The following is a 129,627-nucleotide window of genomic DNA, read 5'->3' as shown; positions in this document are numbered from 1 at the left end:
CTCTGAGCACTTTTTGTAATCCACGACCTGGCCAACCTTCTCCACAGACTTCTGTAGCTTGCATTGATTCACAATTTGCCTTATGGCCTACTCCTCCATGACTACATCCTCCAAATTCAGGATGTGCCTAACCTTGAGTTGGTTGTAGGCCCTCATCTCCACTAAGAGACCATATCTTGCTTGCTCTTCCTCTAAACATGGTAACTTGTTGGTTTTCTCCTGTCCTGCCATTGTAGGTTCCTGGTCATGAAACCATAACTCATCATTAGTATTCTTCAGGTAATTTTGCAAAAAGACACATAGGAAATGGAGAAAATGCTTATGGAAACTGAAATGCTTAAATATAGAAAGGGAGTTTTCCTTTAAATAGTCCATGCATTCCTCAAAAAATTTATGACCATTTTCCTCAATCATTCGTTCATTTTTATCCATTATTTTCTGCTTTTGGACGTTGATTGAGGTTTAGGGTTTGTTTTTATATTCCACACCTTACCACCTCTCCCTTGGAGATGAGAAGAATCCTTCCTAAGATTAGAGGTTAAAGGGTGAATGCTATTTGGTGCATGCTCGCAGTGTTTCACCTCCACATGAGCCAAGCGTAGAATTTTGAGTTGTATTCTATTTGAGCATAGTGTCCATTTCAACAGGTCAGATATTAATGTAGGTAAGGTAAGTGAGAAAATCTATTAGGAAGTCGCTAGAGTCTATTCAACTGGCAATGTGTAGTTCCTCCTTAGTCAATATGTGATCTAAATAGGGGTGGGTCATGATGCAGAGGGGGCTCTGGCTGTAAATCCCTCACGTTTTGCGCCGTGCACAAGAGGCTAACGTGACTCGGGATTGGATCTCGAGGCCCGCATACTAGTCTACGAGCAGGAACTTGGATTAGTGATCCCTGTAGATTGCTGGATAGCCTTCAGACAGATTGTAGATAAGCCTACGGGCTGGACTTTTTTGTATTTCAAAGATAAATATAATAACCTATTAATAAGGAACTTGTCTGATATTGTTTTTCTATGTCAAGTGATAAGATCACGTGAAGGAACGAGTGCCTAACGGGTTAATTAAAGAAGCTGGTTGTTACATCTGGCCTTCAGCTGATAGAGGTGGTTTAGTAGGGGGTTTTGGTATCCAAATCCATCGGTTACCTGTGTAATACCCTTGAGCATATAGCAACGCTTTGGATATCCATCGCGGCGTTGTGCTGACCCTCCATCGATGCCTTTGTCTATAAGGCTTGGGCTTCTTTTGGGGTCTTCTACGATATTTGTAAGTCCAAAGCCCATCCTTGGCATTGTCTCTTGACCTTCTTATTTCAGGCATGGCCTCACTCACTGGTTCTTGTTGTTTGACATGTGCTTGTATCAACTCTTCTAACAAGCCCTTGCTCTCATTAGCAGACTTGACTATTGTGTCAACACCCTTGTCATGATTTGGTAACCCTCTAGCTCCCATTGAAGTTGGAGAGCATACCATTTACACAAGAAAGAGAAGTCGTCATCAGCAAGCTGCTTCATTTCTTCAATTTCCTGGTATGTGATAGGGGTTGTGCCTTTATTATATAAGGTGCTGAGCTGTCTTTTATGCACTTACTCATGGGTTGTGCCCTTTTATGCTCCTCAGCTGCCTAGGTTTCCTTAACAAATACGAATTCTGATTCTTCCCAAGAGCAAGAAGGCAACGTACATACCTCCATGGCCAAAGGTTCTTTTAAAAGGCCTAGGTCTAATCGGTCATAGCTTTTAGCAAGTGTAGTACATGTAGCATCCAAGTGTCAAAGGCAAGTGACCATGTCATCACCCATATTTTCAGCTAAGTCCAAGGCCAAGGTAAGAATTGATCATCACTCATAAGAAGGTTTTAGGCCGACGAGAGATCGAGGTTTGACTAGGCTAGACAGGACAACAGTTGAGGCTGTCGATATTGGCTACTTTTGAGAAACTAACGTAGCCACTTGCACACTAGGCAAGGGTTATGATGTAGATGTTGTGCTGCTAGATGCCTGAGAGTCCTTGGGAGCACTAGCTGTGCTAGGTTGAGATAGTGTGGAGGCATCAAGCTACAATTTTGGTCAGGAGACTTGTTAAGGTTTTGTAGGCATAGTGGCTTTGGGCTCTCTGGGCTTGGTAGCTTGAGTTGTTCAAGATTTTGGTTTCTGATCTGTCATGCAGACTTGGGTAGGTAAGCTCGAGGGTTGCGCTTGAGTTATGCGATTGGCAGTCGTGGGTTTGGGTACCCATATCCAAGTGTTTCCCTTGTAATAGCCTTGCGCTTGCAATATAACTTATTCTCTATTGCGTAGGTTTCGAGTATGAGTTCCTAGCCTTGCGAGGTTGTGGTTGGTTACTTCTTCGTGGTAGTCCTTGATGTTTAGGTATCCATTTGAACTTGGGTTCATGGGCTTTGTCTTTCATCTCTCTAGTTTGCTAACGTTGAGACTTGGTGGGTTGTGACAAGTCACGATCCCCTCCTTAGACTTGGTGGTGGGTCCCTCTACGGGTGGCTTCACGGGCTTGGATGGATGCACTACCCTTGCTAAAAGTTGTCACGATGCGTACATTGTTAATGGCAAAGTAAATGCGCTGTGACTCGTATTCGACGTTGCAATCTGCCTATTTTTTTAAAGGCGCATCCTAGCAGTGATTCCTTGCCAACATCTTTTGTGTTTAGTAACAGATAAAAGATTATGGGCATGATTTTAGTCTCAATAGAGGTTGCGATTTTGCACTTTCCTAAAAATGCATGTGATTGGCCCCCAAAAGGGCTAAGTTTAGCACTCATGGATTCTAGTTGTGGTCGAATGATTTGAGTCCAATGATCATGAGTTAAGATATTGAAATCAACTCCCTCATCGATCAATGCATGGAAAGTATGTGCTCGTTGTGGGCAGTGATTGTTATGGAAAGTATGTGTCTTCAAATTCCATAATTGTGGCAACTTGGACTTTCACAAGGGACTCTAGCATTGGAGGCTCGTGTAGTGGATGTATAGGAGGGTAGTACTTCTTTATGCAGCTGCCATTGAAGAAGCCTATAACCTCTCCATCTAGGGTCTCGAGCTCTACATTGCCAATTCGGTTGATGGTGCGAACTCAAAAAAGCCCCAATCCCCTAAATTTCATCTTCTACTTGTGGTCTTTTACTAAGCATAACAACACAAGGTCACTCTGGTTGAAGTCTCGCAGCTTGACATGCTTGTCAAACTATCTCTTACGTCACGCCTTCTCGCTAATCAGTGCATAGGTAGCTAGAAGTCCAGCCTCCGATAGGCATTCTAGCTCAACTAGGCATTCTGTCCATGCCTCCTTCCCATCCCATCTCTCATGAGTGGCCACCCTCAAGCTAAGGACAAAGAATTCTATTGGTAAAATGGTGTCAATTTCGTAGGTCAATCTACAGGGAGTTTGTCCTACATCTATTTTATAGGCGACAGCCAAATCGCGAGATCACCTACTCCCACATGAACCTAGCTATGGTTCTAGCATTGTTCTTTCTAATGGCTTGTGCTTCTGCCCACTTTGTAAGGTAGTTGGTAGCGACTATGATATACTTGGCCTATGAATATTGTGCTATAGGACTAGTAGGCCAGATAAAGTCAATTCTCCATTTTTCAAAAGGCTACCTTGCAATGATTGGGGTTAACTCCATCTTGTCCTTATGAACAAGTACCTTGGTCCATTGGCACTCATCATAGTGCTTTGCAAATCATGTTGCATCTCGAAAAATTGTAGGCCACCATAGTTGAGAGTTCAATACCTTGCGGGCTATCGCGTCTCCAGTGAAGTGTCCTCTAGCGATTCCACTGTGTGCTTCTACAAGTACGTCATGCATTTCATGCTTGCATATGCATCTACGTAGCAAGCCATCCTACTCCCCTAACCTATAGATCTATCCTACTATCAACTGATAGAGCTACATCTTGAGGATGAGTCACCTAAGTCAAGCTTTCTTGATGGATCTTTCAACTAGTCCATGTTCCAGTACTTGGACTATGTCATCTGCCCAACATGGCATTAAGTCATCCCTAAACAAATCTTTCTCACTAGACAGGTTCAAGAGATGTGCATCTAGAAAATTATGGGCAATACCTTGTTCAATGGCTTCTCCTGTGGGTATGCGAGACATGTGGTAAGCCATATAATGATGTTTCCCCTTGCACATAACCACTGAGAAGTCGAATTCTAATAGCAGAAGTAACCGCCGAGCAACGCACCATGTAGAATAAGGTTTATTAACAAGATAGAGCAAAGCCTAATGGTCAACAAAGAAAGAAAAAGGCGTAGCCAACAAACAATGCCGAATTTTCTTCACAGCAAACACCATGGCTAAACCTTCTCTCTCTGTAGTGAAATAATTCATTTCGATGTCTGTGAGTTGTCTACTAGCGAAACTCATGGGAAAGTCTAGATTCTGTTTGTCAAGCTGGCATAGCATTGCTCCCACAGTAAACTTTAAGGCGTTAGTGTGGACGTGGAAGGTTATGGTCCCATCTAGGGCTCGTAGTATTGGCACGGTTATCAAAGCCCTTTTCAATTCTTCATATGCACGTTGGCATTCCTCGATCCATTCAAATATTATTAGCAATTTGTAGAGTGGTCTAGCGATTAACACATAGTTCAATACAAATCACCAATAGTATCGTGTATGCCCTAGGAAGCACTGAACTCCCTTGTAGTTGGTTGGTGGCGGAAGGTCGACAATCACCCTAACTTTCAAGAAGTCAATGGCAATGTCATTCTTGGACACCACATCCCCTAGAATGCATCCATGCTTCACCCATAGCTTACACTTAAGGGGGTTCAACGAGAGACAATACAGTCTACATCATTCAAAGACTGTGTAGAGTTTGTGTAGGTGTTCTTTCCAACTCAAGTGAACACATAGATCATCAACAAACAATTCTAACTCCCACTGAAGCATGTCCTTGAAGATGGTACACATTATCTGTTGAAATGTGGCAGGTGCGTTAGTCAACCCAAAGGGCATGACTGTGTAGACAAAGACACCCCACTAGGTAGCAAATGCGGTCTTATACCTATCATCATCAGAATGAACTTGAACTTGATTATACCCTCAGAAGCCATCCAAGAAACTATAGGCTTCCTTGCCAACTACTCTTTCGAGCATATGCTCAATGTACAATAGTGGATAGTTGTCTCTCTTCATAGTAGCGTTGACTTTCTTATAATTAATGTACACTTTAATTTTTCTGTTCTTTTTTAGGATGATTACAATGGGCGAAATGCAGTCTGTGTGCTAAATTTTGTAGATGAATCCTGCTTTATTAAGAGTTTTTCTATCTCCTCCTTGATCGCATGAGTATGCTTGGGATTCATTGGATACGGTCACTCCTTGACCGGCGTTGCATTAGGTCTCATGGGGATGTTATGAGTCACTATACTCGGATCCTCTCCTTTCAACTCATCAAGTGACCAAGCAAAGACGTCTATGTACTCTCATAGGAAAGCAATGAGTATTGTTTCTTCCTACTCGCTCAAGTTGTCACCTATAAAGACTAGTTGGTGCATCTCCCCTTCCTCAACCAAATTAACCTCTTTTACTTTGGCAGGTCCTTCTATAGCCTTGCTCGCTTACCCTAGTCGTTTGGCTCCTAGCGAGATCACTACCGTATAGGCTTTCTTGAATTTCGTGAATCATTTTGGCAGGTCTTGCAGTTTTTTATGTTCTATAGCTTCAAACTCCCTAGTCCATTTCTTCTTTTCCTCCTTCAACCATTGTGCCTCAAGTGGACCGGTAGGTCTCCCTTGGTGCATTTTGCACTAGGAGGTCGAGGTCTCTCAGGGTCACTATATGAGGGTACTTGTGATGACTTAAAATCAAACTCTCCATCTTCGCTAGAAAACGGAGTGTCTCTTAGTCGTCATAGCTCTAATGGTGACTCCATTCTCAATAGGGGCATGGCATGTGGCTGAACTAACCCTACTTGCTCATAGTCTATCACCCCTACATGGTCTAGCCAAGTGCAGTCACACTCTGTCCTAAAAACTCCTCTTTCAATTCTAGATGTGTTGTTACTTTGCGACTTCAATTCTACTCTGATCTGCTCAATCACTCAACCATCCGTGTCATATATTATGGCGTTGATCTCCTCTTCAATGTCCTTGTTGTAGAGTACCAGTCTTCATAATCATCATGTGATTTGTCCTCATCTGATTTCTTGTCACCTCTTAACCTTTGATGCTCCATTTCTTTCTCATTCCTGACTAAGGCTTAATTGTATATCAAGTTCAAATTGTACACCTTTGTCCACATCTACTTGGGTTTGTCCATGAGATCCTTGAGGGGTCTGAGGTTAGCGACTGGGTTGCCAACTAGTTCGTCCACCAAGTGCTCCAAGATCTCATGGAGCTCTTGCTTGTTGTCCGAGATATGGAATGCAATAGGGGTGGGCCATTCACTAGGGCTTCTAGCCATCATGCATAGTTGCGCTGAGGGTTTGTCCTTGGGCTCACCAATTGTGTTAGCATCTTGTTCGCATTCCTCATTGTCCAAGAATGGCAGATCGATAGTGGTTAGCACATGCATCCAATCATGCTCATCCTCAGGGTGGCAGGGGATATACTTCGTTAGTAGCCCATAAGATTTTCTAACCTGAGTGTCATCCTTCAACAAAGTTGAGATGGTATTGAGGTCGACTAGCGTAGTCTTCCAAGTGTTCATTTCTACCCTCACTGCTTCCGTTTGATTTCCTAAGAAGATTAGACTGTTGCCCCAATCTTCTATGACTCGTGCATTCTGCATCTAGGGTCAGTCTAGTAGGATATCGTAGTCAATTCCCTTCAAGATGATGAAGTTTAGTGAGAAATGAACTACTGCAATCTTCAAAGGCCAATTTTTTAGCACTCCGAACGGTTTGACGTTCATTCCATTGGCCAATGTGACATTAAACCTAGCATTCTCAATAAGTAGGTCACCTAGTCTTGGAGCACTGCATGGCTAAGCACACTCTAGCTCCTGCCCTTGTATCTACGATTCCTTTCCTTGTTGCATCTCCTAGTGCTAAGACTCACAAGACTGCATGCATCTCTATGCCTTCCCAAAAAGTGTTGACATGTAAGCACTTGCGCATTGAGTATAGCGTCAATCTCAATATCTGTGTCATTGCATTGTGGTCATGCAAGTCAACTCCCTCTTGCTGAAGCGGTTCTTTCACCCACTATTTCAACTCTTGCCTTCACATCAAATGCTACCTAAGCAAGTCTTCTAAGCTCAAAGTCACTGGATTGGTTACTAACATCATAAAAAGATTGCTAATTTCTTACTTATCTCCTAATTCTACACTCCTTAGCCAATGGCCCTAGCTAGCTTGGTGGCCCGTGGCACTCAAGCTCCATCTATTCGGTGTTGTGCTTGAGGTGTAATGACATCTCTTAGCTCCAGTTGCATAGGTAAAACCAGTGTGCTCACACTAGAGAGATCATTGATTTCATCCTCCAAGATGGGCTCAGTAGCGTCCTTTAAGTGTTCTTAGGCTTCTCTCACCCACTCCTTTTTCTATAGTCTTCGAAGTGGATGTTTCTGCCTTTGCATCCATGACTTTCTTCCCTATGGGTAGTGTCATGGCACTCTCAATTTTAAACGTGACCTTTGCTTCGCTTTTCTTCTTCCTTAACCTACAACTCTTCTTTCCTATTGAAATTGCGTCTAGGTTGCTAGACCCTAGCAATGACATGTCGACCTGCCTTGTCTGCACTGCGGTCATAACATGCAACGGGATGGGCATAGCCTCTCCGTCAAGTGTTTCAACTCCAGACAACCCCAATGGTACTAATGGCACAATTGCCAAACTAGAGGATGGTTTTCGTCTAGGGAAATTGGCAAAATAGGTGTGAGATTCCACACTTTGCACATCTGAGGTCGGACTTTTCTCAATTGGCTTCCTCCCTCTCGCGGCAATGCGATGAAATGTGCCCCTTGGTGGGTGATCGCAAGTCGACTCTTGGGTGTGCTCTCCTAGGCCTCTACCTCTAGCTCTACCTAACACCATCACCGGCAGTGGTCTTCATAGTCCATAACGATTGGATTGTCCTCTTCATTGTATAAGACATAAGGGTTCACATATGCATCTTCGTCATTCGGCTCCTCCACGCAATGGACTAGAGCATCACTCGATGGGTGGGCTACAAAAGGTCTAGTGGTCTAGCTATGCCTATGGGGTTAATTTCCATCCTAGGAACGGTTGGTTTTGTGCCATTAGGTGTTGGAAGAGCCAATGGGACTCCCCTCCCAAAGAAGTTTGGTGGCCTACTCCCTAGGTACGGCTGGTCGTAAGATTGCAAGTATGGAAGTCTGTAATGCATGGCATCATGGCCGAACCTATCCCAATTGGCGTAAGGCCAAGACCAAGGGTCTTGACACTCTACTGGGAGGTGGTTTCCACCGCAATGCACACATTGGACATGTGGGCATGTGGGTCTCCTTACCATCTCTTGCAGTCTAGCTAGCTCCATCTTTATTTCTGCTAGCTCTTGATCCTAGTCAACACTTCTTTCTTTATCTTAGGCTCTTGGGGTTGTGACTGTTCACTGGATATTGTGACCCCTTTCGAGGATCTACAATTAGCTTCATCTCGATTAGAGCTTCTCTCCCTGAGCTGGTCGTCCACTTGTATGGCCTCTTCAAAGACCCGAACTAGTGTGTCTCTCTTGTAGGCTTGAGTTTCCTGCCAAGGCCTTGTAGATTTCCTCACTATGTATTCCGCTAGTAAATATTGTGGAGATCTCTTTCTCGATGGTTGTTCATTAATTGGGATTCTCTTAAAGAGACTCCGCACGAGGGTAACGTAGTCCCTAATGTCCTCTTTGTCCTTCTACTTCATCAGCCGAACTATGAGATTGTCGAAGTACCCAACCTCATAGAATCTCTTAATGAAGAGATCCTTGAGGTTGTTAAAGTTGTTGCATTCCACCGTGTCCAAGCTCATGTACCATGTCCTGCCCTTATCACCTATGCATAAGTCGAAAGCTTGCGAGTGCTAAGCAAGATCGGTGAGGCTGTTAGTCTCACAGACCTGCTCAAATTGGTCTACCAAACTATATGGATCATTGCTGTCTAGTTGCTTTGCAATTGCACGAATCTTCGATCGGCTCTTGGAGCCTTGGATGACTCCTAATCCTACAAGCAATGAGGTTGCTAAGGCTGCCACACTCTACTCTACTAATGTATTGTCAATGAGCCACTTCATAAGAAGCTCGTTCAGCATTAAGTCCTTCTCTATCGCTCTCCCTCTCTCCGTGTTCGGTCTTGTTCGATTCCTATTTGCTAGAGCTAACACGCGCTGGACTTCTCGCATCTCTATGTCCTGCCGCAATCTCCTAGATTGCTGCTCCTAGTTGTAGGCTACGATGCTCTGCATCACCTTACGTGCTAGCCTCCTCTCCTCCTTGAGGTCTGCGATGAAATCCTCTGATGGTCTACCATGGTGATCCATCCAGGTTTTGAGATCGTATTTACTCACCATTTGATGGATTTCAACTTGCAAACCTCCCAAGTTGAGCTCATTGCTTGTTTGCAACCTCTTGGTTGGTCAAGTTGGATAGTGTTTCACATCCAATGGAATTGATCCTTCTATGCATCTGGCTCTCTGTGTGTTAGGTCTCTCTCTTAGTCCTACAGATCAAGATTCTTGATGGCCATCTACGTCTGAGCATCATCTCCTATTGGTGGGCTCGTTCTGCTTATTATTTTTGGATACATTCCTTTCTTTATTACAAACAACCCTCAACTTATATACACTCCAAGAGTGCGTGGTGTTCTTTTCATGCACTGTGCAAAATCAGGCCTTCAATTTTGTTAAGTGCACTTCAAGTGTCGAAAACAATGTGGGACATGAATGCAGGATGACAGATGCAGGTATCTTACAACCTTGTATGTTCTCGGTCAAATATGCTTCCAAGCTCAACTACTAGCCGATCTCCAAGGTCTTAGGGTCTCTACTGTGTCTATTAGCTCACTCAAATCTTAATTGGGGTCTTCTGGTCTATTTGTGGCTCTAAGTAGGTTGGATAGCTAGCAAGTCCATTAGTGCTACTTCTAAGTCTGTAGATCTCAATGTGCACAATCAAGAGGCTCCACAAGCCGTCCGATGCATTTGGAAGGCTACCAAAAGGTTTTTCTACTATAGAAGGTGCTCTGCTTTGCCCGAACGTTGGATTAGTCAATTTTCACCATCAACCTTTGCTCCAATTTAACAAGATCCGATTCTCGATGTCTAATTCCTAGAATCGAATGTCCGAGCACGGGTGGTCTAATTCTCGTTTGTCTAATTTTGACGTGTCTGATTTCCAAGCTATCCGATTTTGAATGTCAGACGAACCATGTGTCCAATCGGATGGGTAGGGTGATGTCTGAGTGGTCCAATTATTCGAAATCAGATGTTCAACTCCAATTCTAGGAATCGAACTCTGTCAGTCACGTCTGATTCTAATTTTCGTGGTTCTAATCAATGCAAAAGTCGAATCGATGGCAACGATTTTGGGCATGCCAGGACACACCAACTTCCAAAATGCAAGAATAAACACAAGGGGCAAGGTTTTTATATACCTGGCTCAGCTAGAAAACACTCATATGCGACGATCAATCCATGCTTTAGCCCTCGACTCTCTCTCTCTCTCTCTATGGAGCAGTTATATGGGGGCCAGGCCTTGCCAATTATGTATGGACATTGATGGAGAGACCTCTGGTGATCATGATATCTAGATTGATTCGCAGCAAGGCCTCAGTCCCACATGACATTGTGCGAGCAGATCTTGCCACACCGCCCATGCTAGTCGAGGTATTATTTCAGGATATGGACAGAGATCGCATTGCATACAGAGCATATATGGCATCTCAGGAGATGGCTCAAGCGGGGGATACCACATCATGGTATGCACAGACTAGAGCTTGGTTTGACAGACATGGGCTGGACATTGATAGACTCCCACCTCTTCTATATGATACTCAGGCTCCCACTTACACCCTCTCTCTCTCTGAGAGGAACAGAGTCATCAGACAGGAGATATGGCATATTTATATACAGAGGACATGGGTCAGCCCTGCACAGCCACTGCCATCGAAGATGGCACATTATTATACACAGTTCTTGAGCATATCAGAGCAGGGATTCATAGAGATTCCGAGATATATGCAGACCAGTATGCCACATCGATTGAGAGTTCTTATTGGATAGCTCAGGGTATCATCACATCAGCTTATGATTCAGAGTGGCAGAGCCAGTGGCATCCCACGGGAGGAGAGGATATGCCCCCTTTGCAGATCAGAGGTGGAGAGTGAGGAGCATTTTGTTCTCAGATGCCCGGCATACTCAGAGTTGAGAACTAGATACACATTGAGCAGCTCACTTCAGGGATGCATGACTGATATGGATCAGAGAGCACACAGCGGGTCCCAGTCAGAGAGGGGCCCACCCAGACGACTATTACATAGTTCTTTCAGACAGACAGAGTGAGAGCTACTGTACCAGCCTCCAGCCAGACCTCCGGGCTCACACTACAGTAGGCTGAGGACCAGCGTACCCGACGCCGCACGAGGATCCGTGGGTTTCGGACCCCACAGCCACGCCGACAGGAGATCCGGAGGATTCTTAATCTACATCGACAGCAGACTGAGATCCGACGACACTCGACACATTGGATCTCAGATCTCTAGTTTGCTCTTTCTCCACCGCCGATGTACCACATCTTGCATCCAGGAGGGATCACCTGCTATTAGCGACTTCGACGACTGCTACTATATCCCAGGATAGTATATCTCCCTGCATCTGTTACATATACACATCGCACCACTTTATCACAGCCGACAGTTGTTCCCCTATTGTAGCCATTATCTGGAGTACCAGAGCTACATACGCACATACACATACACGACACTTATCACACTCACAACACCGTATTTTCAATTTCCAGTTTTTAGCTTTTCATTCAGCATTTTTATTTTGGATAGCTGGACCTCATCAGTTGTATCACAGTTTGTCTCATAGGCCAGTTCTGGTCTTTAGAAGACGTTAATATAACTTTCTCTCTCTCTCTCTCTCTCTCTCTCTCTCTCTCTCTCTCTCTCTCTCTCTCTCTCTCTCTCTCTCTCTCTCTCTCTCTCTCTCTCTCTCTCTCTCTCTCTCTCTCTCTCTCTCTCTCTCTTCAATCTCTCGATCCTATCCTACACTAAATGCAACAAAAATATAAAAAGTAGTGAAATGATTTATCCTACTTGCCTAATCATCAAAACCCCAAAATGCTTACTTGCATTGAAGATTAAACTATGAAATATCCTACCTACATTAAGCACCGGTTTGGGAATGAAGCCCTACTTCAACGCTCAATTTGAAGCGTGCAAGTGCTCAAGCTTGAATCTGCTGGTCCTGGCAATGAAACCAAAATTTAGTGGTAGCTCTCACACTCAACCGCCAAGACCCAAGGACCGCTTATTGTTCTAACATTTCAAGCAAGCTCTAATTGCTATCTCTTACCTAGCCAACGCACCTTCAATCCCACTGGTGAGATTACCTTGATGCCCGAATGAGTGGCCTCTACCCGCAAGCACTCCAATAGCTCCACGATCCTTGTTGCAAGCTCAAGCAACCTCATGCCTCCTCCTTCAAGCTCCATCCTCCATAACCATGTGTGGGTCAAGAGAAGAGAATAGAATCCAAGAAAAAGAGAGGAGAAGATGGAGAGCTTCTTCACCATGGTCCCTCACCCTCACACACTCACTCACTCCCTTGCACTCTCACACTCCCTCTCTCAAGCACAAGCACGCGCAAGTAGGAATGAGAGAATAAGAGAGGAAGAAGAAGCCACTTAAGCCACACACCAAAGAATGAGCTTCTCATTCATTTTTTGAGTTTATATACAAGCGCTAAATCCATTGGGCACCCATCCCCTTTTTTACATGACCGGGCATCTTGCCAAGGTCCTCTTTCCCTATTTCCTTCTAGTTGCCTTATCCCTTCACCTATGCCCATCTAGATTTTACAATTTGTACAGGAGGGAGCCTAGCACTCTTCTACCAAATTTTGGTGATGCCTTTGCATTTTAAAATGTGCATTCACCTTCAACTTGACCTTTTGCACTTTTGGCCTTTCCTCTCTTAATAATTTGGTGGACTACCTTTTTCTGCATTATTTCTTATTTTGAATTTTTCTTTTCTGTCATGCGTCAAGGTTAACACATATTCCCCCAAGTCCACCAATGAGACAATTCTAGTGTCGAAGGAGTTCCACAAACTGGTTCAATTGAGATAAGGTTTAAACCTTCGAGAGAGTAAGGTTTAAGAAAAGCCTATTATGAATGCATTCCAGTGTGAATGGGCTCAATTGAGATAAGGTCTAAATCTTACAGAGAGTGACATAGCACGAAATTCGAGAGGCCTTGAGGATGTTTTGACTTCATTCAACATCAACAAGTGCGTTCTTAATCAATAGACAAAGCGTTTTAGAGCATTAAGGTCTCCCAAAAGCAAGACATGGGAATCTTAATCTTGTTTTTTCTCTTCTTTACTAGAGACATAAGCCCTACTTCAAAGGGCCAACCTAAACCCTTTGCTTAAGCCCCTTGCTTAAGAGCCCTACTTCAAAGTCCCCCTACTCAAGGGCCCTACTTAAACCCTTTGCTTAAGCCATGTGCTTTAAGTAAGCCCCTGCTTACATATGACAAGCTGCCCTTTGCTTAAGCAGGTCCTATGCTTACATACATCAAAACCATGTAGCAAAACCTCTTTTTGAGCATCCAAAGACAAGATGTTAGACTTAATTTTCTAGCCACTAATGGCTCCCTAAATGCAACCAAGTCACCCAATGGAAGTCCCCAAATTGAGTTTCAATGGCTCCTCAAGCCTGTACTTAGATGTAGAGCTCAATAATGAGAATAGTACCTCTTTCAAGTTGCAAACGACAAGCACAAATGTCATAGAAGAAGCTTGAATCCTCGATTATTTACTACAAATCTTCACTCCTTATGCTGCTCGCCCCAAGCATGAGCTCCGAAAAATGTCGCTCTAATACAAGCTGAGAGGGAACCAATGGTGGGATGTGAGGTAGAAGCTATGCAATGCAAGAGGGTTAAGAGATAGAAAACCACACAAGAGAGTTTTATGGGTACAGTGAACCCTTATTCTTTGTTATTTTCACTTATATACATTTGTACAATGTGTACTTATACAAGTCGTGCCCACTCCATTATTGGCTAGTAGGTTGCAATAAGAAATTAATTAAATCCTTACACTTTTCTTTTGGCCCTCACCTCACTTTCGGCCCCAATTAGCCTTGGCCAAAATTGGTTAGAAAATACCGTTGGCCCTAATGAGGCTTGGCCAAAACTGGTTAAGTAATTTTTTATCCTTCAATATGCATCTTGGCATTTCCATAATGGTTCACTTCTGGAATTCAACAAACCATTTTGCTAAGGTGTATGATGTGTCATTAGTTGATGCTTGATTTCTTTACTCATGAAAAAACCTTCAAACTTCTTTAAGTTGAAGTAAACATCATCATTTGCTCTAAATCTCTTCATGATTTTTCTTGTTTCATTTTGAATAAGTTGTAGACATCCTTTAATCTACCAAAATCGTGGGCTTTATCACCAAGGAATTATACCCACATCTTCTTCCTATAGTCATTATGATTAACATAAAAGAAGACAATCCCCAAAGGCTTGTGTAGAAATCTTACCACATAAGCCAACATCATGCACCAACTCTAGAGGAGCCTTTGTTGTGTTCTTTCTTTCTTGTGAAAGTGTATTTCTTTACTTCATGCCTATTGTATGAGCCTCCCACAATCACTTTCTCTCTTTCACTATAGGTAGATGAGCAAGCATACATTTTCTGTGCATCTCCTTTAGTATTACAAATCCGATGTACCAAAGCTTACTTGTGCACACTTCAATGTTGGTTGTAAGACCACTTATCCCATACAAGTTGTTCCTCCTTTCTCCTTCTTCAACAACCTTGCTGGAGCTATCAAGAATTTATACACCTTTCTTAATGAATTTCATTTCATGGATAAGATCAATTTATAAAAGCAATCAATAGCAGATTTCTCTTAATAGTTAAAACATACAACACATTTTTGAAGTTTTTGACGTCATTGCTTATTGCAGGCAACAAAGAAAAAAGTACATCTGCCTTGAACAAAGTATTTCACATGGTTGCCAACCATATTAACAATGGGTTATTGTTAAGGCTACGTGGAATTGTATAGTTCTTTCTTGATTTCATGTGACAAGAAGCATCATTATTCAAGACCTGCGAGTCAATGGTCAATGTTCTTGAGCTAAGGAGCATACGTCCTCAATTGTGGCCATGAATAATTGCAAATTTGATTCAATTATATTAGATATTTTCTCCCCTTTACTTTTCAAGGGACCATTCTTTCCTTCTACCATTTTGAGATAACAGTTTGCAATTGTATATCCCTTCTTCTCATAATAGAAGCACTATCCTTGAGGCTTCCTTTTCTCATTTTCTTCTTCTTTGTTTCTATTATTGTTTTGTCAAGGAACTGCCTAGCATCTTTATTACTGTTTCCTTCTTGGGTTTTAAGCTATAACTCTTCTATTATTAGTGCATAAAATTTCTTGAACATCAATGCTTAATGTCTCAATTGAGTGTTAAAATATGATATCATTCCATCAAACTTTGATGGATAGATCTAAAGGCACTCCCAAGCTAGCTCCTTACTAGTCTTGAGTATCCTAGTACTAGCCATTCAGTCACATAGATTCTTGATGTGGGTGATAAACACCCTCTCTCTTGTTGCTAGTTGGTTCTCCAAGTTCCCAATCAAGTCTCATATCATCTCTTCAAACACACATTCCGAGCCTCTAACATGTATACTAAATCAAGATCAACAAACTATCAAAAGTACTAATAAGCCATACAAAGCATCTCCATTTTTATGTTTCCAAGCTCACAATAGATCATTATTGGGAGAAATCATTACACTCAGATTCGATGGGTTATATGTAAGATGTTGGTCTCAGTTATTCCCCAATACCATCTAAAAAAGCTAAAAATCAAGCATACTAGTGATCTCCAACTTCATTGACTCTGGTTGTGCCATCTAACTTGCCTTCTTACTGAAGGTTGATGGACGAATTCACTATGTTGAAATTATCCATGCACTAGCATACTTCTTGATACACGAGAAGCACTTCTGATTGTATATTTTTTTCATTATTCATGTTGAATTCATTATCTCTTCTTTACTCTTTGATGTATAGATTCCCTTTGGTTCTAATACCACATTAAATTACACAGTGTAATAGGGATATTTGACAAAAGATTTAAAAACTCAAATTTTGTGTAATTCCAAACTTCTAGCAAATCACTCATAAATATAAAGTCTATCACACCTAGGCTTGATAGACTTTCCTATTCCCATTGAAATCAAGTTTTCCATTTATCTAGCTTGAAAATGTTTTGTTAACAAGTAGGCTCTTTAGATTTAAAACCTTTACTAAAAATTCCTAATTATAGATGTAGTTGATTCATTTGCCATTAAAAAGGTTGCAATACCTAGAACTTAAAGGAAGTGCCTATCCAAACAAGTATACAATATTTTGCTACTTTCAAGGTACAACAAAAAGACCTTATAAACCCATTCTCTTATCTTGTTCCATTTTAAAGCTCCCTTAATCAAGTAAACACCATATGCTTTGTCAACCCATTATCTGCTTTTGAGACATAAGAATGGATGTTTAATCCCTTTTTAAATCTTGCTCACATATAAAAGGGTATCCTTCACTAGAAATAGTTTGAATAGGAAAATAGTGTTCTTTATCCATTATAAATTTATACATAAGAAGTTTTTAATTTACACCTTGAATGCAGATGATAATAAGGCTATGTATACAATGAACCCCTTAACTTGCAAAAACAAAGTGATAAATAATGGTTACATCCATCCCTACATGCTAATAATCAATCTAAGATGGCAATCTAAATAGATTGTAGGTGAAGAGTTTAAATCTTATTCAATAATATTTAATCCATTGTTTGATGGATCGCCTTTAATAGATGTCGAGCGTACATAGTATCATAGAAACATTCTAAGAATATTTTCGAAAGTTAAAGTTTTAGAGTATTTGCCGCTAAGACTATTATAATATTGCACTACTTCAAATATTCTAGGAATATTTTCTAAGACCCATAATAGAGGTTCCTCTTGTAACCCCTGCAACCTGATAACTAGATAACACTATGCCTCCACTTTCTACCAACGTATGTGCTCTATCCAACCCATGCACTAGACTTAAATATATCACATTTTTACTACCCAATCACATAGACCTCACACAACATGAAATTCAAGGCCTAACCTGTTTTGAGACTGATACATAACTTCTCATGATAGATGTCTTACAACTTTGAGCACGTGGATCATTGGTAACCCCTTATGAGGGTGGGACATTGACCATATCAAACACAATTTACTACTCAATCTATAAAGTCTTGTAATGCATATGTAGGATTTGGCCAAGTGGTCCTAACATTTTCCTTCATAAAACCCATACACATTTATTGATGTTAGGTAAGAAATCCAATTTGCATATAGCATATAACATATTGCATTGCATATAGAAATGTTTGCATCAATAACCCGGATAGCCTTTTAGATTAGGCATCTTTAAGTGGAAATGTATAAGCTAGAGAATATAATAATTGGACACATGGTTTAAGGAGTAGGGTTTTTATCTTTTTTTTTAAAATGCATTTTCAAATTTTGTAAAATTGGTTACCTAATCTTCAAGCGAATGGTTAACCGAAACCATGGTCTCTATATAGACTTTAAATGTATACACCGAATTTGTCAAAGTATCAAAGTGTTTTAATACATAGAACATGATAATTGATATTGGATAACCAAGTTAACATACATGTATTGTTGCATGAATAAGCCATAGGAAAAACAACCAATATTCAATGTGAACTAAATAATTCATAAATAACCACAACGATGTGTGAAAACCGTTGTTGGTTTTGTTGTCACCACCTAGAGCATATAGCAAGTGTGCACACAATTAAAGATTAGGAATTTTGAGAAAATATTAAGAAAAAAACTATAACCAAAGTCATCTACTTACTCAAACGTAGTGCGATTAAAGAGTTTTTCATGTAATACAAATATGTAATTCTCTTTAAAGCACAAGCAATTGAGTGCCCAGATTTTTAACAATAGTTTGTATACAAATCCATACTACCTCTACTAGTAAGTATAGAGATAACTTGATCATGATGGCCAACACTTTAGCCATAAATTTTTAAGGAGCATTACACATCACCAAGGAGCACCACCAACTTTAGCAATCTTCTCCACCACTTATAAAGCACCCTGATTAGCTAAATGAGATAAAGCACCTTTCTCCATAAGGAGGTTTAGCGTATCACACAAGTCCTTTACACATACATTCCATATTGCAACAAAAAACCCCACCAAAAGAGTGTCTCGACTAAGTGCATTACACTACTTCATTGCATGTACAACAATGTGAAGTTCTTGAGCAGTGAATGGTAAATCTAGAGTCATCATTCAATCTTGATCCAACTTTCCCTCTATAGTCTTTAAGAAATTATGTACATTCAACTAATAATTGCCACTAAAAACAAAAGGTTACCTTACCATAGCCAAAAGAAGCTTCAAAGATATCGGTGGTTGTTCCTTTGTCATCAAAGTCCCTTCCTCAACGTTAAATAGACACAAGGTAACAAATTCCTGGCCAAATGTACTTAGACTCATAATCTACCACAACGGACCTGTAGATGTCCCTACATTAGCCATTTGTTCTTGAAAGGCCTCCAGCAAGGAAAAATAACCTACCGAACTGACATAATTAGCACCAATCTAATAATCTAAAGACAAGTGGTTTTCCATCGGTTGGATGAAAAAGAAAAGCATAGGTTGTCATGAAGGAATCGTATTTTCATCCTCTTAAAATTATTTTCAAAACTTGTGAACTTTTGAGTCCCATTGACTTTTGATAGCATACAATCGCAGAGCAGCTCAAACATCAAAAGCATACTCATACTCGTAAGTCTTGCTCGTTTTCTCTTTCTTTGTTGGCACCCTGGCACGTGCGAACACGAGGGCCATGGGGTGGTGTACGGTTGGTGGTCCTGGGTTGGGTTGGGGGGATTGTTGGGGTGTGGATTAGAGCCTGTGTTCATGAAAAACATTTTTATAGCAGACACAAAAACCTGACTTAAGATTTTGGAGGGAGTTTTAAGCCAAACTACATGTACTTGCAATTTTTATAACTAGAAAATTTTGTAAAAGCTAGCAATCTTTAAACCTCATTCCTTGATATTTAAAGGTTTTTGGAAATCTCTGCAATTCAGTTTATATTAGACCTTGGTTTTTTGTGAACACAGTAGACCTTAAACACTATCTTGAAATATTTCAAATAAAATAATGTCGGATTAAACAATGATAGTGTGAAAGGCATTGCCATCAAGCAAGACTTCAATAGCAGTGTTTATTTCAGCTGAGTGTAGTTTAGCTGAAACGAATCGATTAAGAGACGAACTAATGACACTAGAAAAATATTGATTACCTTATCAATGAATATTATATTCATAAAGAAGAGGGATTGCGCAAGGGTGACATTTGGTCATGCAAATAGTCTTGGTAAGATACAAAGGCTGATTGAGCCACTTCCATGAAAATCAGTTGTAGACACTATTGGGCCAGTTGCCTGAGTTGAAGAGACAAGATATTCTGACTTGTCATGTTGTGCATAACAAGCCAAGGGAAATGACAAGACCATCTGAACTCCACCCAGCCATCACCCGTTGATACCACGCCTTTCATGTCAAATAATGACACACAGAGCTCTAGCAGATTTTCAAGTTACCACTCAATCAACAGGCAAGAGACCACCTATTTGTAAGTCATCATGTACATGTAATTATACAGAGAACCTTCTTCTGAACATGGAATAGAGAGGTCAGGTCAAGTGCATCCTTTGGAACACCCCATATATGTCTTAACTTGATAGTGATAGTTCAAATGATCTGACACATCCCCTGAAACGCTCACCTGACATACTTGGAACTGTTGTCACCAATTCAGTGACATCATGAATGACCTGCTTATTTGCATTATATTATACAGGAAATGGTGTCAAGATCGAGGAGCAGCCAACTGTTGCTTTTTCACCTGGTCCCTTGCCTTCACCATGCTGCATACAAGACCACATTTTCAATCATGTGTGAAGAGATGTAACGTTCTAAAATTTCTGATGAAATACTTCGTTGACTGTTCCTTTGTGATGTCTTACAATTGATCATAAAGAGCTTCATTAAATCCCTAATTAATATCCTACACATATGCTTGTAGCTAAAACTATTAAATTCCATCTATTTGGGCAAACATAGGTGCCATTAGCCACTTTTTCTAACATAATTTGAAAATCATAGGAAAAAATTAAACTTGAAACTCAAGGGCAATTTTTATATCCAAGAATCTAGGGAGCATTCCTGGATGACACAACCTAATAAAAGTTCTGGTGAAGGGTGTTTTTGGCCCTTTGCACTGTTTTTATGCAGCATTTAACTGCATCTTCCAGCAAGTTCAATATATCCATTGTGCATCATTCCTTGTTGCCAAAGTCATTTTTGGACACTGCCTTTTCATGAAGGTGATTTTGAGCCCTGTAGGACTGTTTCGATGTGACATTATTGAAGGTTGATTAGTTCTGTGTTGCCTTCTCCACTCCAGGTGTTTAATGTGGTTTCACTGTTGATTTGGGCAATCTCCAGTACAGTGTACGAAAAATCCCGAATGGCATTGTAGAGCCAGTCAAGAGAAAGCACTCTCCTAGGCACATATGTCAAGATGAATACACAGTGCAAACACAGAAGTGTTCAGAGCAAAAGCAAGAAACCAACTTCCCTGGATGGCCACTCTTATGGGATGACTCTCTCACTCATCAAGAGTAGAGGCCAAAAAAAGCAATGCCATACTGAAATTGCCATGTAATGTGGCCATCATGATTTATGGACGAGGAGCCAAGTGATGAAGTGACGAAGTGGCCATGAAAGTGCATTGATGATCTGCTGCTCTAGCTGATGAACGTGTGGACAAGTGTAATAGACGTGAAGCCTGGATAGCTCAATCATCAAGAGTAGAGATGAAAAGCAATGCCATACAAGGAATGCAATGTTATGTGGTCGTGATGATCTATGGAGGAGCCAAGTGACAAAGTGACCAGGAAAACTCATCAATGATCTACTGTTAGATGTGATGCACCGTACCTGGGCAGGTTGACAATGGAGGATGCCCACCAACCATGAAGTAGGATACACAGTTCAAAAAAGAGGCTAAATCAAAACATAAGGTGAGACCTGGACTGCATGGAAACCTACCTTATTATTTTTACGATGTGCCTTCTTGAAGAAGCACATTATAGAAGGTAGATTGCTCTTTTGTTGACTTCAGGAAAGCTACTTCTAGTGTGTGATATGGCATCATTAGAGCATACACCGGAGGTGATGCCGGGAATAACTTCACCACACTGTCAAAGGGAGAGTGAGCACACTCATGGGCTTGTCAGACAAAACAAGTAGTATCATCGGGGTGAAGGAAGGTTTACAGCAGCACCTTCATGGACTGAGGCAATTTTGAGAGCAAACAATCTTGAAAATGAATGTGATTATAACTAAGGTCTTGATCTTCAATACTGTTAGAGACAGCAAAATAACTCTCAATTCTTTTATGTCAATGGAGAGGTTGCAGTGGTTCAATAGCTGTTTACCTTGGAAGGAATTACTTTCTCAAAGCCCATTTTCACAATTAGATACGCAACAACTGCACATGTTGTTGGATGCCGCACAACCTTTGCTACATTGAAGAGACATGTTTCTGGACATTTGCAGGGGCTGCGCACCTGGATATGCAGCAACAATATAGAGTATATACCATTCAGGGACTGTCTTTTAGAAAGGAATGGAAAGCCCTAGAGAGGATTCAATACTGATATGTTCCAGACGATATGCAGCAAGACTTTTGTCCCTCGCCAGTTCCTTAGCACCCAATTTAATGTAGCACCCTTGATCTATCACTTCACACACAGCTGTGAGTGTTTACATAAATAGGCTTTTGAGGCTGGACACATGAGAAGATCAAGTGCGTCAGGAAAGAGAGAACCTCAATCTGAAGAGAATGCAATGGCCTTCTGTGAGAAGATGAAGCAACACAACTTTTATCTATGGCAAAATTAGCAAGGACACAACCAAAGAAAGAGCACTCATCCTCGAGGTTGTGATCAGACAAAATCCTTCCTTACAGAAAGAAATGCTTTTGAACAGGAAAAAGGTTTACTTAAAGGATGATCTCACACCCACTCAATGTTGTGAAGGGCCAAGGCAAGGCAAGAAATTTGGGTGCTACCAAGACGAGAGGATTATCATTGTGGAAGTACATACCCAGTGCTGGTACATTCTATCTACAAAGTTGAATAGATAAAATAATGACAGTACAAAGGTTTGGGCCTTTATTTGTAGGTTAGGATGTTCACCTATAAAGTTGATGATACAAATGAGATGGAGCGACACACATTTTATCAATGGCAAATCAGTGAGGGCACCAAAGAAAGAGCACTCATCCTGAAGGTTATGGTCAGAGAGAAGATGAACCTTTTCTTATAGAAACGAATGCTTTTGAAAGGAAAAAAGGTTTACCTAAAGGATTCTCTCACCCACTCAATGTTGTCAAGGCAAGAAAGTTGGCTGCTACCAACATGAGAGGATAATCATCAATGATAACACACTCTATCTACAAATTTGAGTAGATCCAATAAAGAAACTATGAAGATTTGGACCTTTCCTTGTAGGTTAGGATGTTTGCCTATCAAGATAAACATTAAATGAGAAGATGGAGTAACACATTTTATCAATGGCAAATCAGTGAGGACACAACCAAAGAAAGAGCACTCATCCTGAAGATCGTGGTTAGATGAAATCTTTCCTTCCAAAAAGGACTGTTTGTGTACACGAAGAAGGTTTACCTAAAGGATAATCTCACACCCACGCAACATTGTGAAGGCAAGGCATGGCAGAATGATGAAAGTTCAAAGGTTAGGACCTTTACTTGTTCATCCATAAAGTTGACTATTTTTTTATGTGGATATTACGAGCTCACTCACACACTAGCATGAGTTCAAATGGGAGAGCAGTATATTTAACAAAGCACACATTGTTTAGATGGCAAACAATATCATAAAGCTGTGACATTCTTCAAATACACACTACCAAGACATGGGTCACACCTTTTGAGCCACTAGATACACTGATGGGTTTCTGTTGAGAGTATCTTTCTTCCATCCCTCAACGGTTTAGTGATTAGAGAAGTTGTGGGCAGCTGCCTCTGAGCAGGCAATGACATGTGGGGACTTGGAGAGGGTAGTCACTCAATCTCGTGTCATGCATGTATGATGTTGAACCTTCAACAGTAGTCAGCTGGGTAGCATGTTAGTAGTAGCAGGGCTGGCTAAGTTTCTTCTTCCCTTTTCTCCTTTGTTGTTGCATGGGTTGATCCAAGCACACTTGTCCTCCTCCTACAGCAACAACAATCATCACAAGGACGTGAAATTTTGAGATGCTTTGCTCTTGCTAGTAACATTTGATTAATTTGACAATCAAATGTGCAATGTTGTAAAGCACATGTGATGCACATGGCAATTATTTCATGGTAACAAGCCAAGGACCCTGAGGAAGCTGTGGATGTCAAAGGCAAAAGTTGTGACAAGTTATGCCAACTGGGTTTTGGATATTAGTTGGTATCAATTTGACCCTAGGATGTCAGTGGTGACACTAGGGGCTGGTCACTAATTAATTAAATTTGTGCCTATCCAAGGAAGAATTAAGGCTAGGGACCACTTGGGGTAGCAAATGGCCTAGGCAATTAAATTATAGATGGGCACATCTAATTTTGGGCAAGGTCAAAAGAGCTGTAATTAATTTTCAGAATTAATTAATTTTGAAAATTAATTAATTGGCTGAAAATTGCTAAAAAATGGAATAAAAAGGCTGCCAGTTAGCAAAAATACCCATGCAATGGGAGAGAAGACTATATGGGGCTAGGAACGACTCATTGAGTGCATTCAGCCTGTGGGAAAGAGAGAGAGGAGGTGTTGTTGATCAGTTTTCAGAGCATAAATCGGTTATTTACTGCAGGCAACAACAGCCAGGGGCCATTGGAGATCATATGACAACCATATTGTGCTTCTCAAGGGCTGGCGACTCCATCATTTGGGCTCCAGTAAGCGACTGCATTTATTGCAAATCAGAGCAGGCATCAGGCAGTTTGAAGGGTTTTCCAACGTGGAAACTGTGAATTCTCTCTTCAGCATTCTCTCACCCTCTACAGTACATTCTCTCAGTATCACAGCATTTCTCGGCCAATCGAAGGTGTTCTCGGCAAGATTTGATGGGCAACAGTGAGATTTCTGCTGCAAAGCCTAATTTCTGCTGCAGAAATCAGGGTTTAACAACCATCCTGAGACCCGTGCCAACACATAGAAGCATCGTACACTAAAATCAACAGCTGGAATTTGAGGAATCACCAAGGACTTAAGATACCAGCCCATCCCATTTGATTTGGGGCAACATTTGGCTAGTTTGTGATCCACTTTGTACTAGCCCTAGGTTAAAATCAAGGGGCAATTTGCCTAATTGGCTTGTTGATCATTTATGACAGTAAGGGGCTTTTAGATCAACGGAGGAGATAAAGATCTCTCAGTTTATACTCCATCCAACTACAATACAAGTTAAAGAAATATCACAAGCGCACTAGTTTTAGGGCCAACAAGGTGTCCAATGTCCAAGATTATTATGATAGTGTGCATTTCAGTTTTGTTGATTTATTTATTGCTGTAATTATGTGCTTGATCAAAATCTCACCACCCTCTTTGAGGAGGTAGTCTGGTTTCAACAGTAGCCTCCTCTTTTCGTTGGTACAAGGTCTCCTTTATTGCCAATCAAGCACCATTGAGTATGCAGGTCTTCTTATTACCAGGGATGGCCTAGCTAACACTGATATGCTCCCACCTCTTCACTCACTCTGTCTAATATTTCATAGTCATGAGACACTTATGGGGGAAAAAAGAGAGGGAGAAATTGGCAAACAGACCTTATATCATGTGGTGTAATAAAGATCCATTGGGAACCATGTGAAATGGCAAAATCTACCACAGTGTCCAAACTGATTTTCCTGCTCACTGCATCCTGTGGAAATTGCAAAGGTGTGGTTAATACATGAATAGTTGCATTACTTCCAGCTGATTTTGATTTGACTCTAACTGTTACCATAAAAACATCAAATTCGTCCATGGCACGGAAAGGAGCTTCTGTCATCTCTTGCAAGGCCAACACAAAAGACATAGTCGAGAAAGATCTTTCCCCTCCTGACGCAAAACCACAAAGTCCAGTAAGGCATACATTCATGTATATGATATGCACACCAATATTTCAAAAGATTAAAGTGCATGTACCAGATAACCCACGAGTGTCTTTGACCATGTTATTAGATGCATCCTGGGGCATTTGAACCTGCAGCACATGCTGAGAACTTTTGTAACCACTACATTCCATGTTAGATAATACAAAACATATAACTGGAACAGTGTTTATTTCATTTAATAATACATCATAATTTAGTTCTGACAAAACTTGTTCTACTTGAAGGTTGAACAGTGGCCAAAGACATTTCCAAGATAGACATAAATAGAACACAGATCACACCAAGAGCACCATTGGGCACAAAGATCCCATGGTAAAACAAAGTGGTGTCATCAGCTTTTAGAGAATGACTTTGTCATTAAACCAGGGTATATGGGTGAACCTGTCACTTTTATTTTCTGTTGTGATGCATGCCCCATTGCAGCCCCATCCCAGCCCCCCCAAAACACCAACTTCATATTGTGTGTGCGTGTGCGTGTGTGCGTGTGTGTGTGAGAGAGAGAGAGAGGGAGGGAGAGAGAAATTTTCCGGAGGCATGAGAAAATAGGAAATATCAAAATGCCAAGAACAACTGGAGACAAATGCGCTGTATGTTGTGAAATCTCAATGTCCTATATTTTACCAATTCAGAGAGATTCATTACCGCTCTCTATTGCTCCCTTGCACACTCCCTAGCTCTGTCCTTCCTTACTGTTTTAGGCTTGCAGCATAGACCTTAACACACCAATGGTGTTACAATAATAGAAACATAGCATATCATACACAGGCTGTTGCAACCAAAAGCTTGTGTTCATAGAAACACCAAAATCATGGATAAATGCACCAATCTCGTGTGTCAGATAGAAACCAAGATGTGGAATATGAATGGATTCAAACATTAGGCAAGAAAAACAAACCTGTATTGACAGAGTTTCTTCAGTAAAATCAACTTGAATTTTCCCACTCATTCCCTTTCTTTGTAGATGGCCATTGAATCTTCAAGATTCCATAGCAACAAACATTAGATATAGTAAGATATACCTAAGAGTAATGACTATATTTCAATTTATTGCATTGATATTGCAGCTTCAACTTACTGCCAGGTGAGTTGTTTTTTTAAATAGTTGCCATTCCTCTCAAACTTTGTTAACCGTACACCCAAAGCCCTATTTACCATCTGTACCCATTAAAATAAGCCCATGAACTTTGTTCCTTGAAAGAAGTAACAATAATAAACACCAAAAAGGTTTCCCGAAATGGCAAAGCCATAATCGTACTGAAGTGGCAACACTGCAAATAAATCATTACTTGATGTGAAAAATGCCATATCACTTACACTGAGCTTGTCCCTGTAGAATTTATACTGGTTTTGCTTCTTTTCCACTCTTCGCTTTAACCTGTTGAGCCTGCTTTTAATCTCATCTGCAGACTCTTCATGCCTGCAAAAACCAATGCCTTGTAATGGTCTAACAAGAGTTAATATGCATGAAATGCTGCATGAGATAAGACCTTTAGAAGCTCAAACATTCTATAGAGAATCTTTTGCCTATACTTATAGTGCATACTCACAAGTGACAGGGTATGGCGACCATGATAGGGACAAGGACATGATGGGGACAGACAAAATTGGGGGAGAGGGGACCAGGATAACATTTAAAATTCAAAATATACTTCAAAAGTAAACATATTTTTAAGCTTAACTTTGAAATTCAGAATGTGCATCATCAAAGTACCATATAAAGGCATAATTTGACACTAAAACAAAGTAATAAAACGTTACAAACAGCCTAAGGGCAAAGCTGATTAAATTTTCATAACAAAGCCCAAATAAGCTTTGGATAATACCAAGTACATGTCGTGACCACGTGACAAGTCATCATTCATGATCAATGAGTATAAAACTGAAACATATAAATAAAGGTAAAAAGCCAATCGATGGTCTTCAATATTGTGCAGCAATGAGTCATCACATAAGGTTTAAGACCAATGGATGGTCTTCTTCGATTTGGAAGCTTTAGACTTTGTTGGGCATGGAGCTCATGAAGATGGACACAAAACTCTTGCAAGTAGACAACAAGCTGAATACAGTGATGTGATAGTTTTTTTATGAAAGTACACAACATTCTCTAGCCATTCTTGATGAACTTGTGCATCGCCCCAAATGAGCTCTGGTGCGTTAGTGGAGACGACTCTCCATGCGCCTTCTCATATTTAAATACCGATGTCGAAGCCTTTGTGGTTTGTGTATGCTTTCCCCCATAAAATTTCATTTAATACACAAAATCAACATTGTACGGGCATCAAAAGGAAGCATAAGGATACTACAGCTTTCCTCATCAAGCTTGGGTTCACACCTGTAGTGCTTGGTCCATAGCCACCCCACAAGTGAAGTGGTGGAGTGCTGACAAGTAAGCTTTCAGCATCTCCTCCCTGAGTCCACCCTCCACCCTCACTGTGCTGCCCAACTGCATGCACTGCCCCAGCCCTCAGTTCCACCACATGCCGCACCTCCAGAAATTTGCCTCACCACCACCCCCAGCCGTTGTACTGCCTCAGCCATCAGTCTTCAGGCAAGGCCTCTTCCCTTGCCTATCATCAGCCTGCACCTTCCATCCTCGGCTTAGCATTACCTCCCTCAGCCTTTCTCTTCAGCCCAAGTACGCAGTCGGAGGCAGCAAAACAAGCTGATGCCTGACCTGACAACCTGCTGATTCCTAACCTGCTGATGCTTGGCCTGACGCACTTGAGTAGAACTGCTGATGCTTGACGGCCTCCTGATGCCTGCAGGATTGTTGACCTGATGGCTGACCTGACATGCTCGGCCAGACCTGGTAATGCCACCCTAACTATTAGCCAACCCCACCTAGCTTCTGCCGATAAGCCTGGTTTCTGCGGTAGAAAGGCCAACCATCCAGCCCTTGCAGCACTCAACCCCGCCCTCCTCCCCCCTACCAATTAGCCCCACCTTGTCCCCTCCTAAGAGAAGCACCCCAAAACACCATGTCCTGCTCATCAACAATCCTATCAAACACCCTCCTTCCTCCCTCTCGCAAACAAGCATCCCCAGATACCCTTGCCTTGCCTGCTACCACCACTTAGCCTGCCACCATGCTTGCCTTGCCTACTTAGCCCACTGCATCCCTACTAGTCCTATGAGAGTGCACTGCGGAAGAGGGAATACGAACACGGAGGGAGAGAGACACAGAGAGAGAAAGCAGAAAATAAGGAAGAGAAATCTGCACTGACTGAAATGAATGCTGAATACAAACGAGAAAGCAGGAGACTGATCAGTCCCTGCACGCAGCCCACAGCGTCAGTGAGGGCACCGGATCAGGCTGATGATGATGGCAGCATCACCACAGGGGAGAAGGAGTGTCGGAATCTGCAAGAAGACAAGTGATCAAGTGGGGAGGGGGGCTGCCTATAAATAGGCAAAAGGACAAACCCTAACCCTAACCCTAAAAATGCCCTAAAACGGGCGCCCCACAACAGTGACCAAAAAGTGGCCGGGCAGCCAGTGGCTGCCCACTAAAAGAGGCCAAAAAGAAATACGCATCCTAAGACAACCAGTCGAGAGTGACTAGCCTCCCCCATCATAACACATGACAGACATGTCAGAGCTCCTAATGCCCTCGTCTAACTCAGACTGAGGCTCACAGACACGAGATGACAAGGCATGACAAACATGACTGCTAACACCCCCTCTCAGATCCTGGATGTGGCTGAAGGCCGAAGAGGAAATAGATCCTAGGGTGGCAAGAGGAATGCCAATGTCGATGAAGTCCGTCGATGTAGACTGCCGCTGAAGGAGCTCCTCATGATCCTAGGAATCCCCCTCTAAAACATTAGGGGCCAGGGAATCCACAGCCGCATCACCGAGATCATCCCCCGCTAAAAGGAATGGGGGGTACGAGGGAACCACCGGAGGAGAAGGTGGGGGATGGGAAGGAACCTGTGGAATAGAAGGTGCACAAGCGAGAACGGGTGTAGCAATAGACTGCGGCGGAGGACCCTGCATCAAAGAAGGGGAATGGAGCCTGTAAAGCCTGCTCTCCTGCCAACCTGTAGATAAGACAGCTCCTGTAAAAGAATCCTCAATAACAACGACATGCTCGGTGAAAATCACTCGTGTGCCAAGCCTCGTAAGGCCATAAACTGAGAGGAGGGGAAGACCCAAATCCAGAACATGTAGGACCTCTGAAAAGGAGCTCGAAGGTCAGTCGGTAAACAAAGGCAATGTGCCAACACCACTAATAGGCACCGATAAAATGTCACCAACAGTGACTGAACCCTCTGATGGACGGAGATCCTGTAACAAATCACCTCGAGGAGTCATATGACTCGAAGCACCACTGTCCACTAACCAAGGCTGCGCAGAAGATACTACAGCCACGGAAGAAGGATCCTCCTCCAAAGCATGGATATGAAGGAACACTGACTCATGGGTAATAGCTGGTGTAGCGGTAGAAGAAGGCTCCGATATAGATCCACCAGGGTACTTCTTCCAGCATTTCTCCTCAGGATGTGTCCCTTTCCCACAGTGTGGGCACTTCGGGCTCTCTGAATCTGAGTCAGAGCCTGAAGAACTGTCCTTCTTAGCCTTTGACTTCTTCTTCTTCTTCTGTCCTCCCGAACCTACAACAAAGGCTCTAGTGGAGTCGGATCCACTGGCACTGACCTCTCTGAGTCGCTCGTCATGCTCCAAGACAAGCGGGAATAGCTCCTCCCATAGAAGCTTCTCACGGGTCCTTGATGTAAGAAGGCTAGTGTAGAAGACATCAAACCAAGGCGATGGCAACTGAGTCAAAAGAATCATAGCCATGTCTTCAAAAGATATCGTCCGAGCGAGGGACGCAAGCTCATCCCTCATATCCTGTAATCTGTTGATGTGGTCCTTCATGGAAGGACTATCATCAATAGCAAGCATCTGCAACTTCTTTTCGAGAGAGATCCAGTAGGCAAACGTCTTCTGTTGATAGAGAGACGCGAGCTTTCTCCACACGTCTGTTGCAGTCTTCAACCTGTGAACATGAACAAGGACAGAATCCTGTAAACTCAGAAAGAGGAAAGATCTCGCTCTAGAATTGAGCCGATCCCATAAGGCTGCACGATCCATAGATGTCCCATCTGCGGGATCCACCTTAGGCCAAGGAATAGGAACAGAAACAAGCTCCCAAAGATCGAAGGAGTCCAAGATACACTCCACCTTGCAAGACCATAGAGAAAAGTTAGAGCCATCCAACCGGTCCTCTTTGGGCAACTGAGGAAGTACGGGTACCTGTACAGGGGGTACCAAAGGCTGCATCTTCGGCCCACTGGAAGGGGCTCGCAGAGATACATGAATATAGGGGGACAGGAAAGAGAAATAGACTCCGGACGACAGTCCTCATGATAGAAATCACCCCTCCGTTCAGATGAGTGTCGAGACAAAAGCTTGTCATCTAAGTCATCAAAGCCCGTAAACTAATGAGACATCTTTCAATCTGCAAAACACCAAACACCAAAGAAAACTTTGCCGATGCCAAAGAATGACCAGCAGTCTGATCACCAATCACCAAAATGCAATTTCTGATGAATAGCACCAAGACAGAAGCCGCCAGCATCAAAACGCAGCCTGGCAGTAGGTCGCCAGCAAGAGAAGAGCCGCCTAAAGATGGAACGACAGCTAGATCAGCAAAACGCAGCCTGGAGGAATGTCGCCCAGCTGTAGGAGTGGCCGCCCTGACTCAAAATGCAAGCATGAAGTGGTTTGTGATGACGTGGCAGCCTCTGGAGGGGGCGCCTGCAGCAAACGCAAGGATGGTGACCTCCTGGAAGGGCAGCCTTAGCTGTTGGGGAAGAGACGGCAACAGCAAACGCAACGTTGTGGGTGTTCTCCTCCGTAAATCTCAGCTCTATGTACTCTCCTTCGACTCAACATGTGAGAGTGCGTTGCGGAAGAGGGAATACGAACACAGAGGGAGAGAGAGAGAGAGAAAGCAGAAAATAAGGAAGAGAAATCTGCACTGACTGAAATGAATGTTGAATACAAACAGGAAGGCGGAAGGAGACTGATCAGCCCACAACGTCAGTGAGGGCACTAGATCAGGCTGATGATGATGGCAGCACCACCACGGGGGAGGAATGTCGGAATCTGCAAGAAGACAAGTGATCAAGTGGGGAGGGGGCCTGCCTATAAATAGGCAAAAGGACAAACCCTAACCCTAACCCTAAAAATGCCCTAAAATGGGCGCCCCACAACAATGACCAAAAAGTGGCCAGGCAGCCAGTGGCTGCCCACTAAAAGAGGCCAAAAAGAAATACACATCCTAAGACAGCTAGTCGAGAGTGACTAGCCTTCCCCATCATAACACATGACAGACATGTCAGAGCTCCTAATGTCCTCGTCTGACTCAAACTGAGGCTCACACACACGAGATGACAAGGCATGACAAACATGACTGCAAACAAGTCCTACCAACTGCTCATCCCACTGCCCTGCCTGCCAACTTGCTCTTCACATCCCTACCCAACACTACCACTCAACCCTCACCATTCAATGCCACCTCCTCCCACATTTCCGCCCTATCTTATTTCCAACTTACTCAAGTGCTTCCTTCCATCCAGTATACCCTAACATAGGCATGTCCTCAGCTTCTTCCTCCACTCCAACAACCTTCGTCTCATCCCTTGCCAAAGCCACTTCCATTTCCCCTATCTCTACACAACCCCAACAAGCATCAGAATCACCACAATAGAGCTTGGCACCAATCTATCAAGGAGCATCAACACCACAGATGCATGGAGGGAGCAAGTCACACAAGATTGCAAATGGTCCTCCACTTCCACTACTTGCAAAGGTGTCATCATGATGCTTTAATAGAATGAGGTATTATAGGAATATTCCACCAATGGAAGATATTCAACCCACCTCTTTGGTTCCTTGCTATTACAGCAATCAACAAATAAACATAAATCGAAATGCAAATTTTACCTTACTAATCTTGGACAATAGACACCCGGTTGGCCCCAAAACTAGCACCCTTTTCGGAATTTCTTTAACTTTGATTGCTAATGGATAGAGTAAAAGTTGAGATTCCACAATCTCCTTTGCTGATCCAAAAGCCCCTTGCTAAACATACAATCAGCAAGCAATTTGGACCAATCGCCCCCTAATTTTCACCCACGAATTGCACAAATGCAACCACCAGCTGCCCAAATGTTGCCCCAGTTCACAATGTATGGCTTAGCATCTAAAATCCCTATCAATTTCACAAATTTCAGGTGCTGGTTTCACTGTACAATGCCATCTCCTATTGGCACAGTCCCAAGGTAGCTGCTAAACCCTAATTCCTACAGAAATTTAGGGTTTATAGCAGAGATCTCTCTGCTGTCCACCAAATTTCAATGAATTCTCATCCAAAAGGCTAAGAAATGTTGAGATTGAGTGAGCACAAGCTGGAGAAGGTGGAGAAGGCCAGAAATCTGATTGATGTCTGTACCAAACAGCATTTAATGCTGTCGCCAATTGCCAAGAGGGCCCAAATTGCTGTTGCTAGCTCCAAGCAACTATCACCAGCTCCAAGAAGCCTCAAAAATCCTGTCACTTGCTGTAGATTGGTCTTCTCCTACCCTTGGCTGCCTCAAAAGGTCCTCAAATGGTTGCAGATCAGACTAGCAACATCTCCTCCTTCCTCCCTTGAGGGCTGAATGCACTGAATGCCTCTCTCCAACCTCCAAAGACGTTTTCCAATCTTGCATGGACATTTTTGCCAACTGGCAACCTTCTAAACCCATTTTCAAGCATTATGCAACCATTAAATTAATTTTCATAATTAAATTCAGCCCTCCTAACCCTACCCAAAATTAAATATGCCCATCCATAATTTAATTGGCTAAGCCATTAGCAACCTGAAGTGGTTCCCAACCTATGTTAACCCTTGGACTAGCATTCATTAATTAATTAATGCTAGTCTCTAATGTCATCATTGACACTTATTGGCTAAATAATTGTCCTAGGGTCAAAACTGACACCAACTGACTCCCAAAGCTCAGTTGGCATACTTATCCAAGCTTTTGCCTTTGATACCCATTGCATCCTCGAGGTCCTTGGCATGTTACCATGAGATAATTGCCATGTGCGTCACATGCACTAAACAACCTCGCACACTTGATTAATAACGTAATCAAATGTTATCAGCAAGATAAAAGCATCTCAAAATTTCACATCCACGTGACACCCGACAAAGCAGTCTTTCTTATGAATGTAAGCAAGCAATGTATCATGTCAACCATCAAAGATTCACTTCATCTCAGACGTCTCATTGAGGACATTCACCCATCAAGACATTCCTCATGCTATAGGTCCATAGGCTCATGTTCCACAAGGGGGAAAGATGTCAAAAGAAAGAAGCCAAAAATGAGTATTACGGCAAAATATGTAGCATAAAAACATATTGCAAATAAATGAGTTCAATCCAAAGACAACAACCCCAAAACTGGAAAACCGACATAGGCTACGAGTTCAAGCTAACCTACATGTTTAAAATAAGTAGTTGTCGTAGCTAGCATGCTTGCCTACGATAAGTAGCTAACTAGAAGTAAGTAGCTTGCTAGAGCTAGCCTGTTACACAAATTTAGAGATCCAAGGCATTACAACTGCAAGAGTAGCTAGAGACTTAGACATGAGCTTGCAAGAGATCAGTTCTTTCTTCAAGGAAGCGACCATGAGCTATGACCTTATAGAGAGAGGAAGGATTGCTAGAGCATCACTCACTATAGAAAGGAGAGATGTCCAAGTTGCAAATAGTGGCTAAGGGATGCACATTGCTAGAGCACAAATTGATGCCATGAAGGAAGCCAAATTAAAATATGGGTTTCCTGCAAGAGTTTCCTTTTGTACTCAACCTAATGAGTGTGATAATAGAGACTCCTTCCACATCACAAGGGCCAAAACACTAGGTGTAAAAAGACTCCAGAACCTTGATGGATCAATTGCACACATCCCTTTGGAGGCAAGGCAATTGGCTACAAAGTATTACACAACTTTGCTGCCCCTAGCTATGAGGAAGATAGAGTATCGCAAAGCACCAGGAGGGTGGTCACTCAATAGGATGAGCAAATATCCAATGGCCCTTTTTACAAAGGAGTTGGAAAAGGCACTTTTGGCACCACCTTCATGTAAGCACCTACCACAAGATGGATTAAATAAGTCCTTGAGGTATTGGGCCATTATGAATGTAAGCCTCATCATAGCCTTCCAGGAGATTATGACATCAGGTGATATCCAAAGAGACTTTCTAAGATATTAATTTATGTCATTTCCAAGGGAAGAGGGGACAGATTGGAGATCGCATAGTGGAGACCAATCACTTTGCTTGGAATGACCTAGAAGATCCTAAAATAGGTAATCCATCTCATACTACCTCCACTGATGCCCAATATTGCCCACCCACCCAAATAAGCCTTATACGAGAACATTGCAGCTTGGATAATGTCTTCACCTTTTGGCAGTCCACAACTCTTGCTCCTTCCAAGAACCAAGACCTCATTGTGCTTCTCCTTGACTTCGAGAAGGTATATGACCATGTGGATTGGGAGTTCCTAGAGGGAAGGAGCTGAAAATGGGATTTCCAAAGCAGTGGATCAAGGGAGCCACAGTTCTTTATTCCTCAACACACAGCCACGTTCTAATCACAAAGGGCTGGAGAAAACAGATACAACATACAGATCAGTAAGTCAAGGCTGTCCATAAGCCCCCTTCCTATTCTTATTTGTAGCACAGGCCATGACTTGACAAAACAAAAGCCACTGGTATCAACGCTATCACATTGCCCATTCTTGAGCTCAAGGAGCTACTTGATGTGAAGTTTGGAAATGATACAACAATTTATCTAGGCAAGGATGAGAGTAACATTAGGGCCTTTGTACCGGCCATGGAGATATTCTCCAAAGCATCAAGTGCCCTAATTGATTGGTACAAGTCCTATGGATTTTCAGCATGTGACACTTGTTAGCTGGAATGGAGACTAGGCCAGGATTTCACATGGCTCCCTCATGGACTGTAGTGAGATACCTTGTATGACACATGGGGATTGATATAACTTCAAAGCCACAATTGACACCTCTTCTATTGGGCATCAAATAGAATCTCCTCTACTAGAGCCACTTGGCTCCCTCATAGACTGTAGTGAGATACCTTGTACGACACACAGGGATTGATATAACTTCATAACTTCAAAGCTACAATTGACACCTCTTCTTTTGGGCATCAAATAGAATCTCCTCTACTAGAGCTCGGAGAGGCTTTCATTAGCAAGGAAAGTGGTGGTCACCAACCAAGTTTTTCTTGTGACCATGTGGTACATCACTTCCTATTGGGCATTCTCCAAATCATGCATGGGCCAAGTGAGGCACCTCATCAGGAGCTTTATTTGGTTAGGAGGAAATGGGAGTCCAACTAGACCAAAGGTAGCTTAGGATATTATCATACAACCCAATTCTGGTGAAGCCTTGGGGATCATAACGCCAAGCTGTGAGGGCAAATCCTTATTGCTAAGCTCATAGTCAAGTGTCTTCTTCCAAGCAACGATCCTTGGAAGAAACTTATATTGGGGAGGACTTGGTCTATTGCACCTACACATGGAGGACCATGGCAACCCATCATTCACTAGATCTTCCAAGAGATCAAGGCCATAGACTAAGGAAGGTTAGATTTGCAACTACTATTATCAAAGCTTGGAGATTTGTTTTACCTAGCCTCCATTAGATACCACTAACTTCAAAATTGAGGAGAAGAGAAGGCAATTTCTCCTCTTCAATCACAATTTGCGATCAGAGCCGAGTCATACTCTTGGACAGAGGACACACTTATATAGATGGAAGTTCTCCACATAGGTTGTTCCCTCAGTGGGAGATTGGTTTGCATTTCAAAAGCTACCACATAAGATCCAAAGGCAAAGACTACAAAGTGTCAAGGGCACCAGAGCTATGATTGAGGCTATGACAAAGGGAGTACCTCCTAACTACCAAACAAATTCAAATGCATCTCCAACCTGGATAGGTTTCTTCTCCAAAGAAGGCATCATCCTTGTGGCTATTGTAACTAGCAAAAAATAGATTATTTTCTTTTATGCTTGAGGAGAATGGCCGTCCGGCGTCTTCAACACGAGGACTTGGAGCAAACAACGTTCACAAGATGCTCTAGACAAAGGATCAACTTAGTGGCACATTGCTAGAGGAAGTAGTCGATAACCATGAAACCTTTCACCCCCAAAAAGTTTAACTCTTGAAACGTCGTGTTTCAACTTGTAATCTTTCACCTCTAGGAAGGTCCCAAGTGAAATGCCGAGTGAAATGATTAAATAATGCATATAAGACAATTTTCTGTGTATGTGAAATGTTTTTTATTTTTCCCTTTTATAGGCAATGTATCTACTAAAGTGAGGTTGGCTTTTATCTGTGACTTACCCTAAAGATTCTAGTCCAAGTTGGTAGCATATTATCACTAATGTTGTTATAAATGGTTTCAATTCAAGGTAATAGTATACTCTCATAAATTACACAAGATCAATAAGGATAATATCCGATACAAGTGTGCAAAAATCTTGCTTATGTAAATTCTTCTTCCGAGCTTGATAGTGTAACCAAAGAAGGCCATGTCGCATGGCCTATCAAGAAATGGGTCTCTCCACACACTCTTGGATCTTATTGAAACCTTTGGATAGGCCTCCTATAGGCCTAGTGCCTTCATTTAGCTAACAAGTAGGTAGTTGGGTCTGCGTCTACATGCCTATGCCACTCACTGTAATGGTGAAACATGTTTCATTGGCCTTGAAATGCGAAACACTTGAAATGTTTCATTGAAATGTGAAACGTGTTGAGTGAAATGATAAATTGAAACATGTTTTTAAAATGAAAAAAAAGACTTTCTTGTTTTTTTGGAGCACAGCCAACAATCACCTGGAATTGGCACAAACAAGGCATCTCAAATAATTTCCTATCTAGCTTTTGAAGGAGGCTAGATAATAGCTTTAGGCCTAGGAGGATATTCCTCTTCCTATTGCTATTAGGTCATACAAACTTAGCAATCGGCACTTGGCTAGGATATGGCAAGGACCCAATGGCATGTGTAAGATGTGGTGAGCCATAGGAGAAACTGAGACACTACCTATGGGACTACCCCAAATCCCAAGAGATGGAGGCAAAGCCCCAAGTATGATCTTTCACGACACAACACAGACCATGGTCGCAGCTTAAGAGGCAACTAGAGGCCCAACATGTGGATATGAGGATTTTCAAGGGAGCCTTCCTTTTCTCATCATTGGACAAACAACTGAGTAACATTCTGACTCCAAATTACTCACAGACAATATAGATGCAAAAGCACTACCACAAATGGGAGCTAATTGCTTGCCTTATTGCTTGGTACATTTGGTCCACGAGGTGCAAGCATGTCATAGACCTTTAGGATGCATCCACAACAAGGGTGTTTCAAGGATTTGATCCATACTCTCCACAAAAGAAGGGAGAGCATATAATGTACCTTTTTCATAGGGTTCTTTGTACTTTTATTTTCCCTCAGGGGAATTTTCTCCAAGGTGTTATTTATAGAGCTTTCTCTTCTTTGAAGTGATCAAAGGCGGCAACTCCAAAGTCTAATTTTCACTAGCCTCTTTTGACAAATTATTCGAGCGCAAGGACTACTCCATCCATATGAATGGCCTTACCATGACCATCCCTTTCCCACACCAATAATCAAACCATTTTCTTTATGGGCAAAGGTAACACCATCATTAATATCCTTCAAAGATACAAGGCCTTATTTGGTGTGGTTAAACAAGGCCCTCTTCTATACCTGTCGACCACGGCAATTGTCCCTACTAATTCCATTGATGACCTTCCTCAGACTATCAACATTCCCTCTATTCACAAAGGATACCTCGCCCAAGCCATCTCCTACACAAGCCTCCAAGAGTACTTAGGTTGTAGGCAATGGGTCATCTAGCAACAAATCGCCCTAAGACACACCAAAGATAGACCTCTTTTTTAGATGAGAGAGCCAGCCATCGTGAACCTCACATGAGCAGCAAGATGAATATGTCTTCCTCACTAAGATGGTGAGATGCGCATCCTCATAAGTGCATAACGATAACATGGATCCATCCATGATAGTGGTCTCTATCTGGCCCACAAGGGCAAGGCCAATGGGTTTTGCAGATCTCTATGGCTCTATCCAAGCCCCTTCAGTGAAGAGGCTACTGCAGCTATCTCAGATGTCCTGATATGCTGGGTAGTGGCATGCATAATGATCCTCTGACTGTCTCCTCCTGGCAAAAGCAGGCAAAGTGTGTCCGTTGAACTGTGCTCTCTTTGAACATATCTAGCTGTCTCAATATGGAGCTGGTGTGAGCATGAGCTGGCCAGTATCAAATCCCATGAGATCGATGCACATCCATGTATCTCACACACACCAAGAAGCCATCAGTAACCAGAAAGAATAGATGGTCTGCATAGGAGGCCGTCTTTGTGTCCAAGGGCCTTGCTGATTTTTGCCAACAAGTTCTCAGTGTGCCCAGTACTGCCTGACAACCTGGTTGCGCTCAAGGCAGCTTAGTGCGCACATCTTCCTTTGCAACATATGTGAAGAGCTCACAATTTCCTTAGTTTCCTCTTAGAGTGTGGTGATCATGGTGGCAGAGAGGCAACAAGATAATACAAATAGTAACAATTAACTTGCCAGGTTCACCAAGAGATGCAAGCCCACACAACAATAAATTACACTTAGCTTACATGAACCTTTTCAAACTGATCTCACCTTCGCTAAGTTGGCATCTTCATTATTTTATCTCCATATACACTCCCTGAGGTAAAATCTCATTACCAACATATGGATAAACCTGAGGGTTACTCATATTTAAAGTGGCAGGTAAAGCATGAGGCCATACGATCTTTCCTGAGCATGCACTTTTGTGCATGAACTGTTAAATTGACCAGGGCTCTTAATTGCAAGCAACTCTTAGCTGAAAACTCACAAAAATACCTGGCTTCTTCCCGTCGCAGTTTATCTTTGAGGGCACCCATTTCTCTTCTGATTTGTTCAGAGCTTTTATAACCAACATTCAAAGCTTCCACCTCTTCTTTAGAACAAATTTGAGCAGCTTTAACCATTGTTTCCTTTGTTTTAACAGCATATGGTTAGAAATCATCACCTGCCTCCCTCCCTCCCAGCTCTTCCCGTTCCCCCCTCCATCCTTTCTTTTTCCGTGAACTATAGTACTTGTATTACACACAATCAGATATACAATTGGCCTCGTGGCTAGCATGTAAAAGGTCACGCATACCATATGGAGCCAAACACCAGCACAGAAAGACACTTGATTACCAACAAAAGCAAAAAAGAAAACGAAGGGGGAAAAAACAAACAAACAAGCAAATTGATTAATCCATCCGCAGCAACCATTGCACCATCCACACCTAAACAGTGACTGCTATCATGAGGAAAATTCCAAGGCATGGAGGGCAGATCAACAGAGAATGAGAACACCCACTGATAGTTCAAAGAAGCCACCTAGCACCACAACCATAAATTCTTTATGCAAGCATGTGACCATTAATGCAAGATGGTGAATCAAAGACAATAGCATTTTTAGTACGCCAAATGTGCCAACGCTCTATCCATATCAAGAAGCAATAGCAAAAAGACAATGCGGTCTGTCATTTTTCTTTTCCAATTCATATTTGTCACTTTCTACATAGGACATTCAGTTTTCCCAAAGTTTTGGGTATATAGTACTTTTATCTTATGGGCATTCTAACCTCTAGTAAACTTTTCCTATTTCTTGTTTTCTTTCTCGGCAATTGAACCAAGCTCTATTTCATCGTAACAGACAGCAATACTAGGAGTCGGGACTTGTCCAGAGCATCAACTTGGAGGAACCTTAGAAGTGGATTCTTGAGAGCCACAATTACCTAGAGCTATCACTTATCCCTGCAATTGCCAAACCTACACAATCCCCCCCCGGGCGGAAATTTCTTTTAAAAAAATTAAAAGAAAAAAGAGAGGTACGGGGGGTTGCTAATCGTTAACCCACCACCTTGACAATATTTGCTCATGACATGGCATAGAAAGCTATTAAGAGGCTACAATATGGGAGTATCTACAAATCATTCAAGGATCCAAGGGCAGCATTCCTCTTACACATGCACCACTCCTTTCCACTTTTGGCATGCCTCTTCGATAGAGCATTAGTAGAGGGCTTTCCCCACACAGAACATACACACCAATTCACAAATCAGGTGACCCCATGGATTCGAGTATCATAAAACTATCATGGCTGTGCATATCTTAGCCATGATATTATATCACCACTTAAGGAAGAGCTTGGTGACATAACAAAAAGGAAGGCTCTCCAAGCAACTGGATAAACAAGTTCTCTACTTCCTGCACACTAGATAATAATTTCACATAGTGTAGTCTGATTGAGCAAGCAACACACATGGCCACAAACTTTATTGTTATTTTGTGCATCTCCAAAAAATCTCTGACAAAGTGACCTTGACCATATTTTCACTTGAGGCCATGGTGGAGTAGACAAAAATGAAGAAGAAGAAGCTCTACTACTGCTTTGTGGATTTCCATAAAGCTCTTGACATAGTTCCACAGGATAGATTACTAGAGAGGTTGCCAGCACTAGACATCCCATAAGACATGCGCTAGTGTACTAGAGAAGTTGCCAGCACTAGAGATCCCATAAGACATGCTCTAGAGTATTTATGCACTTTGTACAAGACAGTCACTAGTCGAGTGAGATGCCCAAGAGGATTATCGAACATGGTCTATAGTACCATAGGAGTGAAGCAAGGATGTCCCCTCTCTCCCACACTCTTTGGACTCTACATTGATGAGATAGAAGACCACGTCACACGAGGAGGAGGAGAGGGAGTGTCTTGGTCTTTGAGTCACACGAGGGTCTACAACAACATCTACATGCCCTTCAAGATTCCTATCCATAGCATGGATTGTAAGTGAATCTTGGGAAAACCAAGATTCTAATCTTTCACACATTGACCCAATGAGAAGAAGGTCAATCTTCCCCCTAGAAGTTGATGAGGTGAAGCTAGTGGACTCGTATGTCTACCTGGGAGTCACATTTACTACATCGGCAGCGAGATTCACCATGGCACAAGCGGCCAAGGATTGATTCACACAAGCATATGCTATACTAGCCATGCTGAAGCAAAAGTATGATGGGACACACTTCGAGAAGCCTCGCACATGCAGGTGGCTAATTGATACATTGGTCACACCAGCCATAAATTATAATGTATGGTCCACCGGTTCGGACCCCTAGCCTGGCTACATACCAAGGCACACAAGTTAAGAGGCTACATGTCCTCATGCTCTCACGGATGATCCACAGTAAGCCATTAGTACCACATAGGATCACAGCAAAGTTTGCTGCAACCCCCATGATGCTAGAGGCTCTTTTCCAAACCATTAGTTCTATCCACAAAGTGCATGCCATGCACCTAGTCAAACTATCTACAAGAGCATTTGAGGCCTCCTAGCAGCTAGCCAAGCAAAACATGAGACTTCATGGTATACAAAGGTCGAACAGTGGCTCACAGGGTACGGAATCAACATGGACCACCTCCCCCCCCCCCAAAAAATACATCTCTTCCACTCACAGAGGAACTTGATCATGCAACAAGATCTCTATCAACTATGCATACATCACACATGGATCTCACCCTGTCATCCCCTTCCAACAAAGATATCCTACTACAAATACCACTTCATGAGGACCATAGTAGATGGTTCTATTATGAAACCTGGATACTTGGATGTCTACATGCAATATGAGATGCAGGCAGCCATTGCCAGCTTAGGGTTTCATCTCATCAACTCCAAATCGAGGTAGGGAGAGCAACATTGCCAACCACAAAGGCAAGTATACCAAACACAAAGGCTACACCAGAGAGAGAGATGAGGAAGATTCGTTGATGCCACAACCTATACTTGGCAGAGCCAAGAGATCAAACCAAATACTACCCCTATACTCTAGGATGTATGATGTATTCAAACCACTGATTTCCCTTGGGTGGAACAAAGGTTTATTATATCTTCGTACCCAACTATACAGCTAGATGTTTACAGCTCCACATATTATCCCCCCTCCCCCCCAAAAAAAAAATGTATCCCTCTATTGTATCCCTAGTATCCTCTCATGTTTCTCACTTTAGTCTCCTTTTGCACTGTAAATCGCCATCACTCGTCATTGTTTACTATGTCATACTTTAATCTTTAGTGATGATCATCAATGTACATGGTTATGTCTCATAGATTTTGGCCTCTCTAGACATAAATACATCTTTCTTTCTTTGTTTCTTTCTAAATCTAGACAAACATTATTGATAAACTTAAGAGGGTGAAGTCAGAGATTGCATGATGACTTCGGGCATACGAGGAGGAGACGTTCTTTTATGCGGGCTTCAGACTCTAGCACCTTGTGCTTTGAGTCAAATATGGCCTCAAATTCACAGCCCATCAAACTGATTGATTATCCAGCCATTGTATTTATGATGTACTTAATACCCCCTTAAAGGGCTTATTCTATACTTAATGTTTCACCTTAGTGATTCTTTCCAAGCTCTTCTTCATAGAATTTTGTTTTCCTTGGAAAAAAGGAAAGAGAGGGTGATCATTTGCAATTCAGGCGACCTTACTTGCAAGTTCAAAGAGTGACATCATGGAGAACAAGCACAGTAGATCACTCCAAATGTAAAATAGATTATAACAGAATTTTCGTAGCTTGTAAACTCTCAAAACACCCGCCCCCCAAAAAACAAAGACAAGCTCAAGCCATCACTTGAAAAAGTGATTAGTGCAGTTTGACAAAACCGCTGAACTTTCCAAAGCTAGTTCGTTCATTTGTTGCTGTCTTTGGCAAAACAATGTTTATTAAAGAAACCAATACAACATAGGTTCCGCCCTGATTGAAATATCCATCAACAAAAAAAATACCAACAAGCCACTAATAATTGCAATGCATTGTGTTAACTTTCCTCCCTGATGGAAATATGCACTCACTTTTGGACATGATATTGCATACTTAAAATAAAGAGATCCCTCATTCAATGATAAGTTCCTCTTTTTTTTTTTTTTTTTTGGGGGTTCCATATTTCATAGTGCTAAAATCTGTGTTGGAGTACATGCATTATGTGAACCAGTGATACTAAGTAACATTGGACCTTTAAAACTATGGGTTTTGAGGTGAGAAGGTTCGGTTAGAACAAGATGTTATGATTTTCTGTTGCATAGCTCTGGAGTACTGAGACTTACGAGTTAGGTTGTGTACATATGGTACATTTTCTCTAATTTTTCTTTCGAAATTAAGATAATATGGCCACATAAGATTCAAGCTAGGAGCTTGAATCATACACCAAACATACTTCCATACTTATACACATATGATGTGTCTAAACATATGAAAAAAAACTGTGCATGCAAGTAGAGGTAATGAAAGAACATTGTTTAATTAGAATCCTATATGCAAAGGCAATGTATACTGGAAAAGAGAGTGAGATTTTTTATTGAGAGCCAATAAAGCAGGTGCATTGAACACAAAGCAAAGTGTTGCACCTATGAAATGTACCTCAGCAAACCTTCATTTCTGAGTGCTGAACAGCCACTTCAATATTGTTAAATGAATCAAAGAACCGAAAACAATTGAATACCTCGTATCGTTTTCTTGCTAGCTCAACTATAGACTCTTGTTCGCGCACATCACGCATCACTTTATCTTCCATGATTCCTCTGTAATGCACCTCAGCCTGAAAGCTTTTGCATGAACTCTAGTTTTAAGCATTGACTACGTTGACAGTGAACCGTTCAAAGAACAAACAAATAACAAAAGGTTTTTAAACCAAGAAACCAAACCAGTGAGTTACCAAAACATTGAACTCCATTACAGAATGGTAGGCTAAAGAATTTCTGAGCATGCAATATAAAGTTCAAATGCAAATCTATGCGGCCTTATTCCATATGTTCTCCAATTTCAATAAGCCCACCGCACCCTGCATGAGACACCATGACTGCCAGACTACCGTTGCTACAAGACAGGCTAGTCTGGACGCAGTTTTGCAAGAGAGTCTGGTACATAATGCTAAAAGAAAAATAGCACACTTTTTCCACAAACCACAACACGAACAGTGGCTGGTTCTATACAGTTTGGGGCGGAGATTTTGGGCATATCACAGGAAACCCTTGCAAAGACTCTTATCAGATCTAAGAAGTGGTCTGGAGAGACCTGTCTTAGGACAGTCTCCAAAGATTTCTTTCTTTCGATAGATCATTGGTGTAGTTATGGCATCTCTCAGTCCTTGAGGTGAAAAAAGATCACACTTTCCTGCAGCCTTGGGCACATAGGAGTCTGACAGTAGGCAGTTGGCTCATTGGCAGAGCTCTAGTGCTTGTTTGAGATGTAGTGCAACATAGGAGACCCAAAGACATTGCAAAGATGTGGTGACCTGGAAAGACATACCTCTGATCACAAACAGAGGACTCTCAAGAAAGTGTGCTCTTCTATAGGCAATTAGCAGTTGAGAGTGCAAGGACTTGCAAGAGAGTGCACCTTTCTATAAAGAAATCACCTGTTGGTAGTTGGCCCCACCCTCAAATTTTCTCAAACAGACAGGACTACAAGACATATGAACAAACAAGACCTTACTAGTGGCATCATTGCTTGGACATTTTGGATAGGGAGATGAAGTAAAGCCATCCTGGGCAAGTCAAATCGTGTAAGTGCAAAGTGTGAAGCCTTTTTATATACTTGGGAATGCAACATTCTGTTTCATCCAGGGACTATACAAAAGATTCTATGAAAAGCACTTTAGTGATAATCACCACCAAGGTACTATACAAAAGATGAAGGGACAAAATGCTATGTTAGATGTACAATTAGTTGTGTTTGAGGACAAAAGCACAAGTCCTAATTTTTTCAAAAAGAGCTTGTTTTTAGTGAAAACAAGTGAGACCTCATCTACTTCTGTTGCCTCATAGACAAGCCGTGTTCACGATGGATTCGATTACCAAGACTATCCCTTTTTTTTATTGGAAAAGAAATGTTTTCAAGAAAAGGGCCTTCCTCAACTTTTCTTGGTAAACAAAGTACAAGACAAGCCACGTAAAGGACTACAAGGCATATCAAAAATAAAGTGGAAGAACCCAGGTATGAAAACAGCTCTCCTCCTGCTCATCATGCAACCTCCCACGCCTCCTCCCAAGTGTATGGATAATCTTCGTCCAAATCCTAGAGACTCCTTACAATAGAAATGTCATGCAGATCAAAGGCATGACTACACCTCACAGTCCAAATGAACCCAGCAATAGTGCTATCATACCTATGAGAAGTCTGAGGGAACCATCCTCAACTAGTGACAAACAATAAGAAAGCACTTGCCACTAACTACAGAAACAGTAGAATCTTCATGGGTCTAGAGCAATCAGCCAATCTCCTTCAAGACTCATCCAAAAAAGGTGCAGAATTGGAGCTCTCTCTCCAAACCCACTCTCTAATCTGACACAGCGTCCTCTGATAAAACACCTGGTCTTACAATGCACTGATCTGGTCCTTGGACCGAGCTTACAAAGTAGTTTCTTCAAAGTCAGGCTCGCCTATGAGTTTCAACAAAGAGGTAAGGCCAAAAGTGTCTCTTTTACAACTCACGATACAATAAAAAATCATCTATAGTATGAGATTCAAGAACATGCAAATGTCATCTAAAGAGCTGGATGCTGAGAAATTTTGCAGTTGGATCATCAAATTTTAAAGCATGCAGTTGTGATATCAACATTTATCACAACAACGAACAATAACACCCAGGGCAATGGCAGCAATAATGGCACAATAACAGGAAAAAATCAAGCTCATAAAGAAATTGCAAAGAAACTAAACTTGAATGGAAGGTTAAAACATCCTCTTCACAAACAGAAAAGTAAACTTGATTTTGAGAGTTGGAGGGGTCTTACAGTGGTATCTTTTTCTATGTCTTCCTCAATAACTACAAGTTGATTCTCTGCAGCTTGCAGTGCTTTGATATCATCCTTTGCTGACTCTGCATCCAGAAAGATTATAATTGCTGGCTGATTGAAGGGCATACACAATCTTGCAGTAAAGTGTGAACATTACCATTTAATCTATCCATTGAAGACCTGGCAACGGCAACATTGTCTTCAGTTTGCTGCCGCCTTATTTTCAATTTCTCTAAAGCATCCTCTTTGGATTGTATCTCTGAATTTAGTTTCTGTAAGTAGACCCAGCATATGCATATTAATCAAAGCTCAATTCTCCAGAAAAGTCTTTTGGGGAAAAAATATTTCTTAATGAAGAGTTCCAAAAACTTCTTCACTTACCACAATTTCTTGTTCAAGTTCATCAACATTAGGAGCTTGACCCATGTTCTCCTCTGCTTGAGCAGCTCTCCTCAAGTCCCTCAGTTTCAATTCTTGCCTAGATATGCCCATCTGTACATCTGTTCTTCTTTTCTGTAGCATTAAACAAATTGCTGTGTTCTAAATCTAGACAAGTTTATACAAGCAACTTGTAATTCTCAAACAGCAAATTTAATAGGTTAGCATTCAACCCTAAGCTGCTATATTCAATGTTACCTTATATGTTTGCAATTCACTTCTTAAATTCTGGACAGACACTTCTGCTGCACGCTTCTGCCTTTCTTGATGGTCAATCTCCTGTAAGAGACTCTCCATATCGGCCTGCACACGTCTAATCACATCTTCAACAGCTGCACAGAGGCGTCCTGATCTAAGCCGTGTGTCTGGTGGAAGTGTAGTTTGGCTGTTGCCTCTTGTGAACCTGAATAAAATACAATGGGTTAGAGAGAGGGAATTTAAAGACACAGTAGCATGCATGAAGCAAATGAAAAGTACACTCTACTCTTTTAGTTTCAAGAGACACACCATGGCATTTAAAGATTTATAGAGATTGACAGAACAAAAGGAAGTAACATAATATGACCTCGCATGACCTAAAACAAAGTGAAGCCTGACAGGACTTTACACAGGCTTGATTTCTTGGACCTGCATACTTTATAAGATCTTTTTGAAGGCCAAACAGAATTCCTTGGCTGTGGTTACTTTGCATGGGCATTCAGAGCTTTCATGCATAAAATTGGGGGTGCATGACTGACAAAATGCTCTTATGTAGCAAGTGATATGAACAGTTGTACTTATCGTTTTGACTTAAACAATGGCATGTGTGCCACAAAATGCTCTTAAAAGTTCTCAATAATAAGATTGACATGTGCCACAAAATGCTATTGAAAGCAAGAGAAATAACTAGATATACCACCTTATCGTCTGGTGTGCAAAATTCTCTTAAATAGAATGAGAGAGAAACAGTTTTACCCATTCTTGAAAACAACCTATCAGATGAGTTCATACATGCAAGTTTTCTGGAATCATGCAACAGTGCGAGTGCAGTGAGGCTTATAAAGAATTTGCTGCTGATAACACCTACTTAGGGGTTTTTTGTAGTCCCCTTTTCTACAGCAAAAGAAGACATGAAGCAAGAATTACATTTTAGTTCCATCAACTGTAAAAGCCTCCTTTACATGAGCCATCCTTCTTTCAAAAACCACATGCTTGCCTTCATTATAGTCTCTCACAAGTACTTGTCGTTCCACGTTTCCCTACAATCATCAAGCAACCATTAAGCAAACAGCATTCAAATAACTATGGATCACGGTGTTACACAAGTAAATCATGGTCCTATCTAGCACGAGTTAGAAGCTTTATCACCCTCAAATTAGAGCAAAGTTAGCACTTCTTCAACAGCTGCCTTAGTACATTGGCCACTAGTTTACAAAGATAGCTGTAAAATATGCTCCTGAAAATGCACTGAAATGCAAAACAAATATGTATACAATAATCTTCTCAAACACAGGTGCGACCATATCTAGTTGCACCTTTACAAGAAAGACCTGTTAAATAAATGTAATGTGCGTTGAACTGGATAGTTCTATTTAATCTTAGATGCACAATTATACATACTGCAAGAAGTTTAGTTGAACCAGAAAAACGGAATTTACATACTTGGTAGGGCTCTAATAGAAAGGAAAGGCCACAAGATCAATACCACCATAGGTTTTTTAATTCTTCTTTTCTTTCTTCCAGTTATGATAAAGTTTAATTACTTCCATGTAGGACCCACCCACCCCCACCCCCACCCCCCCCCCCCCAAACAAAAAAGTGGCTGCTTTGGCATATAAGCCACACCTGTTATTATTTCATTAGCCTTGTCCTCCCCATCTCATTTTCGCAAACAGCCAAGGACACATTATCCCTTGTTGTTAATTTCACTAAATGGTGGGAACATGTGCTCTGTTTTGTAACCTTAACAATAACTTGCATTAAGCTGCCTTTTCATAGAACTTTATCTTGTTTGAAAAAGAATGTTTGATTAGATGAAGTCAACCATGATGATCATATCAATGCGCATGCGAAGCACAAAAAGAACAATAATATAGTTCAAGCACAGTGTCTTGCCACTTTATTGAACTTGAAGATGACAAAGACTCTTCCTTCTCAAAGGAAAGAAATTCTTTAAGAACACCTCAGAAAAAGCCCTGGAGAAAAAAACAAATTGCAAAACAAGCCTATAAAGGATGACTTCTAATTGCATCCTAAATATAATGCCTGGATAAATAACCACTCTGGTGAGCTGTACGTTCACACTGATACTGGCCTGCAGCTGTGCTTTTAGGGTTTCCAGTGAGATTTGGAGAAATTCTCATTCGATTGTATGAGAGGACATGGGAGCCATTAGCATTCATCAAATCTGAATCTTCAAGCAATAAGCTGTTGTAAAACAGCTGTATGTACACTGAACAGCAAGTTTATTCCTGAATAACATCAAGGATGCAAGATCTATACTTCATGCAATCACCATTAGAGCAGTGTGCAAATTTATATTGCAAGTCAGCACCTGTTGGAGTGGTTTGGACTCAGTTGTGTGACAATTTTGTCGCCAATGAAAAGAGGTGGTGGGGACAAGACGAGGCACGCAGCAAGAGATATAGAAGGCAGTAAACCAAAAGGAGCAAGGCAACACCATGGGTGATGCGACGACACAGAATATGTGACATGCACCCAGATAGCCTACCTAGGAGAGCCTTCAAGGCCTCTCAGCAGCTAGCTCTGGCAAGACATGAGACTTCATAGTATAGACCATAGTTGTCAGGTACGAAAGGTACAAAAGGTATGCTACGATCCAATACGGTACTAATTGGTATCTTATGATTTTATAATGTACGATACAATATTAGTATGAAAAAAATTTAAGATAATTTTCTAAATTTAAAAAACCATAAATCATTAAATGATAGATCATAGAATACATGTTTAAAGTGAAAATAGACATTTCATTATAGAATAAGATGAATACATGAGGGAACCATCGCGGTTGCATGGGCTATGCAAAACTTGCGATACAACTACAGTCCAGTATATCTGATACCAAAAAAAAAAAGAGAGAGACCTATGTCATATGAATAATCAATCTATGATGAGGCATCACTCTCATCATCATCATCATCATCATCATTAGAACCATCTGAGTGCTCATCAAGAGAGTCTGAAGATGACTCCTGGACATCCGATGATGAGATACACTCGTACTCATCCTCACTTATGAGGTTACCATCATCATCAAATGATGGCTCACTAGGTGGCGGCTCTGTAGGCAAGGGGGGGATGTCATCATAAGGCACAGGATGTGAGCTACTAGAGCCCTGCCTTACATATGTCTGCAAGCCACTCAAATCACCCCTCCTCAATGATGGAGGGCATCAAATGACCATTCTCCTGCTACCACCTCCTCGAACTCATCGCCCACGAGCACGCTGACTACGAGTGTCACGAGTATGTGTCGCTATAAGATCTCTATAGAGCTCTACAAAAATAATCTCCTCCTCCACCTCCACCTCCTTATGTATACTCGGAAGAGTGTTGCCCATCAACTTGAATGTATCAACATTCATCTACCCAATGCAATGATGCACCTAAGATTAATCATTGTAAATGCTAAAGTCTAAATTGTAAAGTATAAAGTTTAAACTTCAAAGTTCAAAGTTTAAAAGTTAAAACAACAAATTTTAAATGTTATGGTTAAGTGTTTAAACTTTACCTGCTTTAGACTACCCATGCTCATCATAGCCCTCATCATGCGTAAGTTAGTGCGGCAATAGACTAGCCGCTCTAACTGTCATGTGCTAAGCCGATTGCGAATCTTTGTGTGAATGAGAGAATAGGCACTCTAGTTTCTCTCACATGCACCCGAAGAGCAATCCTGGGCAAGGACCCTCATGGCTAAGGGCTGAAGTCTCTCCAGTGCCTATCCAAAGTTTTGCCACCAAAATAAAGACTTCACAAATGACTCTCTCCTCCAACAAGTGGAAGAAGCAAAAGCCACATGCTCTCTCTCTCATCTACATGGCATCCTACGCAAATTGCAATGTATAGCTCAATGATAGCTTGTCGAATGTAGCAGTAGATGAATGCGCCCGTCATTTTTCTCCCCCTCTTGCTGGTATCTACGGCCCGCAAAAAGTAAGTGCCGAGTGAACATGAGACGAGTATGTTGATAATGCCCTGTTTCTCACGATCACTCCATCCGTCGGTGAGAATGAAGCCACCATATTTTATCCATGCGGCCCGAATAGGATCAACGGCTCTATCAATCTTCTCCTTCACTTCATCAATCTTTCTCGTCCTCATGTCGTTACATGTGGCATCGGTCCATTCTTCGCATGAACCCACATTGGCAATGGCTTTTACCATCTTATTCCATTGCTCTTGCTTTAGGACATTGAATGCAAGATTGCACTCAATCACCGTGCGTGCAATTTCAATGTCCACAAGTTGTTATCTTTCTCTAAGAAAGGCAACCGATCCACGCACATGACCAGAAGCTTGAGAGAGAGACAATTGTCTCTCTGGAACCACATGAGCCTCCACTCTTTGTTTTTTACCAGAGCTGGATGCGGATGTAGAGCCCGCACCACCAATGGTAGAGGCCTCTCCCACATCGATTGAAGATACGCCCACATTTGATGCTTCCTCCTTAGTAGGCATAGGAGTTGGTGCCGATAAGCCACTTCCTCCTCCTCTTGTGGATCCCCCTCTCATCTTGGGGAGAATCTCCCCGCAATGTTTGGAGGGATCTCCTTGCCTGGAGCAACTTGCCCCCCTGTCTTGGAAAGATGTTGAAGAAGCCAAGTTGCACCACTTGTATAGCACTTGCTGCAATACTTGCATGTCCAATGGTGGGAGTTCGACTTCTTTGTGTCCCTCTCCATATGGATCACATGCAAATTGAAGGCCTTGTGCTTCTTACGAGTCAAGGTGCCGACGAAGAATAAAGAGACATGAGAGAGAGAGAGAGAGAGAGAGAGAGAGAGAGATGCTTGAGTCTCCACTCTTGAAACTTGAGTCTTGAAAGTTGAAAAGGAGGGAGACTCCAAAGGCCCGAGGGTTGGGGTAAAGTTGAAAGAGGAAGAGTGAGGGAGAGGGAATGGGAGGTGAGAATGGCAAATGCTTTGATAGGGTAAGGAATAGAGGGGATGGAAGATGAGATTTAAGAATGGCAAATGCTTCGATAGGGTGCGGGAAACAGGGGATGTGAGGTGAGATTCGAGAATAACAAATCGCAAGTTCATTCAAGAATCAAGATCTAAGAGAGCAAGATGAGAATGGTAACTTGTAAGTGCTTGCTAAATTGGTCTGGAAGCATGGAGCCTTGGAGGAGAGCAGCACCTTTTGAAGATGAGAGAAGGGTCAAAGTTCAAAGTTCAAAGTTCAAACAGTCAAAGAGAGAAGGAATCCAAAGAGAGGGCTGCAGCCTGCAAGCTGGAAGGAATCCAAAGAGGAGCAGCTTTTGCATGGCTGAAAATTGGAATTTGGAAAAGTGAGTGGGGTGAGGTATCCAAGGCTTCCCACCGCCCAAAAAGCGCAACAGTGCACGAAACGCGGGACGCGCGGACACAAGGCTGCAAGAAACGCGAAATGAGAACGCGCAAGCCAGGTGGCCAAAACAGGCCAATTTTAACGTATGAATTCGTATCATACGGTACCGTATGGATCATACCGTACGAATTGTTTCATACCACGTACGGAGGCAACTATGGTATAGACAAGTCAAGCAGTCTCTCACACTCAGAGAAACTTGGTCATGCAATAGGACCTTTACCAGCTGCACATACAGCATACATAGACTTTACCCCAAGAGCCCCTTCGCCCAAAGATGTCATAGTACATAGGTTACTTTCTTAGGAATACAACATATGGTTTCATTGAGAGACCTAGATACCTAGATGTATACATGAATCGAGATTCAGAGGCTCTGCACATCATTACTACAGACAAGCACTCTACAAAGAGGGCAGTGCTGATCACAACTTCTTGAGATCTTCCAAGCATGCCAAATACTTGCTGAAAAATTCCAGCAAGCATAAAGAAAACCTAAGACTCATAAAGAATCTAAAACCGGTGCTAGAAACCCATAGAATGTATTTCTTATTAGCATCTCAACTGTTTAGGCCAAACAACCACGAGCATGAACCAAACTGTCAATGGCATTCATAAAACATGTTGTTGTCCACAAAACCAGCTGAATATTACTAAAAACTCATGATCATCCACTAAAAACTAGCAACTAATAATCAATCTTTGATGATCATACACTGATATAAATTGATGCATATTGATGCACAATTGCATGTTGAATACACCCGAGATCCACTATGCACAAGAGCTATCCATGACTAGAGCAATGGAAGTGCTTCCCCCCCCCCCCCCCTCTGCTTCTTTGACCATCAAGCAATGCCTTGGACCCCTACTCCACTAGGCCTAACTAATACTGATCCAAAGTCGGCTCTAACAAAAAAGCCTCAAGGTAAAGCTCAAACAACTAGGGATGGTCTGCCAAGTCATTCTCTTCCATCCACTTAGTATCTATTGTTTTGAATAGTTCTAAAATTTCACCAAATATCTTCGAGAAATTTTACCTTTGATTATTCGCTCTTTATGTGCCAAAATCTGCTTAGCTACCAAAATCTAATTTAGCTCCTTAACCTGTGGCTGAATTTCAACAAATACATCCTCAAGCACATCACCATGAAAAGGCCTTAACAATCTCACATGAAATACATCCTGTATCTACCAGTGTGGAGGCAATTTCAATCTATAAGTAGCATCCCTAATCCTTACAACACTTGAAACAGCACATAATATCTCGTACTTAGCTTTGGATATATCTCTCTACTTGTCATCTTTTTCAACCTTGTCTTTTCAAAACACGACAACACATAATCACCCTTTGAAAATTGCAAAGCACATCTATGGCGATCTACTACCTTCTTTTGACTCTTTTGAGACCTCTAAAGAGTATACTTAACCTTTGCATAGGTTGCATCCATGTTTCCTACATATTGATTAGTCTTAAAGATCTTTACTTTGTAAGCAGAATAGGGAACACTTTCTTGCCACCTTCTAAAACCTCGAATTAAGCTTTGCAAGTGGAACTGTGCATTGTATTATTGTATGCAAACTCTACCAAAATCAAATACCACTGCCACTATATGCTACAAATACAAAGACATCATATGATCATCCTTACTTTCTTCCTCATTGAAATGAAATGGGCCTTACTAAACCTGCAAATAATGGTCCATATCCCATATTCCCCATAGGTGTCCTAGAAAGCTCAAAGAAAAAGTGCATAGCAATGCTTTGTCAAGGCCTATCTGGAATAGACAAGGGCTGCAATAAAACCGGCATCTTTGGTCTATCATACTTCACTATCTGACACACAATGCATGTCATGATAAACTACTTAACATCATGTCTCAAAGAAGACCACTAAAAGAAATGCTCTACTACGTTAACTATAGCATCATTCCCTCTATGCCTTACATAAGGAGTAGCTTCACTCTTAATGATCACCTTAGGCCTCAAATCGCTTTGTGATACACAATCGTCCATGCATCATCAAAAAACCATCTCTAAGCATAAAGTGCTCATGCCTCTAGCCATTGCAAAGCTGACTACATATATATTCGCAAAGTTCAAATCAATAGCATATTGATCCTTCATAGCATCCAATTCAATGTGATATATCATAGTGACAGCTGAAATTTAAGGCTTACATGACAATGCATCAACCATCATATTTTTTTTCCCATCTATGTATACAATCTGAAAGTGAAACATAGATAAGAGGTTGACCCATCTCATGTGCTTCTCAAACAACTTAGTCTAAGTCAAGAAATAGTGCCACATCTAATGGTCCATCTGCACTATGAAATCAATACCCTAAAAGATAGTGTTTCCATGTTGAATATGCATGAATTATAGCAAGCAACTCTTTCTCATAAACCTACAAATTCATTTCTATACCATGGAAAACACAACTATCATAAGCCACAACTCAACAATCTTGCATAAAACAACCCCTATGTTGTTCCCACATGCATCACACTGAACAATAATGGTCTCCAATGGCTGGGAAATGGCCCCAAAAGCTGGCAGCAACAGTCCAACACCTCTTTCCAACAACTTCAAAATCAGAAAACGAGATTTCCCTCTCTCTTCAGCCCTCTTTCCCCCCACTTGCATGGGAAAGTTTTGCCAAGTGACAGCTTTCTTAATCCATTTTCAGCAGTTTCCAGCCATTTAATTAATTTTCAGAATTAATTAATTCTGAAAATTAATTCAGCCCTTAATCCATGCCCAAAAAATTGACCTTGCCCATCCAAAAATTAATTGGCTAGGCCATTTGCAACCCAAAGTGGTCCCATGAAATTAATTGACCCTTGGACAAGCATTAATCCATTAATTAATGCCTAGTCCCTAGTGTCATCATTGACACTTAATGGCCAATTAATGGTCCTAGGGGCAAACTGACACCAAAATTCACCTAGAATCTAACAAGTGTAACTTGTTACAACTTTTGTCTTTGACACCCATCTTTTTCACAGGGTCCTTGGTCCTTCAACTATTTAAAAGTAGCTTGCACCTCACATGTGCAACACATGTGCATCTTTTAATTGCACATTTGATTAATATTTTAATCAAATGTCAATTAAACATAAGCAAAGCATCAAATTTTCACGTCCTCGTGACAAACCACCCCCTTGAAATCCTTGCAATCATCCTCAATTGCACTGTAATGTGTCAAAGCAAACAATATTGCACTAGAATTTTCACAAGGCATCATAGTCAACACAACATTGGCCACTACTGACTAACTATCTCTTATGCCCTCCATTTGCTGAAAATTTCTTGCTAGCATAAAGCTCAACAATAGTTCAAAACTGTTGCCAGAAACTCATCGGATGCATCCCAAACTCTTGTTTCTTAACAGTGCTGACTACACAACCATAGTAAAGCATAAACCAAGCCAAAACCATGGCTGAATTGTCAATGGTATTGAATACACATGCTGTGTCCATAGAACCAGCTAAATACCACTGAAACTAATGATCATACTCTGAAAACCAGCACTCAATAATCAGTCTCTCATGATCTTAACCTGATGCAAATGTACAGTTTCAGAGCTGCAGTGAAAACCATATCCATCTACATACATACCACAGTGACTAGTACACCGAATAGTGACCTCATGGCAGACATACTGTCAGCACAGTACCTTGGATGCATGCTGAATACATCCAAGATCCACTGTACACGAGAGCAATTCATTCCTGGAGAAGTGGAAGTGCTACCTCCCCCTTGAGTATCAGGTGGTACTCTGGACCCTTGCCCTGTTGAACCTAAAAGAGCCCGATCCAAAGTCGGCTCTAACTGAAAGGTATCAAGGTAAAGCTGCAACAACTGAGGATGGTCTGCCAAGTCATCCTCTTCCATCCATTTAGCATCCATTGGTAAGCAGTTGTGAAACTTAACCCAATGGCTTATGGAAGCTTTACCTTTGACCTTTTCTATTTATGTGCCAAAATCTGCTCAGATACCAATATCTCATTCAGCTATGTGAAAGGCGTAGTGTATCCACTAGTGTAGAGGCAATTTCCATGATAGCCAGCATTAAACACAGCATTTGCATGACTAGCACTTATTCCTTGAGCCCCAAAAGCACGACGAGGTACCAATGCTTGCACATATGCATGATTTTGCACACCAGGCATCATACCGATGCCGCCATACATCGGATTATGCATTCCATGAGCCATACCCGAGTACATTGGGTTATGCAAGCCATGCATTGGTTGCTCAAAATTATGGGGAGGTGTGCCAAACATTCCCACATTCGATCGCTCACCCACCATAGCATGAAAAGTTGTGCTACAACCAAAGTAAGCTGGCTGTCCTAAATTCTCATGCAAACCTTACTGTCCAAAAACCATAGGATTAACATTTACATCATGAACCTGCATTTGCATTTCTTGCCCAACTGGCACCAACTGCTTTTCACCATGAGCATCTTTAGGAGCATCTTGCATCTTGCTGTCCCGAAGTTCTAGAAGGGGATTTTCTCTTCTTGCCCTTGTTGCCCTTCGTAGGAGTGTTCAAAAACCGAGTAAACTGAGGATCTTTTGCCAATTCAGCAAAGATATTGGCTGCTGCCCTCATTCGATTCTTGAATGGATCATCGAATTCCATTTCCCCTTGTTGATCATCATCCTCTTTCTGCATTGAGGGTCCAACATCTTGGCCTTCAACCACATTTTCAGCATGTTGTCCATGATTCGTACCTTGTCCAAGATCAGGCATTGCATTCCCTTCATACCCAACATCAGCACTCAGCTTTACATTCTGCTCCAACGGGATTGAAAGTGGTTTACATGCAGTCATACCATACTTGGACAACATATCCAAGCCATACTGTCTTTGGAACAGCCATATACCATCATCACATCTGATCACCTCAATGCCAAGGAAGTACCTTAGCTCACCTAAATCCTTCATCTCAAAGTTCATCTTCAAACATCCCTTGACTTCAGCAATCCCACTATCACTATCACCTGTAATAATCAAGTCATCCACATAGATGACTATGATGACCAAACCTGCATCTCCCTTTCTCACATAAAGTGAGTGATCAGCATCAGAAACATAAAATCCAATATTGACAAGATACTCTCTGATCTTGTCAGACCATGCTCTAGGTGCTTGCTTGAGCCCATAGAGTGCCTTCTTCAACCTGCACACATACGTGGGATGCTCTAAATCTTCATAACCTGCTGGCTGATCCATATACACTTCTTCCTGCAAATCACCATGCAAGAAGGCATTCTTTACATCCATTTGCTGCAACCTCCAACCTTTGGCTGCTGCCAAAGCAATCACACATCTGACAGTTGCCATCCTAGCAACTGGACTGAAGGTTTCATCATAATCTATGCCATATGTCTGGGCATAGCCTTTTGCAACCAGCCTAGCTTTGTACCTGCTAATAGAACCATCTGCATTGTGCTTAATCTTATAAACCCACTTACATCCAATAGCTTTCTTTCCCTTTGGCAATGATACTAGATCCCAAGTCTTATTAGCCTCTAATGCAGCCATCTCCTCATCCATTGCTGCATCCCAATGAGCATGACCAACAGCCTCCTCAAAACATGTAGGCTCAACATCCTCAACTAGTTTCACCATATAAGCATAATGGTGAGCTGCATAACCTTCAAAACCAAATCTTTTAACAGGGTATCTCACCCTGCTAGACCTGCGTACCACTGGATCACTCAATGGAGTCTTTGCATCAGCCCGTGCTCTCTGCACACCTGGAGTTCTCACTGAAGGAATGCCAAGCTCATCATCTAAGCTCTCTGAGCCACTGGAGTCTCCATCAAGAACTGCATCAATACCTTCTGACACTTTATTCTTTCCTTTGTCTTTACCTGTAGTGCTACTAGATGCACTCGAAGATGTAGAGGTACTCCTTAGTCTCCCAGACCAAGGACTACCAGATGATGTCTCTGGTCCACTAAGAGTCTGTGATTCTTGCCTTTCAGCCTGCACATGAGTGTCATGATCATCATCAACATCCAATGCATCACCACTAGATGCATACCAACTGCTCATTTCATCAAAGATGACATCCCTGCTCACTCTGAACTTACATGTGACAGGGTTGTAACAGCGATACCCTTTTTGCTCTAAAGAGTATCCAATAAAGATACACTTTTCAGCCTTTGGAATTTCAGCTGAGCACAAAGATCAACACTAGCACAAAGCTTTGGCTTGCAATCAGGCGCCTCGGACCCACCAAATCAAGAGATTTGATATATCCCGGCTATGGAACCTTGATATCAGTCTTCCTTCTTGGAATGGGTGGTGATACCCTGATTTAAGAGTTAATTACAGCAATAAATAAATACACATAAAATGAAATGCGCACTTTACCATAACATTCTTGGATAGTAGACACCCTGTTGGCCCCAAAATTGACACCCCTTGCGGTATTTCTTTAGCTTTCATTCAATTGGAAGGAGTACAACTCGAGATTCTTCAATCTCCTACTGCTAAACAATTGCTCTTGCTGTCATAAATGACCAGCAAGCCTTTTGGTTCATTTGGCCTTTGATTCACCCAGGACTTCTTCTCCAATTTGACCCTTGGCTGGCCAAATACTACCCCAAATCAATTCGAGATGGGCTGGCTCCTGAAATCCCTTGATCATCTTGAATTATCAGCTGCTGATTTAAGTCCCTTGAACCTTCAATCTCTGGCACGGATCCTAAGGTGGCTGCTAAACCCTAATTTCTGCTGTAAATTAGGGTTTACTGCAGAAATTACAGATCAGCCACCTAAAATGGCTGAGATCTCCTCCGAATGGCTGAGAATTGCTGAGAATGGCTGAGCATAGGCTGAAGGAGATGAGAGAATGCTGTAGAGAGAGAAAATTCTGAGATTTGTCACGAAGAACTGATCAAAATCAGTTGTTGCCCTGTTGTACCAGCCCCAAACGGATGCACCAACAACAATAGGAGCATCAGAGACTGTGATCTTCAGGAGAAAGTGCATCAGCGGCAATTGCCAGCTTCCCAAGGTCAAGAATATGCAATCTCAATCACCAAAATGGTCTCCAATGGCTGGGAAATGGCCCCAAAAGCTGGCAGCAACAGTCTAACACCTCTTTCCAACAACTCCAAAATCAAAAAACGAGATTTCCCTCTCCCTTCAGCCCTCTTTCCCCCCACTTGCATGGGAAAGTTTTGCCAAGTGGCAGCTTTCTTAATCTATTTTCAGCAGTTTCCAGCCATTTAATTAATTTTCAGAATTAATTAATTCTGAAAATTAATTCAGCCCTTAATCCATGCCCAGAAAATTGACCTTGCCCATCCAAAAATTAATTGGCTAGGCCATTTGCAACCCAAAGTGGTAATTAATTCTGAAAATTAATTCAGCCCTTAATCCATGCCCAGAAAATTGACCTTGCCCATCCAAAAATTAATTGGCTAGACCATTTGCAACCCAAAGTGGTCCCATGCATTAATTAATCCTTAGACAAGCATTAATCCATTAATTAATGCCTAGTCCCTAGTGTCACCACTGACACTTAATGGCCAATTAATGGTCCTAGGGGCAAACTGACACCAAAATTCACCTAGAATCTAACAAGTGTAACTTGTTACAACTTTTGCCTTTGGCACCCATCTTTTTCACAGGGTCCTTGGTCTTTCAACTGTAAAAAAAATAGCTTGCACCTCACATGTGCAACACATGTGCATCTTTTAATTGCACATTTCATTAATCCTTTAATCAAATGTTAATTAAACATAAGCAAATCATAAAATTTTCACATCCTCATGACAGCCCTCCCCCTTGTAATCCTTGAAATTGCCCTCGATTGCACTGCCAGATGCATCAAAAGCAAAATAGTAGATTGGAATTTCCACAAGGCATCATAGTTAACATAACATTGCACATTGTTGCTCAACCATTTCATATGCCCAACACATCCTGAAAATTACCAATCAATCATAACTTCACATGAGACTCATAAAGAATCTTAAAAACATTGCCAGATTATCATATGGCCATGGTATAACCAAACATAAACCATGGCTAAAACATCAATGGCATCATAACGTGTGCTGCTGTCCATGGAACCAAATGTAAACCATCGAAAATTGAGCATAATCTGATCATAAACTGATCACTTGCAGGTCTGAGAACTGATCACAAATTGCTACAAATGTGACCCCAAATTGATCACAAACTCATCGCAAAAACTGGCAACTAATCAGCGAAAAAACTGATGCAAAATTGATCCCAAAAGTGACAATAAACGATTCTCAAGCTGATCAAAAACTAAGCTGAAACTAATCAGAACTTTTGTCTCAAAACTGAGACAAAATTCATGCCAAATTGATCATAAGCTGATGCAAAAGTATAGTTCTAGTACCCAGGTGAAACTCACACTCATCTGCATACATCTCACAATGACTAGTACACCAAGTAGTGACCTCACGACAAACATACTATCAGCGTAGTACCTTGGATACATGTTGAATACATCTGAGATTCACTACATACGAGAGTTATCAATAGTTGGAGGACTGGAAGTGCTATCTTTCCCTTGAGGATCAGGTAATACTCCGGATCTTTACTCTGCTGAACCGAATGGAGCTCGAACAAAAGTCGGCTCTAATAGAAAAACATCTAGGTAAAGCTGAAACAACTAAGGATGGTCTGCCAAGTCATCATCTTCCATGCATTTGATATCCATTGGTGAATAATTCTGAAATTTCACCAAGTATCTCCTGGAAACTTTATCTTTGACCTTTCTTTTCTAAGGTGTCAAAAGTTGCTCGGGTACCAAAATCTCATCCAGCTCCTCAACCTCAAGCTGAATTTCAACAAACATATCCTCTCGCACATCATCATGAAAAGACCTCAACAAACTGACATGAAAGGCATTGTGTATCTACTAATGTGGAGGTAATTTCAACCGATATGCCACATCGCTGATCTTCTTCAACACCTGAAAGGGCCCATAGTATCTCATACTCAGCTTCAAATGCAATCTTTCTCTTCCTTTCATCTTTTTCAGCCTTGTCTTTTCAAAAATGCAACAACACATAATCACTCTTTGCAAACTGCAAAGCACATCTGTGGCGATCAGCTGCTTGCTTTTGCTTTTCTTGCAATCTCTAAAGTGCATATTTTATCTTTGCATAGGCTACATCCAAGTTTTTCACATAACGATTAACCTCAAAGATCCTATCCTTAGCTTACAGAATAGGTGGTACCTTCTTGCCACCCTCAACCACCTCAAATGCAACTTTGCCCATAGAACTATGCACTCTGTTATTGTAAGCAAACTCAACCAAGGGCAAATACTGCTCCCATTGTATCTTGTGGTCTAAAACATAGCACCTCAAAAGATTTGCCACTGTGGAATTTGCTTCCTTAGACTGACAATCTGTCTGCGGATGGAAGGATGATCAGAATTTCAATCTGATACCCATATTCTCAAACAAGCACTTCCAAAATAAACTAGTCATCAGGGGGTCTCGATCACTAATGATCGACTATAGCATACCACGATACTTAGAGATGTGCTATAAAAACAATCGAGCCATATGAGCAGCCTTTATTTTCTTTCTCACCAAAATGAAATGGGCTTGTTTGCTAAACCTACAAATGATAGTCCATATCCCATCATTCCCTGTAGGTGTCTTAGAAAGCTCAAAAATAAAGTCCATTGCAATGCTCTGCCAAGGCCTATTTGGAATAGGCAAAGGCTGCAACAAACCCGACATCTTTTACCTATCACGCTTTACCTTCTGGTATACGATGCATGTCTTGATAAACTATTTCACATAATGCCTCAAAGTTAGCCAATAAAAGAAATGCTCCACTATCTTGACTGTGGCATCAATATCTCTATGTCTTGCATACGAAGCATGACTTTCAGTGATAACTCTAGGCCTTAATTGCTTTCTTAGCACAAAGTGTCCATGCGTTTGGCCATTGCAAAGCTAATCATAAACATTAGCAAAGTCCGAATCAGCAACATATTGCTCTTTCATGGCATCCAACTCAATATGATAAACCATACTGATAGCTCAAAATTTGCGGCTTGCGTGGCAATGCATCAACCACAATTTTCTTTCTACCATCAATATATACAACCTGAAAATGAAACATAGAGGGAAGCTCAAAATAAAGTCCATTGTAATGCTCTGCCAAGGCCTATCTCGAATAGACAAGGGCAGCAACAAACCCAGCATCTTTTACCTATCATGCTTTATATATTAGCATACGATACATGAGAGAAAATTTGCCCATCTTATATGCTTCTCTGAGAATTTTATAAGTGTCAAAAAGTACCTCAAAGTTTAATAGTCTGTCTGTACTGTAAAATCAATCCCCCAAAAGATAATGTTTCCATGTAGGCAGTGCATGAATTACAACCAAGAGCTCTTTCTCATAGACCTATAAATTCTTTTACGCACTGTGGAGAATTTAACTCTTATAAACCACAACTTGATCGTCCTGCATAAGAACATTACCACATGCATCGCATTGAACTATGAATGACTTCCTTAGATCGGGCAACACAAGCACAATATCTAACGTCATCTTTCCCTTCAACTTTTTAAATGCTGAAATTTCAACTGCTATCCATCTAAATGGCACATCCTTTTCTTGCAAGGCATGCAATGGAGATGCAATTTCAGTAAAACCTGCGTACATACTTTCTATAGTGAAAACATAAACACAAGAAGCTGAGGATCTCATGCATATTCCTCAAAGGTGGCCATGATCGTATTGCTTCAACCTTTGCAAGGTCCATGCGAATACCATGAGCCGATACAATATGCCTCACAAAGTGGATTTCATGCAAGAAAATTTCACTTTTCTTGTCATTGATAACCAACCTATGTCACACAGTTCATTGAACACAATGTCCAAGTGTTTTCTATACTCTATCTCATTCTTTAAATAGATAATCATGTCATCAAAGAAAGTGCCCACAAATCCTCTATGTGGCCTGAAGATACGATCCATCATCCGATTAAAAGTGGCAAGAGCATTCATAAGTCCAAAAGGCATAATAAAAAACTCATATAATCCAAAAGATATCCTAAAAGCAGTCTTAGGCACATCTTCTGGTCTAATGCATATCTGATGATATCCACTTTTCAAATCTATATGGCTAAATATGACTACCCCTTGCAATCTATCCATAACATCATCGATCCAAGAAATCGGAAAGTGATTCTCTAGTGTGATCTTGTTTAGAGCACGATAATCAATGCACATACGCCATGAACCATCCTTTTTTTGCACCAAAAGCACTAAAGAACAAAAAGAAGATGAGCTAGACTGAATCAATCCTTTTTCTAACAGCTCATTTACCTGACTCATAATCGATGAGACCATAGCATACCAAGCAATACCTCCCAACCCTTAAGTGAAGCAATGAAGAACTCTTCGCCCTCCGCATATCCTTATATATGGAATCGAAGCTTTCCAATGAGCACTATGACGGGCTCTGCATGGCCTTTACATGCAATTCCAACTTTCCTCACGGATCCCATCTCATTCTCTCTCATGCCTAGACGCACAGCCATGTCAACAGAGATAAAGTTGACTCATGCACCATTATTGAAAAAAATCAATGCATGTTGATCCCTAATTTTTGCCATGCTCTACACAACTCGGTAGCATCATCATTGGGCTGATCACTAACAACATTGACACCAATCCCACTGATGTTTTGGGCTTCTTTCCTTTAGAATCTCCTTGATTTTCTAATTTTCCAGCTTGTTGCCTATTGGGATAATCCCTTGCAATGTGAACCTCCTGTTCATAAATAAAACATTTATTTGCAGCCATCAATTCCCTACGTTGTGCCAATGTTTTCGGGCCCTTTTTTGTTCTTTTGGCTCCTTTTCAGGCTGATTTTCAGATATGCCCCTTTTCTCAACCTTAAACAACTTTTTATTCGGCTTCTCCACTCTCTAGAAAGCCCGAATCGTTCCCACGCAGTAAAGCATCAACTGTAGTAGCAGTCTTTGTAAGCTGAGACATGCTAGACACAGTGGATTTAATGCAAAAATCCATGATTCCTTTGGCCAGCCCACAAACATATTTTTCCACTTGCTCATGAAGCGGTACGGGGCGATAAGAAGTAATAGGCAGCCATGCATCCCAAAACTTCTTATTATATTGCTCCAAATTCTTACATTCTTTAGTATCTAGCTTATTCCAAACTTATTCCAAGCTGTCATGATGTCCACCTCAAAAGTACTTGTCAACCATTCGATGCAAACATTTGCTTGAATTGTACCCATGTTGACGGTGCTCTACCTTGCATCAAAAGAGAGGACCACCATTGTAACACATTCCCTTTCAAAAAAGTGGCTACCTTTCGGATCTTTGAGGACTCCGTGAAGTTCCCCCCTAAATAGGCTACATCAAACTGCCGATTGAAAGTCAAAGTGTTATATTAATAAGGTAAATTACGGGAAACAGGCACGAGGGATGATCGTCTGGGGCCTTGAGCGCCCGAACGGGGTTTAGGGGGGCCTAGAATTAAAGAGAGTCCAAGAATAGTAGGACTCACCAACAAATGACGACTGGCAATCGGATTACGATGAGAGTTGCTAGCAATAACTAGGCAAGGCTGGGAGGAAAAAAGATCTCATGCCCTTTTGAGTATGGGACTGTGACTCTTCCGTTCTCTTCATCTTTTCTGGGTTTTACAACATTGGTATCAGAGCAGCCATCGCATCCTGCTGGAGCCGTCAGGTCCTAATCTTGTTAATTATTCACGAAGTTTTTTCCAGGCGTTTCTGAGGGTCAGGTGATTAAGCATTAGGGCCAAGTGATTTGACGGACACGTCATTTGTCATACGTTTAAAGACACCGCAGGGAGTTGTAGGTCGTGGTCGTGTGACGTCACGAAAAGTGTGACACGCTGCAGGGAGACGGAAAGCGTGAGGCGACTGTTGGAAGACGTAACATAAAGCGTGAGATGGTACTTCAAGTGCTACACGTCACACGGCTGTCTTCGAAGAGCAGTTTTACAGCGGATTCGTCACCAGCCGACTGAAGCCAGGAGTTAAATTCGTTATCAGCTGATTGAAGTCAGTCAGACCCGTCCTATACATAGAAGATATACTGGTGGTTCACATGATTGTTCCGTTTCTGCCAAAGAACTTCATTTCCAGCGTGACTGGTTTAGTCCGAGAAGACAAAAATTGTTCCTTACTCTTCGGGCTTATTAATAAAACCAGCAACAGTTGCCCTGTCATTATAACCAGGGAAGTACTTTACTTTGTATGCAAATTTCTTATCTTTGCTTTCCAATTCCAGTGTATTAATGGCAAAAAAAGGAAAAGAGGGAGTAATGGAAGGTTCTAGTTCTGGGGACCACCCTATGGTAGATCCCCATGAAACGGAGATGCAAGAAGAACAGTGGGAAGAATTCTTTGCCACACGAGAACAATTTGATATCTAACTGCTCGTGTGCAGGCACAGGGGGTTCAAATGGAATTTCTAACTCAAACACTCACTGAAATAAAATCTCAATTAACTTTATTACTAGAAAGGGATAAAAATAAGATAGAAACCTCGGATATCCCATCTTCATCGAAAGATTTAGATATGATCATGCGAGATTCTAAGGAACCCCACCACAAGTTGAGGGATAATCCAGTTCTAAAAGATATGAAACCCCCTCAGTTTCACAGGGAGGAAAAAGATAAAAATAAAGACACTATCTTTAATTTTCTCCAAAAATGGGAAGATTTACATAAACTTAAAAATACTCCACCACATCTCCAAGCACTAGAGGCCAGTTTAACTTTGGGACCAAAAGCGTATAAATGGTGGCGAACCTTAAAGGAGGCAAATAAAATACCTGAAACTTGGGCTCAATTTGAATCCGTCTTTTTGAAAGAATTTCTTCCTGAAAATGAAATGGAAAGAAATTGGGAAGATTGGAATTATGTCAGACAAAAGGGAAGACCCATGCTGACATATTTGGAGGAATATCGTGAGATAATCCTCAAATTGGAAGGAATAGATGAATTTCAAAAAACAAGAGGATTCATTAGGGGACTAGATAAGGCCTGTAAAAAGGAAGTTAAAAGGAGTTCACCTAAGACGCTCGAAGAGGCAATTAAATTTGCATTAATCAATGAAGATAGTACGCGTCCACGTACACTCACTAATCTCATTGATACGGAGCCCAAGTCTAAGGAATTGGAAACCTCAAAATTTGCACATGGATGTACAACATAAGTGTTGTATGTCAACTTCTATGTGGCAGCCTGCCTTTGGGCCACATGATTTAGTTAGAGTGCATGGATTGATAGCTGGAAAGAGGGTTAGAGTCATGATTGATGACTCTGCTACCCATAACTTTATAAATTATGCACTTGCCAAAAAATTGAAACTTCCCCAACAAAAGAGTGGGCATCAATATGTTGTTCGTATGATGCAAGGTCAAGATAATAAAATATGGAATACAATGGTATCCAATTTGGAAATTGAGATTCAAGGATATAAAGATAAACTTGATTTCCAAATTATGAACATGGAAAGAGCCGATATTGCTCTAGGAAGGGAGTGGCTATAGGGATTGGAACCATCCTTAAAACGTAGTTATGCTTGTGAGTTGAAAGTAAATAATGAATTAAGTAGTTTGTTAGATGAATTTAAAGATGTGTTTCCTTCTGATTTACCTAGTGGTCTTCCACCAAATAGGGGTGATATAAATCACAAAATTGACACAAATAAGGATACACACCCTATTTCTAAACCACCTTATAAGTTAAGTGAAATGCAGCACCAAGAAGTTGAAAGACAAATTAAGGATTACCTTGATAAAGGGTTTATACAACCTAGTAGTTCACCTTGGGCTTCGCCAATTTTATTAGTAAAGAAAAAAGATGGTTCTATGCGACTTTGTGTTGATTATAGAGCACTTAATAAAATAACGGTGAAGAATAAACTTCCTATGCCCAGAATGGAAGATCTTTTTGACCAATTACAAGGGGCAAAATTCTTCACAAAGATAGATTTAAGATCAGGCTATCACCAAGTAAGAATTAAGGCACAAGATGTTCCTAAGACAACGTTTCACACTAGATACGGGCATTATGATTTTTTGGTGATGCCTTTTGGCCTCACTAATGCACCAGCTACCTTTATGAAGCTGATGAATAGTGTGTTACAGCCCTATCTAGGACATTCTATAGTAGTCTTCTTAGATGATATCTTGATCTTTAGTAAATCAAGAGAAGAACACTTGGAACACTTACAATTGGTATTCCAATTGTTAAGAACACATTCCCTTTATGCGAAGAAAACTAAATGTGAATTCTTCGCACAAGAGGTCAAATATTTGGGGCATATTATCTCGAAAGAGGGAATCAAGATGGATCCAGAAAAAGTAAGGGCAATTATTGAATGGCCATGTCCAAGGAACTTGGAAGAGCTGCAAATCTTCCTAGGTTTATCTGGATTTTATCATAGATTCATTCAACATTATGCCAAAATAGCTGTTCCAATGACAGACCAACTTAAAGGAAAAGGAAAGAGCTTTAATTAGGAAACAGACCAAAATGAAAGTTTTCAAAAACTTAAGGTAGCTATTGCTACAGCTCCAGTATTATTAATTGTGGATCCCAATAAACCATTTGTGGTTGACGCCGATGCCAGTGATAAGGAGATAGGCGCGGTCTTATTACAAGAAGGTCAACCAGTTGCTTTTGAAAGCAAGAAATAAAACCGTGCAAAACAGAATTATTCTGTTCATAAGAGGGAGTTGTATGCAATAGTACATGCAATGAAGAAATGGAGGCACTATCTGTACGGTGCCAAACTTTTGATCTTGTTGGATCATGAAAGTATTAAGTGGCTTAATGATCAACCGGATCTACAAGGGCGTAAAGCCAAATGGACCGAACTTCTTCAAGAGTTCGACTATGAGATAAGATATAGAAAAGGAAAGTATAATATAGTAGCTGATGCACTCAGCAGAATACCCATCATAAATGAATTGAGTTTTACTCAGTTCACTTCTGACTTGCTTGAATCTTTAAAAGGGAAATGCCAAGTTGATCCGGCATATTCCAACATATGGGAAGCAATAAAAAATGGGGATCCAAATGAAAGTGCTTCTACGGAGAAATGAATATCTGAGGATGTTCAACAAGGAAATGGAGCATCAGGGATTGCTCAAACCGGATTCAAGTGGAAGAATTTTACCATTGATAATGGTTCTTTACTCTACAAGGGTAGGGTATGTGTCTCGAAAGATAAAGAAATAAGGCGCCAGATACTCTTCGAGTGTCATGATACCCCTAGCGCGGAACATCCAGGAGTTAATAAAACTTATAGTCTTATTAAAAGGCAGTTCTATTGGCTTGGAATGAATAAGGACGTCCTTGACTATGTGGTCAAATGTAATAAATGCCAGGTTAATAAAGCTGAAAGATTGAAAATGGAAGGACTTCTCCATCCACTAGAGATTCCTTCAAGAAAATGGGAGAGTATCTCCATGGATTTTATTGTTGCATTACCCAGAACACAAAGGGGGCACGACTCTGTGTGGGTGATTGTGGATAGGTTAACCAAAATGGCTAGGTTCATTCCAACTTCAACTAATGTTAAAACACCAGAATTGGCTAGATTGTTCGTAGAGAACATATACCGATTGTATGGCCTTCCGGCAAATATAGTTTCTGATCGCGATAGAAAATTTGATAGTCAATTTTGGCGTGCGGTATTTAGGAAATTGGAAACTAAACTCAGCATGAGTACGACGGATCACTCGCAAACGGATGGGCAAACTGAAAGGGTTAACCAAATCCTTGAAGATATGCTTAGGGCATATGTAAGTAAAAGGCAAACTAATTGGGAAGAGTATCTACCGATAGCAGAGTTTGCATATAATAGTACCAAGCACTCTTCCACTGGATATAGTCCATTTATGTTAATGTATGGGTTTCAGCCCAAAGCTCCTCATGCAGTAGGACTGCATAAGAAAAAGGTTCAAGCAGCTAAGGATTTTTTGGAGGATATGAATAGTATGTTAAAATTTGCTCAAGAAAATATTAAAAAAGCTCAAAATCGAGCTAGAGCATATGCAGATCCTCACCGAAGAGACATCTCCTTTAAATAAGGAGAACTGGTCTATCTTAAAGTGCCTGAACAAACTAAAACCATAAAAACGGGACAATGTCCAAAGCTTTCACCGAGGTATTGTGGTCCTTTCACAATACTTAAAAAGATGGGAGAACAGGCTTACAAGCTCCAACTACCTACTCGTAGTAAAATACATCCAGTTTTTCATGTGAGAAAGTTAAGGAAAAAGCTGGGTGATTTGGATAATTTAATCTTAAATGATAACATTGAGGAGCTATTAGATGACCAATCTAATCCACATGAACCAGATAGAATATTAAATGTCCGTAACAGACGAACAAGGAATACTATTTATCAAGAATGTTGGTCAAGTGGAAAGATTGTTCAGAAGAAAGCTCAACATGGGAGCGAGTAAGTAACCTAAGGAAAAGGTTTCCCAATTTCCAGTTAGACCTTCCAAGTATCGTTTTCGAGGACGAAACCGATTCTTAAGGGGAAGGAAATGTTATATTAATAAGGTAAATTACGGAAAACAGGCACAAGGGATGACCGTCTGGGGCCTTGGGCACCCGAACGGGGCTTAGGGGAGCCTAGAATTAAAGAGAGTCCAAGAATAGTAGGACTCACCAACAAATGACGGCTCGCAATCGGATTACGATGAGAGTTGCTAGCAATAACTAGGCAAGGCTGGGAGAAAAAAAGATCTCATGCCCTTTTGAGTATGGGACTGTGACTCTTCCGTTCTCTTCATCTTTTCTGGGTTTTACAACACAAAGCTTTCAACCTATCTTGTACACCACTTAAGGACTCAAACTTCACTCCTTTTCCGCCCTCATCATAGTCTTTTGCTGCCCCTTTGGGTATCAAGTTGTCATACACTTGCTGTTACAAAAAGGGTGCATTTACTAAATTTACATCAAAACCAATGCCAAACGGACCATTTACATGGCCAACATTCATTCCTTGAGCCCCATAAGCATTCAACGGTGCAAATGCAGTACCAAACATACTATTTGTGCCCCAAGCATCAAGCCAATGTTGCCATACATAGGGTTTTGCATATTTCCATCATACGTGAATACATTGGGCCTTGCACACCATGCATTGGTTGTTGCATACCATAGGGATTTGTGCCATATATTCCCGTGTGTGATCCTTGTCCAACCATAGCATGAGAAATCATGCTTCCACCAAAATATTCTAGCTGCCCCATCATAGCATGCATGCACGGCTATCCAAAACCCTTTGAATTGGTTCTTCCATGATGGCCTTTCATTTGCATTCCTTGCCTCGTATATACCAACTGTTTTATTTCATTAGCATCTTTGGGAGCTTCAAATGAAGGGTTTGGCATTATCTTTGGTGCATCTTGCTGTCCAGAAGATATAAAAGCCGTCTTTTTCTTCTTGCCTTTGCTGTCCTTCCTTGTAGCATTCAAAAATCGGGTAAATTGAGGATCCTTTTCCAATTCAGTAAAGATATTTGCTGCTATCCTCATCCGATTCTTAAACTGGTCATCAATTTCTCTTCACTTTGCTGGTCATCAATCTCCTTATGCCCTACCGGCCGTGCATCTTGCCCACTAGCAACATTTTCAGCTTGCTATCCATAGTATAAGCCTTGTCCAAGGTCAGGCATTGCATTTCCTTCATTCCCATGTGAACGTTCATACTGAGAGGCATCATCATTGCTTGAGTCCATCTCACTGTATGAAGACATATTGCTGTAATTTCTCAACTGAGAGTAAAAATTAGCACCAACACAAAGCTTTGGCTTGCAATCAAGTGCCTTAGGCCCACCAAATCAAGGGATTGAGTGGTATCCCGGCAATGGAACCATGTAACCAACCTTCCTCCTTGGATAGGGTGGTAAATCTATGATTATAGCTTAATTACAGTTGCAAACAATTAAAGCAAATCTCAAAATACAAATTTACCTACTGATCTTAGACAATGCACACCCGATTGGCCCCAAAATGGACGCCCCTTTTGGTATTTCTTTAGCTTTATTGAAGAAGAAGTTCATTTACAATGGGATTCTCCCAATCCCTTTCGGTATTTTAACTCCCCTTGCTGTCCAAAGTGACAACAAGTCTTCAATCTATTGTGGTAAATCTGTGATTATAACTTAATTGCAGTTGCAAACAATTAAAGCAAATCTCAAAATACAAATTTACCTACTGATCTTAGACAATGCACACCCGATTGGCCCCAAAATGGACGCCCCTTTTGGTATTTCTTTAGCTTTATTGAAGAAGAAGTTGATTTACAATAGGATTCTCCCAATCCCTTTCGGTATTTTAGCTCCCCTTGCTGTCCAAAGTGACCACAAGTCTTCAATCTATTTTGCCCCTTGATTCTGACACTTAATTGGTCTTCACCCTCCACTTGAATTTAACTAAAAATCACCTTAAGCCCTAAAAAATCAAAATGTTGGAGCTTCCAATTTCTGACGCACTTCTCGAGGCTGCTGCTAAACCCTAATTTCTACTATAATTTAGGGTTTACAGCATCAAAATTTGCAATTTCTCAGCCTCCAAGGATCCAAATGCTGAGATCTTCGGAGCAACACTCTGAAATGGCTGGGAGATGAGAGAGAAAGCTGTAGAGAGAGAAAATTCAAACTCCAGAGTTTTGACACGAAGAATGACTGAAAATCAGTCAAATGCAACTGCTGCCCTACCACAACAGCTTGTACATACAAAGAACTAACGAAATTCAGTCATTTACTATTGCTACCCTGTCTCAAGAGCTTGTAGATACTGCCACCTGTTGTTGATTGGTCTTCTCCTGCCCTTGGCTGCCTCAGAAGGTCCTCCAACGGCTGGAAATCAAGACCAGCAACATCTCCTCCCTCTCTCTTGCAAGCTGAATACACTAAAAATACCTCTCTCCAACCACTAAAAACGTTTTTCAATCTTGCATGGCATTTTTAACAAGTGGCAATCTTTCCAAATGGTTTTTCAGCATTAACCATAATTAAATATTAATTTTCAATCTTTAAATACAAAAAATTAATCTAATAATTATTTTTGTGCCCTGAAAAATAATCAGATTAGCCATTAATTAAATTGGCTAGGCAACTTCCATTCCCGAGTGTCTCTACGCTATCTTTGACCATCAGATGGGCTTTAGGTGCCATTAAACGTCACTTCTCTAGTCACCAACTGACACTTATGGCCAAATGAATGACCTAGGCCAACAACTGGCACCAAAAACCACCAAGTACCTATGCGATATAACTTATAGCAACTTTTGCCTTTGATATCCCATGATTTCCTCGCGTCCAAGGCTCGTAAATTTACTCTAAACCCAGTTACACCTCACATGTGCAACATTTACTTGACCATGTGATTAAAAACCAATCCACATGTTAAGTGAGGTTTCAAAACTACATGTTCTCATGACATGAACTATAGGTAGGTGTGGTTGGCTACCACTGCTTATGGACAAGGGGACACTCTAAAGAACTATATCGAGGATGAGAGATAAGCACCCTAGGAGGTAGTTCATCATGCTCGCTCCTAGTCTCTGTATAGATTCTCTAGAGAGAGCTCCTCCTATATGTCTAGATACATGCTTGTGTGGAAAGCATATGAGAGCATCCGATGTAGGCCATCTATCCAAGCCATTAAGAATGGCTAATCCATGTGCACCTCCCAAGGCTAGGAGGTGATCACCATAATCGGTGCATTCAACTACGTCCTTTGATGTCCGACTAAGCCCCACCATCTTCTTTGTGTGCTCTCTCTCTACATGTGATCCTCACTCTCCAAGAATGGAACATGTCTGTGTGTTGTGCGAGCATTGAAGTCCCCCACCAACAAGACATCTACAATGCTAGAATAATACATAATGTCCTCATATAATGGTAGATATGGTGGCTCCCCCTGCGATGCATATGGAGAATGTGTTCGAGTAAAATGTCATGTATATGTCAGGAGGGTGATCTATTGTATCCAAATCCACATGAAGCGAACCTCCTCATCTCTCCATATGACCTATACAATATGTTGTAACTCCCCCCTATACAGCATAGCTACTCCTCCAAACACTCTGGTCCCTCCTTGAGATTGGGCTCTAGGGTGACATGCCATCTCCCATCTATATCCTCCCACCTCTAGCAAGTGTGTGCTCGAACTGTAGTGTGTCTCTATATACAGGATAATGTCCCTGACATAAAAGTCTACCGGAATAGGCTAACATATGTTCTCATGGCTCCATTACAATTCCATGCTGTAAACTTCAAGTGTGTCTCATAGACTATGCCCCGTCATTGGCACCTATCTATGATAATGATACACCCGTCTCTATATATTGCCCATTTGTTTGCTTTGAAGGCCTCCACAATCTATGGCATGCACTCCCTACAATGGGCTACCTGGGCGGGTGCGAGATCATCCTCAAGGTATACTTTTTCTCCTTTGAGAGCCTTCCTTTTGGAGAGAAAGACTTATTGTAACTCCAAATCAGCAATGATCATAAGGAGCCAGCTATTTTCTAGATCCTTCCCTTAGTGCCATGCATTTTCCATCATGGAGGGATCCTCCAATCCCATTTTTTTCACATATGCTCTTGGCATCTTCTAGAAGACTCTTTCCCTCTTTCCACCTGACCACCCGAATGTGCAAGGCTCTAATTTTCCTTCTCCTCTTCAAGTGTTGAATTCATGAGCTGTTCCTTCTTTGTTCGCATCTTCTTTGCCACTTTGATCCATTTGGAGTTTTCAGCCACCTCCGCTTGTGCTTGTTTCGCTATGGTCACCCATGTATTAATCTCCTTCATCGTGTATGTCTTTAATTCATCTATTTCAGTTTGCACCTTCTTGGGCATCACTTCGTTGATTTCCCCCTCCTCCCTCTTAAGGAGATCAAGCTGGTTTCGATGTTCTGTGATCTCATGGCAGAGTTCTTCAATCACCCTACTCCTCTCTTGGAGAGGCTTCAATGTCTACCTTCCAAGAGGTGAAGTGTGATGTAATCTCCTCATATATTTCATCCTTTCATTATTGCACCTTCTTAGCCATCTCCTACCTGATTTGTTGTATGGCTTGTCGCACATTGCTGTCATGATCTCTTTGATATTTCCCATATCCTAGTCATGCATTTTGCACACATCGCAGAGCGCCTCCAGGCCCTTCTTCTTGAGAGAGTCTGTCACCTTGTCGATGCTGCTCCAAATAACTGAGTATTTCTCAATCCCCTCTTGTGCAGCTGCTGTATGTTGGGGATACCCGGCTTTTCTTGCGGGACCCCATTGTTGCTGTTTGTTTTCTCACGGGCAATCACCAAAATGCCATGATTGGGCGGGGTATGCTCCAACTGGAACAGGCGATGGCTGAGCAGGTGGAGAACAGCAGGTCCAAAGTGCATGCAGGTCCAGTTGAGCTTCTGCGGGGCAGGCAAGGCGAATCCAAGGAGGGGCAGAAGGCGGGACAAGCAGAACAGGGCTGAGGCGGGGCATCAACTAAAGGCAACAAGGCTTGAGAGAGCTGAAGAGGCTTGAGAGAAAAAGAGCATGTGAGAGGCTGGAGAGAGAAAGAGAGAGGCTTGGGGGAGAGAGAAGGAAGAAAGAAAGAAGGGGGGGGGGGGAAAAAAGTTGTAGGCTTGGGTTGAGTGGCCAAAAAGGGCCTGTTTTCTCATATTAGATCGTACGAATACGTATGGTACGGTAACATATGGATCATACCACACGAATCGGTCCATAGTACGGACAGGGAGACAACCCTCTCTTGTACAAAGCCTAGGATGTCGTGTGTATAGCACAGCATACACACCTCAATGCTTGAGATATTCGAATTCTCAAACCTAACAGGTAGTCCCAATATCTCTTTTGGATGTGTGCAATCCCTAGAGTATTCTTAGATATAATTTCTCAATAATTACATGCCAGAGTTCCTGCACAAACAAAAGAGCTTGCCTGTTCGGCATGTTATAATCATATCTATCACAATACTTCCAAGTGTTTCAATTGGGCCAAATTCTGGGCTTGGTGGATGAGTTGGGCAAAAAGGAACTAGCATTCTTGAGAGCTTGGTCATGTTACTCTACAGCTACCTTAGACACTTGCTCCAGTAATCTCTGTTGTGGATTTCATATGGACATGTTTCAAATGCAATTTATTTTTCTCAATAGATTTTGTCACACGAAATCTATTCTCCTTGTATAGTAGTAATGAGCTAACATGAAATGGTTTCACACAAAAAGGTGTTGACATTTACAAGAAATTAAATTTTTGATATAAAAGTTTTCAACACTGTTTAGATCGCCTTGATAATGACATCTCTAAAGCATCCTTTGACACAACTTACTTTTGGCAGCTTACCTTGGAATTTAACTTGAGCATCCTTGACTCAACTCCCACACAACTACTTTTCATCCACATAATGTGTACTTCTTCAAGAGCCTTAACTACATTCTATTGGAAAAATAGTGATGTACCTGATCAATTAGGACATTCATTACTGTCGGTATCTCAACAGAAAGAACTGATTTGACTGTAATTAGACCTTGATCTGGCAACATATGTGATGGAACATTAATCCTGCAGACAAAACTTTTGTGCTTAGCACCATTCGAAACTCCAAAAGTCAAATACATAGATGGAAGCTCAATTTGCATCTATTTAATTCAATTTCTAGGAAAAACAAGCTTTAATGTATCTAACATCCATACATACGGTTTTATGTATTTATTTGTTCATTAGTTTATATATCATCATATACCTATTTATATTACTATCAAAGTTTACGCTTTCATAAACCTATAATTCTCAAGTTAATATTCACACTCAATAACAAAAACTCAAGAAATCTCAACTCCTATAAAGAATCATACCCACCCCACCCCCCCCCCCCCAACACCAAAAAGAAAATGATGATGGTTATATTAGGCACCTACACTACATGGATGTGTATATGTCATCTGCTATGAGGGTTGATATTGGCCAGATCAGAGTATCATCACACCCTCTCAAAATCGAGGCAGTAGAGCAGCAAAGGTGGCCAGGTAGAATGAGATATGCAGGTTGTGCTGTGGGGGATACAGCCAAAGAAGCACTACATTCAAACATGCCCGGTATACTATGAGATCAAGGGGAGATACCATTGCCTGTTTAGAGAGGGTTCTGGCTGAATTAGTCATATGATAGACCATCCTGAGCAAAAATGTCTTTGTCATTTCCTTCTAGAACTACGAAAACATTGAGAGGGGGACTTCTACACACACAAAGACAAAGGCAAAGGAACCATTTCACACTGCAGATATTGACCATGAATTCATTAGACATCTGTTGAAGTTGGTCTCAAGGACAGAGGAAGTTGTTGCAGATGAAATGCAGAAAACTTAACTCTTTGACGATTTTAAACATACTCCTCCATTGTACATATGCTTATGAATGTTTCGTCACATAAAATGTCAAAGGTCTGCATGATTTTCAGACTGGTGATGGATTTAGGAGTATATTACTGCCAACAGACTGCATGTGACCTACTGACAAAAACGTAATTGGAATCTCGAGAACCAATGGGGCCATTTTGATGGTTATGAGACTTTTATGCAGGCAACTTTCCTTTCTCGTGTGCAGCTGTCTTCATTACTAGAGATTTGACTGGGATTGACTAACAGTGATCTGCATGGCAGATGCATTTTTGCAAATAATAGGGCAGAATGGACAGCATGTTCAACAGGCGAAAGCAGTCTGGCGCTGATCATAGAGCTCATCAGTTTCAGATAGACTTTCTCAACACTTGCATGTCAAATTTCCCCCACACAAATTGGGCAAACGCTTCTAATTATTTAGCACTTTCATCACAATTATCAGGCTCCACGTTCTCCAATTGCTTCAGATTTGAGCTTTGTGAACAATGTGGACTCAAAGGAACTATGTATTCCTACAATCCTGAGAGTCAATAATTTCAGTCCTAGAGCTACTTTCAAAACTTGTAGCAATCCTTGAATGATAGCTGCCATGTTGGTAAAATAATCACTTCTCATCTGGATATCTTTTACCACAGTTCCTTATAATGTTTTTAATGGCCTTTGTCATGGTGTCTATTCTTCTTGTACATCAGTGATTTCACCAAAAGTGTGTATACAAACCTTCACAGCAATGAGATTATTGTCATAGCAAGGTCCATCAAAAACATCCATTAAGGGTGCACTTCTGAAAAACCCACTACCAAACTTCTTCAACCCTCCAGAAACGCTCAGAGAAACCACATAGTACATTTAAGGAACAACATTATAATTCTCCAACTTAGCTGAAAGAAAAGAACAAAACTGCAAAAATCAAAAAACAAAGACTGGCTGCAAAAGAAGTTTTAACGAACACATACTTACATTGGGATTTCAAAGTCATAGATAATGATTTGCAAACCCTGATAGCCACACAACCTTGAACATGTACGTAATGTGTGCATATCTTTATGATTAGTAACTACAAATGCATTCAGAAATTTCCCAATAGCAGCCTCAACAGCTACAGCCCAAGTACCATCTCCAATCAAGGCCTGCAGGTAGGAATAAAGTAAAAGAGCTTAGTACAAAACACTTTCACAGCCATATCACAATCTCGCTCTTTTAGATATAGGGGTTGATACAGCAGCCTGTTGTTTAAAGAGCTGAAACATTTGAACTAGACTGTTGTAATGCATAGACCCCAGTAAAGGAGTACCATCACACGTAGAATAGAGTATACTCAGAAACTTCAAAGAGGTCAATGATAGCACTTAAGATTAGGAGAAATATGGGACTGAATTGAGAAACTGTAGTTCATCCCATGCAAATAATGTGTCAACATTGCTGGTGCATTGCTCTGAGCACATTGCACATTTAACATGCCTCAACATGTCATTTTTTCCTCACATTACTGGAAGAAAGGCCCCTATTAAACATTACATAATGTTCCATCTGACCGATTTCAATTTTCGTGGAAAACTTTAGCTACTTTTCAGCAGGCTTCTCCCTATGTAGTTTCATCAAAATATACTCCAAGAGTCTGATGTCAATTTTAACAAGAGACCAACAGTAGTCCAGAAACCTTTAAAAGGAAAACTTACCTTGTGAAGGTTTGCAATAATTGCATGTCAATTATTGTGAGCCACCAGTTGAAGGATGTCAGTATGCTACAAAAGCCATATTAGATGATGTCACATGGACTGATAGGCAACTCTAAGACTGGTAAGCAACTGACGAGTAATATTTGATGACATCACATGGACTGGCAGCAACTCTATGACTGGTAAGCAACTCTATAACATTGGAAAGCATCCAATCAAATAGGTTCTTCGCACAACTTAGCGTTGAGGCAATCAATGATGTGATTGACATTATGGGCATGCTTTCACATTTCCACAAGCGGCTTAGGACAAACGATACACATATTCGGAGGTAGGTCATGCAACTAATAACACCATTGGAGCTGGTAGATCTACTTGATTTGTCCAAAGAGTATAGTATTGGACTGTAATCACACGCAATAACGTTACACTTTGAATCATATCTCAACCAAAAAGGCATTAAAAGCTTGCTTGTGCCATGCTCAGAGGGGAAAATGGAGAATGAAATGAATAGGATGGATAAGGAGGAACTCAATCCTTGAACTTGAGACCTAGAAAACACTCATACTCAAATTAGAACATTCCATCATATCAAACACTAGCACAATCAAACTCCTCAAATGACTAACAAGTCCTCAAAAAAGATAAGAGTTGGAAAAGCCCTGCAAAATGACTACAAAATTGCCTGCCTCAAACTCAAGCCTGGAAAAAGAACACAAAGATGTTTCCGAAATGTGATAGCCCAATATGGGAATTGTGAGAGTGCGCAATGGAAGAAGGAACTCAAACACAAAGGAAAAGAGAGACAATCTGCAAGAGAAGAAGGAACAAATGCTGAATACAGAAGCAGGACTGATCAGTCCCTCCACACAGCCCACAGCGTCAATGAGGGCACAAGATCAGGCTGATGATGATGGCAGCACCGAAGATGTAGGAAGATGACAAAGTCGAAGCGTGCACCTGCCAAGGAAGGAGGGAAGATGATAATCTGACTGACTGCCAAGTAGGAAATGGCTATAAATAGCCAAAAATCCCAAAAATTGACCGACCTGAAATTTGGGGCCAAAAATATGTCTAACCAGCATTTAATGCTAGTTAAAATGCCAAAAATACTCAAAAAAGTCCCGAAAACGGTGGACAATGTCCGGCAGGTGAGGCAAGCTGAAAAATGCAGAAACTGCCCCGCGAAATGCACATAAAATCTCGACTAGAGGAGAAAATGCACTAAAGTGAGTGTTCTAGAATGAGCTACCTCCTCCATCAAAACAAGTGATGGACAAGTCAAAGCTCCTAAAGTCCTCGTCTGACTCAGACTGAGGCTCACAAGCAAGAGATGACAAGGCATGACGAACATGACTGATAACACTCCCTCTCACATCGTGGATGTGGCAGAAGGACAAGGGAGAAATGGATCCTGGGGTGGCAAGGGGAATGCCAATGTCAATGAAGTCCATTGATGATGATGGCCGATGAAGAAGCTCCTCGCGATCCTGGGAAGCCACCTCTAAAACACTAGGTGCCAAGAAATCCACAGCCGCATCACTGAGATCAACCCCTTTTGAAAGGCATGGGGGGTACGAGGGAACCACCGGAGGAGAGGGTGGGAGATGGGAAGGAACATATGGAAAAGAGGGTGCACATGCGGGAACGGGTGTAGCAATAGACAACTGCCTTGAAGGACCCTGCATAAGAGAAGGGGAATGGAGCCTATAAAAACACGCTCTCCTACTAACCCGTCGCAATAACATACCCGTAGAAGAATCCTCAGTACAAACAGCCTACTCAGTGAAGATAATCCAGTTACCAAGCCTTGTAAGGCCATAAACTGAGAGAAGCGGAAAGCCCAAGTCTAGAACATAAAAAGCCTCTGAAAGGGAGCTTGACGCGCAGTCAAGAAATCAAGGCAAAGTGCCAACACCACAAATAGGCACCGAAACAATGTCACCAGCAGGACTGAACCCTCAAAAAGGGCATTGATCCTACAACAAATCACCTCATGGAGTCATATGACTAGAAGCTTCACTATCAACCAACCAAGGCCACTCAGAAGATGAGGCAACCAATAAAGAAGGCTCCTCCCACTCAACAATATGAACGAACATTGACTCATGGGTAACCGCTGGAGTAGAGCTAGAAGGCTTGGATGTTTTAACTCCATCCTTTGCTCCCGCACTAAGGTGAGGGTACTTCTTCCAACAGTTCTCCTCTCGATGTGTCCTCTTCCCACAATATGGGCACTTTTGGCTTCTCCGAGTTGGAGTCACAACCTGAAGAACTCTCCTGTCTTTTAGCCTTTGACTTCCCTGTATTCTTCATCCCCCCTCCTGAACCTGCAAAAAAAGCTTTGGTCGAGGTGGATCCACTAGCTACCTCTTTAGCACGCTCATCATGCTCCGAAACAAGTGAGGCTAGCTTCTCCCATAGAAGCTTCTCACAAGTCCTTGATGTAAGAAAGCTAGTGTAGAAGACATCAAACTGGGGAGATGGCAACAGAGTCAAAAGAATCATGGCCGTATCCTCTGAAGAAACGATCCTGCCAAGGGACGCAAGCTCATCCCTCATGTCTTCCAACCTGTTGATATGATCGTTCATGGAAGAAGAATCATCAACAACGAGCATCCGTAATTTCTTCTCAAGAGTAATCCAATGGGCAAATGTCTTCTGATGGTACAAACAAGCAAGCTTTGTCCACACTTCCACTGCTTTCCACAACCTGTGCACATGCACAGGGACAAAATCATGTAAGCTCACAAAGAGAAAAGATCAAGCTCTCAAGTTGAATCGATCCCATAAGGCCGCACAATCCATCGATGATCCAATGGTAGGATCCTCCACTAGACAGGAAATAGGGTGGGTAACAAACTCACAAAGATCGAAGGTATCAAGGATACACTCCAGCTTACACGACCAAAGCGAGTAGTTGGAACCATCAAGTCACTCTTCTTTGGGCAAAGAACGGAGTACAGGCACCTATATAGAGGGTGTCATGGAAGGCATATGAAGGCCAACTGAACGAGCCTTCCATGAAACATGGAGAGAACCAGGAGGAGAGGGATCACATACAAACGGGCTAGGTCACCTCCGATCGTTGCGTGAACTAGCACAAAAATCACTCTGTCTCTCAGAGGAAGGAACAGAGACCTCATTCTCTGAGTCAACAAAGAACTGGTGATAAAACATCTTCTTATATATCTGCAAAAGTCACAGAAGAGCGGTTCCTTTTTACCTTTGTATCTATTGTTTACATATAACATTTGTTCATCCTTTGAAGTGCTAGGCTCTTCTTTGCTTTTAAGTTTCTTTTCTTCCTCTAGTAGAGAGGCTTTAATATCAACAAGTTGAGGATCAAGCATGTTGGTTAGAGTGGTTGATACATTATCATAAGCAGGAGGCATACTTTTTAACAAGACACCAATGCAAACATCTTCATCAATTTTTAGCTTTATCCTTGCAAGTTGAGTAAGCAGGCTTTCCATGTAGTTCAGATGGGATGCCAGGGATGTATGAGGCTTCATATCAAGTCGGAAAAATTCAATTAATAGACCATACTTAGACGACTTTGACTGTTCCAAAACACCCACAAAATCTGTGTTGTATGTGACAACAATGACAAGACAAGAGGACATCAGCTATAATTGGTGTAGATGCTCCGCCAAATAGTGGAATCATTGTCGCTTGATGTAGCAACCTTGCAGTGGCAGAGGGAAATGATTGCGATGTTGACGACTGGTCCACAGAAGATGACCACTTGAACAGAGGAGCAAATGCCAAGGAAAAGGGACAGTCGCTTGAATGTAGATGTCGACACAACCCCAAATGGTGACGACTACCACCTTGATGTTGCCACCAAGCCTCAAAATGAGGTCGCCAAGCTGTGTATGAAGCCGCCTTGTCTCCAAAGAGGATCGCCTCTCCACACGAAGGGTGTGGATGTAAAAAACACAAGTGATATTGGCTACATTTTAAGCAACTTGGGTGGTCTCTGCGGAAGAAGATCAAATATGTGTTCTCACTTAAGCAATGATACCATGCTCTAATACCATGTGAGAGTGCGCAACGGAAGGAACTCAAACACAAAGGAAGAGAGAGACAATCTCCAAGAGAAGAAGGAACAAATGCTGAATATAGAAGGAGAATTGATCAATCCATGAACGCAGCCCACAACATCAGTGAGGGCACCGAATCAGGCTGATGATGATGGCAGCACCGAAGACAGAGAAAGATGATGGAGTTGGAGTCTGCACCTTCCAAGGAAGGAGGGAAGATTGATAATCTAACTGACTGCCAAGTGGAAAATTGCTATAAATAGCCAAAAACCCCCAAAAATTGACCGGCCTGAAATTTGGGGCTAAAAATATGTCCAAAGAGCATTTAATGCTGGTTTGACCAAGCATTTAATGCTGGTAAAAATGCCAGAAGTGCTCAAAAAAAGCCCAAAAAGGGTGGACAATGTCCGACAAGTGAGGCAAGCTGAAGAATGCAAAAATTGCCCTGGGATATACACATAAAATCCCGACTAGAGGAGAAAATGCACTAAAGTGAGTGCTCTAGAATGAGTTACCTCCTCCGTCAAAACAAATGATAGACAAGTCAGAGCTCCTAAAGTCCTTGTTTGACTCAGATTGAGGCTCACAGGCAAGAGATGACAAAGCATGACAAACATGATTGTTAACAGGAATAAGATGGCCCACTCAAGAATTTGGAAGTAGGTAGCCCCCTCTTGGTCCTAGTGAAGATGCGATTAGTCCGTTGGCGACTAAGATGGCTCCTCGAGAATTCCAATGTCCCCCTTTGAGACTAGCACCCATACAAATATCAATGTCTACCTTAACATTGAGGTGTACTTCACATCGAACACCACTTCATGCTCAGTATTCAATAAAGTGAGGAACCTTGCAGCAACCTATGAATAATCCCCCTCTAAAACTAGAAAGTAATTGTGTTAAACTGTTCTAAAATAATTATGATGGCCAAGAATATCATATTCTCCGAAAACATGAGTAGTAGAAAGAGGATCGACCAAGAACATGAAGCAATCATTGCTTCATCGAACATAACATCAACCTCCAAATAGTGAATGCCCATAGACATCCAAACAATAGTTTAATAGAGATAATAAGGATCCTAGCTAGATCAATACTTGTAGGTGCGAATTGTACATGCTCAAACTCATAGACTTGTTCATTAAGAGTCTTTCGAAAAGCATGTGCAAGAATAGACAAACATATTTCCAAGAGAGAAACATGAAAGATTACTTTGTGCCAAAGAATGAGCCATATAAAGTCAGGGAAGAATGGAGAAACCTCAGACAAGCTGCTGGGAAAATGAGAGACTATGTCCAACAATATAGAGCTCTAATGCTTCAGCTACCAAATATGGATGTTACTAGAAAACTGCATGGTTTTATATATGGAAAGCAACCATGAACTCCAAGGGAAATAGAAAAACAAGAGCCAAAAAGTGTGATGGAAGCCATGACTATGGCCGAGAGGTTAACTGATTTTGATGGTAGGCAAAGCCAAGTAGGTCGCGGTACCTCTCAAGGAGGCAACACTGCACCCGCTCGTTCAACATGGGGAAATAGACAAGACCAAGGATCTTACCAAGGTAATGCTTCTTGAGGCAATGTATGGAATAACAAGCAACCCCTCAAGCTCGAGAACAATGATGGAGCTTAGTCAGAGTCAACACCTGCAAATAAATCTGCTAGCTCTAGAACAATAAACTCGGGTGTGGGCCGAGGGAAAAATGCATACAGACGAGGCTATGGAGGGGAAAACAAGTACAATCAAGGTAGAGGAGGCTCGTTGACTTGCAACCTATATGGGGTACCTCACTTTATACGAGAGTGTCCAAGAGGAGCAACGGCCTCAACAAGTGGATCGAGATTTGCTTATATGCTCTCACGCAAAGACGGATTTGCCCAAGTCCACGGTTCAAATCGTAGAAATAGAAGAGAGGAAGAAATGGGAAGGAAAGGCTAGGAGCAGTAGGTGCAAAACCTTCACCGACCGTGCCAACCTTTATTCCTAGTATCTCCAACATGTTTGTACACGCTAAGGTTGGAAATCAACATCAAGTGATGATGGTGACACAGGTGCAATACATATAGATGATGTGTTGATTTATAGCAAAACCCTGGAGGAGCATCTGGATCATCTAGAGAAGGTGTTTACCAAGCTCCAAGCTAATCAACTATATGTAAAGCCGAAAAAATGTGACTTTGTAGCACAAGAGATTGAATTTTTGGGATACTTGGTCAAAGAAAATGGGACTGCCATCGACCCTAAAAAGGTACAAGTGGTGAGGAACTAGGCTTCTCCTCGCAAAGCGAGTCAAGTCAAAGAATTTCTTGGATTTACAATATTTTGTTGCAGATTCATTCAAGGATATAGCAAAATCACAACCCCACTCATAGATTTAACTGCCAATACAGTCAATTTCCCATGGACAGATAAAGAACAACAAGCCTTTGATCGGCTCAAGAATATGATGATTCAAGCACCAATGCTTAAAATGGCAAACTTCTCTAGACCTTTTGAAGTACACACTGATGCTTCTAGCTATGCCATTGGTGGAGTGCTCATGCAAGACAGGTATCTAGTGTGTTAGGAGTCAAAGAAATTGGATCCAATTGAACAAAGATGGGCAACACATGACAAAGAGATTTTGAGGAAGTAGAGACATTATGTGCAGGACAAACCACCAAAAGTGTACATAGATAACATATCCTTGAAGGATTTTCAAACTCAACTCATATTATCTCCCAAACAAGCCAAATGGCAAGATTTTTTGGCCGAATTCGACATAGAAATTCTACACAAAGAGTGTTCCACTAACAAGATGCCCGAGGCTTTGAGCAAACAAGCAAAATTACAAGCTATCAATGTGGCTGAAAGTAGATTTGGTGCTCAAGTACAAGAGAAAATGGAAACAAATTAAGAAGCTCAAAAGCTTCTCAAAGATATGACAGCAAGAAACACTCCTTGGGCATGTACAAATTAAGAAATGGCCTTATTTATTGTCAAGGAGCTCTCTATATACCCAAAGATGATGACCTCAAAAAACAAGGGCTCTAGGAATCCCACGACACTCCCATAGGTGGTCACTCTAGCTAAGTTTGTACCTTCGACTGCCTCAAAAGATTTTTCTCCTGACCCAAAATGCAAGAGGACATTATATAATATATACGTACCTACCCTACTTGTCAAATGGTAAAAGCTCAACAGATGAAGCCAACAAGGAAACTTCAGGAGATGCCAGCTCCTCCTCGTCCTTGGGATGTGGTCAGTATGGACTTTATCAAATATTTGCAAAAGTCTCATGGATGTACAACCATTTTTGTGGTGGTGGACTATTTTTCACAGCGAGCTCGTTTCATTGCCACTGAGCCGCCCATAACAACACAAAAAGTGGACAATATGTTTTTTCCCAGGGTGTTCAAATATCATGGTCTTTCTTTAGCAATCTTTCAAATAGGACCCAAGGTTTCTCAATAACATGTGGTGAGAGCTTTCCAAACTCATGGATACCCATCTACACTTTTCTTCCACATTTCATCCCCAAACAGATGGGCACACATAGAGGCTGAATCAACACATTGAAGATTACATCCGCAGCTATGTTTGAGAAGATCAAAAAGATTCGGCACAATACCTTGACATACTAGAATTTCAATACAATGCCACTTTTCACAATTCTATAAGCTTCAGGCCCTTTGAGGTGGCTACAGAAAAAGAAGTTATCGTCCCTATGGTTCTGGCAAAGAGCAAGCAATATATTGAAGATCCAAGTGCAAAATAATTTCTTGTCAAATGGAAACAACGGATGCAAGTAGCACAAGAAAGTCTCAAAAATAAAAAAAATCTTAATTGCCAAAAAATATAACGCCAAGCGGCGCAAGCATGTAGAATTTTTCCCAAGTGACTTGGTCCTGACCAACTCCAAAAACATTGAATTGCCCAAGAACCTCACTCGCAAGTTCAACAAGTATTATAGTCTATACAAAGTAGTAACCAGACTCAATGATCTGACATACAAGATCCAACTATCACCTAATGAGTCGATTCATGATGTAACCAAACTCAATGATCTGACATACAAGATCCAACTCTTGCCTAATGCGTTGATTCATGCTACTTTCCATGTACAATTGCTGCGACGATTTCATGCAAATACCAAGTTTGGCTGAAACAGACCCCTTCCAGCTCAATTAGCTCAACATCCTTTTGAGCCAAAACTCATCTTGGAAACTTAGTTCACTGCCAAGCATCCCGAGTTCCTACTCAAATGGAAGGACCGTCCAATCAAAGAAGCTTCATGGGTTGCCGAACCAGTCATCATCGAGTATGCTTGTGATTTGTTACTTCAATTCTATAATGAGCGAGAAAATCCTGATCTGTATCATTCTTCTTTATCTCATGAGTGATTGTCTGCTTCACAAATTGTAAGCAAGTAGTGGGCATACAAACAATTGTCTTTTCCAATGTATGCTTCACGAGTTGTACCAAAAAGTAAGCAAATTATTTGTTGTTTTCTCAAGTCCTTGCATCCACACTTGTAATCGAGTGAATGTGCAAGGCACTCATTGTCAATCAAATAAGTATAGTTTCAATAAAGGTTCTTGCCTCACACTTGGTTGCAAATAATTCTTCCAGGGAGCTCTATGCTACGTGTCCTAATGCAAAAGTGATGATTGGTGATGTACAAGAAGAGCAACACTTCTTTGTGCAAGATAGTTCCTCATATGCACTGATTTTGGGACAGCCCTATATTACAAGAGCGTGTACGCAAACAAAGGTGCTTGATGATGATTCTGCTTATGCAAGACTCAAAAGCAAGGATGGGAGGAAAGCAATCCAATTTCTTACCATTTGTGTTAATCATCCTAGGAATTGGGATACACTTCAAGAGTCTCCTTTGCCTCCAAATGCAAGGGAATTTAAAGAACCAAATTTTAAATAAGCACTGTTGTAATGCGGGGCTACAATAGTGTTGTTCAGAGGATGTACTCACCTCCTAATGGAATGAAGCATGTATTTACTACTGATTATTCTCAGTTTACAGCAAACAGTTCATGTTAGTTTAAGCCTATGGAAGCTATGTGCAAGGCTGAACACATATCTATGAAACGGGCTACTAAGGAACTAAGAGCATTGGGATTGTTCACTGAAAATGAAGGTATTTGTGGCCTCTTTTATGGGCTGAATAATAATGACACTATGGTTGAAATCTCAGCAACCACACATGCTGGAAAATGAGGCTGAAAATAGAGTGTTGTCAGTAAGTTCATTGGATATGTATGATGTTATAGCATTGTTTGTTTAGCAGGAAGGATTACAATGGGCTGAAGCAATTGTGAAGACAAAATATAAGATGGTTGATAAAAAGGCGAAACCAGTTGCTTTGCTGCTTCCACCAGACAATGGGGGTCCACATAAAAAAGTGTCAAGGCAGCCAAGTTTACGAGATCCCAAAGAAATAGGTCATCAATTTATAGCTAAAACTTTATAGGAATTGAAAGTTGGTGCAAAAGGCTACATCCTAGGATAGAAGTATTTTTAGCGGGCACACACTGATCAGTTCTCTAGTGAGCTGATTAAGATCCCCAGATTTTCTAAATCAACTAGTCCCACTCCCACTCAATGAGGGCATTGAGCTTTCTCATTGGGGGGAGTGTATGAGGGAGGTCAAGTGTGCAAACAAGCATTGTAACAAACTTTCATCTTGCAAACGTCCAGGTGTTCCTCCCTCCACCCAAGCCTTATGCCTTCATAATACAACTATTCTCTTTCGCTCTCAAAACTCTCTTGCAAGCTATACTCATTTCTAGCAAAGTGCCTTCTTGTGAACTAAGGTGGTGGATTGACCGTGCGGAATCATGGTGACAACTATGGGTGACGAACAAAAAGTTGGGAAAAGCACTCCACTTGCCAGGGTCACACTCTTAGCGCATCACACAAGGTACCCTGATCAAAGCACTGAAGGCACAGTACAGCTATGCAAACAATCTATACGATGTACAAGGCCGGCCCTCTATATCTCCCCCATAGGGACCACCCTCATCTTGTCATACATACTTTAGCTATAGGCATGGTGGTAGAGGTGATTCATAGATTGCAGCTTGGGAAGGCACAAGATCATGATGGCCTAGTTGGGGAGCATATGCACACATGTGAGATTCTTGCTCCTTTCCTAATGCACATTTTTAATCAAACCATGTGTGAAGGTCCTCTAGTGAGTTGGACAAAACACACCATTGAACTACTCAGACAAGGGATCCTATGGTACCGAAGAACTACATGACCATGATTGGTCACTACTTGGCCAAGTTATATGCCTACATTCTAGGGCATGAGCATAGCACATGGTAGAGAGATGTGAACAGAGAGAATGGGGGCAAGAAAGCTTCAACAAAGGGTTTATTGTGCTTGATCATATATTCGCTCTCAAAGTTCTTATAGATGAGGGTAGGGCACATAGGAGGATATATTGTTGATTTGTGGATCTCTACAAAGCATTTGTCACAATGCCACAAGCAAAGATCATGCAGCGACTACAAGATATTGGCATCGAAAGGATCTATAATGAGGGATTTAATATTTATGCTTTGTATGAGTTAGTGAAAGGGAGAGTCCATGTTCCATGGGGGCTTCTAATACAAAGACAGTACTATCGCCATGAAGCAAGGGCGCTTGGGTGCTTATCTCGATGAGGTCTCAAATTATGTGGATCACAAACACAAGCTGTGAATGCAGACAATGATGCTGATCAGCAAGAAGGCCAGCTGGGACAGCAAACACAACAGTTCTGGGCAGAAAAATCAGTTGCCAACAGCTGGATACTGACGCCAATAGCAATGGACAGGTACATGATGAAGGGGCTGTGGTTAATGATGGCTGGACAGCAGATGAGGATTACATGGCAGTAGTTGCATGAGGCTAGACATTCATTGGAGGTGGGCTGCAAGCTGAAAACAGGGCATCAACAGCAGTAGAGAGGTTGTGGACTAATGTAACCTACAAAACGAGATGGGTGGCCTGTCTATTCATAAATGCAGAAGGATCCTTCAAAATTAAGGTTGTGGACACAAAAACCCTCTAGGCACGCATTTCTTTTAATGAAAATTTGGCAATATTGAGTTTGGGGGTTGTTTAAAAGAGCTAATCAGTTTGTAATGCATTTCTTGCTGAAGAAGGGGACTATAAGTGATGGAAGAGATAGAGGATGCAAAAACAAACAAGGATATCAGCTAACATGCGAGATAATAGCACATGCTATGGTCAGCACTTGTTAGATCAAGGTTCATGACATCATCTCGTTATCTACAACGTGTTGAGGAAGTGGACCGGATCTGGAACACTAACATATTTCCAACCCACTGGCTCCAATACAGTGGATACGTCCTATGCTCAATTGAGACAACGGAGCTAATCAGATCCTTTACTATTCCCCCCTTTCCAATCGGCATAGATTATACCTACTTATCCCTCACCATAGCCACCTCATCCACTTGCAAGTACCAATCATCATCCATACCCAGCATACCACCTTTCACTTCACACATGAGCTTGCTGACATATACGACCACCAAGTTACAATGGTCTCACCCAATTCCAGCACATTGCTCCTCTAGCAAACCCTTACCTCCCAACTGACTTCCATCCTACATTCCACTGCCCTCCAAAGCTTTCCACACTTCACACATACTTTGGGACACTCAATTGAGGGCCATGCCCCAGAACAGGAGGTATGATGATGAGTGCTGATTGTACAAACACCTCTAGATCCAAAGAGACTTAGGGCAATATCACAAAGAGGGAGGCCTGCACATACATGAGAACCCTCACTCACCATAAAAAGGTGAGTATATCTATTCATGAGCCAAGACGTAGCCACAGCATGGTGCAAATCATGAGAGTCATGTCGATCCACACCCATAGAAGATCTAGAAATGCAGCATTCCTATGCAGAGAAGTTATCTGATGTACCACACCCACCACCAATTCCAAACACCCTAGAGCCTCGCCCTATGACAGCACCTTCTTCACACAAGATATGCTAAGGAAGGACATAGAGCATCTACAGCATGGATGATCAGTGGATCATACAAGTATACAAGGTGGGCATTTCATATATGCAGTGGGCATTATGACCCCTCCCCTTGCATTTATATCTAAAAGGGCACTGGTAGAGGGCTTCCCAAATGAGTGGAACTATCCGCAAGTCTAGAGACCCTCTTGATCCAAGCAATTACATAATCATTATGGTGGGCCTTACACTAACCAAGATCTATGGAACAGTAATGGAGACAAAGTTGAGTGCCTATATAGAGAGAGGTAGATTGAGAGGTGCAAGACAAGCTAGGTTCATAGACAGGGCTTCTCTACAGTAGATCACATCCTCATCTTGAGAGGTATGATGACACAAGAAAAAGCCAAGAAGAGGAGACACTAATACTGCTTTGGGGACTTTCGCAAATCAATTGATACAATCCCATTAAAGCGACTACTACAGAGACTGCAAACACTTGGGATTCCATCAAACCTAATTTGGAGCATCTATGAACTGTATGAGAAGGTCATTGGCCGAGTTAGATGCCTAGGAGGACTTTCAAATGTGGTCTCGAGCACCATCAACATGAAGCAATAATGTCTTCTGTCCTCTACACTCTTTGCCTCTACATCGACGAGATAGAGGACCACACCACACGAGGTAGAGAAGACAGGATGGACATAGAAAGTGCATTGGTCTCTATAATGCTTTATGGTGATGCTGATGATATTGTCTTGATCTCTAAGTCGTCGGAGGGTCTATGGCATCACCATACTCTACATGACTTCTACACACATTGGGAATTGATTGTTAATCTTGGGAAAACCAAGTTCCTAATATTTCACACATTAGCCCCACTATGAAGGAGATCACTCTTCATTCTCGAAGCAAAAAAAGTGGAGGTAGTAAATTCATATATCTATTTGGGGGATAAATTTAGCACATCCATTGGGAGATTTTCCTTGTCAAAGGCAACCAAAGATAAACTCACACAAGGATATCCAATAGTAGCCACACTGGAGAGAGAGTGCCATCAAGCATAATTCCATAAGAACCGCACACGCAAGTGATTAGGGCTCACATCTAGGAAATGGCATGAGCACGTATTGCTAATAATAGGAGAGTGTACATGTCTATAAACTAAAAATTCCACCCCAACCAAACAAGCATGGAGATCCCAAAGCTATCCTCTCACTAGTCTGCTTCTTGCAAATAAGTGAGATGTCCTCAAGCATTCTAACCATGGGTAGAATATGTACTTATTACTTAAACAAAATGAGACTCGAACAAGAAATTCACAATAATTGGAAGCTACAATGGAGCTTCACAAGTGGAAGACTAGTTGTCAACCAGAGCACAAGTTGACAAGATGTTGCACCGTGACAAGATTTTTTACCCCCCTTTTTTGCTCTTCTAGGAGGAGGAGAGAGCTTGAGAAAGCACCAAGGAGACAGAAGGAAGAAAAATGAAGAGGAAAAAAGGATGAGAGGGGAAGAGGAAAGTGAGGGCAAGTTAGTGTAAGGATAAAAGTTTGGATAAGATAAGGATAAGCAAATACGTGGACAAAAGGATCCCATAGATATCCACTTTGTAAATATCTCAGATATTTAGAGAAAAAGCTTACCTACCTCATTTCCTTATTTAATGTACCATGTATATATACAGCTACTAGCAATGAAATGAACAACTGCAGTTCACTCCATTTTCTATATTGTCTCTATCTCTTTCTCTTATTGTGCACAGTATCCTCTTATCTACAAATTCCTGGTTTTCACTACATGGTATCAGAGCACCAAGTTCTATCTTTCTAACTTATCATATTCTCCTCAAAATCACAAACTACAAGTCCTCCCTTGCTCTCATTCTTCCAATGGCTCCCGTCAATGCCACTACCTCCTACAACTAACACATCAAGATCGACAAACTCAATGGAAGCAACTATCAAGTATGAAAGCTAAGGATGGAACTTTATCTATCTCATGCAAACCTATGGAATATTATCAATGGCAAGGAAGACTGCCCTGAACAAGAAGGAGCAGACAAGGAAGATTGGATGCAAAGAGATGCAGTTGCGAGAATGGAAATACTTGTCCATTGTGGAGATCGACAAGTACAACTAGTAAGAACAATACCCACTACAAAAGGTATTCGGGATTTCTTCAACAATACCTATGAACACACAGATATTGTTTATCAAATGACCATGTTTAGAAAACTATCTACCGCCACTATGCATGAAGATCGGTCTTCCACCAAGTTGTTAGAACAATGGCAATCCTTGCTAGATGAAACCATAATATCTAGTTTAGTCATCTCAGAAGAATTACAAGCCATGTTTCTTCTCTCTTCCTTGCCTCTATCTTGAAGAGCTTTTATTACTACTCAAACCTCCACTGATAAACTCAAGCTTCAACCATTGATTAATAGAATCAAGCAAGAGCAAGTCATGAAAGATACTCTTTCTACTTCTTCTAATCAAGAATCCAAGGCTCTAGCCGTAACTGCCTACAACCCAAAACGTCTTCACAAAAGAACTCAACCCCTTCATCAAAAGCCCAAGTTTTCTCCTCAATCTAACTTCAAAGGAATTCTTGGTAATCCTCAACATAAGCCCAACTCTAACCAGTCATTTCAATCCCTATCATTAACAAGAAACCCTCACTATCATCTCATATGTAATGTTTGCAAACGACAAGGTCATATTGAAAAGAACTATCGTCAAAAAAATAGATTCAACAAGCATCACTCAAAACGTCAAGCTCACTTTGTTACCATCAACAATTATGACATGGAAGAGCAACCAGAAACTATCATTAACCTAGCCACAAGTATTTAGGCACCTTCTTCAAACTCTAAAGAAGAATATACATGGTTTCTAGACTCTGGAGCCACTCATCATATGACTTTTGTAAAGGAATGGTTAGTCAACTTCAAAGAGGTATCCACTCCACTCAGTGTTGCCATGGGGGACAACAGCATTCAACAAGCTCAAGGCTACGGTACCATTCAAGTGAAGCTTCCCTCCAATCACATAATAAAGGTACATAAAGTCTATTATGTTCCCAATATTTTTAAAAAAATTGTCAAGTATCAGTGAGCTTACTTCTCAATCCTCTCTCACTAATCGCTTCTACAAAGACCACTGCATCTTACACCTACTCTCACCTTCTCTCAAACTCACCTACCCCAAACTAGGACAGCTTTATACACTTGGCTATTCACTTCTACAACCGTCTTCAAATGCTTCAGCTAACTCCACTTCACTCACAAGTACACCACAAAACACCCTGCTATGGCACTCTGGACTTGGTCATGCCTCTCAAAATGTTCTCCAACAACTTATTCACAAGAAACTTGTCTGCGGCATTCCACCTTCTCTCTCTCAACTTCCATTTTGTCAAGCTTGTGCTCTTAGTAAAGCTACAAATCTTCCTTACCCCAAATCCTACTCCACTACAACTCAACCTCTTCAATTAGTACACTCCGACATTTGTGGTCCTATCAATCCTGTATCTCTCACTGGGGCAAAATATTTTATGGTGCTTATTGATGATTATTCAAGATATATTGTTGTATATTTTCTCACAAGGAAGTCATAAGTCTTCTCCAAGTTTCAAGAATATAAGAAAGCAATTGAAAATAAGCACGAGTTACGACTCAAAGCTCTTCGTACAAACAATGGAGGAGAATATACATCAAATGAGTTTGAAGATTATTGCAAAACCTTTGGCATTCAACATGAGCTTACGATACCACATCATCCACAACAAAATGGAGTTGTTGAACGCAAGAATCGTACTCTACTAAATGCCACAAGAGCTATGCTATCACTAGCTCATTTGAGAAAAAAATATTGGGAGGAATCAATTGCTACAGCAACATATCGTCAAAACAAGTTGTACTCAAACTCTCTACACCATAACACTCCTTACGGATTGTGGTTTGGTCACTCTCCTGACCTATGAGCTTACCATACCACATCATCCACAACAAAATGGAGTTGTTGAACACAAGAATTGTACTCTACTAAATGCCGCAAGAGCAATGCTATCACTAGCTCGTTTGGAAAAAGAATATTGGGAGGAAGCCATTGCTACAACAATATATCTTCAAAACAAGTTATACTCAAACTCTCTACACAATAACACTCCTTACGGATTGTGGTTTGGTCACTCTCTTGACCTATCACATATAAAGGTCTTTGGATGCATTGCCTTTCTTGTCAACAAGGATCACAAATCCAAATTCTCTCCCAAAGCCACACAAATAATTTTTACGCGATATGGTGAGCCCCATGGTCAAAAAGCCTATCAATTTCATGATCCACACAACAAGGTCTTTATTTATGGCAGAAGCGCCATATTTCATGAAATCAATCTTCTTCCCACAAGCTCTACCACCACACAACCTTAATCTCTGACATTATATCCCGTTGTCCCATATGCTAGCACATTATCCAATTCGACATTTGACATGGCTCAATCTGGACCCACTATATCTTCTACACAATCTTCTCTTCATGCTTCTCTCCATTCATGTTCTTCACCATTGTCATCTCCCTTATCCTATTTAGAACAGCCCACAACATGTGCCACATATAGACAAGCTCCAAATCTTGTGAAATCTAACCTTAATGGTTTAGTTTCTAGCTCATCATTAAAATCAAACAATTGCAAATTGCCGCCTTCTTCTGCAATGCCAATCGCGCCACCTTTAAAGACAACGTCAGCTGAAAGCACCTTCTTCCCATGCCACGCAGCACCTGTGGCAATCACTTGCTGCAACCAAGTCTCCATATCTGCCTGATCAACAGCCACGTCATAAGAAAATGCCATTCAGCTGCTGCCGTGCTGATACTCCAACTCAGCAACACTCTATGAATGATACTCTGTCTCTCCCTGCAATCTCCAGCTCACTCTCCACAGCTGAAGAGCTACTTAAGCAGTAACAAACTCCTGTCCTTCCACTCTCACAAGTCCACTATCCTATAACCAATTCAGTCCCTCTCAATGATTCCTCTTCTCAAAAATTAGCTCCATCATTATCCACTGAAGGTCACAAACATCGAAGGTCTGCTCGCATAGCAACAATGTCATCCACTTCAAGTAATTCTTCCCCTACTGCTCTCATTGTTACCACTCCTAAACCTCCATCTCCAACTTCCCCTTCAATGCCCATTACTCTTTTTAGCTCTTCGGAATCTGACAATGATGAAGCACACTCTCAAGCTACTCCTTGCTTCAAAAGTTTACATGACCTTCATCTCCAAGCCAACATTGCCCTTGGACAAGCTCAAGATTCGCCTCCAACCACCATTCCTGAGCCACCCAACTACCCTTCTGTCAATCAAGCACTTCGGAGTCATGAAGCCTCTCAATGGCAAGCTGCAATGCTCAAAGAATACAAGGCTCTTCTTCACATCAACACCTAAACATTGGGTCCCCTTTCTCCTAGAGAATCTACAATCAATTACAAATGGGTACTTCGCCAAAAGCTCAAACCAGATGGCTCTATTGACAAGTATAAAGCCCGACTAGAAGCTTGTGGTTTTGAAGAAATTGAAGGCGTCCATTATGGAAGTACATTCTCTCCCGTACTATCTTTAACCTCCTTACGGGTATTACTCTCCATAACTGCTCATTTCCAATTAATTCTTCATCATGTTGATCTCAAAATTGCCTTCTTACATGGTCACTTAGAAGAGAAAATCTATGTCTCAAACCCAAACTTTGTTGATCCAAAATTTCCTACTCATGTCTGTTTATTGCATAAAGCTCTTTATGGCTTGAAACAAGCACCAAGGCAATGGTACACTCGCATTCATTCTCACTTAATACACCGTGGCTTTCAACAGCTAGACATTGATCATAACATTTATATTCTTCTTCAAGGCAACACTGTCATTATCCTAGGCCTCTATGTTGATGACATTCCCATTCTTACCGACACTCCTAATGCCATGTCCAAAGCTAAATCTATCATATCTTCACAGTTTGCTATCATAGACTATGATCCTATGCATTATTGTATTGGCATTGAAATCAAATAGTCACCCACAGCTATCAAAATGCATCAACATACCTATATTGTGTCTATTCTCTTGCATTACTCCATGCTCCACTATAATCCCATGGTCACTCCACTTGCCCAGAATCTCCAACTGAATCCATCCTCATCCCATTCTCTTTCGACTGAGCAGGCTCGTGAAATGGAGACTATACCTTATATAGAAGCACTTGGATATCTTCAGTATCTAATTACTTGTACCCATCCAGATTTATCTTATGCAGGACATATTCTTTCCAAAGCCATGCATCAACCCACTTCAAACAAGTCTTATGATATCTCAAGGCAACATCTAATTTGGGGATATGTTTTACAAAAGACAGCAATGATTTTCTTTTAAGAGCATATTCAGATGCAGATTGGGGTGGTGATCTTGCTACCCGAAGATCTCTCACTGGTTTTATCATTACTCTAGTAGGAGATCCCATCTCATGGAGCACCAAACCACAACACTCTGTAGCACTTTCTACTACGGAAGCCAAATATGTAGCATGCAGCATGGCTACCCAGGAAATAATTTATCTTAAGAAACTCTTGGAAGAAATCAGCTTTGAATATCAGCCTCAACAAATTCCCATCTTCACCGACAACAAAGCATCAATCTCTGTCATTCAAGGCCCTAAATTAAGTCTGAAGCTCCGCCATATTGATATGAGATATCATTTTGTACATGAATTAGTTGAAAATTCCCATATCATCCTTCAATATATACCATCATGTGATAATGATGTTGATTTCCTCACCAAATCAATTCCCCACTTGAAGCATAAAATTGCCATGAAAATCCTCCACATACTCAAATAGAGAGAGGAAAATATTCTAGTTGAATTGTTGAATTGAATGTAATCTTTTATTTCTCTACAAATCTCCTATGGAATCCTTTTGAGAGAGGATGTGAGGATAAAAGTTTGGATAAGATAAGAATAAGCAAATATGTGGACAAAAGGATCCCATAGATATCCACTTTGTAAATATCTTAGATATTTAGAGAAGAAGCTCACCTGCCTCATTTAATGTACCATGTATATATACAGCTACTAGCAATGAAATGAACAACTGCAGTTCACTCCATTTTCTATATTGTCTCTATCTCTTTCTCTTATTGTGCACAGTATCCTCTTACCTACAAATTCTTGGTTTTCACTACAGTTAGTTCGTAAGATTGGATGAGGAGGTAGAGAGACGAGCAATGTTGGTTTTTATTTATCCGCAGGGAAGGAAAACTATTACATTCGAAAAGGCTACTTGAGGTAAAATAACAATGTAAGCCCAATAGATTACTTCAATGATACATCAAACACACAAAACGAAGTCTAATACAAGGGTTGAGTGAATAGCAAATCAAGAGATGCCAAAAGATGACTTCAATTAATTTATTTATGGATGGCCACATTAAACTTTCTAAGCAAAAACTATTAATACTAAAAATTAATTAAATTGCTGAAAATTCCACGTTCAAGCATTGTGAAGGTTAGGAGATGAAAAGAGAGAACTGCTTCTACAATTTTCCGACCATTGGTGATCAGCCCAACCATTGGAGACTATCAAAGAGTTGCTTCTAACAATTGAGCAAGAGGCCATTGGAGGCAGGTGACAGCCCTTGAGATTGTCTACAAGCAAGCGACATCAATTCTAGGACCCACAAGAACAGGCAACTACATGTGGGGCTCTTGCTGATGGTGGGGTGCAATCATTCAGTCATTTCCAAGAAGGCAACAACATATTTGAGCACTTCCTTGCGATAAAAATAAGAAATTTCTCTCTCCTCAGCTTTCTATCTCATCTACAATCATTCCCTCAGCCATTTACAGATCCAAGCCAGAAGGTGGACAACAAAGCATTTGTTGTTGTAAACCCTAATTTACAATAGAAAATAAGGTTGACAAACCACCTTGGGCCCCATGCCAAGAAATTAAAGGCTTAGTTCTTGAGATTAACAGCTGGAATTCGAGGAGTTGCCAAAGATTTCAAGAACACAACCATCCCAATTGGATTTGGGGCTCATTTTGACCAGCAAAGGGTCAATTGGAGACCAATCCCCTCTTAGAACAAGGGCCAAAGTGATTTGAATGCTTGCCGATCATTTTTGACAGCAAGAGACATTGGATAGTGAAGGAGATTGGAGCCAATTCTTAGTGCACTTCATCCAAAATTAATAGAAGCTAAATAAATACTCCAAGAGGCACTAGTTTTGGGGCCAACTAGGAGTCTACTATCCAAGATTATTTGGTAACATTTATATTTCAATTTATGTAAATTATAGACTTGCTGCTTAATCGGGACATTTACAACCCTTTTGGAGAAGGAAGCCTGGTTGTACAAGAGCCCTAAAAGTGAAGTCACAATGGAGCAAAAGCCTAAATTTCAAACAAGATGAAATCTTTGAGAATGAAAGGTGTTTCCTATTATAGATACTCATGTCCACTGGGGTGAAAATCAAAACTACACTAGGACCTAGATCACACCAAATGTAACAGACATAAGCCCTTTGCAAGGTGAAATTCTAATTCTACAGAACTACTGCCATTGACATTTGAAAAAAATGATATAGAAGCCACCTACTAAAATTTGATCTTGTTCAGTAGATGAGCCTATAGCAACAATTGAATATAAATCATACCACATGTGCTCCTATTGGACCTAAAGGAGGTTTTGAAAATGATCGCTGTTTTTCCTCTATGGTCTCAAGGAGACGTAGAACAGCATCCCCTCCAAATGCCGTGACCTTCCAAAACCAAAAGTTACTGATATCAAGAAGATGGACTTTTCCATAGAGCAATGTTCAGCCTACAACAAACAATAGAACAACAATATGGTTGAACAAAAGTATTCACAGTTTTAAAAACAGTTTAGACAGATTGGCATGCCTTGTTAATTTGCTGACTTTCGAGTCTTCGAACTTGTCCTTGCATATCCCTGTATTCCCTTCTTTTTTCCTCTACCTGCAAAGAAACAGTACAAAGAAATTAAGACCAAAAAGCCTCAGAATATTATCGGAACTATTTTTTAGTGAATCAAGTGTTGTAACCACTATCATGTACAATGAAAAAATGTATGACTGAAGAGGACTAGGATCCACATGCAGAAATTATATCTACTATGAAGAGGTTGTAAAATGTCCTGTTTCAGTCTGGAAAACCTCAGATTGCTGCATTTTTTAATGAGAAGAAAATCCTATTGATGACACCCCAGAGAAAATCCCCCTGAGCTAAAGATACAAAGTACAAAGAAGGCCCTGTAAAGAGCAACTGAGTACATTGTAAGTACATTGGTTGCATGATCAACTAATCTCATGGGCTATAGTGCTAGAACATACAACAATGCACATTATTTAAAGCAAGAAATATACACCTAATATCAAGGCCCTCATTCGGCACACACGTTCTCAAGCAGTACATACATGAATACATTCACAGATCTGGTTGGCTGAGATGGCATTAGCATGCTCAGACTGGCCTCCCAATATTCCTCATGCAAACCTTGGTGTGAAAGAAAGTGGCCCCAAGGTGAATGGTGGAGGATATGTAATCCAATATATCATTGACATAGGTAAACTATGGTGCTGAAGTGGCATTTCTACTAGAAGATGTATTGAAGAGGATGAAGTTGATCTCCTTGGATCCACAATAACATCCCTCTCTCTCTCTCTGCAAACAGCATTTATGACATTTAATCCCCCAAGAAAATCTGAAATCAGCACAATGTCGGCACCATCAGCAAGATTTGGGACCAAGACCCCTGCGCGCTCAAGACTATTGTCAAAAATCCCACATAGGCCACCCACATTGCTTGTCACTAATTCATGAAATGTCCCAATGCCCACATCAACAATGACTTGTTAGCAGTACCTCCTTATATAAAATATTAAGGTACTTGTTTGCTCATTTGATTAATTGTGGCTTATTGTGTTATGGCTAAATATTTTAGTCTGCACTTGAGGTTTTCTCTATATGTACACCCCTAGTGCTGCTGTCCTTGAGGTTTTCTCTATATGTACACCCCTAGTGCTAAATATTTTAGTCTGCACTTGAGGTTTTCTCTATACGTACACCCCTAGTGCTGCTGTCCTTTTATAGCCATCACTTGGCATGCTGCTGCTTTTGGCCCAAACACCATGCGGTAGCTCTATAGCACCCTCTCTCCTACGCCCTCACTGATGTGCATACTGCATGCGCTCCAGCAACCACCTTGAACTCATTGTTATGGCATATATGCAATTCAGTCTTTTGCAATTCACTTACACAAATCTTGGACCATTACATATACATTTCTTCCTCAACTTGGAGTTCTTCTAATTCACTTTAACTTTGAAGCTCTCTTATGGTGCAAAGAGAGCTAGCCATTACTTTTACATTCCAAAGGCATCGCGTCCCTCTTGTGGCTTATACACACACAACTGAGCTATCACTCCCATCATATGGACTTAGACCTCTTGCTACATTGTGGAACTTTACAGAGGATGCCAAATACAAGTCTCAAGACTTCTAGTGGTTAAAGGTTTGTTTTGGGAGATACTCTATGAAGTTTCCTGTCTAGTCCTTGTAAACAGTAAATGCGCCCAAATGGTAAACAGTAAAGACATTCACGTCCATTTACCCTGATTTACTACAATTCCCACCATGCAACAAGGTAAAAGAAGTCTAGTACAAGGGCTCGGTTAACAATCACTCAAGACTGTCTAGAATGCCAAAACATTGTAACTTTGGGTGGAAGGAGCATGTATCCCAAATGCCAGAAAAGTGTCCCTCCTCACATGCTCCTCCTTCTCATATGCTCAAATTCACCCTTAAATCTCCTGCATCTTCTTTGAAGAGTGTGAATAATCTCTATCAATATCCTCAAGAAAGTCTTTACAGTAGAAATGTCCTATAAATCTACAGTATGATTATTGAGCTAAAACACGCTTTACAGGTGATTAGCATTTTTAAACAGCCCCAAAACACACTTAATTAATGAAAAACGCAAATTTGGTGCGCGGTCAGTGGTCCTCCAAAACCCTAATTTTTGGGGCACCCTTCAACATCTATTGATAGATAAGCTACCCACCATTCAGCCTTATCTCTTCCTTGCAAGTTTCTCATCCTTATGTGCAGATCTCAGCCATCAATTTCCCACCACGTGGCGGTCCAAGCCTTTATGACTACTACAATCACCTTGTCTGCTCCTCTCCTATGATGGCCTACCATTGCGTTTTACCACCACATTTTTACTGTGGCATTCTACTACTCTATTTTGCTATTTCACCCACATCATCGGGCATCATCCTTTGCAATCGCCTCAATCTCTTCACACTCCGGTGATCAGCATTTGGTGTTTCTCACATTCCGTCACTCCAACTGGTGGTCCTAGCACTTTGGATCTGTATCCGATGCACGCCACTCTCCAACACTTCATTGCTCTGCCCTTTGGCATTCTATACACTATTACATTCATTTACAGCATTCATTCGCTTCAGAGTTTCTTCTCTCTCAGTTTGAGTTTTGAGTTTTGCGTTTAGGGCTTAAGTTTTGCTTGTCTCTATCTAAGTCTTTGTATTTCAGTCCTTGTCATGCATGTTGTGTTTCCTCGGTGCAAACCCTAGTATATCTTCACATGTTATCAAAGCCGGTGTTGTTCTAAAGAGTATCCTGCAATGATTGTGGAGGCTAATCTTTGTGCAAGACTCACACATGACTCGATTCTGGCTCATATGTTTTAGACACCTTCTTCTTCGAATCCTATGACACCCTAACAAGCTTCTGCATCATTGGAGGCTCTGAGAAAGTATTATGGTCTCGAGGAGGAGGTAGACACACCTTCACCTTTACCATCTTCTTCTTCTCATTTTAGCCGTCTTACAAATGAAGAGTTTAAGGAGTAATAGCATATCACGTACAATTCAGTTTTCACTCCAACAAGTGCTACTACTCTATCTAGATTGATTGGTGAGACTGGCCATTTCTCTGAACTTGGAGAAACCACAGCATTTGGCGCATCTGGCAATCCATCTCCTTTATCTTAGCTAGGCCTTGTCTCGAGTTCATATACCCCTTTTTGAGTCGTATGAACCAAAACCCTCTCCTATTTATTCTTTTGTTGTGCAAGATCCGGATGATTTTCAATTTGTTAACTTTAACAAGGGAGGCTCTCCAAGTAAATACCCTTCATCAAGTATATCTCTACCATCTATTTCATTTGAGCAAGTAAACCACACTTCTCAACTCCTCCCATCCCACCACTATCTTCTCTACATTCTGATCTACTCACATCTTCATTCCAAAATCTTGGACTACATTTCACTTCCACTCAAAGCACATTAGGGGTTGGATCTTCTATCTCCGCTCCTAACACTTTCTATTTCTCCATCCCACCATCTACCTACTCTCCATTCCCTCCACCTCTTGGTGCATCATTAGGGGGAATGCCACCCTTTAACACTATGCCTTCTAGCTACCCCCACTTTAGCACATCCTTTCACTCTAGGATGATTGTGATGGGCATCCCCTTCACTACCCCCGAACGCTCACAAACCCCCTACACAACCTTTCAGACACAAGGATATCCATCCTTACTTATGGACTATCGTCACACATCCCTTGGGTCACTCCTATGCAAGAATTTCCATCTTATACTCCCCATGTCCCTGTTCCTCCACCTTGAGCTCCTCATACCGTTACCATGCCCATACCCAATCTACCCATGTCCACCTTTGAAGCCACTATACACGCTTCTCATATGCATGGTGAACACTCTAGGATTCCTTCCTCTGTATACTCTGCTGCCCCACCCTATCCCCCCTATTCACCCTACCCCCATTACACACCTCCTCCATCTCCTAGCACTACCACTCCTATTGCAACAGCCAAAAATGCCTTCACAGATAAGACTTGTTTTAACAGGTCAAATTTTACCACTTGATCGAAGTTCATGCAACAAGTACTCGAATCTCAAGGACTTTGGGACCGTGTCACTGGTACTCAGGACCCTCAATTAGCTCAGCCTAATCATATCCGTCAATGGAGAGACTGCAAAGCCACAACCAATGTTGAGTTAATGTCGGGGTTGCTTCTTGAATTCCACTCTCAGTTACAGCATTTTCCCCTTGTATCTAAATGAGGGAATCATCTCATTGACCACTATGCAGCTCTAGATCGCACTCGACATATCGATCTGAAAGTCAAGTTGGCCGAATATTGCCACAAACTTGCCGAGTTTGTCACCACTAGCTCCCCGAAGTCGGACAACAATCAAATCGCGTCAAGTCACGTTCTTCTCAAACAAAATGCCCAACAAATACTTTCATTTTATCCAACACGTTATCTCACTACCTAGATTGCCGACCTTCTACGAGTTTGAGTTTAAGTTCTTGCATTACGCAAGACTGAACGATCAAGTCCACAAGAAGTCCTCCACACACATCTATTTAGAGAGGTGAGGACTAGTTGGCTCTTCTTTGGGAGGAAAAACCAACAATCTCCTGCATCGGGCACCTGCGTCCCGCAATGAGCAACTGAGCAACTAGTAACCAATTGATTTCTAGCACCCGTACCTACCTGTGTATTCCACCAGCACCTTGTGTTGTACAACACTTGTCTCCGCACGACTTCTTCGGGACCGGCTCGTCGGGTCAGAGGAAGAGGCAGATGCTCCAACAGATCACACCCTTAGTCATGCAAGTTGTGTCCATAGTGACGTACGAGTGGCACAAATAAAGGGCCCAATTATTGCATGAGCCAAGAATGAAAGTGCAATTTTGTCCCAATGTCATGCTAGAGAAGAGAAGGGAGCTTCTAGATCGTGTGGTTGGACAAAAAGCTCTATTTGCATCGAGACCTACACGAGTGGCGGTCGATCCGGCTACACTTGTGGCAAAGGCAACGGCAGCAGTAGTAGCAACCGATAGGCCTACAGCTTCAAATACAATAGCGAGTGTGGCATCCACATTACACGGTGTCGCTGGATTGAGTCCATATTCACCATCAATGCCTTCATCCTCGATCATTAGACGCTAGACTACTCTCGAGGAAAGTTGGGACTAAATCAAAAAAGAGGAGATAGATTCAACAGTGGCTCGTTCTTCTACCACAACCATATTGCCTTTCATACAGCCAACTTTTGAGTCTTGACAAATTAATATGTTCGAGTCTTTACTATTTATATTTTTTTCCCTTAAATAATATAATTTTTAAATTTATAGCTTGGTTATAACTTATATAATATTAACTTATAACTTATTCTAAAATCATGTCATCATGATAATTATTGTGTTTATTATTTTTATGTCCCTAGATCGGAGTACTTTAGAGCCATGGTAAAGAAGGTTGGAGAGTATAGACCTAACTATGTGCTCCTCTCTTCTGAGACTTTACACACTACCTTGCTCGATAAGAAAAAGCGTGTTGTGGAGCAAGCTGCAACAAACATAAAGAGAGATTGGGAGAAAAATGGTGTCACACTTATTACTGATTGGTGAAGTAACACAAGAAACAGGTCTATCCATAGCATTGTAGCTTATTCTCGAGAGGAGATGTAGTTTATGTCATCCTATGATGCTTCAGGGACTAGGAAGTCCGCAGATCAACTTGCAACAGAGTGGATCTCTACCATTGAGATTGTTGGGCCACATTTGGTGATTGGTTTTGTGGCTAATGGTGAGCCCACAAATAGGGCAACACGTGCCATTGTTCAAGGAGTGTATAAGCATATCACATTTTCTTATTGCATGGTGCATTGGTTGAATAACCTTTTGAAGGATATTAGTGAGTTATCATGGGTCCATCCTGTGATACATTATGCAAATCAAATGGTTACTTTTATTTTAAATCACTAATACCATCGCAATGAGTTTACAAATAGGTCAAGAAAGATGTTGAAGTATTCAAACACACGGTTTGCCTACAACTTTTTGATGTTAGGGCGTCTCAGAGAGTGCGTGGGTGCAATGAGACAGTTTTTTGTTTAGTATTTCTTCATTAACAGTCACTCCCGTGGGCATGACATGCAGAGAAAATGCAAAGAGCAATGAATTTTGGGATAATGTGAAAAATTGATGCAATGGTTGTGCCTATTGTACAGTTGTTGAGACTCGTCGATGGTATGTAGCCATGTATTGCCAAAGTGTAATAAGGCAATGGATACGATGATTGAGAAGTTGAAAGATTTAGTACTTGATATTGAGCAATATGAGGAGATACATGATTTGTGTATTGACAGGTGGAATGTCTATAGCTCACCTCTGCATTCAGCTGCATTTGTTTTGGATCCTGAGTTTCAAGGTAAGAATCAAGAAAATAATGCTGAGATCAATCTCCATTGGAGACAAATTCTTGAGCGCATGGTGCCTAATGTTGACACTAGGCGCAAAATTAGAGATCAGCTTGCTCTCTATAAGAGAGCAAAAAGCTCTTATGGCTGTGCGGATGCTCTATATGACTGATGCAAGGTTAGGGCACCTTTGTGGTGGGAGGATTTTGGATCAGATGGGCCAGAGTTGCAAAAGTTAGTTGTTCGTATCTTAAGTCAAGCAGAGAGCTCCTCTTGCTTGGAGCAATTATTTTGCAAAAGTGTTACATCACAAGCCGATCCATTTACCCAGTGGGAGATGGAGTAGGAGGAGGAGCATACTCCTTTTATGGAGACTATGCATGGCACCCATGATCATGAGGCTAGCACTTCAAGAGTTGGAGATGAGCATTTTGCAGAAGATGATGATGATTCCCTCTAGATTTGGCCTTATTCCTTGCTAGAATCCATTTTGTATGTTGGTTTATGGCTGGTTATAGCTTGGTATCCAACTGCCAGCTACCTATATGATGTCATGACCTATTACCGCAGCTTGTAGATGCTCATTTTGTTGCAGATGATGATAATTTCCTCTAGATTTGGGCTAATTCAATGCTAAATTTCATTTTGTATGTTGCTTTATGGCTGATTATAGCCTAGCAGCTAGTTAGCTACTGCCTACGCCCTAGGGCCTACATGATGTCATGAATGATAAAGCTACTTTAGTCTTTCGTCTTTTGCTACTCAATGTTCACTCTTTTTCTCCTTGAACATTTGTTTTTAGTTCCTATCTTTGAAGTTTGAACTCTTAAGCTTTCATGTCACATGAACAATGACAGGTCACAGTGGAGTTTGGACGCATGCTCTTTTGTAATACATTGATTGTTAAAGTTTATCCATACGGTTTGTATTTGTCATTTGCTCATCTCATGTTTGCTATGCGACATGCTAATAAAATTCAATGAACAATGATGTTTTTAAAGCTCAAGTTGTGCTTGTTTATATATTTCATTGCAATAGAGTCCAATGTGATGAGCTGAAAACTGTTTTATATGTGAAAATGCATTTTTTAAATATGCCGTTCCCCCCCCCCCCCTCCCCCCATCCCCATTCCCTAGTTTTGGTTGACCCCCGTCTCTGACCCGTTCCCACACCCCGTCCCTTGTTTTTATGGTGCCTACAAATTTCTAGTAGATAAGACTCCCCAGCATCTCTTGTCAAGGACTGCATAACCAATGCAAGAGATCAAATCCCTCATGAGAATACCACACTAATGAGGCATCTAACTAGTGCCCATCTATCTTCGCCTTCATCTAGCAGCCCTAGCAAAAGCATGTCCTCATGTGCCGTTCTACAATATCTTAATTCTCCTTGTCTCAACTCAAAGTTGGTGTAAGGTCTGCATCAAGACTATATCACATCTAAACCTAAATGGCATATGTGCATCCTATATTGGCATATGCACCTCCATATATTCTAGACTTATCTAGGGTAACCATGAAACGCGTTTCTTGGGCCTTCAAACACTTCACTAGAGCATGAAATGCCTTGAGTGAAACAGCTGACTTAAACATAATCTTTGAAAATGAGAAAGGTTGACTTTCTAGTCTCTTTTATGGTTTTATCCACATATCGTACATAGAATAAAATATCATTATGATGATATATAATCACGTAGAATTGGAACCTTTGAGATCACTTAGAAGTAAAAACCCAACCTCACCCTAGTAGACAAATTACATAGAAAAGAATAAATTCAAAACAACTGCTTGTGTTTCAAGAACCTTGATACCTATACTTAATCTCTACTCTATATTAAATGTGCATGTGTACACATGCATGATTGCATCCAAAAAAGACATCATTTGTTGGTATTAAAGGTTTTGCATGGTATGTGTAAATTGTAACTCATTTCTGTAAAAAAATTGTCTTATCTGTATCATTCAGTCGTTTCAAATGGCATTTCACTTGGGACTTGTCCAAAGGTAAAACACAATGTTTTTAAGGGGTGAATAAATTCATGGTTACCCTAGACTCATGATGAAGCCCTTCTCAAAAGAAGGGGAAGAAATTCTGCAGATGTTCAAACTAATGAATCAGTTCACTGTGGTGTAGCTAATCCCCACAGTAGGTGCATCTAGGTTGTAGTACTGGTGATGCATCTGTTTGGAGGCCGCTCAGCTGTGCACTCAACATCTTGTGCCTCATCTTGCAGAGACGTGCTGTCAGAATCGTAGTACCAATCTCAAACTAACTTGTCTGAAATAAGTTAGTCTATGGATACATGTCACCACCTGAAAAGAATCTCAACCACTTTTTTAGCAACCACTATCTCCACTTGCATGATCTCATATGATAGAGATCAGTTGTTCATCCTAGCAATCATAATAATCAGTGGCTCCTCTATATTCTACCATCTAGTACAAAGATTGAGTCCTTGGGGCAGCTGGGAGGACCAATGTATCAAAATACCATAGCTTTATCCTTGGCTCCTAAAACTCAATCCTTCTCTCTAGGGCAACAATGGCCACAAACCCTCATGGGAGTTCAGCATCCACAGCTCTACTCATGCAGAAATGGGTTCACAGAAACTTGCCCCAAGGTAGAAATATAAGGATACTGAGTACTCCCTTAAATATATAACCTTGGTAAATGAACTGTGTTGTTAGAGTAGTGATCCAACTAGGAGGCATTAAAGATCATGACCATATTCTTCTTTAAACTCACAAATGAGGTCCCTCTCTGTACAAGAAACGTTAAGGCATAAAGATGGCACATATGTCATGGGTGTAGCGAAATAATGCAAGCACACACATTTAAGTCTGTTTATAAAGAGCATTGTTAACACTTCAGTAATTCTTAAAAGAAGCCATCCTCACAAGGCAACTGCCATGCTATTTGCAATCAGAAACAGGAAGAAGAACTAATCTAGATGCAATGGCCCGAGCTGAAAAAGCTTGATACTGTTGACCAAGGACCACTGCACTGGATAGCAAATATTGTCACTGCACAGGGAGTGAAAGAGACTTGATTTATTGTTGTCCAAATGGTTTAGAGAGACCAGAATTGTCCAAGCAAGTTCAGTTGGTAAATATAACAAATCTTAAATAGAGGACATCTATAGCTGTAGATATGTTCTCAAAAGATAGTTACTAGCATAGAAGCCGACCTTGAGAGCCAACATGTTGGATTGCAGCAGATAGAAGTAATTCAAAACCTTCGGCCATGCTTAAAAATAGTGAATTATGTTGTAAGGTTATGAATGTGAACATGTTGAGAGGAACAAAAAGAAAGCCACCACTAACCCCTTGCAGCCAGTATGCTCCATGACATTTCTGAAAGAAAAGAGAGATACTCTGGCAATCTGAAAGTTGAGTCACAAGACTAGATTGAACTCACAAACATGTAACCTTGATGGCAACAGGAGATGAAAGGCCAAAATATTACATAGTTTATACCTTCCAATCCAAGCTTTTCATTTGAAGATGGATTACAAGATGGCCTTCAAACAACAAGTATCAACTGCCCAACTTATGCTCCCTATTGTACACATACATTAGTTTAAAAGAGGAAAAGGGAGGTAAAACCAAGGAAGAGGAAAGGAACAGAGAGATTTGTGGGCAGGTCAAGATGGTTCGATCTTCATCAATTTCCCCTGATTTAGATTGAAAAATGATGATTTGGCTTCCCTTTGCCATGCTCATCACCATCAAGGTGAATGGTGCTTCAATTGCCCATACCTACTCTCTATTTCAAAACGACCCACCTCCATAGTTGTGCTGTACAACTCTCTCACTCTCACTCTCAACTCCAACAAGCTTCTAGTTCAAATCTTTTTGCTTCTCTTGGTCCTGATTCAGTTAGTGAAAACTGCCCTCTAGGTCCATGTGATCAGCTGTAGAGTATCCCCCTCTGCCAGGTATCATGTATTTTCAAATACACCATATCGAAGTCTTCTAGACAAGGATGGCTACCATTCTTATTGGCCAGGGTAACCACAACCAAGCTTTGAATGACAAAACATGGAGAAAAGGCTAAAAACCTCCAGCAGTGTCCACACTTTGACTCCGAAATGCATACACCCCTTGCTATATTTACAAGGTAAGCACTCTATAGCAATCCCACTCAATATTTGTCTTAGAAGAGCTAGCAAAGTGCAGAGTAAGCTACAATCTACAAATTCAAGCCGCACCAGTATGTACAAAACACCAAAAAAAGGGGGGAGGCTTTGGGTTTGGCAAAAAAACAAACTCACAGCATTTGCTAACTCAAAGTGTGGCATGCATGATGTGTTTACTTGCATAACTTACACACCTGAAAAACTTTTATGAACTGAATCTACAAAGATGTACTCCATAAGTCTTTAAATATACCATCATCTATGACACTTTCTATATAAACCTTCGCATATTAATAAACAAAAGTTGGAAAGCATATCAGACTTCAAAAGTGTAAACCTGGCTCACCAAATACAGGAGTGAACTTCATTTCTTGCTTGGCTCAACATGAAAAGGCTTGGCTTAGGAAACCGACCTGTTGTTTCTTCACTCTGGCTTAATTTTAACATGTCAAAGTGATATTCACTTATGGTGGATTGCATACACAAATTACATTGAGTAGTCACAATCGTGAACTATTATGTGCAATTCTGATGTCCTAGAGCAGATGTTTTGTAGTCTGCTACCGGAGTTAAGAAGAAACAATGCAAAATAGACTAAGGTCTAACAGTCGCCATACCTCATTGCGGATCTGTTTAGCCTCCTCAGTCGTGGAGCTAGCTTGCACCTCTAACTTTGACGATTCTTCCTCCAATCTGATAATTAAAATGTTAAGAAAACTTCTTCAGATTCTGATAGGACAGTTTTTGTGCCTTTTGCAATGATTAATATCACAAGCCGCATAAGTTAAAAAGTGCATGTCAAAATACAACTACCTCTTCAGTTCACACCTCGCCTCATCAAGCAGAGTTTGCAGCCTGAGAAAATTTCTCTCTCTCTCATTTATTTCTGCCTGCAGTGTAGGCTTCACATTCATTAGCCCATGGGATTAACACACACCCTCACTATTAAAACCTCTTGCTTCTGAAGATGTACGTCCACCTGTGAAGCTTGAACATGCCGTTCCCTAATATCCATTATCTGTTGTTCTAGCCAACGCACTCGTGTCAACATTTGTTGAATGCTTCGTTGTCGACTCTTTTGATCCTCCTCAACTTGTGCAGCTTCTTTTGTAACCTAAATTTTTCAAGTAACCGCACCATTCCAACACAGCCAAGAGGAACAAACTAATATCTTAGTTGTTTTGCAGAGGGTACAAGATTTGGAGCAGTAATTGCAACACAAACAGTTTTTTAAGATTCTTCATACAGTTAATTTCAGTATTGAGGCAGTTCTTTCAACCTGGTTCTACAATAGAAGAATGGATACCGCTAGGCACTCGACGCATAAAATATTCATCCATGAATAGAACATATGCAGCATCTTTGCAAAATCCTATGGAAAGCATTGAAGGAATTACATGATATCCAAAACAGATTAACCTGAGCTAGCTGTTTCTGCAGTTCATCTTGTTTTTGCCTGAATTCCCGTGTCTTTTGAAGCATGGATGTTATAGCTTCTTTTTTTGCAATTTGCTCCATTCTAAGCTTTGCAAGTGTTTGCTGCAGATATAGTCATCGTATTCAAACAGTATGCTTCTAGTATTGGATAACCTCATTTAACTCAAAAAACCCAAAGTTCAGAAAAACTAAACACTTGGAATTCATATTTCAAACACAAATGGAGATGTCTGTATACAATCATTTCATACCCTTATCTTGTTGATTCTTTCTTCACATGCAGGTATTCTGCTTGCGTACTTTTCAAGCTTCACTTTTTCCTCCTGAAGCCTCTTTTCTGCATCACTTACCTCAGTCCAAGCACCCTGTTTTCTAAGGACTCCTAAATCGTGAGTCATCTGCTCAACACTTTCAACGCTCTTTAACTTTTCAGATAGCACTTCAAGTTCATCCAAGTAGGGTTGAATTTCCTTTTCCATCTCATCAATTATAGCTCCTGCTGCCTCAATATTCTGTTGAATACCTCTCAGTAAGTCTGAGACCTGCTGCAAGAGAGTGGCCCTAAAGAAAAACTGACAAAGAAATTTTATGGTGTCAACATTCAAGGATCAAAATCTTTTTGACTAATAGTTGAATTAACACTTGCAAATCACAGCAGCTCTCAACATAAACATCTCAGTATTCTGATTAAAGCAATACCAATCTATAACCACAGCAAATTGCAAACACATCTTCTTCTTGGGTCCCAACTAAAACAGCCTGATGCAAAATGGCAAGCCACTTAACTAAGCAATCGGCCAAAATCTTAACTTAGTAAAGGTTTTGACAATCAGAATATAGTTGATTATCAAAAGGCTGAAATGAAACACAGAATTCAACACTTTGATTTGCACATGGGACTCCTGCACCTTCTTCCATCTCTTTGGAGAACAGAAGTCAATGAAACACACTACTAAGAACAGAGAGGGCCCATCTACATTTACACACTGAAGAACATTCCTTATGTATTGCCATACAGAACATAGCCACTCATAAAAAGATTCCTTGAGAAGATCAAGAGCACTTACAGGAACTTCATGACACTCGGCAAACAGTTCGTCATCAAAATACCTAAGCTCCAGTTTAAATCTGCTCTGTTTTGAAGTTCAATTTTACTTTTCAATGCTACTTTGCTTTGAAATTTCGGCAATTCATAACTGCCAGTCCAAGAGTTATGCTTTTAATTTTGCTTCTGGTTGGGGAAGATATGTTACCCTTTTGTTAAAATCAAATTGAAGGGCAATCACAACATCTATAACTCTCCAAAAGATCCATGCAATGAGCACTTGACCTAGATGCATCGAATATCCCTCACCATTTCACTCTGATGGACTACAAGTTGTAACAAAGGAAGGTGTAGGAATCTTTGAGGAATAGGATGTGGACATGTACTTTAACTTGCTTCACCAAATTCCTACTGTGTATCACTTTGCCTCTTCAAGGGTAATATTGTTTCTAAGTTTATATACAGCCTACATAACACCATCTTGGCTAAGTGGAGACATGAGACACAACATCCAGATTCTTTAGAGTGGACCATGGAGTTGGCCACCACCTATGAAAAGTAGAAGTGCAAGAAGATTGGTTAGTCGAACCAGTCTGCTACTGCAAAAGCCAAAGAGAAGTGCAAGTCCATGAGGAGTGGGGGAGATGCTTCCAAGAAGGCAGCTCCTCAAGAGGAGCAAAAGACGCTGAAGAAAGAAAACAAGTGTTTCTCGTGCAAGTAGATGATGCATATCACTAAGAATTTGCCTAGGATGCTTGACTTGAAAGATGAGACTGAGTCAAGACTGTGGAGACAACCTTACACTTGTCTGTCCTGGCTCTTCAATTATAACCCTTAAGAAAGGTGAGTTCATCTTCATTTGGCATTGGTGCATCAGGATCATCTGCTCGTGCAAGTAATGGTCAGAAGCAACTATGCACTTTGCTTGGTGGATGGTTCAGCCTTTCAGTGTTTGATCCACGACACGTTTGTTGAGAAGTCCCATCTCCAAACAATGCTCAACAGGATAGCACAACTAGAGGAGTAGGCCTTTGACCTATAAGGAAGACCAAAGCTGAAAAGTACCACTTAAGGGAGCAGGTGGAGGACATGGCTATCTAGATAGACGAATTCAAGGTTCCAAATACTCTAAAGGTGGCTCCTCTCCTCAATGTCTACATGATTTTACAACAGCCATCATCCATGGCTCTATGATCACATAGGCCTGGTGGATCACCAAGCACACTCCATCCTCATCTTGGATGAGGTCTTGGTGGGTGGTGCAGAGGTTACATGGCATTGTTGTATCCTTGGGGACTCCAATTCAATGTGTGGTGGTTTTTTCCCATTTCCAAGTAAAGCAGATAATACAAAACCAGTATTGTGCTATGATGGTGTACGTGTGAAAACATGCATGGGATTGAGCTGAGAAAACACAGAATGTACAAAAATGACTAAAAAACAATAACTCAAGCAGAAACACAAAATATAGGAAAATATACCTCTAGAGAAACTGAATGCATTTTGGAAATGAATGAATTTCTGCACTATCAAAGTGTGGCGTCCACCAGAGACAAATCCCAAGTGCTGCAATTACCAATCAGAGCAGTAAGAGTAGGCAGGCAACAAAAATGCATCGTGTAGGAGTGTTGGAGCAGAATGCAGCCTGCAAGAGCAATACAGCAGCATGGTGGCTGTGATCAAGCTAGAAGTGCAGTTGTCTGCCAAGGCTGGATAGGCAGGGGGGTAGAATCAGGAGCTGGTCCAATCAAGGAAGCTGTCCAACGTGCAGGACTGATCAGCAGACTGCCACCTTGGTATAGTCAGCAAAAATGGCAAGCTGATTGGGTCGTGCAGATGGGCTAAATAATGAAATCAACCAGCTGGAGCAGAACAAAAGTGGGACCAATTTAAGCAATTATCTCCTTCCACTCAGTTGACGAGTACCTGTGAAGTAGATGTTATAACTGCTTGGCATAAGTTGGATGCATTGCAATGCAAGAAACTTGAATAGTCCAACAAGAAGTTCAAAGTGTTTAGTGGTGCATGAGATAGACGGAGCTTTCATTCAACAGTCTGATGCAAAAGGGCGAGCCCTCGTGCATGTGTGGATTATAGGACCCTTAACGAGGTCACCAGCAAAAATAAGTTTCCCTTGCCACAGATAGATGAATTAATGGATCATTTAAAGGTAGGTGTTGATCTTGAACAAGCTAGATTTTAAGACCATGTATCACCAAATCAAATTTGATCAAGAAAATATTATAAAGACTGCGTTTTAGACTCCTTTTGTCTATTCGCATTGTGGTGCTTCTTTTTGGGCCTTTCAATCAATGCACTTGCTTTCTTTTTGGGCTCACGGCTTGGGTGGTGCAGACACTCCTTGGAAATTTTGTTATTGATTTCCTAGATGATATCTTGGTTTACAAAAAGTCCCAAGAGGAGCACTATCACTATGTCACTTGCAAAAGGACCAAGTTTTCATAAACTAGAAGAATTTTAAGTTCAATATGGTGCCGATCTCTAATTTGGAGCATAGCATTTTCACAAAGTTGGTTTCTATGGATCCAACATTGAATTCCGGTCGGCCACTTTTTTGGCCCAAATTGCTGGTCGGCCAGTTTTGGGATTATTTAACTATTTACAGCCTCCCCACTCACTTGATGGATCATCTTCCTTCTTCCTTGGCAGATGCACACTCTGACTACATCAATTTCCTCTGTCTCCAGTGCTGCCCTCATCATCAGCCTGATCCGATGCCCTCATTGACACTATGGGCTGCGTGCAGGGACTGATCAGTCCTGTATTCAGCATTTATTCCTTGTTCAATGCAAATTTCTTTCTTCTTTTCTTGCGGTCTCTCTCTATTCCTTTGTCTTTGTGTTCATGTTCCCTTTTGTTGCGCACTCTCACAATGTGTATGTTGGTTTTTTTTTTTTTTTTTTTTTTTTTGGTGGGTGGCAAGCATCGTGTCACAATGTGGGGGAGAGGGGGTCACGCCATGGTGAACGAGGGGACATCGTGTCATGGTGGTGGGGGATGTACCATGCTTCAAGGGAAGCCATGGCATGGCAAGTGGAAGGGTGACACAAGCGTCCCCCCCCCCCCCCACACACCACAACATGACACACTCTCTCCTCCTTGCCTTGCAAAAATTCAGCCCCTCTTGTTCTAAACTCAAAAAAAACCCTCCTCTCCCTCCTCGTCTTCCAAAGAGCAAGCCACTCTGGAATGATGCCCTATTCATAATGGTGGACAGATTCAGCAAGCAAGCGTGGCCTATCCCAAAAAAACCCCTCCTCGCCTTTCAAAGAGCAAGCCACTCCGGAATGATGCCATATTCATAATGGTGGACAGATTCAGCAAGCAAGTGTGGCCTATTCCATGTAAATTCAATGTGGATGCAGAGGAGGTTGCACAGCTCTTCATCAAAAAGACCTTCTAAGAGCACATTTGCCAAAGAATATCATGTGTAATCACGCTACTAAGTTCACTACTGGTTTGGAAAAGGCTTTGGTCTACTGTTTGGGCACAAAGTTAGCACTCTCCACCACCTTTCACCTGCAAACTAACAGGCAAACTGAGAATTCCAATCATAACATGATTCTTGCTGTCGAATCAAGCTGCACAGGACCAGTACTTACTGTTGGTCAAGCATGTGATCAATGATACAGGTCATGCTCCTACCAAGCGTACACCATTTGAGATAGTAATACCTCCAAAGTGCAAACATGCATTGGAGACTCTTCCCCCCCTACAGATGCAGTGCCCTCTATTAGCCTGATGATCACAAGGAGTGAAGTTTGAATGAGAGCTACTATTGTGTGAGAAGACAAAACCAGATATATACTGGAGACTCATAGACAACATCCAGAGCTGGTCGGACACCATAGCATCACTAATAAAAGTGAACCACTAGTTTAATAAAGCTCAGTGGCCCAAACCAACACACCAAACACCTCTACCTGTCTGCAACCTAACAATTCATTTCAGACCATGCATCTTTTTGCAATGTTTATTTAATCTTCTCCTAAACTATATAAACTTGGCCGATGCATTACCTTAAACTTATCCTTCCCGCTACCTGAATGAAGGAATTCTCTGCTTTTGTCTTGGGTCATAATGACACATGGATTCTCCACATCAATCTGCAATGAACAAGCACATTTAGCTGAAAGTACTACAGGGAAATGTGAATGCCCTTCCACAGTCGTCCAACCAACAAGCAAAGCAATAGCACGGTCTATAACAAATAGTTACAGAAGGCATAACAAGCAGAAGAAGACAAACTAGACTATCTTGAGCAACACCAACTCACATTAAAATGGTCAACAAGCTCTTGCAAGTCCTCTTTTTTGGTGGAGACTTTTTTCCCTGGAATGAAATGGCAGACTGTCAAGCTATGCAGCATAAATTTCTAAATTTGACACATGCAGATCATGAAGGAGATACTGTTTAAAATCTTTGTCCTACTTAAAAGTGGGTAGAAAAGGAATGTCTGCATACATGTTGCTTGGTAGCTCAACATGACTTAAGGCTAAGGGCTTAATCCATTGCTACACAGCTTTACTGTACAATAGGATGAAACCATTTAACTGTTGCTATGTGCCAGTCTCATCTGCAAACTCTAGGGATTTGTCCTCCTAGCTGAAATAACTTATCAGACTTTGAACAGCATTTTCAAATATCATAAATTTGATTCTTCTCTTCATTGAAACTTGGCAAGCAGGACAACATTCGAACTCCAAATCAAAATGACAGTCCTAGTCTGTTCTGTCTGCCTATCACGCACTTTTGCCAATGACCAGTCTGCCTATTTAAAATCTTGTCTGTTTTCTTGTAACTTTGTATCAATGCAACATTGCACAGCACAGCACAATACACAGAAAACTTAACTCAAGAAAGAGCTAAATCTTTGTATCTACTCAACCACATTAAAGGCTTGCTTGAAATGAGATGTTAGATCACGCCTAGAAGTCCAAAAATCTAGAAATCACAACAACTTTTAAGCTGTGATATACAGCAAGTACTGTTAACAAATAAAGTGTTTTCTCAATATTCCTGTTTGACTACGGACATCATACTTGCAAGCCCATTCTTCACAGTGACATGGGGCAGGTTTTGGGGGAGGGGATGGGAACGGGAACAGGGACAGGGACAGGGACAGGAACTGCCATCCCCTATCATGTTGAGAGGGGGCTCTAACATGGGGATGGGGCTGGGATGGTATGGTGGACTGGGATGGGAAGTTAGAAAATGGCCATTCCACATTACTATGCCATTCATGTTATCCTACCTTCTTAGCAAACCTCAATATCAGGCAGTCGGCCTCCAAACTATAAATAAGATCATGTTAGAAAGCACCATATTATATGGGCAAAAGCATTAACTCGCATATCCTTTCTGTTGACTGAGAAGTAATATTAAATAGCAACAACTTTGCATGGAAGAGATTTTGACAGATCTAGACACGACCAGTTCTGATTAATGTGGAAAGTTCAGATTATGAAAATTAATCCAAACAGCAAACAACATCAATATGGAAATTTTCATATAATGAGATTTTTGGGAAACTCGTTCTTGATTCTATAATAATAAAAGAGAGAATAACATGGCAGGTCTATATAGTAAATGACCTTAGAGCACCTCATGCTTAATTATTTGGTTCCAACCTTCAGAACTTCTCTAAACAGTAGATAGAAAAAATATGCTCGAAATGACCATGTCATGAGTGCCTATTATTCAATTAAAAGATGTAAAATGCCCATCAGACTGATCAGAATGTCATCACAGCTCCACTATGCATAGCATTCGTAGACAGCAGATTAAATAGAGATGACAAATAATTTAGTACTTGCCATGTGCATCTTTCAGTATTGAAGTGTTCCCTGACTCTGTTAGTCTTCGCTCAATGATAATCTTCTCGCCATAGATATTGCACTTGAAAGCATCAACGCCCCGATTTGTCATCTCAACCACTACAAGTGCATGGCTGATTGAGACCATAAGTTCCAAAAAGTTAAATGTCGATTTGAGGACTACAAAACTCTTCAGCACTATATAAGACACAGCAAAAAGGCTAACATGACAAAACCATTGATGTAGCTGAAAAGTATAGGTATGATGTACTCGCAGTTAGTTTACAACACTTACACTGTTGCACCATCAGTTGACAGACACGACAAGGAGACATGTTTATGCTACATTTGGAAAAAGAAAAGAACATACCAAATCAGGACTACAGCAGGACAGGGATCATATCCAAACAATGGCATGTTGATAAATGGGAAAGGCCTCAACAAATATTATAAGCAAAATAGCCAATGAATAACCCTTGAAGATAATTTGTCTGAGCATTGTACAGTCAGCTTCCATGCTACATTCGAAAATAAGCAATCAAATGCACAAGAACTAAAGAAAAATGATAAGTTGCACCAGACAATGATTCTCACACACAAGTACATATTGCCTTCACATTTACCAAGTTAGAAAGACAGTTCCACAAAGTAACTGCTTGAGCATCACACACAAACTAAAAAGAGAGATTCAACTTTAAACGCCATATGCGTACAAGTAATCGTCACTAAAAACAGGTCCACATGCCCACCCCACAAATACAAGAAAATTGAAAGATGTGCAATTTCAAGTCTTCGTTAGGCTCTTCTCGACTCTGATTAGTTTACTGCTTCATTCTTTGAATTTTTTGCGAGGGTCACAAATAGTGACTCCATGCCTACTCAACTAGCATGGAAGTTAATTGGTCTTAGTGGTCAATTTTCTCTATAGAGCTTTCAACATGTAATCATCTACCTACTACTATGGGCACTCTTATGTATCAAAAATGATATATGCTCTTTCATCTAGAGCTATATCTAATGGACAACCTCCAAATGTTGGCTTCTTGTGTATAGCTATGGGCTAGCCACCATCATGTTCCTCATTAACTGGACTCTAGTGAAGCCTTTGCATTTCCCTTTTTGCACATGGAACATGTGGCTAAGGAGGGGGAAAGAAGGAAATAAAGGGAAAAATAAAAAGGGGGAAGGGATTCTCCTCCTTAAAGCTGTATGGGTGACAACAAAATGTGCGACAAACATGAGCAGTAAATGCACCCAGAGATTAAATAATGAATGAAATAATGATTTATATCCAATAATGACACAATGGGGGCCTCAAGCCTCCATGTACCAGTACTAAAGCATGAACCACAAAGTCTGGAGCTAACGGAGTGGCTTCAGATGACAGCACGATCCTGGTTGATCAAGGCAGCAACAACTATGGAAGGAGTATGCTTTGTGGGGGGGCCTTCATGTAGGAGGATGTTAAAGAAGACACCTCCTGAAGATGGACAGCAATCAAGGGGAGCAAAATGCAATCCATCATAGTTGTAGGTGATGACAAAGATGAAGAAGAATCGCCTCCACGGGCTCTAGTAGTAAAAACACAAGTCTATGCTAATGGAATGAACCTACATCAGCAAAATGCAATTATCTGTCAGAAGTGGAGCAGCGGTGGAAGCATAAACATGTGCTGAAATAAACTGCTGAAACACAAGACAAAAAGAGAAAAGAAAAGAACACGATACAGATGAGAACTCAGATGTATGGACGGGAAATGGAATCCATATATCTGAACACGAGACAGTCGCATACAACAGTGAGTCACTGGCAGCGTGGGCAATAGTACAATGAAAAGGGATCAGAAACTATACAACATAGAACCACCAAGTAGAACCATGGATACCCAAGCAATGGGTGATCGAGCCACCACCAAGGTGCCTCGGAGAGAACCTGATGTTGATGTCGATCGTACCAAACACCTGAAAATAGAGAAGATCATAGCATGTCTCTGTGTCCATGACCAATGTCTTGCAGTAGCATACAAGACCAGCCTGTCAAAAATGCCTCTGAACATAGGTGACCATGGATTCCCTGCCTTTGGCCAGACCACCAAAGTGTCCCCTCATGTGAGCTCCAGACGAAAGCCTCCCGCTCTCTGTTAGATAACCAGCTCAGCATGAACCTGGATGTCAATCCCAGCTCCAGGATTTGATTTCACCAGACTGAAGTCGATGCGTCAGGGACGTCCCTCTCTGGAACCTATGCACCTGTATAAAAGTATAGATGAGGCGCGGCTGCCCCATCTGAACACCCGCTCACACTCCCTCTCTGGCACAAGAGAGTCGTGAGGGATGACCTCATCACCACCACTAGAAAGCAGCCGAGGAAGGGGCCACCAAGCCCTTCCCGAGATCCGAAGAAGAGGATCCCTTCCGCGCCTTGGACTTCACCTTGGTCGGAGGATCAGAGTCGGAGTCTGATGAAGGAGAGGACTCATCGGTAGAGTCAGCATCCCGCTTCGTCTTCTGCTCCTTCTTCCTGGAAGCCGCTAACTTCTTGCAGTCCTTCCGCAAATGTCCCTTCTTGCCACATTGGTAACACTGGGCCTTCGACTTCGCCTTCCCGTTACCCCTCTCTGAAGTTACATAAGCCTCACCTCCATAATGTGCTGGAAGCCGCCCCTGTAATCTCAAGGATGTCTCATGGTTGTCCTCATCAAAGTCTTCAGGAAGAGGAAAAGGACGGAGAGGACGAGGAGTAGCTCCACAGACGATGTACCATAACCGCTTCTACACAAACCAAGCTTTCATGACGGCACTCCATGTGAGATAATCAGGTCCATGTAACTTATCATCAGTGGAAGTGCACGGAGGAGCCATATGGAGAGGATAAGGAGAGAAGTAGAGAAGAGATGGAATTTAGAGAGGAAACACAGCCAAAACACAAGCACAAACTTCAGAAAATGAAAGTTCACATGCAATATAACCCAAAATCTGATCAATAGAAGACAAAATCTGCTGCAGAAAGTCAAAAAATCAGTCAAAAACTGCCAAAAACAGAGAAAACGGCCTGAAGGAACAGTCACCCAGCCACGAGAGATGCTGAATCAGCAAAACGCAGGCTGTAAACTGGAGAAAAACAGGTAGAAAACTGTCGCCAGCAGCTGCAGATGAAAAACGCAGGAAACAGAGGGTGCATAGGCAGCAGACGATGGCAAAACTGCCAAAAACGCAGGCTGAAAACAGCCCCAAAACAGGTCGCCTGGCTATGACAGCAGTCGTCTGATCAACAGGGGTACAAAACAGTCCTGAAATCAGCAAGAAAACACAGCAGAAACACAAATCCTGAAAACTGATACCATGTCAGAAGTGGAGCAGCGGTGGAAGCATAAACATGTGCTGAAATAAACTGCTGAAACACAAGACAAAAAGAGAAAAGAAAAGAACACGATACAGATGAGAACTCAGATGTATGGACGGGAAATGGAATCCATATATCTGAACACGAGACAGTCGCATACAACAGTGAGTCACTGGCTGCGTGGGCACTGGCACTGGCTCCTCTCTCCACAGAGTCTGCAGATGGTGAAATGAAGTGACTGACTGAGGAGGAGCCACTGAGTATAAATAGGCTGAAAAAGTGGGGAGCAATAATGCTGGTCGGACAGCATTAATGCTGGCCTACTGGTGCATAAAATGCTCCACTGGCATAAAATGCCACACCAGAAAAAACCTAAAATACCTAATAAAAATGCCCAGCCCAGATCAAGCTCAGACTCACACATGAGCTGACAAATACTCTACTAACATTATCTTCTGTCGAATATGGCCTCCAAGAAGTAGGAAGTTGATGTAGCAAATGTGCTACTAAGTGCAGCAGCACAAAGACTCAAATCCAGCTTTGTGAAAATGATGGCGACTACCTAGAAGGGTAGAAACCTTACTGTTGATACCAAGTGACATTTATAACACCGTATAGATGCAATTGCTAGCCTTCTAGAGTGAGGAATCAGCAAAACACAGAAGCCAACCTGCCATAATAAGGTTGCAGACAACTACTAAGATTGGGACAGCAAGATGCACCCAAAAAATGCCTAAACTGTCTCGAGATGCTCCCAAGGCTTGCATCAATTTGACATTAGTTTGAGCTCAATTTGTGATCAATTTTGTGATCAGCATATGGTTTCTGATTATAATCAGTTTATGCTTAATACTCAGTGGCATTCAGTTGATTCTACGGACAGCAAAATGTTTGATGAATACCATTGACAGTTCAGCCATGGTTTGTGCTCAATTTATGCTTTGCTATGGTTGCTAAGCCAAAACAGTTGAGAAACAATAGAAATGGATGCATCTCATGAGTTTCTAGCTATAGTTTTGGATTCTTTTTCAATTTTATGTTATTTTTATCCTAGCTGAAAATTTTGAGCAAGTGTTTGATAGCAGAATGGTTAAGTAGCAATGACCAATGTTGTTTTGACTATGATGTCTTGTGGGAATTCCAATGCAGTATGCTTTGCTTTGCCATATTGTAATGCAATTGAGGACGATTGCAAGGATTTCAAGGGGGAGGTTTGCTGTGGGGACGTGAAATTTGAATGCTTTGCTTGGCATTTGATTAATTTAATGATCAAATGTGAGAATATGATATGCACATGTGATGTGCAAACAAGTTATTTCTATGGGAGTGCGCAACAAAAGGGAATCACAAACACAAAGAGAAAAGGAGAGAAGAGAAAGCAAAAAGAGAAGAATGATATGCACTGAACAAAGAACAAGGCTGCATACAATGAGGACTAATCCATCCCAACACGCAGCCCAAGGCGTCAGTGAGAGCACCGAATCGGGCTGAACAATGATGACAACACTGTCGAATACGGTGACGGTGACAGTGATAGAGACTGTGACGACGACCTCTTGGTGCCGTCTTTGGGTAGGCAACACCCACCCTATGGAGCCTGCCTCATGAGGGATCACCCTCTATTCGGTAGCCCCACAGCAATGCGGAAGCGTTTTTTGAGGTAACACGGAACGCGACACGAAACGCGTCACGGAAAACCGCAGGTAACACGTAACGGGCAAGGTAACACGACACGGAAATGAGGTAACTCGATATGTATATTATGAAGTGCAACGGAGGCACGAGAATAATTACAAGAAGCCAAGAAGGCTAGAGGGACGAGAAAATCACAGACAGAGGGTGGACGCTATCAACTTGCATACCACGACGCCATCATGTGGGTGAGGAAGGAGTACTACCCTCATAGAGACAGAGAGTATGCAACTTGCTGTCCAAACGAGAGGAGATTGCAGCCATCTAATGGAGCACTTGTGTGTCACAGAGTGAATGAATGACCAGCCAAATGGGTACAGCTATAAATAGCCTAATATGCTGAAAACTCACTGACCAGCAATAAATAAGGCCATAAGTGCTGTCCGCCCTGCATAAAATACTAATGTGGCATCACAAACTACTAGTGATTTCTGATGTGGCAAATAAATGTTGACTTCACAATAAATGCTAATGTGGCAGTCTGCAGCCATCTGGGGCTGCACAGGTGCCAAACACAGACTAAAAGAAGAAATGCAAACTCAAAAATGAGCTGCCTCCTCCATTAAAGCACATGACATACATGTCGCGACTCCTAATGTCCGCGTCTAACTCAAACTGAGGATCACAAGCAGGAGCTGACAGTGAATGACAAACATGACCGCTAACACCCCCTCTCAAATCCAAGATGGGGTTAGACGCTGAAGATGCGGATCCAAGAGTGTCAATGCAGATGAAGTCCATCGATGTAGACCATCAATGAAGAAGCTCCTCGCAATCTTGCAAATCCTCCTCCGAAACACTAGGGTCCAAGAAATCCACAACCGCATCACCGATATCACCCCCCCTTGAAAGGGATGGGGGATACAAGGGAACCACCACAGGAGAGGGTGGGGAATGGAAAAGAACCCATTGAATAGATGGTGCACAAGTAGGAGCGGGTGTAGTAATAGACAAATGCCTCAAAGAACCCTACATAAGAGAAGGGGAATGGACCTTGTAGAGCCCACTCTCCTACCTACTTGTCCCTAAAACAACTCCAAAAGAAAAATCCTCGCCTGCTCGATGAAGACAACCTAGGTGCCAAGTCTAGTAAGGCCATGAATTGAGAGGAGTGGAAAGCCCAAGTTAGAAACATGTAGGACTTCCAAAATGGGGCATGAGGAACAATCTAGCAATAATGGCAAAGTCATAGTTACCAGGAACGGGGAACGGGAACGGAAACGGGACCCCCGGAATGGGGGGAACGTATATGTATATGTATATATGTATATGTACACATACACATACACATACACATACACATATACATATACATGTACATATACATATGTATCTATACATATACACATACACATACACATACACATGTATATGTATATGTATGTGTCTGTGTGTGTGTGTGTGTGTGTGTAGAGAGAGAGAGAGAGAGAGATCATAGATTAAGTTAGTTGGAAGATTGCAAATTGGTTTATCTAGTAGCATGGTGGAAGTGAAAAGGGTGGCATGATATGCTAGGTACAATATGGGACAACTAGATTATGGGTAGTAGTATGGTAGGCATTGAAAAGGTCATGTTCGACGTGCCAATTTAATGACCTAATGAATCACGCTTTTCAAGGGGGGACCAACAATACAATTAGTAGCAACATGATTAGTAATCATATGTCACACACACCCACACATGCATACATGTTTGTATATATGTGTGACGTGTGTGTGTATCTAATATCTATCTCGTGTGTGTGTCTCACCCACTCACTCACTCAGGCGAGCAGGAGAGGCAAGAGCCGGTAGGGCCTAGGCAAGGCAGGCGGGAGCAGGCAAGAGAGGGAGGCGGAGCAGGCGCCAGAGGCGGGAACTAACGGGAGCAAGAGGGTTCCAGGGAACGGCTGTTGGAACGGCTCGGAACAGTGCGGAACGGGCAGGAATGGGGCTAGGAACGGGCATGAATGTTCCATGGGCGTTTTGCTGGTAGACACATGCCGGAACGCGTTAATCCGTTTCTAAGGCTCAGAACGGGCGTTCCATGTTTCTATGGGCAAAGTACCAACACCACTAATAGGCACCATAGAAAAGTCGCCAACAACAACTAAACCCTTAGCTGGATAAGATCCTGCAGCATATCTCCTCATGGAGTCATATGACTCGAAGCACCACTATCAATGAGCCAAGGGCTCTTCGAAGACAAATCAACCACTAAAGAGGGCTCCTCCACTACATGGGTATGAAGGAACACACAGTCAACAATGGGTGTAGAGGTAGAGAGAGGCCCGGATGATGTAGCTCCATTCCTTGCCCCCAGACGAAGATGAGGATACTTCTTCCAACACTTCTCCTTAGGATATGTCCCCTTCAGACATTGTGGGTATCCACGCTTCTCTGAATCTATGTCAAAGCCTAAAGAATGCTCCTGTCTCCCTCTGGGTCTTGGTCTTGGTTTTCTCCTTCTTCTTTCTCTCTACCATACCAATAATAAAAGATTTCGTGATGCCAAATCTTCTAGCCACCTCTTTTAGACGCTCATCATACTCCAAGACAAGCAGGCCAAGCTCCTCCCATAGAAGAGTCTCTTGGGTTCTTAATATAAGAAGTCTGTTGTAGAAGACATCATATTTCACAAAGGAAAACCGAGTCAATAGAATCATGGCCATACCTCCGAAGAGATGATCTTGTTGAGGAAAGAAAGCTCATCCATCACGTCCTTCAATCTGTTCATGTAATCCTTCACGATGAAAACAACTACACCTTTGCAAAGAAAGGACCATAGATGCCCAATGAGACATATGGATTAGTAGAAAGCAAAAAAACTATGTTTCTAGCTAGAAGCAAATGGCTGAAAATCTATGTTTTCAGCCCGAGGGGTCTTCTATCAATGGGGTAACTTCGTGTACTCACTTCAACTCAAATACCATGTGAGAGCACGCAATAGAAGAGAATCACGAATAGGGAGAGAAAAGGAGAGAAGAAGAGGAAGCAAAAAGAGAATAATGATATGCACTAAACAAAGAAGAAGGCTGAATACAATGAGGACTAATCAGTCCCTACACACAGCCCAAGGCATTAATGAGGGCGCCGAATCAAATAGTGAACGAATCACAAGCCAACTGGATACAACTATAAATAGCATAATATGCTAGAAACTGGTTGATCGACAATAATTAAGGCCATAAATACTATCCGACCTGCATAAAATGCTGATGTAGCATCACAAACTATTGGCGACTACGTAGTAAATGCTAACCTGGGAGTCCACAACCATCTGGGGCTGCACATATACCAAACACCAATTAAAAGAAGAAATACAAACTCTAAAATGAGCTACCTCCTCCGTCAAAGCACATGAGAGACATGTCTAACCTCCTAATGTCTAAGGCTCACAAGCAAAAGATGACAATGTATGACAAACATAACTACTAACAATTTCAAGGTAGCGCACCAAGGATCCCAAAACATAAGAATGAAAAAGTTGTAACAAGTTATGTTTGTTAGATTGTAAGTGGTCTCCAATGTCAGATATTGGCCTAGAACACTTTAATTAACCATAAATGTCTATGGTGACACTAGAGACTTTGCATGTAAGGCTAATGTGCTCTAAGATACTTGGGGAAACTTTTGGCCTAGCCAATTTAATTGTTAGCTTGTTTTTTATTTTAGCACAAATAATAACAAATTTGATTTTCAAATTTTATATTCTGAAAATTAATTTAATGGATTGGATAATGCTGAAAATTCAATTTAGAGGGTTGTCACTTAGCAAAAGTTGCCCTTGCAAGTCTCGAAAAGCTGAGTTGGGGCTGAAAGAAGAAGGAACTCTTGTATTTGCATTTTGAAGCTGTTGGGAAGAGCTGTTGGACTCCTACAACCTCCTTTTGGGACCATTTCTCAACCACTGGAGACTATTTTGATGAAGACAACTGCATATTCTTGACAAAGGGAAGCTCATGATTGCAATTGCTATACTCTCCTAAATATTACAACATTTGATGCTATCTTTGCTGTTGATGAATCCGTTTAGAGCTAGAAAACCACGTCAATAGCTGAATTTCACCAAATTCTCCTAACAAAACTCTAAATTTTCTCCACAATATTCTCTCTCTTTCTCTAGCCATTTCCTTGCCTTGCTCCAAGTTTCATAGCAATCCAATCATTGAAGGTGGAGATTCTGGTGATCTCTAATGTAAACCCTGATTTACATCAAAAATTTGGGTTTGAGAGCCATCTCAAGAAGCATGCCCAAATTTTGAAGGCTACCTAGCTTAAAGACATCTTACTAAGCTATATATCAACTACAGTAGTTGAAGTTGTATATATGAAATAGAAAAGGTTATACAGATCATTTGAGATTCAATTGATATTTTAAAAAACATCTTATCTTTTGAAATTGCTAGAGTGAAAGAACAAGAAAGACAAATATGAACCAACAAATTTAGGAAGCAATGCCAAGCATCATAGTCCATTTTCTTGAGCCTCTTAAACACATACTATTAACTATTGATATATAAGGAAATATGCTACTAGATATCTCACAACAAAAAACTTTACTAGCTTTCAATGTAAGGACATCTTAATTTCTCCAATTAAGGTTGGATGTACAGCTCCTCAATTTCAAGAAAATGCTCAAGTCTTTTAAAATAGTGGTTTTTCTTCTAGTACAATAAGCATGGTACAAAGATTGCACACTATGCATTTGATGTCCTTTGATGGGAATTGTAGCCCATGGCTAAATTAGATGAATGACCAATGATTGTGTAGCTATTCAATTTGTCAAATGGTTAAGTTGAATTCAAGTGTAGGATGCATCAATCACATGCACATCAATTGTCTTGCTATCAAGGGTCATGAATGTTTCACTTATTTCATTGGAACAATTAAATTGTGCACATGTGTGGTACACTTGTATGAATAAGTCAAAATGTGAGTAGTGGTGACAAACCCATCCTAAATTGGGCAATGGGGGACATTGCCATAACTTGTTTATGGTACACACCCTTTAACTAGAAAAGTAAGTGAAAACACTAAATCATTGTCATAACCAAATAAAGACTTTTGACCAGATGTGAAACGAAACTCGTTCAAGTTTCAATGAGTACCCCTAAGAAACACACACATCTCCCCCTCTCTAGGCAAAACAAGCCCTAAAAGAAACAAAACAACCCCCCTCCAACCAAAAAAAACACATTAAGAACACGTTGAGACTAACAATGTAGCTATAATAAGAGTTCAAATGCCCATGGCTGCTCGATGAAGTTCCCTTCTAGAGTGACCATTACGAGCTAAATCTTAAAACTCAATTTATCAAACTACTGCATACAGTTTTGGCAATCCGGAGTTACCTGCATCCATTCTTTATGAAATCCTTCAAAGAGGTAGCTCTCTGAGTCCCTCGAGCCTTTATTCCGAATGCAACGCAGAGGGCTGTTAGTATCGCACTTTTTCCACCTGGTGGATTTCAAGAGAAGCGCAATTTGATTGACAATGGACCAAAAATGCTGCTTGTGCAAACAGCAATCAACTAATGCTGCTTGACAATGGACCAAAAATGCTGCTTGTGCAAACAGCAATCAACTAATGCGTGCTCGTTCTACTACTAAGAACGTAAGATATTGCATTTCAGAGTGCAATTGCGTGGCCTAATAATGAGCTATAGGAATGATTGGTGCAGAAATATTGCCACAGGCTATTTTAAATACGAGGCGGAGAGACGAGGACGAGGGAGGGGCCGGAAGACTCACTTCCGTTCTGTCCAGTGATGAAATTGACCTGGTCGATGAAGTCAACGGAGAGGCTACCATGGCACATGAAATTCTCCACCCTGATGCGTATGATGGTGCCCGCTTTCTCAGAGCTCCCACGAGCAGAAGAGGAGGCAGCACCGTCCATGGCGCTCCCCGCCGTGAGACACACAACATCGACCAAAGGCGCGGGAAAAATACTTATTGCTTAAGTTGCCTTACGAGATTGGCGACTTTTCATTTTATTGAGAGCCTATATTTTTAGTTTAAAGAAAAACCTTATCCTTGAAATTTATCAATGAGATAAAGATACTCTAATAATATTTTAAAACATTTCTAAAGAGATGTAGTACAACTAAAGAGCTAGTTTTGGCCACAATGACATTAGGTGGATCTTGGAGGTCC

The 129,627-nt window shown here is 41.3% G+C and overlaps 1 protein-coding gene across 3 annotated transcripts; it reads right to left on the bottom strand.

The window, feature by feature from the left end:
* Positions 1 to 19,406: 19,406 nt before the first annotated feature.
* Positions 19,407 to 129,418, bottom strand: LOC148018645 (structural maintenance of chromosomes protein 6A-like). 3 transcript variants are annotated; one of them, XM_087661116.1, is made up of 28 exons: positions 129,223 to 129,418; positions 128,824 to 128,929; positions 118,457 to 118,590; positions 116,917 to 116,972; positions 116,660 to 116,746; positions 111,826 to 112,146; positions 111,557 to 111,676; positions 111,117 to 111,251; positions 110,951 to 111,027; positions 110,755 to 110,830; positions 99,624 to 99,698; positions 99,377 to 99,481; positions 77,918 to 78,087; positions 76,019 to 76,121; positions 48,028 to 48,140; positions 47,101 to 47,305; positions 46,846 to 46,977; positions 46,622 to 46,736; positions 46,462 to 46,547; positions 44,169 to 44,264; positions 39,472 to 39,605; positions 26,788 to 26,890; positions 26,549 to 26,628; positions 26,369 to 26,447; positions 25,505 to 25,562; positions 25,320 to 25,417; positions 25,144 to 25,238; positions 19,408 to 20,194 (listed from the first exon to the last, which is right to left on the bottom strand). In XM_087661116.1, the coding sequence occupies exons 1-28, from the start codon at positions 129,368 to 129,370 to the stop codon at positions 20,137 to 20,139; spliced, it is 3,165 nt and encodes a 1,054-aa protein (XP_087517242.1). In that variant the 5' UTR covers positions 129,371 to 129,418; the 3' UTR covers positions 19,408 to 20,136. The 3 variants fall into 3 exon arrangements, 2 of the variants coding, with proteins under 2 accessions (XP_087517243.1, XP_087517242.1); XM_087661117.1 differs by lacking the exons at positions 26,369 to 26,447; positions 26,549 to 26,628 and having other exon boundaries at positions 19,407 to 20,194; XR_015687607.1 differs by lacking the exons at positions 19,408 to 20,194; positions 25,144 to 25,238; positions 26,549 to 26,628 and having other exon boundaries at positions 25,337 to 25,417.
* Between the last annotated feature and the right edge of the window lie 209 nt (positions 129,419 to 129,627).

Source organism: Lygodium microphyllum, chromosome 21, assembly GCF_053477565.2.
Source record: "Lygodium microphyllum isolate KBCC chromosome 21, Lygodium_microphyllum_v1.1.10, whole genome shotgun sequence".
In the NCBI taxonomy this organism is placed as follows: Eukaryota; Viridiplantae; Streptophyta; class Polypodiopsida; order Schizaeales; family Lygodiaceae; genus Lygodium; species Lygodium microphyllum.
This window is presented reverse-complemented; position numbering and strand designations above follow the sequence as displayed.

Coding starts and splice junctions, on each gene's coding strand:
- LOC148018645 (XM_087661116.1), bottom strand. CDS start 129,370: ATGGACGGTGCTGCCTCCTCTTCTGCTCGTGGGAGCTCTGAGAAAGCG. Junction 116,973..118,456: donor AATACTGAAAGATGCACATG/GCAAGTACTAAA, acceptor ATTTCATTCCAG/GGAAAAAAGTCTCCACCAAA. Junction 48,141..76,018: donor TGAATGTCCTAATTGATCAG/GTACATCACTAT, acceptor TGATGATTGTAG/GGAAACGTGGAACGACAAGT.